At 40.3% G+C, this 144,179-nt stretch overlaps 1 protein-coding gene and 2 long non-coding RNA genes across 7 annotated transcripts; 1 reads left to right on the top strand and 2 right to left on the bottom strand.

Moving 5' to 3' along the window:
* Nucleotides 1–50,966: 50,966 nt before the first annotated feature.
* Nucleotides 50,967–111,668, bottom strand: LOC116062481 (complexin-1). 5 transcript variants are annotated; one of them, XM_031317163.2, is made up of 4 exons: nucleotides 111,361–111,668; nucleotides 110,225–110,343; nucleotides 63,225–63,400; nucleotides 50,967–54,687 (listed from the first exon to the last, which is right to left on the bottom strand). In XM_031317163.2, the coding sequence occupies exons 2-4, from the start codon at nucleotides 110,253–110,255 to the stop codon at nucleotides 54,493–54,495; spliced, it is 402 nt and encodes a 133-aa protein (XP_031173023.1). In that variant the 5' UTR covers nucleotides 110,256–110,343; nucleotides 111,361–111,668; the 3' UTR covers nucleotides 50,967–54,492. The 5 variants fall into 5 exon arrangements, with proteins under 5 accessions (XP_031173023.1, XP_031173024.1, XP_031173026.1 ...); XM_031317164.2 differs by lacking the exon at nucleotides 111,361–111,668 and adding an exon at nucleotides 110,756–110,987; XM_031317166.2 differs by lacking the exon at nucleotides 111,361–111,668 and adding an exon at nucleotides 110,845–110,951.
* Nucleotides 76,709–83,039, top strand: LOC116062484. The gene is made up of 3 exons (XR_004108011.1): nucleotides 76,709–76,719; nucleotides 77,926–77,927; nucleotides 82,923–83,039. It is a non-coding gene; the product is annotated as an uncharacterized LOC116062484 (long non-coding RNA).
* LOC116062483 lies at nucleotides 91,406–106,909 on the bottom strand. Its single transcript, XR_004108010.2, has 3 exons — nucleotides 106,731–106,909; nucleotides 99,743–99,746; nucleotides 91,406–91,417 (listed from the first exon to the last, which is right to left on the bottom strand). It is a non-coding gene; the product is annotated as an uncharacterized LOC116062483 (long non-coding RNA).
* Nucleotides 111,669–144,179: the final 32,511 nt, after the last annotated feature.

Genomic DNA, 144,179 nt, shown 5'->3' on the forward strand with positions numbered 1-144,179 from the left:
TTAAAGTCAGAATTCTGAGAAGAAAAAAAAAAATCAGAATTCTGAATTTATTCTCGGAATTCTGTCTTTTAAAGAAAAAGAAAAATTTGATTCAAGCCCGCCTCCCCACAGTATGCCAGCAAGTGTACTCACAAATATACACATATATGAACAAACGCTAAGATATCGTGAAGATAAGGTATTGAAGGCATGGCTCAGGAGGTGGAGCTGGTTTCTGGTTCCATTCCCGGCACTTCCAGACCTTGAGCAAGCCACTGAACCCCTAACCTACGTTGCATAAATGTTTTGTAAAGTGCTTTGTGTGGTCGGTAGACTAGAAAAGCGCTATATAATTCCATTTAACACATCACCGCTGTGCATGGGCTCCACCATAGAGCTTAAATAAATTGATGCCATTTATTAGCATTCCCATCACGTGAAGGAGCTGGATAATTAGCAGCTATAATTCAGAAACAACGATCTGGGCTCCAGCTGCCCTTGGCGGCCTCGAGGCACCGGGCAGGACGAGATGAATGTCCTGTTCACTGGCTCCACACCTTCAACGGCACCCATGGGTGAAGTCAGAAACCCCCTGGTGACAGATTCCGTTTGTTATGAAGTGGCAGTGAGTTCCAGGCTCTCAGTCCCCTTAAACAGATTCCTGGCACATCGTTACTCTTCAGGTAAGGGGTTGTAACTAATTAATATGCTTCAACATTAATCATTGTGTAATGAAGTGCAGTTTCTTTGTTAACTGAATGCAGCATCCATTGGACAACTCTGATATGTAACTGACCCTTATTCAGACGTGCTAAGTTCATGTGAAATCTGATTTACCTTACATTCAAAATAAAATAAGAAGGTAACTTTTTTGTCTACCAGTGTTGCCACACCATCCACAGATCTATATAGGAAAGATCTGGGAGGGGGGGGGGATCTGAAATTGGCAAATAAAATCTTTAATACATACAAAACATATAACTAAAAATACCTGAATAACAGTCTTCTACAAGGTCGTCGTGTCTGCTAGCAACAATAGCAGACACGACGGTGTCTGGCCTGCAGACTGATTGCTAATTGAAGATTTGTGTGAAGGAGTGTCAAACAGGTGCTTCAGTGATTTCATACTTATGTAGGTAGTTTCTAATAGTTAGGAACAGATGGTTTCGGTTTGGTTACCATAGCTAAAACAATGGCGTTTGGACTGCTTGAATGACATCCGTGTTAACTGTTCTGCAAAAGGGTGGGGAAAATGTGTCTTCTGCTCTGCTGAGACAGTGATGATGAAAACCGAGTGGATCCCAGTTTCTTTAAGCAGGTCAAAGCAATCAAGAAAAACTGTAATGTTAAAAAACCTCATAAAGTGAAAATGTCATGCCGTGGGACCTTTAAAAACTATACACTAATTTATAAAAGACATATTTTGTTACCACATGAAACACACGTTTCATATGACTTAACCTAAAACCATCCATCTTCTTCCGCTTATCCGGTAACGGGTCGCGGGGGTAGCAGCTCCAGCAGGGGACCCCAAACTTCCCTTTCCCGAGCCACATTAACCAGCTCCGACTGGGGGATCCCGAGGCGTTCCCAGGCCAGGTTGGAGATATAATCCCTCCACCTAGTCCTGGGTCTTCCCCGAGGCCTCCTCCCAGCTGGACGTGCCTGGAACACCTCCCTAGGGAGGCGCCCAGGGGGCATCCTTACCAGATGCCCGAACCACCTCAACTGGCTCCTTTCGACGCGAAGGAGCAGCGGCTCTACTCCGAGCTCCTCACGGATGACTGAGCTTCTCACCCTATCTCTAAGGGAGACGCCAGCCACCCTCCTGAGGAAACCCATTTCGGCCGCTTGTACCCTGGATCTCGTTCTTTCGGTCATGACCCAGCCTTCATGACCATAGGTGAGGGTAGGAATGAAAACTGACCGGTAGATTGAGAGCTTTGCCTTCTGGCTCAGCTCTCTTTTCGTCACAACGGTGCGATAAATTGAGTGTAATACCGCACCCGCTGCGCCGATTCTCCGACCAATCTCCCGCTCCATTGTCCCCTCACTCGCGAACAATACCCCAAGGTACTTGAACTCCTTCACTTGGGGTAAAGACTCATTCCCTACCTGGAGAAGGCACTCCATCGGTTTCCTGCTGAGAACCATGGCCTCAGATTTAGAGGTGCTGATCCTCATCCCAGCCGCTTCACACTCGGCTGCGAACCGATCCAGTGAGTGCTGAAGGTCACAGGCTGACGATGCCATCAGGACCACATCATCTGCAAAAAGCAGCGATGAGATCCCCAGCTCACCAAACTGCAACCCCTCTCCACCCCGACTACGCCTCGATATCCTGTCCATAAATACTACAAACAGGATTGGTGACAAAGCGCAGCCCTGGCGGAGGCCAACTCTCACCTGAAACGAGTCCGACTTACTGCCGAGAACCCGGACACAGCTCTCGCTTTGGTCGTACAGAGATTGGATGGCCCTGAGAAGGGACCCCCTCACCCCATACTCCCGCAGCACCTCCCACAGTATCTCCCGGGGGACCCGGTCATACGCCTTCTCCAGATCCACAAAGCACATGTAGACTGGTTGGGCATACTCCCAGGCTCCCTCCAGGATCCTTGGGAGAGTAAAGATCTGGTCCGTTGTTCCACGACCGGGACGGAATCCGCATTGTTCCTCTTCAACCTGAGGTTCGACTATCGACCGAACCCTCCTTTCCAGCACCTTGGAGTAGACTTTACCGGGGAGGCTGAGAAGTGTGATACCCCTGTAATTGGCACACACCCTCTGGTCCCCCTTTTTGAAAAGGGGAACCACCACCCCGGTCTGCCACTCCTTAGGCACCGTCCCCGACTTCCACGCAATGTTGAAGAGGCGTGTCAACCAAGACAACCCCTCCACACCCAGAGCTTTAAGCATTTCTGGACGGATCTCATCAATCCCTGGGGCTTTGCCACTGTGGAGTTGTTTAACTACCTCAGCAACTTCCACCAGGGAAATTGACGACAATCCCCCATCATTCTCCAGCTCTGCCTCTACCATAGAGGGCGTATTAGTCGGATTTAGGAGTTCCTCAAAGTGCTCCTTCCACCGCCCTATTACCTCCTCAGTTGAGGTCAACAGCATCCCATCCTTACTGTACACAGCTTGGATGGTTCCCCGCTTCCCCCTCCTGAGGTGGCGAACGGTTTTCCAGAAGCACCTTGGTGCCGACCGAAAGTCCTTCTCCATGTCTTCTCCGAACTTCTCCCACACCCGCTGCTTTGCCTCTTTCACGGCAGAGGCTGCAGCCCTTCGGGCCCTTCGGTACCTTGCAACTGCCTCCGGAGTCCTCTGGGATAACATATCCTGGAAAGACTCCTTCTTCAGTCGGATGGCTTCCCTGACCACCGGTGTCCACCACGGTGTTCGTGGGTTACCGCCCCTTGAGGCACCTAAGACCCTAAGACCACAGCTCCCCGCCGCAGCTTCAGCAATGGAAACTTTGAACATTGTCCACTCGGGTTCAATGCCCCCAGCCTCCACAGGGATGCACGAAAAGCTCCGCCGGAGGTGTGAGTTGAAAGTCTGTCGGACAGGGGCCTCCTCCAGACGTTCCCAATTTACCCGCACTACCCGTTTGGGCTTACCAGGTCTGTCCAGAGTCTTCCTACACCCTCTGACCCAACTCACCACCAGATGGTGATCAGTTGACAGCTCTGCCCCTCTCTTCACCCGAGTGTCCAAAACATACGGCCTCAGATCAGATGAAACAATTATAAAATCGATCATTGACCTTTGGCCTAGGGTGCTCTGGTACCAAGTACACTTATGAGCATCCCTATGTTCGAACATGGTGTTCGTTATAGACAATCCATGACTAGCACAGAAGTCCAACAACAAACAACCACTCTGGTTTAGATCAGGGAGGCCGTTCCTCCCAATCACGCCTCTCCATGTGTCTCCATCATTTCCCACGTGCGCGTTGAAGTCCCCCAGCAGAACTATGGAGTCCCCCACTGGAGCCCCATACAGGACTCCATTCAAGGTCTCCAAGAAGGCCGAATACTCCGAGCTCTTGTTTGGTGCATACGCACAAACAACAGTCAGAGTTTTCCCCCCCACAACCCGCAGGCGTAGGGAGGCGACCCTCTCGTCCACCGGGGTAAACTCCAACGTAGCGGCGCTCAGCCGGGGACTTGTGAGTATCCCCACACCCGCCCGGCGCCTCACACCCTGGGCAACTCCGGAGAAGAAAAGAGTCCAACCCCTATCCAGGAGTATGGTTCCAGAACCGAGACTGTGCGTAGAGGTAAGCCCCACCAGATCCAACTGGTAGCGCTCCACCTCCCGCACAAGTTCCGGCTCCTTCCCCCACAGAGAGGTGACGTTCCACGTCCCCAGAGCCAGCGTCTGCTGCCCGGGTCTGGTCCGTCGAGGCCCCTGACCTTCACTGCCACCCATGTGGCAGCGCACCCGACCCCAGCGGTTCCTCCCACAGGTGGTGGGCCCATGGGTTGGAGAGAGAGGTGCCACGTAGCTTTTTTGGGCTGTGCCCGGCCGGGCTCCGTGGCAAACCCGTCCACCAGGCGCTCGCTGACGGGCCCTCCATCTGGGCCCTCCATCTGGGCCTGGCTCCAGACGGGGGCCCCGGGCTTCCTCCGGGCAGGGTCACTCCATCTCTACCTCGTTTTTTCATAGGGTATTTGAACCATTCTTTGTCTGGCCCCTCCCCTGAGACCACTTTGCCTTGGGAGACCCTACCAGGAGCAAAGCTCCAGACATCACAGCCCTCAGGTTCATAGGGACACACAAACCTCTCCACCACGATAAGGTGATGGTTCCAGGAGAAGCCTAAACCTAAAACACTTTTAGCAATTCTACTTATAAGTGATTAGAGTACTGTAAATGAAGCACACAGAGAAAGTGCAAATATACAATAAGTTCACCAAACACTACACAAGACCAATGCTGCAGGCTGAGGAAAATATAATGTATTTCTCTCCATATACCCAAATCAATGAACATGGAGAATCCCAACAAAATGTCCCAGTTTTCATGCTGCTACAGTAGTGTGCATAACACTGTTAGCTCAGCAAACAACATAAAACACAACACAATACTGTATCCAGTACAGGTTACAATTACAGTAAAAAAAAAAAAAAAAAAGATCTGAAAAAAAATGAAAATACAGTAAAGAAAATACTAGACTTACCTGCTGCATTTTTAAAATGTCCTCGTTTCATTCCAGGGTGAAACTGCTAACTCGTCGATTCCAGGGGAATCGCAGCGAGTTAGCGAACTAGCTAGCTAGCTCGAACCGTTTTTCTGTTTTGTAGATGAGAAAGCTATGCTGGCAATAAGGTCACCAAATGTGTCAATGTGAATACACTTCTTGCACTTACAGGGGAAACAAAGCCTGCTCTGTTTACGCTTTATTGTAGATCTTCTTGTATGTACATTTTTGTTTTTATTTGACACTTGCTTTGGCAATGTATACATCTGCAAATAAAGCCCCACTGAATTGAACATTTACTGTCAATATCCAAATTAAAGACCTCTGCATATCAAGGAAAAACACGGCCTAGAATCATACTGACTATTTAACGTTACACTTATCCACAAACCAAACATCATTTACAATGATTAAGGACTGGTAGTCTTCCTCTAGCTGAGGTTGACAGATTCAAAATTATTCCAGATGAAAATCGATTGAGTGAGCTGTGTCAGTTGGAAAGTGGGTCACATTTTTTCAGTATGGTACATAGAGACTGTTGTGTGCATACTATGATTAGGAGTGTCAGTGTCGCATGAAATGTCAAATTAACCTGAAATATTTTGGGGTACAGGTGATTAAAGAATTTGTGTGATTTAAAGTTTTAATGCGATCTGTCTCGAATTTGTGGGGAAAAAACAAAAAGGGCCAAAGTATTTAATTTTAATTTCCAACATATGCTTCATGAGTAGGCTAATTTATGATTTTTTGAACTTCGTGATCATTTGAGCTGTTTAGTGGTACCTTTAGCTATTCATTTCTCCCATTTATTCATTACTTTTAGCTACCTGTTTAATCTCTTACTATGATTTTGCTATCCAAATAAAGAATACCCTAAATTACATTATCATGAATTACTATTAATTGGATTGAAGAGTATCACAGTCAATTATAGTATCAAAGTATCATAAACCCAACCTGATCTCACAGAATTCCATGAAATGAGCCCCTTAACTCAAAATCTGTGGCAGTTTCACGGAATCGCAAAATATTCCGTGATGGGCTCACGGAAGAATTCCATGAAATGAACACGGATCGCTAAGGTAAAGGATGTGGGTGGGCTTACGTTTCCATGACACGCAGGACAACAACGGGACAGTTGGGTTTAGGAAAAGAAGAACGGGATGGTTGGGTTTAGGAAAACAATAAACGGTTGGGTTTAGGAAAACAATAACGGGACGTGGGACAACAACGGGACGGTTGGGTTTAGGAAAAGAAGAACGGAACGGTTACGGTTGGGTTTAGGAAACGAGACATGAGGGACACGATCCCCGGTCTCCTGGATGAAAGTCCTGTGTTTGACCCATCCACCACCCCAACCAACCTCCCTATGCGGATTTTTGGGCTTTCATACTACTCGCTACTGTAGTCACTCCTAATGCTACGTCATCTTCTCATTGACTTTACATTGGCATTGTTTTTCGTGGTGGCCACATGGAATTTTCACACATTCTGTGCCACCACCACGTAATGCAGTGTTAATAGTTCGTGATCATTTCACGGAATTCTGAGAGACCAGGCTGCATAAATATAATAAACAAGTCATAAATGTTTATGACATAACGCTTCTTTTAGTAAGTGTCATTTGGTTTTTGTCATGACAAGTTAGGGTTAGGGTTAGAGTTAGGGTTAGGCTTCATGTGTCTGTGACTGTGTCATGACAGTGTCATGTGTTCATGACAGCGTCATGTCACTCTTATGTAGATACCTTCAAGTAAAGTGTTACCAGGCTTTCTTATCTGCAACGTCTTTGACAGTCTTGGCAATAAAACGCTATCTTTGCTGATCTTTTTCTTACTAGAGGTAAAAGAGGAAAGACATAGGCAAAGCAACTGTGGTTTGGTTCCATTTTTAAGACCTCCTGTCACACAGTTGCTCCTTGGTTCAGTTGCTACAAGTGATTCTCCCAAATATTTGCAGTTCATTTGCATTTGTCCAGAAGCTGCTCAGTATGGCAGGCGTTCCCAGTGCCAAAGGCTTAGACAGCACGACCCTGCTCTCTCCCAAGTTAACCACTTGACACTGAAAAATTGAGCATCACATTTCTTACATTTCTTACACACAGAAAAAGTTTGCATCAGATCAAGGTTGTGCACTGCGGAGCCGTGGAGTTATAAGTGCTTGGTTTTTAACATGGCTGTTTAAAATGGCACACTGCCTCGTGCAGAGTGAAAGAATAAACAGACCGACATTCATAGTAGAGGCTTCTCCTCACCTCGCAGAATGAGCTCATTGGCAGTCTACTTTATTTAGAAACAAACACAGATGTCTGCCCTCCTGGAGGCCTCAGTTTCCCACAGAAAGCCCAAATGTTATAAATGCTAATGTGATCGTGCACTTCTTCTGGCTCTCAAAAAGTAGCACTGCACCCTCAAGACTTTCTAGAACTATTTAAACTTCTCATTTGTATACATTCCCCCAAACCACTTTTATAACTACAAATGATACCCTGTAATTTCTGATTCTCTTTGAAAGCCATTATGAATGCACTGATTACATGCAGATTTGTCTGTTTTAACACTTAGCCAAATGTTACAAAGCTGTTTTGTCAGCAGCAGAGATTAGGAACATGGAGGCACCCACACCCACTGGCACCCACAACAGCTATGAATCATTAAAGGGAGGTTTTGCTTTGATGTTTATCTTTTAAAGTCTGATGACTCCCCTGCTCATCCCCCACAGGGACGGAGAACCTCTTCCCATCCAGATGTGGTTGTAACCCGGCACGACCTGCCGCTTTCATGTGCTTGCAGCCAACAGATCGGGACATCACCAGAGTTCAGTCTGGGCCACTAAAGCTCTGACAGGATGCAAATGAACAGATGAAGAATACAGTGCAATGTGCAAAAAGAGGTTCCTCTTTAAATTTTTTATTTTATTGTTACAGAGATGAATCCAAATTCATTAATAGTTTATGAAGATTTATGGCAACAGACCGGATTTTTGTAATGGAAGAATCCTTTATTAATGACGGAAGGTGTTTTTATATTAATTCATTTACCAAGAGAAAGTGATCAAACTAACTTTTCAGAGAAACTGAGTGAATAAACATCCGACATTCGAGACAGAAATATCCCTCAAACCACTGCACGATCAAGTTAGAGAAATTTGGCTTTAAGCAATCTGGCTTTATTCAAAATTAAAACAAAACTTAACATTGATGGACTTTATTTCTTCCCTGTTGGCTGACTTTTGTCAATAAGTGTTTCCCCCCCTGCAATTCCCTGTTCTGTCTCTTCCCACTGAAATTGACTGCCAAATAAAGACAGTTAAATGCCATTTTGGAGGACTATTCATTCATGCCACTTGGCAGAGTTAAGCATGCAGCAAAAGGCCACACACACACACACACACACACACACACACACACACACACGATGATGTTTGAAATGGAAATTATCTGCTGTTATCTACAATGCTAAAACTGAAGCATTGACCTTTTTTTCTGCCTGCATTACATTTTGCATATCTTCCCCTCAGTATCAATGCACAGAATAGCCCATCAGCCAGAGCTCAAATTCAGGAAACCACAGTGGTGGACTTGTGATTCAAATCAATGATATTGACCCAGAGAAGAGCCCCTAATAAAGTTATATAAAAAGCCTCCGAGCACAGCCAGTAGTTCCTGTTTACCTCCTACTCTCCAAATAAGCACACAGCTTCGCAGAGCCTCAGAAATCTAATGTTTATACATACCCTGGTGCTTGAATTGACCCAATTATTTGTATTTTTTTTAAGGATATCATGTTTTTACTGGGTTGTAAAAAGCAGGAGAGCAAACTGAAAAATAAACAAAAAACACTGACATTTTCTCTTTTAATCTCCCTGGTCCGCAACACAATAACTGCAGTAATTGAAATAGGTCAAAGATTACTTAATGCTCCTTCATAGCTTCAAAAATGTATGCAAATGTAATCATGGTGCATGCTGTGGTGCACAGAGCTTACTTGAAAGATTGAAATTTGGCTCTCCATCAGACCACACTGTGCTGCAGCAACCACAGTTGTTCTAATTGAGGATGAAAACATGATGGAAGATTTACACAATGGCTGCCAGGAGCATAACAAAGCGATTGTTCACACTGGTCTGAAGGCTGAAATACCCTTTGCGTTTTCATTAAAGCTATAATAAAAACTATTTGCTGCATAGCTACATATGTCTGCTGTGACAACTAGAGGCAATTAAGCCACAAACAATCTGCTGTATATAGTAAATGTGGCCTATGTAGAGAGGAAGTTGACGCACACTCGAGATGTTTGTTTCCAGAACACTAGATATGAGATTTGTCGCTTTCCTCTTGTTAATGTATCTTTTTTTTTGTCATAGCAAAATGTTTTAGATGTCAGAGTATATATTTATAGTTTTTTAATTTCATGCCAGCAGCCATTTTATAAAAATGTAATCTTTTTTTTTTTTCTCTCACCCACAATGAATGAATCACAGAAGCTGATGACACCTCTGGGTCTTCATCCTGAAATCCATCCAGTGTTGAGAGACAGGTGCATCATGGCTTCTGTGGTCCCCCCCACCCCTTACCTCCCTTCCTCATTCATTGGCTCTGCATCTCTCTGCCTGTCCATGAGCTGGCCGCCAGGAAACATGGCAGCAGAGCGAAACGGCAGAAATTAAACAGGAAAAATAAAATGGGGTTTAACGTGGCACCGTGCCCTGCCGTGACAGTTCAATCGGAAAGCGTTTTTGGAACGAGCCTCTGATGGGTTACACAGCCTCTGTGTTTATCGGTCTCTTTGTAAATGTCATAGACAAAGCAGAATGCCAGGCTTTTGTGTTTCTTTGGCTGTCTCATGTCCTGCAGCAGAACAAAAGGCGATATTTCCATAAACATGGTGCCGATTTTCGTCACGCATGTGGCAGCATTGAGCCTCGTGCAGGATGTGTCACATTATGGATTGGTTATGGTTGAAAAAGCAGATCTGTGCCACATAAACAGGGAAAATCTTTCTGTCAAATATGTATTACTCACTATTGTTGTCTAGGTGCCAATAATATACTGTTTTTTCACTTTATGGCACTGTCTATACTCAGAACTCATCATACAGCTTTGTGTGTTTTCTTTGGAAATATATTTAAATGGGTCTTAAAGGTTTGTTCACACTGATGCTGAAAGTAGCCCAGTTTCTGTTCAGATGTGAGGTTTATGTATAACAAAAAGGTTTGTGGAGTTGTTTTTAAATTAGGGCTGTCAAAATAATGCGTTAATTTCGATTAATTAATCTGAGAAAAAATAACGCGTTAAAAAAAATAACGGAGATTAATCCATTCCATATTGACGTTTGACCCTTAGCCGTTCTAGCCACCATTGGACTGTAAATGTGAGGGAGGGAGACGAGAATGTGCTGCCTGGATCATTAACTGGAACATTTATTTGTAAAAATCTTCTTCCTGCCAACTCTTGCTACCGAAATCTGGTGCCACTGATATGTCTGCGCTTCTCTCTGGTGCTCTGAAACAGACGATACAGGCAACACAAACACCGCTGCATGTGACTCTAGTTAACACTCTACTTGACAGCAGCTAACGTTAGCCTACCGCTAGCTAGTAGCTGGATTAAACACGGTTAAAATGCTGACAGCTAACGCTGAACGGTGTAAAGTTTGACTGTGTTTTACTGTAGAGGATTTAACACCGGGATGTAACAATCTGCTGCTGCCGTCGGAAAAACAACACAGACGGTGCGTTCAATGAAACTGGTAAACTACAGCTTCGTGGTGCATTTGAAGTTATTGTAAATGTCCTTTTCCCATCTGGTGGTTGTTTTTGTCGTTCAACAGCAATGTACTAGTGAAATAAGTTATTGTTATTGTTATACATTATTATTAAATCATTTAATTTTGACCATATGGCCTTAGCAATAAACAAGCCGTTCTTTAATGTCACCAACTGTTGTTTAGTACCCTTCTTTTTTCTTTTCTTTTTTACTTTCTTAAAAAGTATCGGTTCAGGCACCGTTAATTATGTATGCGATTAATTTCGATTAATTAATCACAGAGTATGTAATTAATTAGATTCATTTTTTAATCGATTGACAGCCCTATTTTAAATATAGCCTATATAATTTTGATCTTGCATGCTGCAAAATTGGATTCTTACTTTTGATCTACATGCTACTTGCTAGGTTTTTAATTAGTGCATTACCCTAAGGATAGGGTAACCCTAACCCTAATAGGGTTAGAGTAACCCTATTTTGGAGCCAGTGTACAGCATGGAGGACAAGAAGACAGAGCCAAGGAAACAATCTTTCATTCAAAGTTAAAGTAAACTTTCAGAAAGAATTGTAAAAATCAGAGACTTCAAACAAGTTGTGTATGCAAAGAGTATAGGCTACCCTATTACCTAGATCCTTAGGCCACGTTCATGTCATTTCAGAGTTACTTTATTTAGCTGTTTCTAACCTGTAAATACTGTTCACAAGTAGTAATTATGATAGGGAAAATGTATCTGGGTTTGTGATATTTTTTAACCAATCATACAACCATCTTGAGTTGTCTGATGACGTGAATGCTTATATCTCCAAACATAAGACATGAATGTGTTCCTCTGGATAAAAAATGCAGAACTACAGATTTCTATTATGGAGGCATTTTTTCCCAGACTGAACCACTATGTTTCAAACTTACCAACAAAAGGTTAAGGCCTGGAGCTCACAGCTGGAGAGAATCCACTCAAACAAAAGGAAAACAAATGCATAAAAAATACCAGTGCCCTTTGATCGACATGTACTGCAACATGATTCTGAAACAAAAGGAAAAGCAATGGAGGCAGCTAATTTATTGATTGTGTATGAGGTACTCCAGTGCTGATGAGGAGGTGGTAGGTGGATTGAGGTATTTAAGAGTTTGATTAAGAACTGGAAGCAGACTATGGTGGATAAATAAGTATAAAACATAAGATTCGCGCCGCTTTTAGTCTGAATTAAATCCCAAAGGCCTGTGGTGAAAGGCAGCCTGAGAGTTCCTTCATGAATTGTGTATCTAAGCTTTCTACTACTCCCTAAATTAATGAAACCATGAACAAGTTCATGTTCCAAGGAAGCCACTTGAAGAGCTTGGTATGCTTTGGATAACAGGAGATGATAGAGCCTTTTAAGGCGCTGAAATAATCAATTATCCACAGCTGATGTGGCCACCTTGGAGTAAACTGCACTTGAACTTGAACCACGCAAAGTTCTAACATTCCAGTTGAGTGAGGTCAAAAAAAAATCACTGAAATGTTGCATGGTTATCTCCTGTATTGAGCAGGTGCACTGGTTGATACGAAACAATTTATCCCAAAACTGCACTGATCTATTGAACTACAACACTGGACAGCATTTCTTGTTTGAAAACACTTTTTAATGACTACCAGTGAGAGAAAATGAATTTGAAAGATGGGGATTTAAATAAGGGTTAATCTCTTTTGGAGGGACATTCAGAGGAAGCTAAAGGCTAAATGCACAGCTGTGAAACCAATCTGTATTCACGTGTGAGTCAGTGTATTGGCTCTTAGAATAACAAAGGGACAGTCCACACTGGATGTTATTTTTCTTGCTGTTCCTATGCAATTGATGTGCACTCTTGTGCAAAGGCACACGTTAAACCTTATTGCCAATTTGACCTCATCGACCCACAGTGGGTAAACGTGGCAAATTATAGGTATTGGCTAGCACCCCATCAAGCTACTCACACACATGTAATTGTACTATAGTTGGGAGGACCCTCATTGATATAATTCATTCTCAAGCCCCTAAAGGCCTCAGTATGTTTCAACAAAGCGCTTGTTGGATTGTCTAACAGCATCTATAAGTGGGTTTATGCAGCGTTATCTCCATTTTTATGATCCATTGTCTTTCACCTCTCCTTATGATGACAGGCTTTCTGCTCGCCTATGAGTGTGGCTATTTGGAACAGGTATAAACACGATGTTGGCCGAGTTTGTTTCAAGCAAACTGAGACATAAACTAGAGGTGGGCGATATGGAGAAAATCAAATATCACAATATTTTTTACCAAATACCTCAATATTGATATTGCAGCGATATTGAAGGGTTGACTATTGGTGCTTTCACAAAATATTTACACAATGAGATTTTTGATGAATAATCATCAGTAATGTGGATATAATAATTAATTGGGTAAAGGCAAATATTTGAACAACTGGAACAGTCTGGTAAGTAAAATTACATCACTTTATTGTAATGTAGTCTTTAAAACTAGGAAAAGACACTTGTGCCATATTCCGATATCCAAAATCTAAGACAATATCTAGTCTCCTATCACGATAACAATATAATATTGATATATTGCTCAGCCCTATCCTAAACCCTGGCCTCAACCCTAAAACCAAATCTTAACCTGCAAACAAACCCTTTGAAGAAGTGAGGACCAGACTAAATATCCTAATCTTCTACAGATGCCCTCACTCTGTGTCTACAATGTTCTCAAATACATAGAAGCATGAGAACACACAAATACATAAAAAATGAGAGACAAATTACATTGAGATTGGATGATCTTCTGTATCCTAATTATTGTGCAAGACTGGAGCCAGTAAGTCTGTGAAAGTGTTGAGCCAAAATCCTCCAGTACTTTCCAAAATGTGTCAAATCAGAGAAAAGTGCAATAACAGGATATCAGATTGGAACACAACAGATGAAGAGGTTGAGGTGACCTGAACAGCTAAAAACGTATAACTTATTATTCCATGAGTTTCTGTCATTAGCATGCTGTCAGAGTCTCATAAAAATAACATATCTTTAATAATACAACAAAGTGTCCAGTAAAGTAGAAGATACGTGTGTCTACACTATATGGATAGAAGAAAAAAAACCCAGCAAAAGTTAAATATTTTCAGAAAGACTGATATAATAAAGACTGGCTAGCCAGGCTGCACACGTTTAACACATGTAACAAGGCAGGTTTAACTCAAACAAAATAAAGGGAACAAGCAGGCCTGAATTGCTGGAAGGCTTCAGCAACAAAGATAATAAAAGGGAAAGTGGAAGAGGGAAAGTGGATGGTATATATAGACTGGGGCTTAATGAGGGAAAGAGGAACAGTTGTGCTGGAAAGAGGAGGGTCAGCTGAAAGAGAAACTCTCTGGTGGACAGGTGAGAAATGACAGGGTCCAGCTCTACAAGGAATCCAGGGCCATTTCTTTTTAAAGTTTATTGAATAGGCTGAAAATTATAAAGAGTGATGATACAGACATGATCTGCCCTTTTTTCCCTCCTTAGTTAGTGTGAGTTGATGGAGGGCAGGGCGAGTAGAGGTTTTTCGATGGAAAATGTACCCAGACCTGATCTGCAAAAATTAACTTTCAAAAGTCAATCAAGTAAATAAAACAAGAACAGATTTGAAAGTTGTCAGAGGACTGTCAGATTATAATTAGACAAAGTCAGTGTCTAACTTTCAGTCTGCAGTGTATTTTACATCGTTAACAACAGTATACATTTGTGTGATTAAAGCTGCGCAAAGAAGTATTTGAGAAGTCATTGACAGAGATGTATCTACACAGGTACCACCCAACTACATGCTGCTCCAGTGAATATTGCATGCAGAGCCTGATGGTTCAACATGTAAGATGAGCACATGTGTGTTTGTGTTGAATACACAGAATGATTCATTTAATTTAGGCCTTAGGTTGTTGGACTGACAGCAGGAGTTGCAACAGAAACAACTGTGTAAGCACAGACTGACAAAGGGTTTTGCACACACACACACACACACACACACACACACACACACACACACACACACACACACACACACACACACACACACACACACATAGCAGATAACTTTCTCAGCGGGGCACTGCTTTGTTTAGACTCAATATACAATACTAACAACTTTTATTTGGTCAAAAGTAAGCTCCTTCAAGCAAATCGGTACTTTATACCACCGCTTCAGTAGATTTTGATGTTCTCCTGAGTGAATTTTATTGAGACATGCACTACATAAGAAAAGCGTAAGAGCGTAAGCATAAGAAAACAACAGCTGTGCTAGAGGTCATATCAAATAGTTCCTAAAAATATGAGAAGGAGGTGAGAAAGTCTTATTTGGGACAATCACGCTTCATCCTTCTGCTCAGTTTTATTACTTAAGGTTAGATTTGTCATTTGAGATATAACTAGATTAGGTTTGTAAAACCTTTTTCCCCATGTTCCTATCCTGTATTGTTCTTCAGGCACTGACGTAGTGAAATACAAAGTACGATGCTCCAAGTGAAAATGTGAGATCTGAAGCTGTTTGTTCAAATACATAAAAATGTTTACATTATCCTCTTGTGGCCATGGCTGGATGGTGTTTTAAGCCCCCTACGTCGACTGATCCAACCCGGCCACACATTGGTTCTTTTAACCATGACCACGATCTGTCCCTAACATTAATCTTCCTAAACTTACATGCTTATATGAATACTTTTTTAATGGTAATTTGGGTATGATTGGAAGGCACTAAGAAAAGTTTTGATATGATAACAAGTTGGATTATTCGAATAATCAGCTTTTATGGCACAGCTGAATAAACTATAACTAAAGTACTAATTAAAATATCTGTGAATATGTACTGTAATAATCATGGTCATTCTTCCTACCGCTAACTGCAATATTTCCTAATCAGCTTCTTTGTTTGCTGCTGATGATGATCATCACATTTCACACCAGTCTTGGTTTTTAATATTGACTCTCACTCTGTTCTCCAAAAATAAGCAGAGCAATTCCTCATTTTCTCATTCACACCTGATGATAGACTGCTTGACAGCTAATGCTACTTTATAAAGTTTAACCAAACTTCATGTTGTGTAGCAATGGGAATTATATCACTGTTTCTTATAGCTGAGCTTTGTGTTTAAACTGGTGAACAAACCTCTAGTCAGTGGGGTATCCTCTTTGGCGGTTATGTTGTTTTACCTGCACATATGTATGCTCTCACAGAGCATACATTAAACCAAAAATCTAAATGTGACAGCAGTTTCTCCCTTCAACAAATATGCCACATGGCTAGAAAGTCAAAAGTTCAAATGCTTCGGTAAAACCCAGCGTCCCTTTCATCTCTCTCCTCTTGCTCGGTCCTTGAAGTAGATATGGTGGGCTTTTTCTTTTGGAAAGCCCATAAGGCAGCCAGGCATTGTGTCTTTGATGTTATTCTCTCTGTCTCACACCTGAGAGACCTCCATCTCTGAGAAAAGGGCTTCAGGGTTGACATATAAGATACATGAAAAGACAAGTCAAGAGTACTGTTGATTAGATAATAAATAAGTATTAGGCAAGTAGATGCCTCGACTGAAAAATTAAGGATTCAAATTTTATCATATTACCAAATACAATCATAGCCTTGAAAAAGAGTCTTCCAAATGTGTTTTTTTTTTATATAATATAATTTTTTTCTCCTACTTCCACTTTTACTTGAGTACATATTTTCTATGAGTTTAATACTTTTACTCCAATTTTTTATGTGCTGCATCGTTACTCGTGACTGTTGTGAATTCCTCACGCTATGGAGACTGTGTAGGTTACAGTGTGTGTAGTTATGGCTACGTTAGTTACGGCTACGTTTCCGTACGCTAATTAATCCCCGAGATCGCTTCGTGTTTCTTTTCATTACGGTCGCCTGTTCAGAAGTCAGAGATGATGTAAGTTTGTACTCTTTCTATTTAGCTATTGTTAAGCTATTCCTGAGATGTTTCAGTCTGCAATGAGTACTGAATGTTAACTGTTTTACCCTGTGATGTGAAGCTGTTAGTTTATCTGTGTTTTGCTAGCTTGCTAACTTTCCACTGTTCATCACACTTACTAGCTAGTGTGTGATACGTTTTTGGGGGCTTTAATCGTTACTGTGCTGGAGAGGATGTTCATTTTACTTGCACAATGTGATAATTGTACATTTTATTTCAGTATTTGTTAATATTTGTTATTTTTAATATAATATAATATATTAAATATTTGTTAATTCCTTTGGCTACAGCCTTGGCTAAACATTTGACATAATATAAACAATATGATATTCAAACATTTGACTGCTTTCTTTAATAACTACATAACACAATTCTTGTACTTTTACTTTCAGTACTTGGGTAGTACGTTTTTAAAATAAACTACTTGCAATACTTAAGTACAAAAAATGTTAAATACTTTAGTACTTCTACTTAAGTGTGGTGCTTAAAGAGCACTTCAACTTCTACTCAAGTCACTTTGTTGATAGAGCACTTGTACTTTTACTTAAGTATGGGTTTGTAGTACTTTATACATGTCTGATTAGGTGACAGCATAACCTGAAACCTCCAGCCATCATCATCCAACTCACTAGTGTTCACCACCATTTTAATCCTCTATTGGATGTAAGTCCCCACAATGTGAGGGAACACATTTGGTCCCCTCAATGCAGTGAATAAATAGTACACATACACACACACACACACACACACACACACACACACACACACACACACACACACACACACTCATCCTATTCATTACCATTATTTGTTTTTGATTCCTCAGTGAATTCATGACTAACTATAGCTAATCCATCATGTCTTCCATTCAGCTGAAGTCTACTGCGAATCCTGCAGCCTTGCAGTTGATCCCTTATCATTATCTTAGAACTGACTTCTCCACTTCTTCTGTGTGTGTGTGTGTGTGTGTGTTACTGCATTGACTAATAGGTGCAGCAGCATGAGCAAAATGAATGTGTTCCAGTACGTAGTGAATATGTATTCATTTAAGCAGGGTGTTTGTGTGTAAAGTCTTATTGTCCGCAGTCTTTTGTCTGTGATAATGAGCCGTTTTGTTCTCTGTGTTTTTGTCATCACTCATCCATCAGCTGTGTCTCTGTTCATCTCCCAGCAATTCATCATTATGAAGAAATCCTACCTAATAATTCATATTTGGTGTCATTTCCATCAAAAACCAGATAGTGGTGTGCATTGATTTGCCAGCGTTTACACTTTCAACATCACACACTCTTTGAGGTAGTCAATCCCAAAGTCTGTGTTTATTAAATTATTAGAGTCTTGTTGTTTTTACTATATCAGTGACAGTGATTTATGTCTAACCTCATCCAGGTCTGTAATTAAGACAACCAATGACTTCTACTACAAGGGGTTCAGGATCAAGTAATAATATCAAACCTATTACAAAATTAATTCCCACACATGTTTCCCTGATCAATTGATTGATTGATGCTTGATGTGATTATTTTCATAAATTATACTATGGCAGAGATTTGAGAGTGAAATTGAACAGTTTCTAACTTTGTGTTTTTGTCCTGCTTCTAAATCACACCAGTGTTTCTAATAAAATTAAAAAGCACCACCCCGAAATCTCAGCAGTAGCTTCTCGGAGCCTGGTTATTCTGCAGCAAAATTCAGGAGTATTCACATGTTGTGGGCAGAAGCAGGCAGCTCTGTGGTGGAGAACACTCTCAGCACGGAGGTGGCAGAAAGGAAGGGCACTATTTGGCAAGAACATAACGTCTCTGGGAACGCTTGATGTTCCTCTACCAGATTTTGGTTGAGAAGGAGAGATGAGAAGATTTTTAGATCTGTTTTCCCCTGCAGCCATTAGCACATTAGATGAGGCAAGTTTATTTTTAAGGCAACTTTCAACAAGGCAATGAATGTGCTTTACATAAGAGATAAACATGTATTAAGATGAAATATAGAAGCAACACAAGGCAATATAAAACGACACATATACTGTATAAACACATAGCCTTGAAAGCTTCTCAATAAATCACAAAATTGCTTTTGTAAAAGATACAAATGATTGTCTAAATCTAAGTAGAATTACTGTAACTTATTATATCATTGCATTTATTGCAGCATGTCACAGCTTGTTTTGCGGCAGGGACCTCTATAAGTGATTGTTATTTGATGGCTGGGGTAGGAAATTATTAACTTTTTTTTTTTTAGTAGTAATAGTTTATTTTGAACATGTAAAAATATATACTGTATATATACATAAATACATATATATAATACAATTAAAATAACAGGTAAATAGGGACATGTACATTTTAGCACAATCTTCCAAAATTATTGTAATTGATTCAAATAAGAAGTTTCATAGAGAAAATTATGTTTTTCTTTTGGACTACTTTTTACTTGTGAAGATACCTCTTCAGACCACTAACATTATTTTAACAGAACTGTCTAAACAGGCTGTTCTCATGAACCATTTGTACCAAAAGCTACGTAAAGTTATGCACTGTAACTTGTAAGTATTCCACATATTTTTTGCTGTATGCACCACAGTGACTGCTGCTGTATAAGATCGCTAATGACCGCGTAGGGAGGAAGTCAGGGTGGATGGGTGGGTCATAAAAAAACAGCAACCTAACCCTAACCCCAAACCCTAACCTAACCCCTAACTTCCCGGGGAAAACAAAAGACTTTCACCCAGGAAATGCAGGTTCCTTGGGAGTGTTTTAATCCAAACTACGATCTTTTTCCTAAACTTTTTGTCGCCTAAACTTAACTGTAATGTTGGCCAAAACGACTGGCAGCCGCCCACCAGTAACTGGTTCTTGGCTAAACTCAACTACCAAGTGCTGCTGATTTGGCAACATTTCATGGAGCTCTGTAGCCGGCGTCACGTGACCATTTCACAAGATAATTGCCCTTTATAGTCTTTAAACAATCTAAAATGATTCTTAACATTCTACTATCTAATGCCAACTTAATAATCCATTGCACACTAGGCTACATACTGTTTGGTAGCTGTAAACTCTAAATTCAAAGAAGTGAAGGAAACCATAATGTCTTAAATGTATTGATCAATTTCAGGAAATTAGAATTTCCTATTTTAAATCACTGAGGATAAAGTAAAAGCTAAATGTCATACATGAAAATACAAATATTTATTATTCAGATGTTGCAACACAGAATAGACAGACCTTCATGTATGTTTTAAGTTAATTTCTAACATATTCGTCCTTGTGTGATGAAAGTGGTCTCCATGTGTAAATGCAAGGCACCACACTGCCTGCTCCTCTGAAGCCCCCTCTGTGCACTGTTATCTCTTCGTGGAGGTAGACTGTTTTTCATTCAGGGTTTCTTGAATGTATAATAAATGTATTTCCCCTGAACAATCACTTGTATCTGTGTACACACGATCAGTGCAGACAGCATACCCCACTCACTGTTCTTCTTCTGCTGCTTTTGTGTTGCTCCTACATTTACTCTCTCTCCTCCCACTCTGCCTCTTTTTTCTCTGCAGAGGGGAAACTGTAAAAGCAGCCACAGCTTCAAACACCACATTCAGTCTCGGGGACAAAGAGGAGGGTGGTTAAAGGGAAAAAAACAGAAAAAGAACAGTGATCTTTAGTCAGGGGAAAATAAATTGAGAATATACGTGACTAAGTATCAACATTCAACTGTGCTGTTCTAAACATGTTATCACAGTTAAATAGGTTTCAAACAGAGGGCCTTAAAAGTAAAACCTTGTTTTAAAAAACTGCTTCACACAATAAAAAAGAAAGGATCTTTGAAATAATGTTATTTTCATCAGTTGTGCGCTAATGATCTCTATGGAATGGATGAAACACTGTCAGCTCTTTGTGGCCCAAAAACCGCAACAAAGAGGTGAAATGCAAAAGAATAGAGATGAATAGCAACTCTGTCAGGGTTTGGCACGACATAACAAACAAAGACGCATGCACAAACACCAAACAGCACACGGCAAGTGGTGCTAAATGGTTAGAGCGTTGTGCAATAACAGCATTTGACATGCTGCAGGGTTCGGGTGCTCGACCGAGGGTAATGGCTTTGTACAGAATGTGAAGGTGCCGTCGCTGGTAATCCCATAAGGGAATTGGGGCCATTACGGAGATGTAGTCTGCAGCACCCTTGCCCAGCTCTGCAATGTGGCGAGTGACCTCTAAGCGCAGGCAAGGCAATTAAAAAGCAAATGAAATCCATGGAAGAGACCTGATTGAATTATTTTGGTCATATCTGCACTGAGAATTCTTTTTGGCAGGATAAAATGAGGAGGGAGCTGTAGCTATGGCACATAGTGGGAAACCCATTTTTTTTCCCCAATTACTGCCGCTTTCCCTGCCTGTGTCTTTTACTACACAGGCGGGAGGGAGTGCACCATAATATAGCACTCAGGGTAAGCACAGACTCGTTGTTGTCTTGGCTCAGTAAGCTTTGGACTACTGCAACATCAAACCATCAACAGACTTCAAAGCTCTGTCGTCATCAGAGAGAGTTTCTTATCAGGTGTAGTGCCCCTGAAAGGCCCAGACATAGTAAACAGTCTCTTTCTCATCTGTGTGCTCTCTTATGACCTTACCACAAATCTTTCCTCAGCTGTGGCAAAAAAAGAAGGCTAAAAACAAAACAAAAAGCAAAAGGCATCTCAGCATGCAAACACAACCCTATACTAGTAGCTCATGTGACATTGGCAGAACAATCGGGGTCAACACTTACAGCCTCCCTCCTGTTCTCCATCTGTAGCCTTTGGCACGTAAATTCACTTACTTAGTTTCCAGAGTTCATCTTTTGAATATGTATGGTCTCTTTAGTTAAAGTTACATCTTCAGGGCATTTATTCAAAGCCCCACTGTACTTCAAAGTCATGCATATATATAGTATGTTCTTAACAAACCTATTTGCATAGATTTAAATGTCTTTATAAAGCATTGGGCTCCTATATACCAGCATGTGTTGCATTTCATTGGATTGGTAGTAGTTTTCAATAAGCAGGATGGTTTAGTGTGCAGGCAGTGAATAATTTATCATTTGAATGTTGATTAAAGTGGGTGTTTTTCTTTTTTACTATCAAATTAAGCAGTGGTTCAGACCCACACACATCTGTTCAAATCTATTGAACCAGAATGCTGTGCATATCTAATACAGTGAATTCTGTGTACCTTGAATGTCACAAGAGATATATTCTACGTAAATGATGACCACCATATTTAACGTGGCATCTCTGTATTACTCTGTTATTTGCACAAATGCATGTTTAGAATCTCAATTATGCTGAGGGAGAATGAGAGCCTTATGAAGTGGTTAATGCATGATGCAACATTTGCAATCTAAAAGAAAGTAATACATTAGAAATTCTCTCAACCATCCAAATAGTTTTTAAACTAAAAAAGATTTAGTTGGTTGGTGCATCTCACCCTACCGGTCCAGAGATTTAATACTGGTGTTGTTCCAGTGACAACTCATTTTCGGTTACATTCAGGCTGCAGCTGACCTTTAAGTCAGTCAGGAGCAGAATGACTATTCCTGTAGAGATCCCAAAAGAGCTCTCCTCAGAGACAGTAGCCATCAAGACTGAAGAAAATAGAGTTAGAGAAGCATTTAGTTTAGTTAGGCATTTGCTATATGTTGACATACAGACAAAACACCCAAACAAAACCCCTTACTTTCCATAAAGAGTCCACCAATTACATGCCATTGAGTAGCCTAATTATCCTGAAAATAAAGCATCCCATTACCACATAAGCCTGTAAATAAAGGGAGAGAAAACTGAACAAAAACAGCCAAGGGTGCCTCAGGCTTTCCAATGAACACAAAACTGGGGATTTTTTTTGAGGTGTAGGTGTAAGCCAGGCAGGGATCATGTCTTGACACCTGCCCGGGGGGGTGGGGGGGTTGCCCTGAGGGTCGACAAAGAGTTAAAGAGTAATTATGTTTCTACAGTGCTCTGCATATTGCCCTGGGAAGTAGATATATGAAACTGATGGATGGTCCCTCACTAGTCACTTTTTTGGTGCATACATTTGAATTTAGAACCTCCCTTACTCACTGAGACACCCAAATATGAAACCTCAGAATATGTTTTCATTTTTGATATTCATTACAATAACTGCTGCCGAAAACCATGAGCCAATCTTCAGTCTAGAAATGATAAAAATGATAAAATAAGACAATATGGATCACCTCTGGATGGAATTTCAATGTAATAAAAGAAAAACACCAACAAGGAAGAAGGATTGGAGACACTGGAAAGAGGTCGTCTGATAAGAATAGCATCTCGGCTTTTTTTGATCTGAATTCATCAGTTTTTAGGAAGTGAGTTTGCTATGTTTCTCCTTAGACACTATAGCTTCTGTCTAAAGCTGAATAATTAATATCCTGAACAACTAGCTTTTCATGTTAGGCAGCAGTGCATGGAGGGACATCTTCTTCTATTTAAACATCACCTTCTGAATAAACACACACTGAGGCCAACCCCACTCTAGCTGCCACATTTTTCATTAGTGAATGCATTTGTGTTGGTTTTATGTATTTTAAAACTGGAAATACACATTTACAGTCACAGTTAAAGTGATTTCAGGCTGAGGCAGAAATCCAAAACTTGTTTTGACAATGTTGTTCTTTGTGATGAACTGGACAAATTCTCAGACATTTTAATTCTTGCCTTACATTCTTGTTGTAAAACATGAAAAAAAATCACATTTACAGAACCAAAGCCCATTCTTTTTCTTATCCTTTACCAGTTGGTCTCTGCCAAAACATGGACATTGTCTAATCCATTCACATTTTATACTTAAACTGAGAACATCAGAAGGTTCGGCTTAATTGTTTTTATTGAGTACAGAGTTAGATAAGTCCATACATACCCTTCTCATCTCCGTTCGTGTTGTAACTCTGTTTGACGCCCCCACCGCTAGCCTGGTTAGCACAGATCCTGGAGGTAACTGGTTCCAACTAGCCTACTGCTCGCAATAAGTGACAAAATAATGCCAACATTTTCCTATTTACATGTTGTGATTTGTATAGTCACAGCATGTACAAATAACAAGGTCACATGAGACACAGCCATCTTCTAACCGTATACAAACTGGGAACTATATTCTCAGAAAGGCGAAGCACTGCTACTTCTGCTACTTGGGCGGAGTGATTTGCTCGCAGCACCTGAAAGCCCTGTGGTGAGGAGCAGAGAGTTCGCCTGGAGTTCACTCAGAGTTGGAGTAATAGAGTCAACAATTACTAGATAGTAAAAGCATAGTGACCTTGTTATTTGTACACCCTGTGACTATACAAATCACAACATGTAAACAGGAACATGTTGGCATTATTTTGTCACTTATTGGGAGCAGTAGGCTAGTTGGAACTGATTACCTCCAGGATCTGTGCTAGGCTAAGCTAGCGCTGGGGGCGTCAGACAGAGTTACAACACGCACGGAGATGAGAAGGGTATGTATCGACTTATCTAACTCTGGGGGATACGGTGAATAAGCTAAAGTCCCAATAAGTCAGCGTGTTCCTTTAAGAAACCATTGGATTATTTGGAAAATGCATTGTCACAAAGCTTAAAACAAAACTTTGTTCATGTCTATTTTTGTGTCTGTAAATACATTTAAATGTTTAGTAGTATAGTACAGGATAATTAAATGTTATAAAATGTTTTCAAGTTTGACAGTCAGTCAGTTAGCTGCGTTAACTGGTCAAAAATATTTTGAAGGAGTCAGATGTAACAGAGGTTAGGTCTCAACCCATCAAAGTAAACAGATGCAAAACCTAAAATGTGGAAATATATCACAATACTGCCATATTCTATTGGGACTTAGCTTCTCCTAAGCGTGTAGTAATACTGTGTTATAGGCTGGGAATCTGTGGACAATAAACATTTGCATAAATATAATAACACACAAACACATAGCACATTGTCTTTTGGGCCTAATCAGGACGAGTCCTATTAAGACATGCTTGCAATATAGTATGCGGTCAAACATGAAATATGTGATTCACATGAAGCTATTACTGCAGTAAATTATAATTTTAATATCATAATTGAATGAATTGAATTTTGTTTGTGAACACAACATTGCAATACAAGCAACCTCTGATGTTGGGTAGAGAGAGAGAGGAAGAGAGATGGAAATAAAAACAGAAAAAGAAATTAAACAATTAATCACTTTCAATTCCAGTAATCCAGTTATCTTTATTGGTAAATATTTATGATGCAAAATTAAGCTCTCCATCAAAATAATTGATTGGTGTTTTACTTGCCAAGTGCTATGGTTTATTGATGACAGAAATTAAAATGATGTGATTAAATCACCATCTAACATACAAACAGGAAGTACGTTTCAAAGTGTAGTCCATTATGCTGTAACTGGTTTAACCTCTTTGGATTTCTATACAGTATACAGTTACTGTAAATTAATAATTGGCTCCAATTTATTTTATATTTTTTCTTACTGGAAAGTACATTTTGACATCCAGACATTTCAACACCTAATTCATTATTGAGTAATATCCTTATCAACCTCATCATTAAATTATATGATGGCCATTTTGTGCCATGAGATGGTAAAAATAGTACTTATGGCGGCTGGTCCTTCTTCCTAACTGCAACTTGTAAGATGTTTCCTGTCTGGTGTTATAAATTCACCCCATACAACCTGCATGGGCCCCTGCAAGGTGAAAAATAACTATTAGATACTGAGTGAGATAAAGAAAAGCTAATTTCCATCATTGACTGTGATTTCTGTTTCAGTCCTCTTGACAGCTGGATGAGAATTGAGAGGCAGAAGCCCATAAATCAATCCACCGGGGAGTGTGCCTCGAGACAATACTTTCATGGCACATTGCAAGCGCATTGCTAAATTGGTTGGATAAGGACCAAGGCACAACGAAGATTCAATACTCTTCGTGTAGCCACAAGCTTGTGCGAAGCAAAATCCTTCCGAGGAATGTACATAAGTCAACATTGAAGACTTTCACTTTCAAGTCACAGATAAGCGCTGACACAGTGTGCAAGATAACAGGGCTTCTCCTTCAGATGAAGCCTTTTAAGAACCACAACTCCAAGACAAGCGGCTGATATTGAAAAAAACAAAACATTTCCGTTATACTGGTCTAATGAATGAGTTTGGAAGTGCAATTAGTGAGGTTTTCTTGTGATCAGGAATCCAGTATCTGTCAAGGACCCCCTTGAAAATGAGATGGTACATCTCAAGGGGCTATCCAAAATAAAGAAAGAAAGATCTGTTGATTTTAAGAGTTTATATTTAAACTTTCAAATGCAAAGTAAAGATCTCATATATATGAGACTACTAACCCATAATTGCAATTACAAGATGCTAAGTCATAAATATGGGATATGGAAGTCGTAGTTACAATAAATAGTTCTTCCATTGCTGAATCAAACTTGCTCTGTTACGTGAGAGATGCTACCACAAGACCAAAACCAAAATATTTTCTTTAACGGACATTAAATTCTGGCTCCAAATGAATCTGATTGTACAAAGGCCAATGGGAAAAGTTTAAACTACAAGTATAACATTGCAATGTTTTTAGCACACCAAGTTAAGATGTCAAAAGCAAGCATTTTTCTCCTTAAGTGTAAAAAAACGCTAAATTCCAGTTTCCAGCTAAATTACAAGGAAAGCAAGGCTTTAAAAAGAGGTTTCAGGGTGTGTTTGCGTGGTTGACAAGTGCTATAGCTTATCACCCTCAGCTATGGTTGTTGTTGCTTATTCAGCAATATATAAATACATTCAGCTCCAACTGGGCTTCATTGTGTGTCCCAATTAGGATTTATTGGCTCCAGAAATGATCAGGGTGAGCCATAACCAAACCTAAATGCTCTAAACCTTCCTTTCAGAAACCTGTTGGTGATTGCAATGTCCACTGTGTCAATGTTTTCTTCCAGCTGTGATTATAATATTTAAGATATAAGTGTTGAAAGCATATCAAATGTAGGATACAAAAGTAGTAGACTAGTACAATATACATTGGACCAAAAATGTGATTCCAGGCATTTCCAAGTCAAGAAAAAGTAATATCTTTCTGTGTTCTTTGTATCTGAGCCCTTGGGCAAAAGACTGCAGTTCCCATTTGAGTCCGAAACTGGAAAGGTCAAAGAGCCTTTGCCTCAAGGGCCAAGCCATCATGGTGGCAGCCCGGAGGATAGAGTAGCTGCTGTTCTAAGGTGCTGGTTCAGCAAGTAAAAATGTAGCTGGTGGACTGTAAAGTCTCAGATGCTTCAGGGCAGCTTCTCAGTAGACTTATACACCAAACACTAATAAAAAAATTCAATAATTCAACTCTTGTGAAAATAATTTATTTATTTTCTTCTTGTGAGTATACACCATGTTTAGCACAGCAGTGATTGGGGAGTGATGATAATATATATATATATATATATATATATATATATATATATACTTTCTAATAAATTAGCAGCCAGAGAAAGACATCACCCACAAGCAGAACAACCACAGCCACAGATAGGACAGAAGCAGTGACTGAACAGAGGCAAGACATCAACTAACTATACAGTATGTCTGGCACAAGAGCACAAAAGCCAACTGACAGTCTTGATGTGAAAAGCATATTACTTCACAATCTGAACTGACATAATCAGAGTATTGGCAGCAGCAGCACAGTTGAACATGAGTGGCCTTAAACAGACGGCTTTTTTTAAATGTATGCGTTGGATACACCGTATGTTATGTCGTAGCAGTGCTTGATCTCGAATTTGAAAAAATTGGGGAAACAATAGCCCGTTGAACCTGTATTTTCCACTGACAATTCCATTGAGTTGCTTTAAAATCACTTTTCCACACTTTATGGCAATATCACATATATAAGATGGATCTGCTTGCTCAAGCAATATATTAAACTTTGCCTTGTCTGTGTTGTGTGAAGTATTAAAATCCATGATGCATTTGTTTATGGCGGCAGTGTTAAATCATATGGAAATATTCTAGCTCTCTTTCACATCCTTTCCCCACAAATTGACCCTGGTATATGTGGTATCTGTCAAAACGTTGGCATCGTGTGTAGAATTTAAAATAAAAGTCTGTGGGTTTTAACCAAGTCTTAGTTTCATATTATGAGTTTGCAAGTAAGACCTACAGACATCTCAGGCATGGCTTTTTAATGCAGGCAAGTGATTGAAGCTAATAGGCCTGCCAGTGTACTTTTACATAAAACTTGCGAGATGCATCTATAAATGAGGGTTATATAAGTCAAGACGCCTCTGGTTCCTTTCCCTCTCCCACCCCTCAGTTCTCTTTCCTGTTACTCCTCAGCTTTGCCGGTGTTTCTGCCTTGAGGCCTTGTGATGACAGTCGACAGGCACCATGGTGTAGCTGGCTGCCACTCGTTTTTATAAGTGTCATGTGGAGGACAGTGGGGACAGTGGGGTTTGACTAGCCATCTAGAACAATTTACATGTTATTGCTGCCTTCTGAAAGCCCACAAGTCCATGCAGTACTTGTGGCAGGCTGCTCGATCAGATCTCAGAATTCTTACCCATGAGAGCTAATTTTGATTTATCTCTTTTCACACCTCATTACTTTTTTAAACTACTATGCTCGAAGGGAGAAACTTATTTCTGCTTTCTTTTTTTTTTTGTATTTTGATGGAACGATACAGAAGAGGCCAAAAATAGTCCATCTTATCCTTGAGGCTATGCCAATTAGGAATTCAGGAAACTATGGAGGCAAACATAAACATTCTAAGACATCTACCTCAGCATGTTTCTAACCCAGATGTCTCCTGGAGGCATACGCTCATAATACCCATGAAGATTTGAGTTCAAGTTGACTGTAACATACAGTATATCTTGTCAGGCACAATTACACAGGTTGTGGTAAATTTAAGATGACACATAAAGGACCTATTTTAGAACTGTTATTTGAAGTTGTGACTGTCAAATGTGAACAGATTGTCTTGTAGCCTTTTATTAGAATTGTTATCCAATCTTTCTTCATAAAGATTCCTTGCAAATAAGATTAAAATAATATCATTATTCACTATTTTGCAAACAAAAATGAATAAAAACAAGATGAGATAATCATTTAAAATGTTTGCATACTATGTGTAATGTCTGTTGTAATAAAAATGAGACAATCTTTGCGATATAGCAAAGGATGCTGGCCTAGTTTGTTCCCCATGAAAGACCTTACAGAGAATCAGGATACTGATCTAAGCTCCTAATATCAGAAGGCAATCATTGCATCTTCGTATAATCTAGCATGCCATGAAAACTTCTGAAGCATTAAATTGAAACAGGGTCAAACCACATAATGGCCCAGATAAATCAATGGGTCCATTAAAACTGTGATGAATGATAAAGAGATAATGTTATCTATGTGGAGTAAGGGTTGTTACTGAATGAAAGCCTTTTTGCAGGTCACCCTTCTTTGAAATCATCGATTTGCACACTAAGCATTACCTGCACCAACACAGTTTTGTTCTGCCACTGAACAGCACCACAGCTACAACTGTTAGGAACTGGAGAAACCATGCTGTTATTTTTTATTGGAAGCCAGAGCATTTCTCATTTGGGTATTTCTTTTCTAAGTAGAAAATGAAAACCCTATTACAGAACTGAATCATAGTTTAGATTCAGTTTTTGAATGTTTAATACCATTTATTTAAAGTGCTAATATTATGCTCATTTTCAAGTTCATAATTGTATTTAGAGGTTGTATCAGAATAGGTTTACAAGGTTTAATTTTCAAAAAACACCATATTTTTGTTGTAATGCACATTGCTGCAGCTCCTCTTTTCACCCTGTGTGTTGAGCTATCTGGTTTAGCTACAGAGTGAGGCATCTCTCTTCTGTTTAATCTTTGTTGGGAGTCGCACATGCGCAGTAGCTAGGTAAGGACTACTAGCCAGTCAGAAGCAGAGTATGAGGGCGTGCCATGCTAGCAGCTAGGCGAGCATTATAACAGTGTGTTACAAAGTGACGCACGTTCGTCGCGGAAGTAAAGGCTGGACTACAATAGAGCTGTTTGGAGCAGTTTGTGAACAGTGTTTTCTGTTGGAGATGGTAAGTCCCTTTGGGGTGGACTTTGGGCTTTTTCACTTTGTAAACCTATTACATGCACAAAAAAGATATAGAACACAGTAAAGGAAAGGGAAAAAGCCAAAAAGCATAATATGAGCACTTTAATCAATATCTATGCATGGCAACACCAGTATAGCTAAGGCTTATAAATAAGGTTAGGGAACATCAACATTAAGGTTTTGGAAAGGTTGCAGTCATGGCCAAATGTAGTAATTGTATATTAGTGATCTTAGCCAGGATTCAAACTGACACTTGTACACATCCATCCACAACCTCAACACCTTTTATATTCCCTACATAAGGTGTACATACATTCTGCATCGGCTTCAAACGTTAGCATTGGATATAAATCACGTCCTGCAGAATCTGCACATTCAATAGGATTTCACTTACAAATTCAACGGAATAGATTCTCTGGTTCCATGGCTAATTTCAAAAGGGAGTTAACAATGGGTGGTGATGGTCTGGCAATGGTCTGGCAACGCAAAACCTATGAAGTTTCAAAGAATCATGTTATTTTACATTTTTGTTGAAGGAGATTACTTAGGCCTAATAATACATGTCTTTCAGCTCCAGAGCAACTCTATGATGTATTTCTTAAGAAGTCCATGTTCAAGCAGGGCCATGTAGCCAGGACTATACTGACCCAGGCCGGGCAGAGGTATTGGAGGTTGTTTGAATGGCTGACATTCCTCACTATTTTGCTGTTATTATTACCTTTATGCATCTCGCTGGAAAAATCTTAATAACACAAGTGCTTCAGTTGATTCTCCCATTGTCGTTGACTGCTCCGTTACAGCTGTCAAAGACACAAAATCCACTTGGGAAACAACACCAAAAAAAGTAGCCAAAAAGTTAACAATAGCCAACCAGGAAAAGTTGCCAAGGTCCAGACCTCAGGGACCTCACTGTGTCCCAGATCCTCCCCCCCCCCCGGAAATACAATGTCACCTCTTTCAGAGCACCCTCTTCTTCTCATCCAAATATGCAATTAACTGGGGTCGTCATCCATGGCCAGCAGTGTCAGTCAACAGTGCAGGTCTGCCACAAATAAATTAGTCCTCGTGGTACCTCCGCTCCCCACATCAAACATCACACAACTAATTGGGCACTTGAAAGGCAATGAAATGACAATGTAAGTTGAATGTTGTCTTTCGAACATAATTGGAATGCAAAAGAGAAGCCCCAGGAGAGCCATCTCCACCTAAGTGCCTTCCTGGTATATTTATTAACCTTTATCACTTCAACAGATGATAAACATGAACTTTTCAGGTGACCTTTCAACGTTTTCGGTTAACTATGCAGGAGGAAGTCGGGGGCAATCGAGTTCACCAGCAGCTTTGAGAACGGCAATGAGAAGGTCACGAGTTGACTGTCAAAATGTCTGGAAGTTTTCAGCCGCCTGAGTGTCAGGTGTGAATAATGGCCCGTCAGATATCCTTTCGCACATCGTTGCAGCTTTTTGGTTCCCAGCTTAAATTAATGAGCCTCGGCGCGAATAAAAGGCGGGAAAGATTGATGCACCGCTGTCCTTCATGTATCACTGCCTTCCATGCCTGAATGATAATCCTGCCCATCTAAACTGGACAACAGTGCAGCTGCACACAGTTTTGAAACGAGATCTCCTTCTCTCATGCCGAGTCTTTGATACCTGAACAACTTCCCGGTCCGTCTGTTGAAACAAGTCAGACAAACTTCAGTGAATTGAGGTTCTGCTGTTGTACTAATAACTGGGCATGACTGATTTTAGGGTAGACACATGCTATTTCAAATGGTATTGAGTTTGATGTGTTAAATGTTCAAAATACCTCTGCATTACTTTATTACAGACAGTGAAGCACCAGAGAGGCTGAGTGCAGCATTGATATTAGAGAAACATGCTTATGACTGAAACCTGACCACTGACTTTTTGGATAAAATCAAAGGAGATTGTCTGTACTGTCAGGGCAGGCTGTTAAAAGAGTATTTTTTATGTATCTAAGTGACATTGGACAAATCAGTACTTTATTGGACAATCAGGAAAAATGTACTGCTTCCAAATTCAATTTTGCATGCCTTATGCAATCTTGGCCTACGGTATTTTTACTTGAAATAGGTGTGATCACAGGAAAGCCCAGCTGACGGGTTTGTCAGGAAATCCTTTGTCCACCCTTACCTACTCTGATTAAATAAAAAATAAATAACAAGTCCCAATTTTTGCATTTAGGAGTTGCTACGACTTGATTTGGGACATCAGTTTTGAGACATAAAGCAATGACTTCATCCCATCTCTGCCATTAAGGGTCACTTTTCCGAAAAGAAGAGGAAGACATTTTATTATACCTGCGCCCCAGGAACCCTTCCACAATGAGACAACATATTTTAACAGCCTTGGCACATTCATTTCCAATTTTCCTCTCAATCATATCTCCCTGCTTGTGTTTGGAGTGAGCATGCTCCATAGGGAATCGATTAAATTATGCATGGGGACAAATTGATACTCTGAGCTAAAGGTGGTTCATTAATTTCTCTCCTCCATTTTCCTGTTATGATTCAGATGAATAATTGAAAATTCAATATCGTCACTGTCACCCAAAACGTCTCTGAGCGCAATGTCAGTCCCTCATTTTAAGGCATTATAAGAATGTCATGGGCGAAGCAGGCTGGAAAGAATGACGGTTTAGAGGATGGATCCACAGTTCTGCTTTTATCGCTCTCATTACTAATTCTTTCAAATCTTATATTTTAATTGCCACTGCCGTCGCCAGTGTAGTGGGGACGCTGATCATTTTAAAAAGATTTCCCACTGATGTTTTCAAGGCTTTTTCTTTGCATGTCTGCGTGTGAGGGCTTTTGCCAGCTTCATAAAAAATGTACATTCATTCTGTGCTGTTATTTCATGTCACTGTCTGTTCAGACACTGTGAAACTAAACAAACATAGGGAAATATATATCCAAAAACGGACTATTTTGCTTAAGAGCTTTGACCCTTACATCATTTAACTCCATAACTTGGGACACCAGCACACTCCTAACTATATATTATCCATGTATTTGTTTAATGTATGAATTTAATAATTTTGAATAATTTTAGGTGAGACACTATAGGTGAATAGGGAAAATATCTTTAATAGATAGTTTTCTGAAAATATGATGTTTAAATATGCAAATGAGGAAATATAATATTTTATAGAAGCAATATAGCCCAAAACCTCAAAATAAAAAATAAAAAAGTTATGTTTTTACCTGTAGTGCCTCCGTTAAACGCAGAAACCATCCCACAATTTTCGTCCCACTTTAACACAAAGATACTGTCCTCACATGTGAGGACAGTATTGTACAGCAGATCCTGTGATGGCACAACAAAGGCTGAATGGGACTCATGCCAGAGAGGAGCAGTGGGCATTGGTCAGCGAGGGAGTCATGAGCTGCACTGCAGCAATCCATCGTTTGGGGTTTCCAAATCTTTCCCACACCCACTGCATATTGACATATGGGTGATACATGGTCACAGGGTACTCGGGATGTTTGATTTCAGGGCAAAGCGTATGGATTTTCTCTTCAGAGACAGCAGCACACATGGCCTTTAAACCACTCCAGTGGTCTGGTAAATAATTTATTTACCATCCTTCCTGTGGGAGCTCAAGTATAAGTAGGCCAACATGACTGAAAGCGTGGTGAAAGATGTCCCTCTGCCTGCCGGTGATAATTCTCTGCATTAGGACTTCACAGCATTAGATATTAACTAGCTCTCGTTCGGCTCGATAGTCGTGGCTTTGATGCCAGGTCTGCTCAGCGTTTTGATCTCAGAACAGAGAAGCCTGCAAAAAAGCATGGTTTGGCAGTACTGTTTTGTTAAGATGGTGGATCAAGGGAAAAAATATACCCGATGTGAAGACCCAGAAAAAACAAACACTGATCACAAGCTGGAAGATAGTCTGATGCTCCCAGTCTAGGAAACTCCCTTCAGTCTGTCTGCTTGTTATTGTAAAGGAGATGGAATTTACTTTAACTTTACAGTTGTCATTAGTTATTATTTTTTTCATATTGTTGCTGATATCCCTCAGTCATGTTCTTGCTGTTGTCAAATAGAGTTGACATGACATGGTTGTTGCTTTTGCACTAATGTTAACATGTTTTATTGTTTACATCTTAAAAATTGTACTTTTCCTGATTGTACTATGTGCTTTGGCAATAATATGGCCATGCCAATAAAGCCTCTTTGAATTTGAATTGCTAGTGTTGTGTTATCGTTACAATCAACAAATCTCTATAGTTGAATACATGGTTCTCAGTAGTAGGATAAGTTCATTGTTAATTTTGTCTTTTCTAGGGATTTGTTAATATTGCTAAAAAGCAGAGATGTATAGTAACGAAGTAGAACTGCTTCACTACTGTACTTAAGTACTAAAGGCTGTATCTGTACTCTAGTACAGTTGTATTATTTTTTTCTCCTACTTCTACTTTTACTTCAGTACATATTTTCGATGAGTTTAATACTTTTACTCCGATACATTTTTTATGTGCTGCATCGTTACTCGTTACTGTTGTGAATTCCTCACGGAGACTGTGTAGGTTACAGTGTAGTTACGGCTACGTTAGTTACGTACGCGTCATGTTTCTTTTCATTACGGCGGTTGCCTGTTCAGAACGATGTAAGTACTCTTTTTATTTAGCTATTATTGAGGCAGATTAAGCTATTCCTGAGTTGTTTCAGTCTGCAATGAGTACTGAATGTTAACTGTTTTACCCTGTGATGTGAAGCTGTTAGTTTATCTCTATTTTGCTAGCTTGCTAACTTTCCACTGTTCATCACACATGTCACTAGCTAGTGTGTGATACGTTTTTGGGGCTTTAATCGTTACTGTGCTGGAGAGAATGTTCATTTTACTTGCACAGTGTGATAATTGTACATTTTATTTCAGTATTTGTTAATAAGTGATTAATAACCCACTGTTATATCAGATAATAGTAGTTATAACAGCTGTGACATTAATGTACCTTTTTTGGGTTTATTTCAGAAACTTCCTTCATATATCCAGCAATGTACAGCTTGTGACTGCCTGTAATGCACCATCTTACTACCAAGTAAAAAGTCACAGGGTTAAAATCCCAACAGTTACAATTATAAAAATGTTACGAATCATTCCTTGTACTGCTGCTACAGCCAAAGGAATTGTGAGTGTCCTTTAGGCTAAACATTTGAAATAATATAAACAATATGATATTCAAACTTTTGACTGCTTTCTACATAACACAATACTTGTACTTTTACTTTCAGTACTTGAGTTGTACATTTTAAAATAAACTACTTGCAATACTTAAGTACAAAAAAATGTTGAATACTTTAGTACTTCCACTTAAGTGTAGTGCTTAAAGAGCACTTCAACTTCTACTCAAGTCACTTTTTTGATAGAGCACTTGTACTTTTACTCAAGTATGGGTCTCTAGTATTTTATACATGTCTGCTAAAAAGACAGTATAGAGTAACTCCATCTTAATTTATTAAACCATCATTATGTGTCTAATTGTCTTTGACTCATGAAACCTCTTAAAACCGCCTTATTTAATTTCTAAACGTGCATGTCCACAAACACGAAAAAATAGCTTTCCCTTCAGTGCTGAAGTATAATGTATAGCCTACTTTTTCTTTTTTTTTATTACAATATGTGTTTTCACTCAATACGAGTAATGTGGAGATTATCCTAATGGTGTTAAAAGTGTTTAACACCCACTAATGCCATTATGAATGAAGAAGTATCCAGTATGGTATTTACTGTAGCACATTTCCGAAGCAACTAATGAACATAATGATCTTTCAAACATGGCTGTTACATTTTGTAGTTGGACTCAAAAGGCGGATACAAATCACAACAGACCGAGGATCAAAGGTAACTGTTTTATTTACAAAAGGGAAGTTGAATCCAGAACTGAAGAACAGGATGGAGTGAGGGGCAGGCAGCTGAGTTGGTGAGCTAGTAGGGAGATCCAGGCTACAGACAGTGAGGTTGGAGTTCTGTCACACAGGAGAGACAAACGGGCTATTACTTGAAATGAAGAACAAAAACTAGATACCTCAAGACAAACTTAGATTCTAAATTCAAAGTTGGCCAAAGTACTTTACCACTTGAGATAGGAATAATCTGGCGGCAAACCTCAGAAAGAGAAGAAAGAGTCTTCAAGCAGGATTGTTGATTGAAATGATCGTCAGGTGTGTAACTCTACCAGGAGCCAATAACTAAATGGCCGCCCACAAACAGACACAAACATGTAAAGACACAAACAGGCACATGCACACATAGACATCAAAGGGGCTTGAGCACCTGCCCTTTTTCCTCCTCGAGAGAAAGTGCCCTTTTTTCTGGATGCATGTTTTTTTTTAAATCATTAATGAATATAGCCTATATATATATATATTCCTGTTTACACACAGCTTCCTGTCAAACAAATGTATTTATTTAATTATTTAATTAAAAAAATCAAAATATCACATTCATCATATCATATTCTCGTCTAATAATAACAGATTTTTTTCTGTAAAATTAACAAAATTGCCTTTTTCAGTTTAGTGTGAAGATTTTTGTTGAGATTTTTTGTAAAAAAAGATTTTTTGAAGTGTTATTTATTCCAATAGCGCAAACATAATTAAAATTAAAGCTGAAAGCAGCGATGGACGGGCCCTCGCGCCTGTGCGTGTGTCTGGTTACTGGCGGACGCCGCTCCTTGCAACCATGCATTTACGTGGCACTCAGACACTGCAAATGAAATGAAAAAGGAACTATCTGCTGAGTTCAATGATACCTCACACAAGACTCTACCTTAAATGGTTCACCAGTTATGAAAGGGGGCGTGGCTTAAGCATAGGGGGCGGCCAAACCATAAGCAATAAAGAAGGAACTCTCTGCTGAGTTCAGTGACACCTCACATAAGACTTTAAATGGTTCAAATGTTATGAAAGGGGGCGTGGCCTGCATAAGTGGCCGTGGTTAAAGTATAGGGGGCAGCTCAGTATCACATGTAGACCACACATTATAAGTTTCATGTAATGTCATATAAGGCTTATTTCCTGTTGCCAGCAGGGGGCGCTATGACCAAAAGTCAATATTGGCCTGTATATGTCCTCAGGCCTGGACTCTTGTTGATTGTGGGAAATTTCAAGCAGATATGACAATGTACACTGTAGTTACAGCCACTTTCTTGTTCATTGCTAAACACTCAAAATGGCCGCCACGCCACGCCCACACCGTTTGACGAAAAGTTTTTTAATAACTTTTCATCTCTAAGGTGTTGAGATGGTACAGACCAAATTTGAAGTCCATCGGATGAAATCTCTAGGAGGAGTTCCTTAAAGTATAGCACCTTGACTTTTAGGCTTACTTCCTGTTGCCACTAGTGACTTTGAGTCAATTTTGTCGGGTAAATGTCTTATGAATCATGAAAACTTTCGAGCCAATTGGACAATGTACACTCAAGTTACACCCACTTCCTGTTTTGATGGTGAAACGCACAAAATGGCCGCCCCGCCACGGCCACGCCCTATGACGAATTTTTTTTCTTTTAACAACTTTTCATCTCTAAGGTCTTAAGATGGCACAGACCAAATTTGAAGTTGATCGGATGAAATCTCTAGGAGGAGTTCGTTAAAGTACAACATGTGGAAATGTCCACTAATTTCAAACTTTCAATTCAAAATGGTGGACTTCCTGTTGGGTTTAGGGTATGGCTCCAATGACGTTTTCTGTGCGTCTTGACATGATACATATGTGTACCAAGTTTCGTGAGTCTACGTTAAACGTACTGCAGGGGCTACATTTTTTTTTTATTTTGTAGGGGGCGCTAGCGAGCCATTTTTGCGCGCCTATTCCCGAAACCCTTAAACCCTTAACTTAAAATACGTAAATTGTCACCAGGCTTGATGTGATTGCCAATGTTGGTGAGTTTTTGAGTATGTTAAGCCCCTCAAAAAGGCGATTCATTTGCCGTAATAATAATACCTTCAGTTTTAATAGGGCCTTCGCCGCTGTCAGCGCTCGGGCCCTAGTGATTTATTGCCATTTGCAAAATAAAGAAATTCTTAGTGAAACTATGTCCCTCTCCTTGGTGCGGTCACTTATTCTGAATATATACTTGAAACTAGTAGCATAGAAAACATGCACACTGTGGCAGAGTTTCCTTTGCTGTTTGTGATTAACCTGGTGAATACTAAAGTCTCTGTGTCAACTGATTTTTTTTATATATAGTATTTATTAAAACTATTAAACATTGGCATAAGGGAAATAAGATAAATTGGTAAGCTAATCAGAGTTGTGTTAATACATTTAATGTTTTGTTTTGTATATTATGCTTTTTGGCTTTTTCCCTTTCCTTTATTGTGTTATTTATCTTTTTTGTGCACGTTACAAAGTGAAAAAGCCCAAAGTCCACCCCAAAGGGACTTACCATCTCCAACAGAAAACGCTGTTCACAAACTGCTCCAAACAGCTCTATTGTAGTCCAGCCTTTACTTCCGTGAGGAACGTGCGTCACTTTGTAACACACTGTTATAATGCTAGCCTAGCTGCTAGCATGGCACGCTCTCATACTCTGCTTCTGACTGGCTAGTAGTCCTTACCTAGTTACATGTGCGATTCCCAACAAAGATGGTACAGAAGTAAGATGTCTCACTCTGTAGCTAAAACAGAGAGCTCAAAACACAGGGTGAAAAGAGGAGCTGCAGCAATGTGTAGTATAACAAAAATATAGTGTTTTTTGAAAATTAAACCATGTAAACCTTTTCTGATATAACCTCTAAATACAACTATGTACCTGAAAATGAGCATAATACGAGCACTTTAAATTTCATATAAATAATTATTAACTATTAGGCCTTTTTTTTTCCTTGAGTCCCTGCCGCCCAAAATGTCTCTGCACGTCCCTGGACACAAAATAAGGAGGGGAAACATGAGAGAAAACAGAAAACTGCCCAGCGCAACAGCGCTGACTATGACAGTGGCATGCATACAACCTTTATCTGCTAGACTATAGATATCTACCAGGCTACGAAGATTATGTTGTATGGCTCCACAAAGATTTCACAACTAAACTTCAACCTAAAACTGTCAAGTGTGACCTTAGTAAATGTATCAATTTATATCTGTCTATAACCGAGTCCTATAATTGACACTTGATATAATTTGAAATAATTTGGATGGAATTCATTTGGATTGTTTGCTTCGGAAACAGGTTTAAATATTCTCACTGCACAGTTTTTCTTGGTTTTAATAAAAAGAAGGTTATAAGATCTCAGTTACAGACAAAATAAGATAAGATGAGATGTGTCGAGCAGGAATTTATATCAGCTAATAATAAAGGCTTTCCAGACTTTAAGTAGGATAATTAAAGGAGACATTTAATAAAAGACTGTCCTCAACAAACAAATATATATGTAATTATTTTGCATTTATGTTTGTAAAATATATCAGCCCTACGGCAGGTCAAGTCAAAATAATGCCTTTCCAAATCCCCCTATTTGGAACCAAACAGTACTGTACAGTCACGTTCCCACTTAAATAAATGTGTCAGCTTCCTCCTTCTCTTGCACAGTGATAATTCTTCAATCAGTATGTGACAAGATAAAAAAAAAGTACTTGGCAGCTGTCACACATCATCAGGGAGGGGGAACCAGACATGGTAGGAGCCCATGGTGGAAAATTAATGAGATCTTCCCTGAAGGCCGTCACAGTTTTGTGACAGCTGGACTCTGAGTGGTTCAGTGCCCTCATTGGGGAGATTTTTCACTATAAATCTTGTTATTGTGCATTCATGGCTAACTATGGCACACCACATTACTACAGTTAGCCATGCTTTGGTTAGCTGGAGATAATTTAAGCAAAATCACAGTGAAACAGTGTTCTGCTAGAGGAGCGGCTACTCTAATTTCATTCCAGAACATCCACCTACCCTTCTTACTTTAACAGGATGGACAGTTAATACAGGGCTATGGTTTATTCAGCATGACTGTGTCTCACTCTGGCAGATTTTACTATACTAGTAATTTACTGGATGTGACTGAGAAACAGTGCAGCACCAGGGGGAAAGTACATGTGTGCCTTCCATGTTTCAGAATCTGTTCACTCCGCTGGTTCCCACAGAGGCCAGGGCAATGCCTTCTAAAGCTGGTGTGAAGCAGAGAACACATTTCCTTCTGCACACAGAAACAAAATGCAAATAGTGACTTTGTCAATGATATCAAGAGGATTTTCTTTTACAAGATAATACAAACAATAATAAAGAAAATAATCCGAAATACAAACTGATTCAAATATGAACATTGATTTGATCCTCATCAGCTCTTTTCTGCCAGCTTTTGTTGAATATTTATTTCAGAATGCATGTCATATAGACAAATCTCCCCATTCATTTCAAACATAAACAGGTTAGATTGTTTGCTCAGTTTTCAGAAATCTACGTCTTAAGTGAATAAGTCAACATACATATTTCATGGTAACCATCTGAAATATTAGAAAATACAGCAGAGGAAAAATCTGTGATATGATCAGAAGGTACTAATTTGACCTCTCAAGTATGAACTTTCATTTCAATCTTTTAGACACTGTGGCCAAAGTCCTTAAATTGCTCATAAAAAAAGTAAATATGAACATCTACATGCGATTCAACTGAAAGATACTACAGTACATCTTGTGGTCGGATTGTTTTGTCAGCTATTCAAAATAAGTTTCACATTGACTCAGTTATTGAATTCATTGATTTATTCTTTCACTTTTGAGAAGTCTTTTAGGATACTGTGTTTCACGACCCTTCCAGCATTTAATTACACTTGATTGTTAAACACTTGATTATGATCAAGATAATTATGGATGAACTGAATATTTATAAGGCCTAAGAATAGCTCACCATGGAACGATACTGGTGTCAAGCAAGAACCAAATTACATTTAAACGAGCCGGCTAATTAAATATCTAAGAGGACTGTCTTCATGAGGGCGCAGGGTGCTTAAAAAACGCTACACTTCATTTTATTTTTAAATTAAAGTGTAGGCTATATGTATGTGCCTCACACTGTAAGGTATACTGCACTAATATTAAACATAACAAAACAAAACAAGTTAGGTTAATTCCTTAGAAAGTTCTCAGAAATAACATTTTGGAACTAGGTTAACCCAAATTTGAGTCCACAGGGTATAACAACATATTGTAAGTCTCTTCAGAAAACAACAGCAGCAGATGATGATATTTCTAGGGCATGTGGAAATGTGTATGTGTATGAAGATCCCAGGATGAATCACCTGTGACCATGCAACACTTCCTGTTTGCGAAACAAGAATCAATCAAAAGCAAGTCTAGACATGATAAATAGCAGCCCCAAGAAACACGTAGCGATTTAATCAGCCTCATGGAGAGGCCGGTTGAAACTGGGTGTCAGGCCACAACCAGAGACAGAGGCCCCCTCGAGGTTAATCTGAACTTTCAAAGAAATCCAATTAAATGGCAGCACTAAGGAGACAAACACTCGTGCGGCATCTTTTGTATAACACTGCTTCTGTACAAGAAAAAATAAGCTATTTTCTCACCATGACACCTAAACAAGGACATAGGGCCCAGTTGCTGCAGCTGATATAAAGTCAGCGTTTCCTTTTGTGCAGTAGAAATGTGGGGTCTGCACTGACACAAAGACTCTTTGTTTATCTGCTCCGTTTGTTTCGATGGGGTCCCATTGCCATCTTTCTCTCTGACAGAAAGGAAAAGATAAGACCACAGTAGGATCCACAATTGAATCGTAACACAATAGGAACTGGGTAGTACTATAATTATATCTCAGATACCAAACCTCTGGTTACTGCCTCCCATTGTGAAAAAAGAAATTGTAAACCTTCAAAATGTTTTTCTGTTATGACATCTTGTGCTTATTGAACAGTATGTGAGAAGAACCTAGTTCTAAAAGGATACAAAAATAGCACACTAGTTGTTAAAATGTGCTCCCAAGGTGTATGAATTTTTTGTCACCTGTTGTGTACTCCTCAGTACAATACAAATGTGTTGATGATTGTTCTGTTACTTTCTTTTGAAACTTTATGAAGGATAATAAAGAAGTCTACTACATGACAACATCCTTACATAAAGGGTACTATATATTAAATAGTCTATTTTGGGGAACATTTTGCTTTAGAAGTGCAACTTGCTAACTAGCAGACAAAATTAAGCAAATATGCACACACACACACACACACACACACACACACACACACACACACACACACACACACACACACACACACACACACACACACACACACACACACACACGGTTGGCTTACTGAAACTTCATGAACTAACTGGAATGATGAAGGTGTAATGGTGTGGTCACAGCATGTCAAAGATGACTGCAGGCAGGAGAGGAAATAATGTGGGCAGTTAGGCGGGGGTTTGCAGAGTTAAAATAAGTGACATCACCTGTGTGTGTGGACCATAGCTGTGTTGGGCCTTTAAATGATAAAGCAACAAGCTAGCCTCCAATAAGCTAATCTTTTCTACACACAATTCATTCAGTCAAACACATAATTAAATTTAATAAAAAATAAACTTAAGTCCTCCCACATCTGTTGTAAAGGACATTTTCTTGTTTTTAGCAGCAGACTATGGCACAGGCTGTTCTCATGAACCCAAAAGAAAGGGCTTTCAAGCGAGGGAGCGGAGTTTGCGTCCCGGGAGAATTAAGAGGAAAACCCAAGACTTTCACCCAGGAAACGAGTGTTTGTGTCTTGGGAGTACAACTTAAAGAGGACCAGTATTAACCCAAAACACAATCTTTTTTCTAATCTTAACAAGTCATTTTGGTGCCTAAACTTAACTGTACAGTCGCTTTTCTGTGGCTAAACTTGTCACAAAACTTGTCTCAAACTGTCATGGCGGCTGTCACCACGTCACCGTCACCGTCACCGTCTCTCTGCTTAAATGTCACGACCGCTAAACTTAACTGTCATGTGGCTGGTTACAGTCACATGTCCGGTCGGCAATCGCCGCAATTTCGAGATAAGATTAAATTGTTGTGCCTGAGTTTTCATACGATATCATACAAACCTGTCAATGAGAATGGGTTTAATGCCAATGCTGCTGGGTCTATTTTAGTAGGTTGGTCCATTGTTTCTGAATTGGAGTATTATTATTATTTTTAAATGGTATTGAAATGATTAGAAAACATTCTTCTAATTACATTTTTTTGTGGAAATATTGCAGGGATTTGGCAAACTTTAAGGGGATTAGTTGAATTTGTCTTATCTATTTTCTGGAATCTAGTGTGACACGAGTCACGACTTCTGTACGCTCTTAGATACTCCCTGTGGTTTTTATGGGGACTGTAAGTGTGAAAGTGCCATGTCATCCCCTTTCCCATATCCCAATTACAATCCCTCTCACCACTTTGTGGACAGTTGAGCAAATGGTCCATAGCTGTTCTTACCTCCACCTCCCCCATCCATGCTCAGCCCACATCAACAGCATGGCAGTTCACTGCTCACACAGTCTACCTCAACCTCTCTGTTTCTATTTTTAGGTCCAATTTGAACTGTGAGAATTCCCATTGTTGCCCTGCATCTGTTGAGAATATTGCATGTGTTTCAGGTACAGTAACCATCATTTAATGCATTCAAGCAATCTCATGCAGTTTCTGACTCACTGGCTTAATGAGCAGTCTTATCTGCACCTCATAATAATACTTGCATATTTGAATGTGTTTAATGAAAGGGCATGTCGCCATGATGCCACCGCTCTAAGTTTGTTTTTAATTAAAGAAAAGTCTTTATTGGGTCTTAATAAGGCACAAACCGAAGGAATGATGTAAGATTTACTGGTACTTCTTGCTACTACTAGCATGTCGTAGCTCTGTGTACAGTGACTGTTGAGACCAAACACTCATATTATCTCTATTCATCTGCTCTATCATTTATGGGTCAGGAAATCCACCCCAATCCCCAGAAAATCCTCCTGATCCTCTAGACTGACAAAGGTGGGGAAAATGGCTATGCTGTGTCAGCATAGCCATTAGCCATTTCCCCCACCTTTGTCAGTTGAGTCTTGCCAGAGCTAAACTTCCATTTGGTGTCACAGATATGGAATGTGCCAACAAATATATATAAATCCTGCTGTCCCATTTCAATCTCCAAATGAAGCGTTCGCTAATTGTAAGCGGACTGTACTAGTTTATAATGAGATCTCTGTCTTTTCAGACTTTAAAGATTAGTACATTACGAGTAAAATCTGATAACTTTAGATTTAGTTATGACAAAACTTCTGTGTTTTAACTTTTTTTTAATGATTCAGCTAATGTTTTTTTCAGTGGATGTACTGTAGAGCTTTCTGGAGATGTGCTTTGCATCGTAAACGAGACTGCAGACTTTGAAAATGTTCATTAATTCTGAGATGCCCCACAGCATACAAATGAAATACTATATCTGAATGTTGAAAATCAGTATTGTTAACCATTTAAGAGCAGAGCTATGGCACATTATGCTTAAAGTAATGGATAAACTGCATTTTAAGTACATATATCTCTTATAATACCATGCACTGATAAGGATCTCACATTAAATGACATCCTCTTTAAGCCACTAACTTCTGATTAAACATGAGTTGCCTGGTGCTTCTTACACAAAAGCCAGCATTTCAATTTCAAAGCTGCCCATTTGATTGAAGCAGCACAGGGTCCCTCTGCATAAATCTTGGCCCATCTCTTGGCGGTGAAACAAATGAGTGTCTTAAATTAAATTTAAGACAATTAGGCTGCCTGCTATATGTAATTGGTTTTCTGGATGGATCAAACGGTTATAACTCAGGCCTGCATTAGAGGAAATGTGGGCGGAATAAGAGATGCAACAAGGGAACTTGGGCAGAGGAGTCCCAGATGTTTCATCAAACAGTTTGGTAATAAGATATCACAGTGTTTCCAATGGCACCCAGTACCATCTGTATCTCTGACTTGCATTTCCTTCTTTTCTCTTTCACCCTGTTCACTACATGGACAAGGCCTTGATAGTCATAGAGAGCAGGATTTTACACAACTCTGTGCCACAGCTACTTCAGAGTCAAAATTCAGATGTCAGGCTCAGAGCATTACCCTCCGTTATCAAATTTCCATATACAACTGGCAGTTAAATTTTTCAGTTCAGCAGAGCTTAATCCAAAGGAGCACTTTCTGGGAAGTAAGGCTGCAGATTTAGCGCAGCAATATTTAGTGTGTTGTGTTGGAAAGTAATTACACCATGCTGAGAAAAAGACCCAAACTGTGCTATGCTACTATTAGGCCTGTTTATGAACATATCATGTAAACTACAGTTTTAGGAAGGGTAGCAACCAAGAGCTGAGAGATGGACAAGTAGCGAACACGCTAGTAAAATGTACGAGGGGAAGATTTTCTGTTCCCTGTGGGGGTTGGCAACTCAGCCCATTTTTGCTTACAAACTGCAGGGTTGGGTTAGGCCTCAAATATTTCTAATGAACATTAAGGGGACTGTGCATTTCTGACAGTGGAAGGCAGCTTAAGGATGCTTAAAAATATGAATGAATGACTATAATGTATACTGTTCAGAAGAAGAAAGTAGTTTTGACAAATTTTGATCTCTTCTTCACCAGTCAGTCAAGCTTCTGAAGTTCGTGGACAACGCCACCCTCATTGGGCTCATCTCTGGTGTGAGTCGGCCTACAGGTGGGAGATTGACCATCTTGTGACTTGGTGCAGTCAGAACAACTTGGAGCTGAACACTCTTAAGACAGTGGAGATGGTTGTGGATTTAAGGAAGAACACAGCCCCACCCGTCCCCCATCACCCTGTGTGGTCGACACTGTGGAGTCCTTCCACTTTTTGGGCTCCATCATCACCCAGGACGTGCTCCTGCGTTGGCTGTCATTTTAATGTCCAATAAATATCACCCACTACCACCAAAAGGAAAGAAATAACACTCAACAATCACGCCTGGATACATGAAGACAGAAACCACTAAAAAGGCAATGAAGTGAATACGATTTCAACAATATGGCATTTAACGGTTGGTGCTCTGAATTGGATCACCACAAACAAACTGATATTCTGAAGCACATGTGTTGAATGTGCACCACACCTGGTTTAATGAAATGTAAGAATATGTCTTTTTTTGCAGACAGGAGAAGCAGCAAAGCAGAACAGTATGGGAGTGACAGCTTCCCTGAAGGAAAAGTTATTGAAGCACAGCAGTATTTATAGACATGGCAAAACATTCTGTTTACTCCCTTCAAATCCTTAAGGAGGAACATGCAGTATTCATTCTCCAGGTCTACATCTTCTATTTGTGGAGGACATTTTATGTATAATGCAAGGCTCTACATGGGATTAGACGGTTTAGATGTTGTGTGGCAAAGACGTAACATCATCATATGCCAGCTAGCACTTAACACTCTAAGGAGAAATGCTCACTAATTGAGGTCAAGGGTGCTCTTTAACCATTTAAAGAAAAAATCCTTTTCAGCCCATTTGTCTGCTCCTTTTAACACAATGAAATGGAGAAGTGTCCCATCGGAGTCCTGTGCTGAAATTAAATGCCTTATAATACGTCGGACCTCTTGTCACTGAGCTGAATTGAAAAGCAGCTCCCTCGTCTGTTGCTGATACGGGAGGGGAAGGGCTACTTTATTCACTAAACGGACCTATTATAGCTTCATCAGAGCCGCTGCAGCTGCTGCGATCTCACGTCAATAGACTTGTCAATCAGAGTCTCCCCAGGATGCTGTGATAGGCTACTTATCAAGGTCCCCTGGACTTAGAGCTGAAAGGTGGAGGAAGAGACTCAAGCGTATATTTGCATATAGTCAAAATATGTAAAACAGAAGAGAATCTGTGTGCATATGGTGTGTCCATTGGATGTATGAGAAAATAAACAAAGCTCTTTCATGGTGGTTGCCTGTCTCTGAGTATTAGTCGGAATATGGAAATTCAGCACTGCTGGCCATGCACTGTTGGTCACACTGTACATTCCCATCTACATCTGAGACCCTATTGTTTTTCACACTGCTCTCACAAACAAAGCTATGTCATATAAAAACATACATGCTGACTTTGTTGTGTTTATGTGTGTTGTCCAGAGACTCAAGACTGAAGTTTAAGAACTGTTTACTTTTAGTTATACACGTTTCTGAGAGACAGAGCTTCCCTGAAAACACACATGATCGCATTGATGAAGGCAATGGGTGGAGCAGCTTTTCAGAGCATTAGTGAAATGATAATGAACTAAATAAAAACACAAATGTCAATCAATGCAAATGCAATTACACATAAAATTAGGAATCATTCATGTCAGTAATAACCTTAGAAGATCAACAAGCACATTTTGGACACTGTTTAGTGCCAACTGGGGAAGTAGTTGGGGGAGGTAGTTTGTCTTTTATGTGTGGCAACAATTGTGTACCACATTCGAAATGGACACCAGAGAGCGGGGTTCATGTCGTAAAGCACCCTAACCCTAAAGCATGACTACAGAAGAAGAAATAATACATTCGAGATCATAAGCAATAAAACAGACCTCAGCTATTTTGAAAATGTTCAGGAGTTTTGTCAGTAGCTTAGAGTGGCTAATTTTAGCTAATGTTGAGAAACTTTAGAGAGATATTGCGGCGTAACTGACATTATAGAATTGTGTTTGGCGAGTGGGTTGAGTAAATTGTATAAAAGAAGTGGACGTAGCCACCGTGACATCACCCATTGGTTTGTGGACTACCCTATGGAAGAGAGGGTGGAGCTATGCCCTAAAGCATACCCTGCTTTATCGTCTACTTGACTGTTAATGGGACCATCATTTACAAAATGACCACCATGCTGTATTGAAAACGACTTGAAATTAGCGATTGAGACCATAAACTCATTGTGAAAATGTTGGGTCATTTTTTCATAGACTTCTATACAACCATACTTTTTTTGGCAACCAGTGGAGTCGCCCCCTCCTGGCCATTAGAAACAATGCAGGTGTAAGGCAGTTCCGCATTGGCTAACCTCTTCAGGCTCGGAGGTTGTGGCTTGAAACCCACTCTCACTGTCTCTTAGTTCAGTTAAATTGGATTATTTCTGCTTCCACGGCAGTTCTGGAAAAATAGTTTAACCTGATGTCAGGTCAGCACTGCAGTCGATATGCCCTTAGTATTCTTTTCTGTGCCACTATTGTCTGAGGGTCTGACATAGTATGTCTTTAGCAAATTAACATATCGTATATCAGCAGTCAACACAGCAAGATAGTCACTGATCACAGTAATTCTGTCTATGTTTTCTCATGAAGGACATATCTCCATCCACCCACAGGAAGAAAAAAATCCTTTTCCAGATTTGAGTTCCAGTCTGTGCACACTGGCTGGTTTATGGGTCTGATGCCCAGTAGAGAGCAGTTAATTGACATTGACTGTTGCGTGTCTACCAATAAAGCCAAGCCCCCCCTGCAGCCTGAGTGCTGCTCAGAGAGCACAGAGGCAGCTCGGGCTGAAAAGGCTACCTCAGAGCATAAATACTAATGGAATTGATTTATACCTCAATTTCCTGTGGGGAGAATTCAGGAGCAGCCTGAAGTGGTGGAAACGCAGCTGCACTGTGCAACCCACAGAGGCTCTGCAGTTCTGTCACTGGATGACCAACTAGGTTTGGTGCCATTATAAAGCTGCACTGGAAAAATGGCTTTGTGAATATAATGGCACACAAGAGGACTGGAAGAAGAGAAACAAAAGGAAGATGTTGTTGGTGTGGATACATTTCAATCTCACCTCCAAAAAATGCTTGGTGAATGGGCTGGTAAGGTAGATTTGTATCCAAATTTAGTTTTGGATGGCAACTAAAACTGTCACCTCTGTAGATTTAGTCTCGTTCTATAGTGTTTTACTAAATGTAGCTTGAGGACGGTTAGTTATTTTGATTCAAGCTTAAAACAGCTCATAGCTGGCTGGCTAAGTAGTAGCCATTAAGCAGCCATTTACAAAAGCTTATGTGCAAACATTAACATAAGGAAAGAGAAGGTTAGCAAGGAAAGTTAAAAAGATGACATAACCTGAATCCATACTCTCATAGGATGGCACAATTCTGCAGGACAGAATTTATGTGCAATAGTGCAATTCAGTATTTTCAAAATATGCTATTGAGTTGCATTATGAGAAGTGTAGGATTACTTTTAGTAACTAGACATGAGAAATCAAGATACCCTTTGCTACCGACTTTTTTTCTTTTTCTTTTGTGTTTTGTTTGTTGAAGTACCCCTTAAAGCAACACTAAAGCACTTTTCCTCTTCGGTCCCCCTACAGGTTGGAAGCGGAATTGTCCATTACCACTGTCATTCGAACTACAGATCCGCTACCTGATCTGGCAAATTTGCATAGTGCGGTTATAGCCGATAGAGAGCCGCAAAGCGAATGCAGAAGTGCCGTTCACCCTGTTACGAGTTGATGAACCACTGAAACGATTTTGGAAACATTATTTTAACGTACAAAAGAATCTTTGGTGTTGCTTTAAAGCAGCATGGCAGAAAGATAAAGATATTTAACAATTATACTGAGGTCTTCCTACCTTAACCAAGTGTTTTAGTTTCCTACCATAACCATATCTTAGTTATACTGAAGCTGCACGTATATAGTCTTTTACTATACTTGTAAAAGTGGAACTATAAAATGCAAAAGACATGTTTCTTAGCAAGCCAAAATGACTGACTGTCAGTCTTGCTTCTTTGACTTGGATCTAAGGAAATTGTCTTGAAATCTGGTTTATAACTTAATTTGCTGTTGTGGACTACACCAGGTATGCTTTTCATTCATGGGAAGCGAAGAGATTGTAGTTAATAGTCAAACTTAATAGTACTGCCATTGCCTCTAGTACTGGTACCATGCTAATAATAACAACATCTCTGGGATCTCTGCTGAGGAACTGGCAGAGCATAAATGACTCAACATCTGTTGCAACAGACAGTGGAAATGATTTTGTTCCCCCCTGCTCTGCAAACCACATGTGCTTATTGAAGCACGGCAGCAAATCACCAAGTTGTCTGCTGTATCAAGGAAATTAAAGTACTTATTTATGTACAGGCTGAACCACAAAATAAATTAATGTGTTCAAATATTTGTTTCTTTTAAACAAGTTGTGCCTTTTTGTAAAGACACAGCCGGAAATGAGGTTAACATGGCAGCTAACCTTTAAAAGTGAAATTTACTGATGTATGAGTGGAAGGTATATAAATGACAAGCTTGGCACAGTACATGCTGAAAGGTGATGAAAACAACCTTTTCAAAAGAACCCTGATTTAAAATCCAAACCAAAACTCTGACAATTAATAAACCTGAAAATGTCAAAGCATCATAATCAAATTAATTTAGTTGTAATGCCGACATCCTTTTTGCGCTGTAATTAAACCCAACTCTGAAGTCAGTGCCGCCCCTAATTTTTCTTTTTCTTGGCATTCCTCCATTATCATTTGTTTGATTTAAAAGGTTTGCCGATCACAGGCCCACTTATGATGAACAAACTGCGATGACCGAGATGCTATTTGCATCGCTTTGACGTCCCTGTGGTGTGCTCACTGTGACACTTTCAAAAGTCTGTTTTTGAAAAACCCTCCAATCATGATTTGAACAACACAGTGCATTCTGTTTACAGCCCTTTTCGCTTTTATTGAATAGATGTTGAAATTCCTTCTGAGAGAAAATGCAACAGCCATGATGAGATGAAAAACAGGATTGACTAACAGAAAACAGCAACATGTGATATACATTGAAGGTCTTTGCACATATACTTCCTTAACCAATGCCATGCAATGGCATGTGATCCATGACTCACGTCACGTCAAGTCAGGGATGATTTTGCCTCCCCAACCAGAAATACACTGTACGTCACGACGACTGCTTCCATATATTATTCTTTTTTTTAATTTTACACAGAAGGAGCAGCAGCCAAAGGCCTGCTGCAGAACTATTTGAATGCAGAAACACAAGACGATGAAAAATTATATGAAATCACTTTATTCTCAGTGTGCGGTGATTCCATTTTTGCAGGAAAGTTACAGACTGAAATATCTGTCTAAAATGGCATGCAGTGAGGCTAACAGGTGGCGCTTTGAAACACATAGAAGACACAAAACGATTATCAACAACCTTGCCTACGTCGCACACCATAAGCATGCATACATTTTGTCAACAAATAGGGAGATAGAGAGAGGAGGGAGAAGGGTGAGAAGATTTCGCAGTACAAAAGAATGCAAATTTCAAAAATACCAACCACCAGAGGACAGAAACAGGACTGGCTACAGACGGGAAAGAAAAATACTGCACGACAGTAAGCATCTTCTCAACACGTACAGAACGGAGAAAGACAGATGCAAAGAGAGAGAAACATCAGACAGTTACATTCAAGTCACATCAAAGGAGTAATTTTTTTTTACGTGTCATATTTTTCAGGCAGTTTTTTAATCATATTAATGGCTGTTTGAGCGGCACAAATAAGTGACTTCAAACTGAAGTGGATTTCTGACAACTTGACAAATACATATTGATAACACATGACTTGGGCAGTAGTCTATAAGCCATTTAGAGCTCAACCAATTGACATTTACAAGATAATGATTAACGGGTGTTTGACCGTGTTGGTGGAAGATATGCAAAGGGTGAAAGGATTTCAGAGCACACCAGTTTGGAAAAGACTCACTGGTAGCTTGATGAACTGCACAAACTGATGATGATTGGTGATGAAGGTTTCATCGCTGGGAAAGTCCTCTACTTGGGTTGACTGGGCAGTAATCATAGCTTTCTGGAATATTCTTGGGCCAAAGAAGAGATATGTAATTTATGAATAAAAGTTGGTGTACAGTATGCTTGCTAGGCCACTGGCAATGCAATTGTTCAATTTAAGTCCAGGGCTAATAATGCTAAGAGAAGGCTATGGTTTAAACTTCTATTCAAACTTAAAGCTAAAATACCTGAGAATTTCAGAATAAATAAGATGCAGTAAATAAATACAATGAAACCTCTTGACTGAGCCTACAACTACCAGCACTATTCTTTGGTTTGATTGGATAACTACTCTGATTATGGATTCATGTGTTGTTGATGCTCGGTTCAATAAATGCAAACAACTATGGTTGCCAACTATATGCTAACACGCTGAACGGAGGCTGGCAAAGGCAGTTTACTAGAACAATAAAATCACAAGAAGTTCAATAAATGTGCTCTACAGGTGACCTCACTGTGCCCTAGGATGTTTTTTTTTAATATATATTTAACATGATTACAGAGCTCACAACGCGCAAGATTTCCCACGTCTATGCCACAGGAATGCACACGTTCAGAATGAATGGTATTTCATGTTAAGCTAGCTCAATAAAAACAGCGGCAATGTGGCAAAAAAGAAAACGTTGATATCACTTACAGCTACTGTGCTCATGTGAATCACAAAAACATTTTCTAACAAAATTGTATCACAAGTTTGAACTGATCTCTGCTAATAGCACATTTATGCTTTCCCTTAAACTTTGTGTGGGATTTTCTTTTCTGTACATGGCAGCTATAAATAACTCTGCATTTAGTTGGTCAAGTCATTATTCCTCACATGTATATTTGATTCTTTCTAGTAACTATTCAGGCTATAGCAACATCAAATTTAAGTTTCATCATGATACTTGTAGGATAACAAAGGCATCGACTGAGGCCGGCTGTAAATATCCACGTTTGTGTTTTACCAGCACAAGTCTGGTGGAATGTCTGAAATATCTGGAATGTTCTAACAAGACACTGTGGAATGAAGGACATAAAACAAGACATATGGAGAAACCTTAGATTTCATCCTAATATGAACCCCCTTTAAATTTGTCCCATTACATTTACAAGCAGGACAGATTGGACTCTACTGAGCAGGTAAACATTTTCTCTTGTACGGTCATGGAGCTTTCATGTTTTTCATCTAATTTGTCATTAGCATGTATTGTTAATGTATGCCTTTGAAAACAGTTTGATTTGCCGTTTGGCTTATGATTTCGAACACAAATCCTGATTGTGCTCAAATTCTGTAACACATGACTGAACATTTTTTACTACACGAAACAAATCCCCCCCCCATTCTCTTTTATAATCAAGTATGTCTGACCTATACAAAGGCTTTACTGTCACTATGCTGACACATCTGTGCCTTTAATGTCGACTAACACATTAAGGAGAACGTTTAAGCACACAACACTGAAGATTGTCTGTTATTGCTGATTTAGGTTTAACCAACGGACACAGGACAACTTCATCTTGAACAATATATTGCACTATTGTCACTGTCTGTTCACATATAGTGTGTTCACAACATGGTTGTGTTTGTGAAGTTTCTTTTTTTCTTACAAAAAAATTGATGGAAATGTCAACAAAAATCCAAATTAGCTGGCCTGGTCTAAGATTTACACATGCTACTGCAGAAGCAGAGCGAGCGACACCTGCCACAGGACATAAAAAAGTGAGTGTTCAAACACAAACATGTACAGCAAGTAAATGTATAGTAAGAATGTCACCTAACTGCTTTTGAGACGAACGTCATGTATGGAGAACATTCATAGTTTTCCCCATGGAAGAACATTTCAGACACAAAGTCAATGATCTCTTACTGGTGGACAAGATGTCAATTAGATAAAAATGGAAAACCAGTTATTGCCTCATATATTAATGTATTTCGCTTTATCATAACAAATGCAATGGTATCCAAATGTGTACTTCACTTCACAAAAGTTAACTGCATGCTTGAAAAAAAAAGTGAACAAAACAAAATTGTCTCATTTTAAATGAATTCCATCACTTTCTGGTTTTACAGGTGATGTTTTGACTCTACCAGTGCTCATATTACACGTTCACAATAAACCAAAGGGGACATAAAGGGGACAGTTTACAGGGTGAATCCTCACAACGGAAAACTAATAAAAATGGATTTATATACACTGTATGTATCAAATATTAGCAAGAACAGAACAGGAAAATTCAATCAAATTTTGATATGATTTGGATAATTTCCTAAAAGTTAAAAATATGGCTTATACTCTTAGTCATCTTGTTATATGTCATATTTCACTCATATATAATTCTCTCTTTTTTCATAACTAGAGGCTATTTACAAACAAAAAGGGTGAATGATGGGTGATATCTGATTTTATTCTAAGTGCCCGACATTTAAAAAAACGTGGCATAAGATTTGCCTTGAAGTAAAGACATTAGATCTGTGTCGGTGTTACATACTCTTAGAATAGGGTTATCAAGAAAGATGCTCTGTATGAGAGATTAAAAAGTATATATCACCATCAGAGATCAGCTATTTTAAATCAAGGACAAAGTCATGCCAAGTTCCCAGGAAAACTTAGAAGTTGGGTTAAAGGGGCTGGAGGGTGGAGAAAAGTGTGACTGCAGGTTTAGGCGGGGCAGGGTGGTATACGGCAGTAGTCTTGGTTCGATGAACGTTACGAACGTTATGAAAGTAGATTAACAAAGTTAACCACATTTCACCCAACACTGTTACTTTTTATTGAACATATCCATGAGCGGGGTTGGGATGAATTTCATGACCGTATCCACGATGCTCTCCTCTTCCTCCTCGTCGCCGCAGCCGGTGGGAACCGCCTTCTTGGGACGGGTGAGGCTGCCCTCGGAGGCCTGCTCCATAGCAGCCGCTGCCTCGGCTTCCTTCTCCTCCTTCTTCTTGATGCCATACTAAACAGGACAGACAAAAAGAATACATATTAAGCCCCGTTCAGATTTATTTCTCGAGGGGTCACTGGTTTGAAGTTAAACCTTTTTTTAAACAAATTTAGGAAAGACGCTCACGTCCTTTCTTGCAAAGATTTAGATTTTGATTGAGACCTCTTTCATTTCTGTCCGCTCCCTATGAAACTAGAACCGAGAGGTAATTAGTTTAGCTTAGCATATCGACTGAAAGCAGGGGGAAGCTCCAGGAAGTCCCATAACTTTCCATTAAACCACTGTCTTTTAGGGAAGGCTAACTGTTCCCCCTACTTTTTAGTCTGTAAGCTAAGCTAGGCTAATTGCCTCTTGGCTCCTGCTACATAATTAGCACACACACATGAGAGCTTTATCAAATGTATCGTTAAACTCTCAGCAAGAAAGCAAATAAGTTTAATTTCCAAAATGTTAAACTATTTCTTTCAGCACTTTTGCACCATCCCTACCTACAGTACATTGTGTCCAGTAATGGGCTCTGGTTTTGTTCCTACTGTGAAAGTGCAACTTTTATTTAGTTTTTTTTTACTCATATTTAACCAAACACGTTACAACATTATCAAGAGTGGAGCCATCAGCGCCAAGCATAACTGTATTTCCATTTGTTGCAATAAATGGTTAAATCGGTAACACTTTACTTGAAGGTATTGACATAATCATGACATGACAATGTCATAACAATGACATGACACTGTCATGAACGTGTCAAACATTATAAACAAGTCATAAACGTTTATGACTTCTGTCATTAAGTGTCATTCGGTTTTTGTCATGACAAGTTGACATTGTGTGAGTTGTCTTGATTATGACAACTTGACATTAATCAAAATGACATTACCAGAAGTTGTCTTGGTCATGACAAGTTGAGATTAAATTAGTTTGGGATGTCTTTGTAATGACAACTTGACATTAACCAGGATGACATTACCAGAAGATGTCTTTGTCATGACAACTTGACATAATGTCATCCTGTTTAATGTCAAGTTGTCTTAAAAAGGACACTCAAAAGAACTGTAATGTCAAGTTGTCATGACAAATACATCTTCTGGTAATGTCATCCTGGTTAATGTCAAGTTGTCATTACAAAGACACCCCAAACTAATTTAATGTCAACTTCTCATGACCAAGACAACTTCGGGTAATGTCACTTTGACTAATGTGAAATTGTCATAATCAAGACAACCCAAACAATGTCAACTTGTCATGACAAAAACAGAATGACACTTAATGACAGAAGCCATAAACGTTTATGACGTGTTTAAAACATTTATGACATGTTCATGACAGTGTAATGTCATTATGACAGTGTCATGTCCCAATTATGTTGATACCTTCAAGTAAAGTGTTACCGTTAAATCTATGACGAACGTGTTCCTGTCTGAAATGATTTCTATGTTTAGAATAAAGGTGGGAACAGCTTTTCCCCTCACTTCAAAAAGGAAGAAAGAAGCCTGGTGCTCACTCACTGCTGAGAATACTGTGACTGACTTCAAAATGTGGCAATTTTTACTTTACTTAAAAAGTAGAGATGCGTGAGGCGTGAAATGATCATTTTATGCAATTGAGGTAAATTGGTTGAAAATGATTGGTACTCTTGCAAAGTAATTCACATTTCTTCATTTGCATGAATTAGCTTCAGGCTGCTTCCTCATTAAGTTTAAGCACAATGTACTGCAGCTTTTTTGCATCCTGCATGAACAGCAGTTACTATCGATTTCTTGAATTAGATGCAGGCTTGGAGCTGAAGATAAATTTTGTTTTCGTGCTTGTGCTTCTGGGTTTGGGAGTGCACATGGGAGTTTTAACTGCTGCTTGGTCTAATTTGACCTTTTTGGATATTTTATGTACCAATTACAGGCAGAGGCACATAAGCGGAGTAATGTACAATGCTAACGATTCGCGTACAAAGCCCTGAGCCACAACAAACTTCAATTAAATCAAGACTGTGTTTAGAGGAGAAAGAGCACAAAATTGCAATTTAAACATAGAAAGAATAACAACAGCTGGGAAATATGTTCACCAGCGCCTTGCTTATAGCTGTCTTGTGCAATTTTAGTCATCTCTCCGTAATACTCATCAAATGTAAAAACACAATACGAAAAAACACAATAACAACTGGACAAATTACATCTGCTGAGGAAGCCCATGTGAAATGATCCAAAGGTCTGGAAAAGCTACTAAATGGAACTTGTGGTTGAGATTGTTTTGTCAACTGCTACTTTCAAGTGTTGGGGCGAGAGGGTTCCAGGTTCAAACCTGCTGGCCAGCTTGGGCCCTTCTTCTGTGTGGAATTTGCATTTCTCCCCGTGTTTGCGTGGGTTATTCCCCGGGTTCTAACATTTCCTTTAGGTTAATTATTGACTCTAAATTGCCGTAGTAATTGAGCATGAATAGTAGTCTGTTTCTATGTGTCAGCCCTGTGATGAACTGGCAATCTGTCCAGGGTGTACCCCACCTCTCGCCCAGTGTCAGCTACAATATGCTCCTCTTCCACCATCCCCACCCTGAATAGGATAATTGGTTACTGATAATGGATGGACGGATGCTTCCAAGTTCAAGAATAAACTTTCAATTTCAACTACATCATGTAATGCCATTTAGACACCAAAGAATCCCTCGCCTGCTGATATTTTGGAGAAGGTTGTTGCACAATGACAACATGAAACAAACAAGTCTGGACAGGCTAAGACAAAGTACCACTAATGATCCACGTCAGCTTAAACACTGCTTCCTTAATTGAACTTGAATCTTTTATTAATTTGAACAGATGGGGAGTAGATGATATTAGTTCTAACTTCAAGATCATTTCAGTATCATTATCTTGTTTGCATTTGTTTTGATGAAAATGTTCTGGATCTGGATTCACTGTTACCTAAAGTATAGTTTGAGTAAAATGACTACAGGTGGACTGCAGAGCACAGGAAGGTCAACAGGATGGTTGATCTTGAGGCAGAGATGTGGAAAATGAGCTGGACTCCTCCATGACCTCTCTGCTGCACTCCCAGGGGGCCGTGAATGTGATTCTGCAGCAATAAATATTTTAAAGGAAGACTACTAGTGTCCATTTCCGCTGTGCAGATGTTTTCGAGGCGGGGGCAGTGTAAGCATCTGTGTGTGTCTTTTTAGAGTAAAGTGAAGCAATGGGGTTGTTGAGGAAAAAGTAGTCAGGTTTTTAAATATTTTGTTTGCCATTATTCAAATTAGTTTGCCATTGTTTTTAAAGTTTGCATCCAGCTCAATAATATCTGCTTTTAAAACAAAAGCTTTCAAGGAAAATAGGAGACATTATTTAATGTGTAAGTGATGGGCTAGAGTCTGGAAAATCATTTGTAAAAGAATAACAACTAAATAGAAGAATGTTTGTAATGGACTTTCAAGGCTAAAACACACTGATAAATAATAGCATCTGGCTGGTTGTTTGACAGCTGCTTCACTTCTCCATCCATCCATCTTCTTCCGCTTATCCGGTAACGGGTCGCGGGGGTAGCAGCTCCAGCAGGGGACCCCAAACTTCCCTTTCCCGAGCCACATTAACCAGCTCCGACTGGGGGATCCCGAGGCGTTCCCAGGCCAGGTTGGAGATATAATCCCTCCACCTAGTCCTGGGTCTTCCCCGAGGCCTCCTCCCAGCTGGATGTGCCTGGAAAACCTCCCTAGGGAGGCGCCCAGGGGGCATCCTTACCAGATGCCCGAACCACCTCAACTGGCTCCTTTCGACGCGAAGGAGCAGCGGCTCTACTCCGAGCTCCTCACGGATGACTGAGCTTCTCACCCTATCTCTAAGGGAGACGCCAGCCACCCTCCTGAGGAAACCCATTTCGGCCGCTTGTACCCTGGATCTCGTTCTTTCGGTCATGACCCAGCCTTCATGACCATAGGTGAGGGTAGGAACGAAAACTGACCGGTAGATTGAGAGCTTTGCCTTCTGGCTCAGCTCTCTTTTCGTCACAACGGTGCGATAAATTGAGTGTAATACCGCACCCGCTGCGCCGATTCTCCGACCAATCTCCCGCTCCATTGTTCCCTCACTCGCGAACAAGACTCCAAGGTACTTGAACTCCTTCACTTGGGGTAAAGACTCATTCCCTACCTGGAGAAGGCACTCCATCGGTTTCCTGCTGAGAACCATGGCCTCAGATTTAGAGGTGCTGATCCTCATCCCAGCCGCTTCACACTCGGCTGCGAACCGATCCAGTGAGTGCTGAAGGTCACAGGCCGACGATGCCATCAGGACCACATCATCTGCAAAAAGCAGCGATGAGATCCCCAGCTCACCAAACTGCAACCCCTCTCCACCCCGACTACGTCTCGATATCCTGCCATAAATACTACAAACAGGATTGGTGACAAAGCGCAGCCCTGGCGGAGGCCAACTCTCACCTGAAACGAGTCCGACTTACTGCCGAGAACCCGGACACAGCTCTCGCTTTGGTCGTACAGAGATTGGATGGCCCTGAGAAGGGACCCCCTCACCCCATACTCCCGCAGCACCTCCCACAGTGTCTCCCGGGGGACCCGGTCATACGCCTTCTCCAGATCTACAAAGCACATGTAGACCGGTTGGGCATACTCCCAGGCTCCCTCCAGGATCCTTGCGAGAGTAAAGATCTGGTCCGTTGTTCCACGACCAGGACGGAATCCGAATTGTTCCTCTTCAACCTGAGGTTCGACTATCGACCGAACCCTCCTTTCCAGCACCTTGGAGTAGACTTTACCGGGGAGGCTGAGAAGTGTGATACCCCTGTAATTGGCACACACCCTCTGGTCCCCCTTTTTGAAAAGGGGAACCACCACCCCGGTCTGCCACTCCTTAGGCACCGTCCCTGACTTCCACGCAATGTTGAAGAGGCGTGTCAACCAAGACAACCCCTCCACACCCAGAGCTTTAAGCATTTCTGGACGGATCTCATCAATCCCTGGGGCTTTGCCACTGTGGAGTTGTTTAACTACCTCAGCAACTTCCACCAGGGAAATTGACGACAATCCCCCATCATCCTCCAGCTCTGCCTCTACCATAGAGGGCGTATTAGTCGGATTTAGGAGTTCCTCAAAGTGCTCCTTCCACCGCCCTATTACCTCCTCAGTTGAGGTCAGCAGCGTCCCATCCTTACTGTACACAGCTTGGATGGTTCCCCGCTTCCCCCTCCTGAGGTGGCGAACGGTTTTCCAGAAGCACCTTGGTGCCGACCGAAAGTCCTTCTCCATGTCTTCTCCGAACTTCTCCCACACCCACTGCTTTGCCTCTTTCACGGCAGAGGCTGCAGCCCTTCGGGCCCTTCGGTACCTTGCAACTGCCTCCGGAGTCCCCTGGGATAACATATCCCAGAAAGACTCCTTCTTCAGTCGGACGGCTTCCCTGACCACCGGTGTCCACCACGGTGTTCGTGGGTTGCCGCCCCTTGAGGCACCTAAGACCCTAAGACCACAGCTCCCCGCCGCAGCTTCAGCAATGGAAACTTTGAACATTGTCCACTCGGGTTCAATGCCCCCAGCCTCCACAGGGATGCACGAAAAGCTCCGCCGGAGGTGTGAGTTGAAAGTCTGTCGGACAGGGGCCTCCTCCAGACGTTCCCAGTTCACCCGCACTACCCGTTTGGGTTTACCAGGTCTGTCCAGAGTCTTCCCCCACCCTCTGACCCAACTCACCACCAGATGGTGATCAGTTGACAGCTCTGCCCCTCTCTTCACCCGAGTGTCCAAAACATACGGCCTCAGATCAGATGAAACGATTATAAAATCGATCATTGACCTTTGGCCTAGGGTGCTCTGGTACCAAGGACACTTATGAGCATCCCTATGTTCGAACATGGTGTTCGTTATAGACAATCCATGACTAGCACAGAAGTCCAACAACAAACAACCACTCTGGTTTAGATCAGGGAGGCCGTTCCTCCCAATCACGCCTCTCCATGTGTCTCCATCTTTGCCCACGTGCGCGTTGAAGTCCCCCAGCAGAACTATGGAGTCCCCTACTGGAGCCCCATACAGGACTCCATTCAAGGTCTCCAAGAAGGCCGAATACTCCGAGCTCTTGTTTGGTGCATACGCACAAACAACAGTCAGAGTTTTCCCCCCCACAACCCGCAGGCGTAGGGAGGCGACCCTCTCGTCCACCGGGGTAAACTCCAACGTAGCGGCGCTCAGCCGGGGGCTTGTGAGTATCCCCACACCCGCCCGGCGCCTCACACCCTGGGCAACTCCGGAGAAGAAAAGAGTCCAACCCCTATCCAGGAGTATGGTTCCAGAACCGAGACTGTGCGTAGAGGTAAGCCCCACCAGATCCAACTGGTAGCGCTCCACCTCCCGCACAAGTTCCGGTTCCTTCCCCCACAGAGAGGTGACGTTCCACGTCCCCAGAGCCAGCGTCTGCTGCCCGGGTCTGGTCCGTCGAGGCCCCTGACCTTCACTGCCACCCATGTGGCAGCGCACCCGACCCCAGCGGTTCCTCCCACAGGTGGTGGGCCCATGGGTTGTGCTTCACTTCTGGTCTTATATATATATATATATATATATATATATATATATATATATAAATAAAACACTGAATTTGAAGGATTCCTTCTGCAGCCAGTGAGACCATTTGGGCTCCATCTCCTTTAAGTTCTTCATCCCCTGTCAGCTAATAAGACGCAGCTTTGTGATCCCCGGTCTTAAAGCGCAAATGTTTTTTCTCAACAATAATGGCAGCAATAAATGCCAAACCAGTTCCTGCTATAAAACTAAAGGGTCAATCAGCAGGAAGCTGCAGCAAATAAAACTATCAGTGAAAGACAGTAGAGTTTATATCTAATACTTGGACTCTTCATCTTTATCTCTTCACTCTTGGCATGCTTATGGCTACAATAACAGCAGACCATTAAACTAATTCACATGACATGAATGCTTTTATCTTTTTTGTAGGAATAATTTATACATTTATAATATGTATGTAAATGATTGGCTTCATTATTTGACAGTGAAGATGGGGAGGTATTCCAACATGGATAGAGACGAGTATCATTTATCCATCTTTAGAATAACTTGTGAAAACAACATGTTCATTCAAAATTGGGTACCTTTGCACTAGATTTGAAGAGTGGAATCATGCGTGTTAGTTCAATATCTAAGAAATGTCTCTTCCAGACTTTATGACAGTAAAACATGGGTGTGATTGGTTGCTGGATATCTCCTCTGTATCTCCCTCTGCTCCCTTGTTTGTTCTCTACTTTCCCTCTATGGCGCTCTGTTTTGTTCTCTCGCAATCTGTCTTAGTCGGTCTCTCTCTCACCCTCAGACTTGTTACAAAATTACAAAAGCCTGCATCAGTTGAAAGAGAAGACAGTCATGCTTAGTCAGCCCCTCACCACTCACGATAATCAAACACTTTCCAAAGATATGCTGTCATATCGCTCCGTCTCCCTCGTCTCTATTCTTTCCAAAACTAAACTAAAGGTCCACTGGGCATCAGTTTGAGGATCAGTTCTGCATTCCAAAGATAGCGTCACAAGGGCTACACATGGAACAGTTTTAAACCCAACTTGAAAGCTCTCAAAGAGTGTTCTAGTCAAATATTCAATGAAATATTAGCAATGTCAAGAAGAACATTTGACTGCAAGCTGCAGACACTTTGATGATGATGCCATTAATTAACATTTTACAACAGATGAATTAAATAGTAAGCATGAATTTATCAAAGACAAGATAATCTTGCAGAGACAAAAAAGGGATCAGTAAGATAAAAAAAGTCACTTTGAAGCTTTTAAAACTGATTTTCATCACCAAGGAACCCTGTTCGTGTTAACGGAACCACATACAGCACACTTGTGTTCACGAACCTGACCAGTCTGCAACATATGCGATGCACCTCACAGTACAGACAACTGCTTTAGATTATCCAGGTTAACTGCGAAAATTGTCTCTGCAAAGACATGCTGCTGTTGGGTCTTTAAAATAAAAGTGGAATTTAATTAATCGCCATTGTATTATGGGGCTGGCAGAAATCTTAGGGGTAAAAACTCAACATATCTGCAAACAACATGTCTGCAAAACATGTCTTCCTGTAATGTAGATGAACTCATCCTTCAATCATGCTTTAGTCGGATATTTTAGGGACATTTTTAAATAAAATGAATGTTTTGCAGAAAGTTAATATACACATATTAATCCAGGCAACATTAAGGGTTCAGTATGCATCACACTAAAAAAGTAGCGCGATCAATCATACAAATGGAGATAACGGTGCACACTTTCAGAAAGTCTCTCCACAAATGCATTCATGGTGTCATAATTGTGTGTTATAATTGTGTTATAATCGTTTTTTTCACACGAAAAGTGACAAACATAGTTGTGCAAAGAATTAAAGAGGGCTTGAAAGAGACGTTCAAATCCTATTACTTTCACAGCTGGCCAATCGGTACTTAAAGTGGGCATGTTTGTCTGTTTGTCAGTTTCGGAAAGCGGGATTCAGATGCTGTCCAATGATTCCACAAGCAAACAAGAACCTTTATTATCTGTATTGGAATATTTTTTACCTTATCTCTAATGCCCTGTCGAAGGTTTTCTCTCTCTGCCTCCATTTTTGCATATTTGGCCTTCCTCTCCTCCTCCTGTTGTCTCAGTGCCTCTTGCCTTTCTTCCTCTTTTTTTGCAGCATCGGGATCCTTCTCCTCCTCCCCACCAAGCATCTTGCCCATGTCTTTGGTGGCCCCTGTTGTTGGTGGAGAGAGAGAGAGAGAGAGAGAGAGAGAGAGAGAGAGAGAGTAAAGTGAGAAATAATACAAATTGTCAGGAAAAAATCTTTATTATTATTATTCACAGTAATTGCACATAATAGATTTCAGTTATCCGCTGTTGCTAACCATTTTGTGTGCACAGTGATACATCTAGCATTTGGATAATTCAATAGACATTGCTTTGTATTTCAATCCATTTCAGGCCAGTGAAAGAGCACCACAATCTTCCCTTGAGTGAAGCAAAGACAAAAGTGTCTTTGTGTCAAGTGTGATCAGATGGAACAAGAGGTGAGCGCCACAAACAAGAGTCTGAGATAAAAGACACTGCAATAAATTATTAGCAATTCTCTTGATTGCCTTTGTGCTGCTCACTTTGTCCTTTGCTATCTCCAACAGGAATTTCAGCCTCATGCAACGCGTCCACTTGTACTAAGGGTCAAGCCCTGAGAACAAAAGGCTTTGAGTGCTGTTGAAAGAACCATAATAAACCAACACTGGAGGTCACTCTGCTACTAATCCCATCATACGTGTTAGATAGGCTAAACAAGAGACCAAGCAAATATACATTTATAATTATTTTCTGTTTATTACAATTTGGACTTGTATTGTAGCTTTGACTTTTGTTTGTTTCCTTATTTCATCACTTCTAACTGCTAATTATTTTTGGAAATTAGGCATTTCCTACCATACCATTACCATTACTGTTAACTTGCTCTGGATCGGAGCATCAGTTCATATTTTAAGTGTAAATGTAATGGTTCTTTTTCTGATGATGGCAAAAGACAGTCTAGAAAGACGCAAAAAAGAAAATGTGTGGAGCATCTGGTGTGTGCTGCGGGCATCAAATGACATGCTTCACATGTCATCACACAGCCGGTGTGTTTTGTCCTACTACCCCAGTATCCCTAGGACCTGTAATGTCCAATGCCAATCCGGAAACAAGTACCCTATGTCCTTTTATGTAGGGATGTAGAGAGTAAGGGTGAGAAGGTTGTGGTGAAGACCAGAGTTCTCGATCTGTTTTATAATTGCCTAACCTTAACCTTACACAATGTGCCACAACCACAACCACTCCCTAATGTTAACCATACTGTATCAACCATGCGCAGATATTGCAGAAAAAAAAGATTTATTTATAGTTGGCAGTGAACATTAAAAACTTCTGCTGGTGTGTGCACACGGTCAACACTGTTCGAGCTGTCAGGTAGCAAGCCATAACAAAGCATATAAAGCCATTTGCTGCCATTCACTCCTGTGCAACACGAAAACAACATCCACACAGAGAGACAGAGGGAGATGGTCCTTCACCTGAAAACATGTTGTTTTGTCAGTTCATACAGCAGAACCTTGTAGAGTTATTTTCTTGCAGTAACACTCATAAGAACTAGTCTTAGAGAATATTTCCGTCTGCTTTGCCCCACAGGCCAAACCAAACTGCTATATGGGCCTGCAAACTTTCCGCCTGATTTGTTGCTGGTAGCTTGAGGAGATTTCCCAAATCTTGTATGCATAGCAAGCTGACTCTGTTGCAGAAAATCCCTTCTCACTTCAGGGATATTAGATTCTTCTATGGTCATGCTGAACAGAGACATTTTTGAAAATTAAACTTGTTAAACTTTAGCGTCTGAAGATTCAAATTAAAATCACATGACATGATGACAAGAAAGTACCAAGATATATCTCATAAAGTCCAAGCTCAAACAAGACATAAGACATGATCTATTTTCCCATTCTCATTAGAAGTGATCACTACTAAAATGTAAATTATTGCTAGTAAAGTGTATAAAATTAGGTTACAATATGGATATACAGTAATGTAGCATTTTTAACACATGATTAACTCAATCTGTTTAATCTTGTTTAGTTACAATTATTCTCTCATTAAAAGAAGTATTTTGCAGTATACATTAGCTGTCATATCAGACTGATGAACCTCTTTTTTGGGGCCTACTGCTGATGTTTTTGACTTCTTTGCAACTGATGCCATTTTATCTCTTGTATTTCACATGTTGAAGTGCCTCTGCCAAGCTTCCACATGACTAATCTCGATGCTCAGGGCTAATTAACTTGTCTGATTGTGACAAAGTTGCTGTGTAGAAGCGTGAGACAGTTGTCGTTCCCAAAAGCCTTGGTGTCATCAAACGCTGCCAGCTGTGGAGTCTGGGAACGGTAAGCAAAACGACAAAGCTCCAGAGGAAGAGCAGAGAGCCTTAACTGCAGTTAGAAAAACATGGAAACATGGTCTAAAGTACTTAATTAGAAAGCACAATGAATAACTCATCCCTCATCACGATCAGAGCGATTCAAGGCAACTTGTTGATTACTTAATATGGTAGAAAAAGGCAACTGCAAATAAAGGTTTTAACTGGAGTTCTAAAATCTCTTCTATGACAAATAAAATCTAATCTAAATCTAAACCCATCAACCAGAACCATTCAACACTTTAAGTTACAGTATGTGCTGGTACATCCAAAAAATAGGACCCGATAGGAAGATAGCTGTGCTGAATGACATGCAATGGCTTAATGGAACAATAAATGGCAAGGACACTAAAGAAGAGACCGATTGCACATCAGATGTCTGTGAACACCAGATCAAAACTAGTCAGGACATCAACTGGAAAGGGATCAATATTACTTTTGTACTTGCTTGTCTTTCACATGACTCAAGAAAAAGAGTCTACAGTCATGCTAGCAGCTCTGTGATGCCGTAATGCTCATTGTAAAGAAAACCTAACTTTTAAATAGATACTGAAGCCAAAGTATAGGTTGATGGGGATACAAGTTGAGAATATCACAAAAACTCACAAAGACAATATCTGCATTAAATCGCATGGTAATCCATCTATCAGATGTCGAGACATTTCACTCTGAACTGTATATGTCAACCTGCTGGTGCTAGAGAAAAAAGTCAGAGAGTCACCAAAGATTCATCCTCTGGGCACCATAAATATCTGCACCAAAGTTCATGGCAATCCATTTAATAGTTGCCGAGGCATCTCACTAGTAAAAAAAATTCCAACCTCACATGAAATGAAAAGTGAAAAGTCAGGCTCAGCAGGCTTCATCCTCTGTGGATCATGAATGTCTGTAGAAAATGTCACGCCAATCTATCCATTGCCATCCTCAGAAGCACATCGCCAGGATGGCTAAAACTAGTTTTAAGTCATTCTATTACCACACAGTGCAAACCTAACATGTTTAGTGCACTGCCCCAAGCAGGGAGAGCTAGAAAAAGTAGTAGAATGCTTTCTCTGCTTAGTTAGAATAAGAGTAGAAACTGAAAAGGGATCAGGGGGCACTCTGGAAGTTATGGATGGTCGGGTCATGCGGTGGATTAGACTGGGCAGAGTTACATAAAATGCTGGCTTTAGATTTTGAGAGCGTGTGAAAACACAAGGGGTGAGTGTCTGGAAGTATCTGTGGTGCTCTGTGTGTGTGGATGAGGCTCTGCTGGGTGTTAAAGAATTGGAACAAAATGTACAGCTCTTAACTCTGTGCAAGTGTGTCACTGTAAGTGTGCACAGCCACTGTGGGCTGTCAGAGCAGAGAGTATAATCGAGTGCGTGTCCTCCAGGTGTTTTCAAGTGTTTCCACTTGTGTGTGTGTGTGTGTGTGTGTGTGTGTGTGTGTGTGTGTGTGTGTGTGTGTGTGTGTGTGTGCATGAGTTGCGTGTTTCATGCTGACGGACGGGTGAGACCACATGAGAAGAGTCCCCTGTGGAGCCCAAAGACAGAAAAAGAGATAGAGAGCTGAAAGTGAAGACGGAGAAAAACAAGGACAGAGGAATAAGGTTAACTACTGTAGAATGAGAGTGAAAAAATGGCCGTGCATAAATTACAAATAAGACATTTACTAACATTTACAATTATGGAAAAGAGCACTGAGGAAAAAAGAGAACAGGTGGTATTCAGGAAAGAGAAAAGAGAAATAATGCCATAGGGCATTGAAGGGGAATGGTGATCGAAAGATAATCAAGAAATCCATATCAGGGAAAAGTCATGAGGAAGAGAGAGAAGATACAAGGAAATTGGCAGATAAAGAAAGATGAGACTGGAGAGCTAGAAAAAGAGAGACCGATTGAGAGAAATAAAGAGAAAGAAAAAGGGAAAGGGTGTTGTGAGGACCAGAGGGAAAACAGAAAAAAGTGATAAAGAAAGAGAGAGGAAACAGCGGGATCAGCTCAAGGACTCTGTGTCCCTGCCCTGCCATCTGTCATCGGTCCTCAGCATTCCTGCGGCTGCCGACCAGCGGGTCCCCACGGACCACGCCAACCATCCAGACCATCGCCATCAGTCTCCTGCCCAGGGCTGGGAGGAAGGTGGTCCCAAAACCTAGTGGATGACCACCAAGGGAGCCTTACCATAAAGCAAAAAACATTGTGACTGGGTACAGTGAGAGAGCATGCTGAAAATGTTAGCTGTGTTCTTCTGTCTCTCAGTGTCCTCCATGAGTTGTATCCCAAATATTTTAGTCATGTTACAAGACCACAGTTAAGTCAAAAAAGCTCTAAAGAGCTTCTTAACCCCTTTTAGCAAATTGTTTAAGTTTTACAGCCGTGCCATCCCCCTTGTTGGAAAAATGACAACAATGCATGTCCCTTGTTTACCTGCCACCCCCTCCCCCCCCTCTCTCTCCATCTCCTAGTAGCAGAGAGAGTGCAGGGGCAGAGGGGTAGTTGAATATGTTAGGCCTGAGTCATTGATCCTTTATCTGACTGAGGTTTTCAAGTTTGAATCTATGGCCCCGACCATGGCTCTGAAATATCAGTATCCTAACTGTGCTGTGTATTTATAAATCCATGGCACTGTTTTAGGTGCTGAAGTAGCAGATGGATTTGTAATTGCAACTTTTTCTCTAAATTCCGCCCTTCAGTATTGGCTTAGATCTGGGATGGGCTGGGGGGTATTACAAAGAGTCGTTCACGGGGCGGATTGCTTGTCACTGGTGAATGAAACGAACCGGGTCCGCCCCCCATGTTAAAATTGTACAAATCACCTACTGAGTATACTGCAGTATTTAACAGTCTGCTGGTAATGGCATAACTAATTGTTAATTTAGTATGCAGTATGCAATACATTATTGAGTATATAGTATGCAGTATGTAGTACGCAGTATGTTACTTGACCACAATCAAATGGCAGACAGACAAAGTTAGCAATGAGCTGGTAAAGAAAATGGAACAACTACAGAACCAGATATTTTCCCAGCATTTGGTGGAGACCAAACAGAGCTAAAAGCAGAGTGAATACAGAATATTGATGTTTAGGCTAACAGGCGGATAGAAACACAACTCTGATGGATGCTAATTTTGGTCTGTGTCTGCTGGATGTGTAAATAGATAATTGCTGAAATGTCGGCCATAACAACTTGCATCATTTTGGGGTCTTATTTTTTACGTTTATCTTTAACAGGGATATTACAGATTTTACAGCGTAATCTGATAAATCTCACACAATCAATTTTGATAATCACCTCGTGTGCAGTTTATGTTTTTTTTTAAATTTGCCTTGACTGGATGAAAAAAAGGTGTTGCTGAGGTAGAAGGAACCAATCTGGTATCAGTGTGATGTTTATAAAGTCACAAAAACATGTTCACATTCACATCTCGCCTACTTTTTAAAGGTCACGTAAATGTCATAGTTGCATTGTGATGCTTTTAAAGATCCGTGGCTGAGCTTCAACTCCTACACAAAGTTTTATTTATGTCAGACCTTGAAAAGATGAGAAAAAAAAAACTTTTGTTAAAGCAGCACTGAGTCACTTTTCACTCTGAGTTGTCTGTGCCGGTCCTTGACAACTATTGACTCAGTCAAGGAGAATCATTTGGTTTTTGGAACACAATTGTCCTTTGGGTAAAAGGAGAGGAGAAAGCCCCGCTCGGTACAGAAAATTGCTTCTCCATTGGGATGATCAAGGGAAGATTATTTTATAGCTGAATGCTGGCAAGTCCAATCTCCTCTAAAGTGTCTATTAAAAAGACACAAAGCTTCCTTGCTGTGAAAGGTGTAGCTTGTACTGACAAAAATCACCAAACATTGTTCATTTTATTATTGGACTTTTCTTTAAATTTTGTCTAAAGTCTAATAAGGATTGATGGATAAATAAACCAAAGTTTACTAAAAAAAACTACAGTGAATTAAAGGCACCAAAAGTCCAGTGGATGTGTAGGTGCCAAACAGAGTGAGGACCTCAGCAGCAGAGCAAGTGGAAATACAAGAAGCATGTCAGCAATTGAAGTATTTGGCAAAGCGGACAGAAACAGGGAATGATTTTTCATGTGTTGGAAGAGAAATGAAAATAGGACACTAAGGAAGCCCCCCCTCCACCACTCCTCCACATCATACCTCAGGAAATCTCTGGGGTACATGGGAAATGGAGGCTTGAGGTACATCATTCTTGTGCTTTATCACCTGTTCGCAACCATTATCAGTGGAAGACAGCCTCGCAAAGTCTGGCCTTGGCGATGAGCGAGCAGGGACAGGAGATATTTATCACCTCTGAGGTTGGCACCAAGGACAAGGCAGACCACACACAGACGCACACACACACACGCACGCACGCACGCACGCACGCACGCACACACACACACACACACACACACACACACACACACACACGCACACACAGAGTGCAGGTCACTACAACACCCAATTACTTGTGGATATATTTCTTTATCGTAGTAATATGTGTGGACAAAGCACATTCAACTAGATTAATGACACTATCAATCATGAACATAAGCAAGTAAATGAAATGTACATTTGATTGAAAAAAGTCTAAAACAAGTTTATGATCAGAGCACTCAACATAAGACAACCAATGTAACCAAGAACTATGTCTGATTAAGAAAGAATCCCAGTAATCTTTGTAAAAATTATCCTTAGTTATAAATCAAACCCATGAAAGATTTCATCAAAGAACTACAATTCATCAAGTCAAAAATACACCAAAATGCAATATTTTCCTGCCTGAAGATTTCCAGGATGATATCACTTTAGCAGCCACTTTAATCACCATGATCATTGGCCCATTATATGATAACTGGCTTTGTAGGTCTGATAGCTTCGTCTGGCTCTCCAGATAAGCACTACTGTATTTGTGTTGGAGCATGCTCTAACAACCCGTGACAGCTCGGGGTGGCACGTTTGGTCGCGTGCCAGAGATCATGGAGAGCAATCGCAGAACTTCATAAGCAATTACTCCAGCGTCACTGCAATAATGAGTCATGGAGGTGACGCTGCGGCAGGCTAAACTCTCCACAGGCGACACCGAGGACTCTCCCAACCACAGAGTCATGGGGGAGGTAAAACACAGACAACAGAGAGGAAAATTTACTGTGTACAATATGCCATTTACGGTACACTTTTTCAGGAAAAGTGCCCACCTGGAATTGAAATATTTTTTAATATTACTAAGCGATATTATATATTATATTATTATATTATATATTCAGTGTGAGGGAAAGAGACAACATGTTAATCGCATATTAGTTTCGGCATTAGACATCGATGTTTCATTTCCATTATTCAGTCACTGATCTAACATAATGGTTGCTATGCTTTTAAGCTCTTTAACCTAATATTTGCTCTAATAAGCAAGTTTGGATGACAGGAAAGACATTTAAAGTTTACACTGTCACATTCATGAATTGACTACAAATATTTTTTTGATGCTGTCAGGGGTCTCCTACACTCAGGAAACAATGAAACAACAAAAATAGGGTATTTATTGTGTTCATCTGGGCAAACTGCTGTTTAAACTTTGTAATTTTTTGAAAATACACAATGTATTGTCATACATTTCAGCTACACGTGCTACATGCAGAAACTACAACAAGAAAAACTACAAATAACTAATTATTTGAGAGGTAAAATTGTTAAGACAATCAATAAAACATTACAATAGAGATTGTATTCGCTGGGCAACAGCACATGACTTGTGTTGGTATATGCATATGCATTAAGCTCCTACAACACATGAAGTGGCTTTGCTCTATGGTAACATTATCGATTCAAGGTCTCAGCTTCGGTCATTGCCCTGCTGAAGTGTCCTTAAGCAGGTTACTGAACATCTGAATGCTTCAAGGGCTCAGCCCTATAAAACACAGACCTGTTATGGCTGACCCTGACCAACATGAAGACAGTCAGGGATAGGAGATTGTTTGAAAATTCCCGACCCTACAGGGATCAATAAAGTATCAGTTGGTACTTTGAAGGCATAATCTTACACCAGTGTTTTTTTTGTACAGCTATGTCTGGTTTTCTGATCCCTGTGCTTACACTAAAGGACATACCTAAGAATGGCTCATTAAATGCATCTGAGAGACAAAGGTATTGATGCAGACTTGAACATAATGAGTTGTGCAAAGACTTTGTAAATTCATGGACAAACATTTTACAAATGAATGAGATTTTGTTGTTTTATTGGTTATTATTAAAATAGAAAACCTGAATCATCCCCATTCTGATGAAAACAGTTGTTTTCCTGATCAGGATTTGAATATTACGTTTGTAAACGTGGATACAAGTCTTCCAAGATGATGGGAACTACTTCCTATCAGCTGTCACACCCCCTCAGAGTTTAAATCATGTGCATCTGTCTTGACAGTTCACTGAACTGCATCAGGCTAGAGGGCTAGAGATCTTTGATGGTGTATAACCTTGGAAGTAATTCACGTGACATCAGTCGAAAAAAACGCACGAGAAAACTGAACATAAATGGTGTCTTTCAGGTGCTCATTCTTGGTCTATTACAACCTTTTTAGCTTGTGTTTAATTCATTTTATTTTAGATATCTTCATATTTTGATGTTCATTGCCCATTTTATAATAACAGTAGCTGTTGGCAACCACCAGACAAACCCCTGAAATATCTAATATCAACTTCCTGTGGTTTATTGTCCATATTTTAACATAAATTATATCTATTACAACATTTGCTATTAGAATTCAAATCCTTCGCAATTTTAAAAATAATTGGTTAGCATGCAAAACGTTACAGTTCCTTGCAACTTTTAGCTGTAGTCTTTCAGTGCCACCTGGAAGTTATAGTTTCCTTTCAGCTCTCTATTATAAATAAGATGCTAAAGCTAACTAGCAAGCCAATTAGCTTTGTGGAGATGCGTTTATGTAACTGAGTAAAATAAAGCAGGTAATCCAGAGCCAAAGAGGTAGAATCACATTTAACCCTCTGCGGACAAAAGACGCAAGTCCAAGCCATGTTTGACAACAGTCCTACTCTAAAAGGGATATTATAACATTTCATTTTAGACATTTATTTACTATTATAGTCATATGTTAAGCTACTTTAGTGAACCCGAGACTTTTGTAAACTTATTTCAATCACCAAAACCATTGATTTTAGGTTTGTTTTCACAAGAGATTTGAGAAATTTCAAAAAAGCAAACATCAACTTTTCAGCTTTATGGGCCAAATTATCTCTATTCATTGCTCTGGAACAAATTTGGGCCTCACTGTCCAGAAAGCTGAGTTTGTTGTGAACATTTTGATATGAAACACACATTTATATGCATATACCCTTAAAAAGATATATGAAAATGCCCTTAGACCTCAGAGGGTTAAGTACACTGTTCATTGATTAAATCTAATATTATATCTGTCAATGTTTTGCTGTGAATGAACGATGGACCTGTATAAAATCTAAATTAACTATCAGACAAAGTAGTTTTTATACTTGTAGAAAAATAAAGTTTTTTCTTTTAAGCTTTTTTTATAACCACTTGTGAATCAATCTAATGAGATAACTGAGATCATGTTAGTTCATTCACACACAAATTAATTAATGCCTAATTATAACTGGCTTGTTGTGTGTTCTGCCAGATAGAAGACCTGAAAGCAATTATGTCCGAGTCAGATGTGACAAAGATTTGTTAAACTCTTTGTGGAACGAAATAATTGCTTCTGATAATTGCCTTTGAGAGGATCACACACAAATGACAAGTTAAATAAATGAACAATTAGATCTGTCAACTAATTAACAATTAACAACAATTATATAGAAAGCTATTTACTGATTTTATATGTATGTTTTTGTGCCTTAAAAATAGAGGAAGTGGGGCGGCCTCTAGCTCACCCAGTAAGAGTGTTCGCCCCATGTTGGCTGAGTCCTGCAGCGGCGCATAAAGGGAAAAGCCCCAAAAAAATAATCTTAAAAAAAAAAAATACAGTAAGTTAAGACAAATCAAAAAGTTCAGCTACACTTTACTTAAAGGTATCTACATAAGAGCGACATAACACTGTCATGAACGTGTCATAAACATTATAAACAAGTCATAAATGTTTATGACATAACGCTTCTTTTAGTAAGTGTCATTTGTTTTTTGTCATGACAAGTTATAGTTAGGGTTAGGGTTCATGTGTCATGACAGTGTCATGTGTTCATGACAGTGTCATGTCACTCTTATGTAGATACCTTCATGTAAAGTGTTAACAAAAGTTCTTTATTGTGTCTCTACAATGAGATAATGAGTGTGAACGACCACCGAGTGAGTCTGTTTTAGTGCAGAGCTATTCAAAAGATCTGTTTTGCTAAAACTTGGTTATCCATCAGTTTCTTTTGCAGGGTGATTTACCTTATCACACCTTTACCTAGTAATCTTCACACCCATTTTCATTTGTCCTATTTATACACTTCGTACATACCTGAGATGTGACTTCTAACACCTTTGAATCCTAACATACCAGAGCCAATTAACAGGTTAACTAATTAACAGGTTCATGTATCTCCCCCTGTAGTTCTGTATGCAAATGAACATGAAAATAAGCATCAATTGTGTCTGAAGCTGAACTTTTCTAAAAGAAAATCTACAGTACGTCTCAGCTCTTGTGAATAACTGAGCAAAGGCATCATGGAATATTGATACTTGACACTGTGTGTTCCCTTTTTTTGTATTTATGGTAATCAAGCAAAAGTAAGGTAAGCAAAAGTGATATTATATTTTACATAGAACTGGTAGTTAAAATTTCTTAGACAAGAGGCCGTAAGTTTAAAACTGAACTCTTCTAAATGCATGACTTGGAAAGGGGATTTGCTTTCACTGTCAAACAAGATCTATGTTTAGGAGAATCCATCAATACTAGATTTGCATTTTCAGTAGTAGTATTTCCCACATGACTGCAGATGCTAATGCGGCTCTCTCTTCAGCTCCGCAATAAAATTCTCCCATCATCCATGCAGCTAAAAGACTCTTTCACATTAATACAATAGTAGCTTCTGACATGGTTCTCATTTTACACAATTTGCCGTTCTATCTAAAAAACAATGATACGATCATTGCCATGATGACATCTGTTTGATAGGCATGTCATCTAAAGGATAAAAGAGAGACAAAAGATGTCTTGATGTTCATTTAAAAAATGTAGAAAACACCACTGGAAGTCATAAACCAAGCAGTGAGAGGTTCGGAATTTAAGCCTCCTGCATTTCCGACTCGCCGAGCTGTTGATAATCATAAGCTACAGAGCTTTACAAGCTAAAGTATTTCTCTAAGCGGGTCAACTACTTCTTTTTTTAGTAGCCGAGTTGTTTTTGAAACGTATTAGCCAAGGTAAACAGGGAGTCTACATTGTATCGCAAATTGCAGTACGGACTTGCAGAAAGTCATCTTTTCAAAGCTTGGAGCATCTTTGAGAGCACTGTGATGCTGCTGTCACCTGAACTAGGCATTACCATGAAAATCCCCATGGAGCTAAGCTGGCCGAGATCCTCCTCGGGTAAGTATTCTCAGCATTATGCATGGCCATATCCATAACACCCAAGACTCTGCTTCCCTCTCAACCCCCAGTTGTGCTTTTAGCTCCAATTTCGCCTCCTGCCTCTACGTTAATATCAATAACTATGATTCAATCCTCTGTGCCTCCTGATGGCTTTGAAAAGCCTCAGTGTATGAATTAGCTCGACGGATCTATGGCTTCCCGCTATGCGCCTCATCCATCCCTGCCACTCTCTGTGTATACTCATCGATCACATGGGGGAAATCTGATTTCAATGATAACTAACACTATAACTCAAACATGAGATCGCGGCAACCTCCGCGCCGTCACCCGTGGCTCGGATTTGTGGGCTTTGGAGTGTGTGAAATATGAAAATGCAATTCATGCCAATCCCTTTCTCAGCATGAGCGGTCACGCAGGAGCAAAGACAGTGCGTACATACAGAGTAGGACAGTGGAGCTCTGCATGGCTCAGATTAGGTTGCAATTTCTAAATGTGCATGCACAAGTGTGAAAAAGGCCTGCCATTCACATAAATTGTGTTCATCTGCAGTTAGATAGTCAAATGGCTTTACACACTTGCATTTTAACACGTTATATGACAAGTGATGCCACCAACGCATGGGCCATCAATGAAGACAAATACAGCTGTCAGATACAATTAATGCAGGGAAGTAAAAAGTACAGCATTTTCTTTGAAATTTTGTTGCGTGAGGTAGTTGAGTATTTGTAATATATATTACTCCACTACATTTCAGTAGGAACATTTCTAAACTTTACTCCACCTATGTATATTTGACATTAACAGTTAATGTGTGTAAGATAAAGAAGATAGAAGATTCAACACACAAACACATGGTGTTCTCATAACCAGATAAACAGCTGGGCAGTATATAATACTGGTTTAATTAGCTCTACAGGGGCCATTATCCCGCCTAATGAGTACTTGACTTACGTACTTTTGATACTTAAAATCCTTAACAAGCACCCATGTTTTGTTCTGCACAAGCTTGAAAATGACAAACCCAAAATAAAAATGCTATTGCTCTTAAACATTTTTAATTACAGCATGATTGTAGTCTTTTTTGAGAGCATTTCTCTTTAGAGTTTACTAATAAAAAGTCAAGAAGTTCAAGTGATGCTTGACTAAAATTTGCAGAGGCACAAACATTGTAAAAAAAAACCACCTTTTTTTATTTAATTTTTTTACTTTTCTATTTTATATGCACTTCAGTAAGAAAGAATCTTCATGTAGACACTAGTGTCAACATCCTGAGTCATCTTGTTACCACCTTCTGTTTCAAGGCCTAAAAGTCCTTCTGTCTAGAAGTAGAGGGAAGAGGGAACTTTAAATTTGCAAATCGAAATAGGATCTTATCCTTTCTTTGAATTCACTTGCTATATCTGTTGTATTTTATGAAGAGACACCAGGTGTTCCTCATATTTTATACATTCAACGAGACTTGGTGAACTCAAAAGAAAGTGTTCCACTTGAAAGCCAAACCGTCCATAATCCACAACTCTGACTGGCAGAGGAGATGAATAAAGATGCACTGCAGTGTGTGATCATCAACATATTTTTTATGCCTTGTCACGGAGCCAGCTGCAAACTCTGATGTCAAGTTTCACTTCTGACTTATTATAGCACAATGACAGTTGTACATCTGAATTTTCTCTCTCTCTCTCTCTCTCTCTCTCTCTCTCTCTTTCTCTCTCTCTTGCTCTCTCTCTCTCCTAAATTAAAGCCTGAATGGCCAAATATAATCAGATTATTTCATATAGTGATATTTTATCCTTCATCCCCAGTAACAGCTATATATTCCACCAACTCCAACTCTGTGTCCCAGTTCCTTACATACAACATTTTAGGTTTTAAGCCTGTAGTGTGTTCACATTGGAAAAGTGACAAGCTTAAGTGTATCAAAAGTTGTCAGTATGCAGATTCACTGGGCATTTAGACCAAAAATAGCACTAATACATACAATCACTAAACGGTTTAGGGCCAAAATACATTTCGGATCTGCTACTGCACTACGAACCACCCAGACCTCTCAGGTCGTCTGGGACAGGTCTGCTCTCTGTCCCCAGAGTCAGAACTAAACAGGGGGAAGCAGCGTTCAGTTTCTATGCTCCACATATCTGGAACAAACTCCCAGAAAACTGCAGGTCCGCCAAAAACTCAGTTCTTTTAAATCAAGGCTGAAAACCTTTCTTTTTGATGTTGCCTTTCTTTAATTTCTTATACTGCACTATACATTTTATTCTCGTATTTTATCTTATTTTAAAAAAAAACAGTAATGATATGTATTGTATCATTTCTGGTTAACATTGTGTGCTAATTTCTTATTTGCTAAATATAATATTTACATTTTGTGAACTATATATGGAAGGACAGTGTTACAAACTGAAGTTTAAAAAGGAGACTGTAACCATGCAATAAACAAAAAAATAGTCATACAATTGTTTTTTCAGTTCATCCATCAACGACAGTTATATTATGTGTCTATTTCTGGAGGGAATATAGCATTTTGAATTTCACACCAAAACAAATGATACACCCTTTTTGGCTCACACTTTTCTCCAAAAACTCCTACTTGTCACCCTCTATGAGTGGAAAGTAGGCGTAGTTGAGAGGAATTCAACTGTAAACAAGCAGAAAGGTGAGCAGTTTTTTGGTTATATTTTGGTGTTTATATTTTTTTCAGGCTGTGCTGCATGACTAACCCGTGGAGGAAGGCTAAAAGCTGCAATTATTATCTCAGAAATAGAAGTTAAAGCAGATACATTTAATATCTTGTTTACAAAATGTCCGGTTTTGCCCTAAAACATGTGACCTCCAATTTGAGAACCATAACTACGGCACATCCAACCAGTTAGGTCTGAAAAGTGTGACTGACTGCAGCAGAAATATCCCATCATGCCTTCCTCTTGACTGATTTTCAGTCATACCACACGCTCTGGCACACTTTCATGCTGAGGAAATGTTGGAGTATTTCGAGATGTCCTCTGATGTTCGCCAGGCGACCAGAGCCCTGCCTCTCCCACGGCTCTTTGAAGTTTTTTCCCGGGCGAAAACAGTGAAAGAAAGTGTAAGAAGTGAGCTGAGAATCGAGGTCAGCGCTGGATTCTCTGCGAGTTTTCTGTGGCAGCGAGGCACTCTGAACTCACCCCTTTTTCTCCCTGAATTTCAAGAAATGTAATCCCCATGTGATGGAAAAGAGAAAGAAACAAGAGGGAGAATGAAGGAAGGAAGGAAGGTGAGAATCAGAAAGACACCGGGAGAGACGGAAGGGGAGGATGAAAGAAAGAAAGGGGGAAAAGAAATTGGAAAATAGAGAGAGAAGAGTTGATTGTCCTTGAGGAAAAAAAAGGAAGTAGAGTGTGACGGCGGGGTTTCTGATGCTGACTCATCCATGTCAGTGACCTTGGCTAGCAGAGGAAGGGGACCCGCACAGAATATCAATGTTATCTCCTCTACAGTGGAGATGGGCCACACTTTACATGTTCTTAACCATGTTTGACAAAATCTGACAAATCATGGTTACAATAGGCTTCATAAAGAATATGCTGGTTACACTACACTTTGCATTAAAGGTGCTGTAGGTATGATTGTGAAGATCCAGGTCTTAGCCAAAGAATTTGAACATCAACAACTTCTCAGTCCCTCCCCCCTTTCTGCTAGAGGCCAAACGGTCTCCTAAGCCCCTCCCCCCACAAGGTAAAATGAATGTGTGTGCATGAGCAGTGATTGACACGCAGTTAGACACCCTCCCCTGGCCCTGATTGGTGTAAATTAACAGGGAGCAGTGGATTTTTGCAAATCACACTACAGGCTGTAGGTGGTGCCAGAGGAGATGGATTTTTCAGTCCCTCCAGGATTTTGCGATGTCGCAATCGCGCCAATTCATGCGAATTCAACCAATCACCGTGACTTTGGTGCGACTCGCAATTTTGACCAATCACCGCAACTTTTCCGCAAATTTGACCAATAACTGGAGTTTCAGTCCCACGTGCCAGACTTTACGTCACTATAATGTGACTCTAGGTGCCAATGACCAAGCGGGAGTGAGAGAGCGCTTGTTTCCGATATGAAGACGAGACTCGAACATCTCACATTTACCAACAAAACGTACAGCGAAAGACCGTGCAAAACATTTCAGACCGTCCTGCCAACCTGTATACATTTTAACATCAATGTACGCTCTAACGTTTTTTCACTCTAAAGTCAGCGGCTGCTGTTTCAATCCTGTCGGCTGTCTGCAGCGGGCGGGGGCGGGGCTGCTGCTCATACAGTTGCCCCCGCTACTGACGCGCACACACACAATCACACACGGTGGATGCAGGAAAAACCAGAGATGAGATGTACAGGATGACCTAAATTGAGGACGGCTATGCTCGTTATTGTAAGTGCAATGATAAGTTAAAGTCCAATAAGTACTTTATCAAACGGTATGAAAACCGTCATTCAATAAATTATTATTTTTTGTCTTAAATCCACCAGCCATTTTCATATTATACCAACATTTGGAGCATCCTGAGCCTTTTTGGTAAGGTTACTAGGAAATCTCAGCCCAGAGTAATTTTATTCTCTCCGAAACAAGTTTCCTTTTTATTTTTTAAAGAACTATACAAAAAAGAAAAAATCACAACTTTTTTTGCAACTTTCACTGTCTCCCGCAACTTCATTGCAATAAACATACAAAAGACATTGCAACTTTAATCGCAATTTTTTACAAAAGCTCCCGCAAAAGTAGGCATTTTGGGCCGCAACAATCTAAAAAAAAAAAAAAATCCTGGAGGGACAGATTTTTTTTTTAAATTAACTGCTTTATGTAGTTCTACTGGAACATAGAGTCAGTTTCAGCAAATATGACAGAAAGTTAGTTTTATAAGTCTTACCTACTGCATCTTTAACCTTCATCCTGGACTATACACCTGCTCATTGCACATGCTATATTTGTTTTGCACATTCTGCACTCAACCTATTCAGCCTCCTTTTACTTATGCTTAACAGCTATTTTGTATACATTTGTTTGTGTATTTATTGTTTATTTTATATAAATGTTTAATGTTTTTTTTTTTTTTAAATGTATGCACCAATCACCAAGGCAAATTCCTCTTAAGTGTACTGTGGCAATAAACCTTTTCTGATTCTGATATGGTAAATGTCTAATTTGGGAGATTTCCTGTTTCACAGTAAAAGTTGGTGTTTCTCGTCGCCTTTCTACTCCTGTCAGTAATGTTCATTTCTCCGCAGTTTGAATTTGGCCTGACATATATATTTGGTTCAGCTATTTAGACTCTGGATGGATGTAGCTTTTAAAGAGACTACACTTCAGGTACATTATTTGTGTAAAAGCAGTTGTTTTGGTGCACTTCCGTCCTGCTAAAAGCGTCCTTCAGCGAGACACTGGATCACCTCCACTACAGGCCTGCTGCTCTTTTTCTGATGTCTGACCTCAGAACAAAGGAAGGGCAGAAAAACGAACATTAACCTTGAACGGTATTTTTTTTTTTTTTCACTTTCATTGTCTTGGCTTTATGACGGCAAACAAATTCAGTCAAATCTGATGATTTTAGTGAGTCTATTTCCCTGAACCCTGAAAAAAATCAGCTGTAGCAAAACCCATTTCAATGCGCTCCTCGACTATAAGTGGATTGCTGATGTATCACGGGAGGCTGTCAAGGTAAGGTCAGTGAGGACGCTCTGATGTATTATTAGACAGAGAAGATGGATGTTGAAATTCTACTCCTGAGAGGGAGAATCATTAATGCAGTTTATTATGTCTTCGTAATGAACCTTGATGAAATTAGCATGTAAAAAAGGGAGATTTTCTATATAAAGCGGCGGATTATATGTTGGTGTATTTTAGTAAACCTGCATCAGAGTTCATATAAAGGTTTTCTCGGCCAATGTACAACTTTCCACATATTAACTGCATTAACTGTATTTTTCTTTTCTTTTAAGTAATCAGGGGCAAAAAAGTGGCTACAGTAAAACAAGTTACAAACCAAGAGGGCTTTTGGGCTTTATTTTGAAATAAAGACTGAGGAGAAAATTTGTGGAAGTACAAAGAACAAGAGTCATAGAAAGAGCAATACAGAACATCACTATTATACAGTAATGGTGTGCTGTCATTTGTTCTGACAGTTGATCTTTTAACTGGTACAGAGGATTATTACGGCGAGCAGAATGATGCTTAAGGACAAAGAAACAACGGATATGGCCCGTTTTGAGACAGTAACTTTTAAATCCCTTTATCCAAACATCCTTGTCTTGCTAAGTGCTCAGGATAAAAAAGACTGAGAGTGTCACTAAATTCTTCATGCAAGAAAAAAATATTTGTATAAAGCAAGCAGGGAGACAAAAGAATCACTCCAAATTCTCTTCAAACGCTTCCCATGCAGTCTGTCTGATAGGCCTCATTAACATCGGTTGTCCATGATTCACTTACTGAATGCATTCTGTCCCTAACCATGATCTTCAACTATGCCTCAAATACATCTCACAAAAAAAAATTAACTTTAACTTCCAGTAACCTTAAGAAATGGAAACAGTTTCTATTCAGTGCTATCTGAGCTTCAGAGTGTGCAGTGTACCCGGGCTTGATGACCACAAACATGTTTCCCAGCAGCCTCGTGTGTGAGCGCGGTTCTGTTTAAAATTGGATGTTTCACTTTGCAGAGAACTTTTCTTTATCTCGTCTGGTTTACTCCCTCTATTTGCTTTGGAGCAGTTAGATGGCCAACTGTTGCGGTCTTTAAAGCGTGTTAAAGTGCAACTTTCCATATAAGATGTGAGGTATAGAGACATAAAACGTTTGACTAGTTGCAGTTTGCCTTTGTCAGTGCTAGCTCTCTTAGGTTGGCTCAGAGTTTCAGAAACCTAAGTTCAAATTGCCCTACAGTAAGGGAACCTCTCCTTGATTTCAACTCCTTAACGCTGCACTTATCAATACTTTTTATAACCAGACAACTGCAGTTTCCTTCAGCACTGAAGGGCTTTTTTTAGCCTCTTTCAGCTCAATTGTCAAAATTTTATGAAAATGTAAAACTAAACAAAACTTGTAATATCTCTTTAGACCTGTTCACGTTAGAGATATGATAACACACACCCACGTACATGTAAAACGTAAACGTAAAACATACTGTATACACACATGCTGTCACATACAAACACTGCCTTGTTAGCGGCGGTCGGCCTCTCTTTCCTCCCTTGGTCCGAGTCGGTCAGCAGCACCAGTGAAGCCAGCCCTCGCTCTGACTTTCTGTCGGACTCGATGTCTGAGAGCCAGCGGCTGTGTATGACTCACAGTCAGCAAGATGCATTCACCGGCCGGTGCTGCGCACACACTGTACCAACACACAGCCAAATACACTGTGCATGAATCAGTATGCTGATGCATGTGACAGGAGCAGCTCACTCGGAAAATTAACCTTTATTCCTCGAGGCTGAACGGGGAATGCTGGTCGGTGGCTGACTATGTTAGCGCTGGGAAGAGAAACTTGTGTGTGCCAGGTTTTAGGAGGCTAACTGGACCTGGAGGGTGTCAGATGGGGAGTAAACTGATGTCAGAGCAGCTTAGATCGCTCAGCTGGCTGATGATAAAAATCTGGCGAGGAACTCCAGCTTGGCCACCAGACTGTAAAAATTAGACTGTTTATAGCATACAGTCAGGAGTCTGGAACGTTACTTTCTATATCCAGCATTGTTTCTGTAGAAGTCTAGTGACTGCTAGATCTTTATAGCAGCACTTTTTAATAGGGATAGACTGATTATCGGCCCTGGCTGATTATCGGTTTGTTTTTTGGCAGTTTGCAGATTATCTGTATCAACGTTTTATTTGCCTGATAACCGATAAAGTTAATTACATAAAAAGTGTGGCTCCGCTTCAGCTCTGTGTCTGTCCCTCTGCTTTAGTTTCACTCACCACGGAGTCTGACTTAATGTCCCACCCACAACACTATCTGACTATCTGTTACTGGGTATTATGTTGAAAGTTTATAATTTATTAAATAATTGCTTAAAGCATTTAAACAAAGTTTTGTGTTGCAGTTTGTTACATTCTAAAATCTTAATTTTGACTTGATACTTCATTTTCACTGTAAATGCATATTGGGTCTAAATATCGGTTTATTCGTTTCATTAACTACTAAGAATCTGTATCGGCATTGAAAAACCAGTATCGTTCGATAGCTACTTTTTATACACGGTTTTTTAGTATTCATAGAGCCCCTATTTTACTCCTTTTCAGCATCATATTTGTACTCTTGGGGTCTATTAGAATAGGTTTACATGCTTTGATGTTAAAAAAAACAGAGTAAGTTTCTCAAACTGCCTATTGTTGCAGCTCCTCCACCTGAAACAGTCTGTCTGAGCTTTTGGCCTTCCTGAAAAGCCCAGTCTGCTCTGATTGGTCAGCTGGCCCACTCAGTTGTGATTGGTCAACCAAATTCAAACAAGCCACTGCAGCGGGCTTTGCTTGCTCAGGCAGCACCAATGGGCAGCACATATGAAAAACTGGGCTGGCATTCTCCATTTGGAGAGAATTTTTTTTTATTTTTCTTTGGTACTTTATACATCTATTACATACACAAACAACTATATGACACACTAAAACATGGGGAAATCCCAAAAAGCATAATAGGGGCTCTTTAATGCCTTTTAAATAACATTTTGGTGATCTCAAGATATTTAATACTTTGTATTGTAATACTTAATAGCAGAGAAAATGTGGCTTTCTACTCCAGCACAATGGATCTTAAATACAACAAAAACAATGACTTTCAGCTTTTGTTTGAAGATGTTTACATCCACATCAGATGAACAGTCAAGAAATGTTAGTCCTGTTTTTTGTTACATTGTTCACAAAATGGAACAGCCTGGACAAAAAGTGCTTTGAGTCCTAATTGTTCACTTAATACGGTCATTGTTTCATTTTTAGTACTCATTGCCTTCGTTGGTTGGGGTTGGTTAGTTTTAGGCATGAGGACTGGGATTCATTATAGGGTTAACGTAAAAAATATCAGGGTTAGCCAATCAGAGGCAGAGTAGGGCGGGTAATGAAACATTTTTTGCTTCCTACCGGTTTATTGTTTGCAAGTGTAACAGCAACTATAAGTGATTTAAAATAAATACCATTACCTAGAAAACCTCAGGAATCATCCGGAGAAAATCTAAGGAAATAGTCCCACACATACAAATGATCTCTTGAAAGATAAGTTAAGAAAAACCTCAGCTTTGAGAGCTTAAGTTATATTTTCTTTAAAGTGAATAAAATCTGCCAGTTCAGTGAGAATATTCTATTCTAATATTCTATTCTCTTTCCGAATCAGATGATCTTCTTTCAAGTATTTTCTAAATTCAAGATTGAGTTGACTCATTGAGTTATTCTTTCATACTTCAAGATACTGAGAAAATGCTTGGAAAAAGGTTTGCATTGGGAACAGTTAGAGAGATATTCTTGCTGCACTGACAGGTATAAAGTTGCACGCATTTTTTACATTTACCGAAACTGAAAGCCAAATGTTAAGCAGACACTCCTTGAAATAACAGCATGCATAAGCGCCATGCAGCTATGAGTGTTTGCCCCTTTGCTTGAAAGGTAACAGTGCAACAGCAGTTTTACATTAACCCTCGGGGTGACTCGAGTTGTTCTGAACAAATCAGAGATGCTCTGAACCTGTTGACTCCAAAGTTAAGTCTCTTTGATGTGATGCCACACCGCAGCTGCTGCTGCTCAAGTGTCTCCCCTCGAGGGTGGAAAAAAAAGGAGAAACTAATTAATCAACACTTCTCATGGCACATGATTTGATATCATCTCTTTTATCACCCCAGCTGGAATCATCGGTAATTAGCAGCTTTATCATTAGCATACCATCACCGCTGCATTGGAAATTAGCCTCTTTCTCATTTGCAATCACCTCATCCAGCTTCTTACTCTCGTTAAGTTTATTCAGCTAACCAACAGCTCATTGACAGGCACAGAACACCAAGGAAACACACGACAGCCTTCAACTGCAAACTTCCGGAAATATCTTTTGAAAAATGCAACTGTTTTGCAACAGTTAACACTGTTTTTAATCCTGAATGTTGCACAGCAGCATAGTCTTTCCTTTTTTGTAAAATTGAATTTTTTTATGGACCTTATCTAAATGTCTCTGAACAGACTGCTGTTCAAAATCAAACTTACTGTCTAGGCAGTAATATTTAAATAAGGTAAAATGCTGACAAGGAAAAAGAAGTATTAGATTTCCTCAGACATTTAGCAGATGGCTCTCATGAAACCCTGCCGGTGCTGTGTGTTCAGTCAGACAACCATCCCTAAGCAGCAATTACTCTTATTAAATATCAAATATAATAATTACTCATGGTTATGGTGTATGTCAGAGTGTACACAATCAATATTTCATGTGTTTTCATCTGTAACTTTTGTGCACTGAAGGGTAGGTTGAACACCGGCTGTTGAGGTCAGCAGTCAAATATAGAAAAAGACTGATAATAAAAAAAGGGATTTTCATTATGCACTGTTCACAGTGTGGACACAGCTTTTGACTTACTGATATATTGGAACACAGCGTCATACTAAATATAAAACCTGGAGGTTTAAATGGTGTATTGTTACTGAAACAAAATATTCTAAGCTGTGAAAATACTATGAAATGCTTTCAAAAAAAAAAAAATATTGCAAAGTTAGTGCTCATTAAAAAAAAAGAATAGAAATCACTTTTAGAAAACATTAATTGAGTCCAAATAAAGTTTTGAAAATACAAATAGCAACACAAACAATTTGTAGATAAACTAAGCCGTCATTTCTCAATAAGACCTCATTAAATATAAACTGTAATGATCCCTAACCCTAATCCTACTTCTTGCAAGAGGACAAACAACATATTTCAGGGGCATGGAGACATCTGACTGAAAATTGGTTTAGACCAATCTGTTCTTTGGGTGATTTTGAGTAAAATTCGGTTAGAACATTGTATATGACAATTTCCATTGGCAATGGTTTTACAAATGGTTGTTAGCTTGCACTCTCTGTGATGTGCTACAGCTACTGTATGACCCTTTGCAAACACGTCACACGACCACGTGATGGCGCCATGACGGACGGCGGAAGCACAGGCTAAACAGTAGTGGACGAGCGGAAAGTTTCATAGTTTCAATCAGTTTGAAATACATAACACTAAATAAACTGTATTTATGGCTTTATATGGCTTGTTATACGGCACAACAAGTTGTCGTGCCGTTATTGGTCGAGGTAGGGCATCTGGTAGGTGCTCACAAAGAGTAGTATTTTGAGAAGTTGGAGATAGCAGGATTGGATACCGACCCTTAATTCGTTCTCCCTCCGTTTTCACGGACCTCATTAAATCACCGAGTCTGCCCGACTTCAGTCCACACGATCTGTACCACTATGTGGTAAACAGGGTACCCCCATATACTGGTGCTGATCTCAAAGCTTTTAAAAGTCTGGATGCTTACCAGTTCTTTGTAGCTGGCTGGGTTACAGGTACGCGATGCTACGCTAACGGCGGGGGGAGGTACCTCATAATGGCAAAGATAAGACATCAATCTAGGGTTTATTTTGTATTAACATCTATTCTTTACTTAAGTAAAGATTTATATAACACGTAGCCCATGTTTTTAGAGGACATGGTCGGTCGTGGCTACCCACATACCGTTGTTCACTGGGTGTACCAGTGCAACTTCCTAATGGATGCCTGAACGCATCCCAACTCTGGGAAGTGCAGTCATTAATTATCTATCACACGTTAATCCATGCAGTAAATCACAGAGTGTCTATGATCAGTAGTAACCACACATAATTGTAACATCTAGCCATCTTCTTATCTGTGATTTTATTCGCATGATGATGTTTTCAGATTTGAGCGGTGGATATTACGACGCGATGGGCAGCAGCTAGCGAGCAGTCCAAAGCTAGCTGGTAGGAGCTCCGCAGACTCGCATTTTACTTGTTTTTGAAGCTAGTTTCCGTGCCATGTCATCTTTAATTTAACCAATATTTTTTGTATGTGTGTTAAGTTAAATGATCAAGGGAACGGCTTTCTTTTTTGGATATGTAGCTAGGTCAGTGAATAACCGATGTTAGCTAGCTAGTTATGTGGGTCATCATCGGGTTGGACCTGTTAGCAGGACAGCTGGTTAGCACGGCAGCTAGCTGGTTGAGGATAATTTTATTTATCACTCATTTAAAACAGAAAGGCAATACATACACATGCTTGTGTTGGTGAGGATTACTCTGCATGCTTGTGTTGGTGAGGATTACTCTGCATATTGTGAATGTGAGAACACAAACACGAACAAAAATGTACGAGTTTAGCTTGCCGTCCATCTACAGCATAGCTCTTCCGCCGTCCGTCATGGCGTTCATAATTTGCGCGAGTGGAGCGTGACGTCACGTGCAAAGGATGAATATATGTGTTCATACACTAAGAAGAAAAGAGTTGTTGTAATGTTCATTTTGTCCTTAATTTGTTGGAGCATACAAACATGCACATTCTCTAGTGTGAGGCTGCAGCTTTGTCTGAACACTGCTGATGTCGTCTCCATCAATAGTTTACGCTCTGCTCAGGCAGCTGTGGGCTTTTGTCTGCTCGTTTGGCCTGTGGGACATGTTTCTTTGCAGCACTGTAGATATGGATTGAGAAGATATCTCCTCTCCATTGTCTTGGAGGACAAAAACTGCCACATATATCTGAACTGTGCACCACCCTGATAACAAAGCTGCCAATTCAGTCTCATAATCATTCTAGCAATAAAAAGAGCAATTCTCTTTTTCAGCACGACCCTCAGGCTGCTATTGATTCTATCATTTCAACCTCCAGGGAGTCAGCGGAGTAACACAACTTCAGCAATGTCACACTAACTGTACGTGTGATTGTATGTGAAGTGTTAGCACTGAGTCAGCGATAGTCTGAGCGCCTATGGAGGGACTGACCTTCCAGCAAAGGGTTGTCTCCACTTCTCTTTTTTAATCATATGAAATCTATTCCTATCTGTGTGTTCTCTAGCAGCCTGGACAACGGCAGGGCAGTAAGATTGTATTAAATGTCTGACAGGAGGTCAACTTCCCCTGCCCTCGATTCTGAACCTGTCACCACAAGAGAATACATTGCCAAACTGCTCCATTGAACCGATGAAAGGCAGCTCCACCCTACACCATCTGCATTAGGATACGTCCTACTGTTCAGCATGACAAACCAAGGACTGATATGTTCCACAAATAACATCCACACCTACAATTTATACTGATTTAATAATTTAATGTGCTAATTAGTGAGCTTTAGAGGTGCCGCTAGGCAGATACTGTAAACTTTGGCCAGAGCTCAGGCTAGTTGCTTTCCTGTGTTTCTAGTCTTTATGCTAAGCTAAGCTAACTGGCTGCTGGGGGTACCTTCATATTTACCCGTCAGTCGAGAGACAGTCTTCTCATCTAACTCTCAGCAGAAAGCAAGTACTGTACATGTTTTCCCAAAATGTTAAGCTTTGGAAGAATAGTGCACATCAACATCAAATGTAAATCAAGTGTGTCAGGTATGCATACTGACTTATTTGTAGCCTAACAGGTAACTTCAGATTTTGTTGTGAAAACTGTTAACTTAACAGCAGTTACTTTTTCCTTGGTAAGGATATATGGCTCGAATAAAAAAGCCTTACACGCATTACTTTTAAGGTTGGTGTCATGATTATTTATTCTGCATGAATCGCTAGTTTCATGTTTTGCTGTAACTAAGAGAAGAACAAGTGGGCACCAGGGCTGGGAATGGACCATTTTACGAACGCCCCCCTCTTGAGTAGCCTACTAGGCATGCCCAGAAGTACTTTGAATTTCAAAGTCCAAGTAAGTAGTATATCATTTGGAAATGCTTAACACTAACTAAACCTGAGATTTTCAACCTACTTCCCTTTCACCTCTTATGTTCCTCATTTCAAGTTATCACAATTTATTTGTATTCCAACCTTGCATCTCAGAAACAGGACATTCTACACACGTCATCACGATTCCTAATTCCCAAGTATGTTTTACATAGTGGTTGGATTTTGTATTCACACCTTAATGTTGCTTAATGTTATTTGGGATGGTCGTCAGTGATTCATTAAACCAGCTATGTCAGCAGACTAATTTCATGCCTCTCTCCCTCGCTGCCAGTGACACGTTTAACCGTCCCCAAAATCGAGGCACTTGCCATCCAACTCACATCTGCAAACTAATTAGAGCTCTATTGTGTCAGCTGGCTTCTTTTTTTCTCTTTTTTTCAGTGGCTTGATGTCTTACAGAGGATATATTTGCTTAGTTCTATAAACTGGCCTTCAGTGATTGAGCTTCCCCTTTTGTTTAATAGCTGTTCACACAGCAGGCGCATACTGTTTAACTGAGAAAATGCTATTAGCAAAGACACAATCCCTACACTGTGGAAGCAGGCAAGGTAGCTCACTTACCAAAAAAATAGAAGTAGCATCCCTTTCCTTTGCAATGAATTATTGAATTATTCTCATATGGATAAGAATAGCACAGGAGAATGCCCCTGTGAAGCACTGGGAAGAGATATGGAGTCAGAGTTAGTTAACGGGAGTATCTAACCTGTGACCTCCCATGCCAGTATTAATGGTTCGACCTGTTTTTTTTCGGATGCCTGCTGCAGCTCTTTAGGTGAAACGCTCCAGGAAGCTTCATAAAGCTTTTTAGCAGTCAGCAAAAGTTCACAGTCCCACCCACGCCAGCCTTTCTTAACACCCACATCTCCCGAGCCTGCGTACCTTCACAAAGGTTCACAGTGAGCACAGCTCTCAAAGACCTGCAGCTGTAGCACAGAGTTCCGCTATTCATGTTTGGAAAGAAAAGAAGTCTGTATTTCAAGACCTATAGAAAAAGGGCAGATAGCTATGATCTATTACAAAGTTCCTTTCTAAATTGCTTGTTGTGAAGAAAAAAAACTTTCTGCTGTCACACAATTCGGCCTTAAAGTATTGATCTACTGCACCTCAGCGATAAATTGGAATGTTTCACAGTGCACGGTGTCAGCCACTTTCCCTGTCCAATATACTTGTTTCTTTTTTCTGTTTTTATGGCCACCTAAAATAATCTGAATGATCTTCACTGTCCTTTCATTCAAGAGGACTCAGATGGATGTTGTTTTTGTTGTTAAGAGGGTTTTGTTTTAACATCTGATATTACTTGGGTTTTAATAATGTTCCATAAATACATCGCAGGACTTCAGTATAATACTGTATAGATCCAGCACAAGTAAAGGGTTCTGCTATAATAAGACTGAAATAACATACATGTAATTTCAATTTAAAGTAATTTCGATTTCTGGTTGCAAATCCCACTTACCCACCACAATCCCACACACATCACACAACAAATAGCTTTACAAAAGGTAAACGCTGCAGGCAAACTTTGTTTGTGTGTACGTTTCAAAAGTGCATGTGGGCTTCACCACACACCAGGGATATATAAAAGCCCAGACTGGAGCCCGCTGTGCACAGCCTTTGAAATCTTAGAATCAGGATTTGTGAGTTGCCAGGGTCATCACCTGAGCTAGGGAGTTAGCTGGGAGACATATAAATCGTGCCATGACTCAGCGCTGAAGGGATCTACCCAAAAGGCTCCAGCTACAGTAATCTCAAAACGACAAAAAAAGTGGCCAACTCCACACTGAACTGCACTTAAACTCCCACTGAAAGCATTAAAATCTGCAAAAACGTCAACAGTTCAGAGAACAGCAGCCTGGACTGATGTCAGGATGAAGTTAAGAAAAGTACACATGCACAAGGACCATCTCAACACATTCACATGAACGGGTCCTTATGATATCGTACAATAATGTATACACACCAAAACGTATGATATCCTACGAAAGTTAGGAGACCGCCGGCTGGTCACGTGACGCTGGGTGGCTACAAGCTCCAGGACACCGAGCGGCAGTTGCTAGTTGTTAAAGCCCCTACAGAGCTTTGTGATGCTGGCTACAGACCTCCGTTGTATCAGCGATAGTTGGTGGTTGAGTTACCCGAAAATAGGTGATTTTGAGCCGGGTACAAAGCACAGTGAGCTGCCAGTCATTTCAGTGAAATTACTCCACAAAATATGAGCGCTTTGCCGTGACGAAAGTTACGATTAGGGATCAAAACGACCAGTTAAGATTAGGAAAAAGATTGTTGTTTAGATTAAAACACTCTTAAGAAACACGCATTTCCTGGGTGAAAGACTTTAGTTTTTCCCGGGAAGCAAACTCCGCTCTCTGGCTTGAAAGTCCCCTTTATACAGCAGCCGTCAATGTAGTGACTACAGCAAAAAAAAAAACGTGGAATAAATACGAATTACAGTGCTTAACTTTCCGTAGCTTTTTGAACGAATGGTTCATGAGAACAGGCTGACCATCTGCATGATTTAGCAGCACAGTAGTTTACGGGATATACTTAAACTACACAGGTATAAAGCCTGCCACCTGGTGTCTCTCATTCTCCTCCCTTTCTGCTATCTCCGCTATTTATTTTGCAAGGGCAATGCTAGACTATCAGCACAGTGACCTCACTTAACCACAACTAGGAAAAAGGGCCAGATTTCAAAGATCAGGTGAACAGCTTAACCAATGTGATAAATAAATGCACAATGTATTTAACTGTACGGTAGGTAGCCATAGCAACTGTAATTCTTAATCATGCTACATTTCCAGTTAACTCTCACTGGTGGAGACATGGACCTAAACATGGATTAAATGTGCAACAAACATCTGAAAATATCCCTCTATTTCTTCCATTTCCTTGACTGTTAAAAGTTTTTTGGGAGAGTTTTTCTGTATCTGAACAATCGTCTAAAGATAGGGGCAACATTGTGATTTGTGAAATCGGGGCTATATAAATAGAATGGACTTGACTTGCAGTTATGTAACACCAGCATGAACTGACAGCACATTTTGTGGTCAACGTTCGCTAACTTTGGCTTTACATTTTGGCATTAACAGTGTATGGTAGTGTTCTACCTTGTTTGGCATTACTTTCATTCTCCTATGCCTGTGTCCACCAGGTATGCATTAGAAAGTGTTCGATTTGGTATTTTAGTTGGTAAATCCAGCTTTTTGAGTTTGGTTTTATTGACAAATCAAACTTCCATGCCAGCCAGATCAAACACTGCAAATACCTTCACTACTTTGCTCTTTACTTTGAATACAAAACACATCAGGAATGTACCACAGGAAATTGGACACTTTAGCTACAGTTTAAATGTGGCCTCCTCTAAGACTACGTTTACACGTGGCCAGCTATTTTCATAAACGGACATTTAGAACCTCTATGTTTTCAGAAAAGTGCTCGTTTACATGTACCCGTGTATATATGCTGTCAATGCTGTCAAGAGCATGCCACACCTGTAGGTGGCAGTGTAACAAGAAGCTCAAGCCCACGTTAGCCAATCAGAATCCCGAAAATAGCAACAACAGCAACGACTCACTTCCTCTTTCTCTCTCTCGGCTGCCTAAACCTGTCTCAGTTTACATGCAAACGTGCAAACGAAGTTTTCCAAAATCTCCACTTTGGCCGGAGTTTTTAGAAATAATCGTTTTCTGTGATAAAAACGGGGTTTTCGTGTAAATGAGAGGCCAAACCGCAGGAAAATATCTGCGTCTTCCCTTCGTGTAAACGGGGCTTAAATGTGTTTACGTTGCTCGCACATCTCAAACCATCATTTCCTTATCCTCTGTGGTCATTTTCTCCTTTTATTCATCTGCTTGTGTTGCTCTGTCCAGAGCAGTGAAGGAGGAATTTCCCTGCCACAGATGGTGGATGACGTAGCCCTGATCTTATCAGCAGAGTCAGGGCAGTTTTGTGTACTCTTTACCCCCAACCTTAACCACCCTCCCTTCGCCACACGTCCCTCTCTCTTGGCAGTGCACCGCTATCAGTCCACAAACTATAAATCCACAAAACCATACGATAAAGTGAGTGCAAACATTTTCCGCTTGGCTTGGCCCAGTTTGAATCAAACCACAGAAACCTTGGCAGCGTTTGGGACTAAGGACTGTTCAGAACACTCGGCATATGACAGCCAGCAGGACATGGAGCTTGGCCTGTACAGACTGCAAACAGGGAAAGCTGATAGCGAAGCATGTGGAGGAACATATAGAAACTAACTATCTGCAACAAAGGAAGATCAACAAAGGCATGAATACAGCAGTGATTCAATATGTTAACGAATGTACTGATTGATTTGTGATTTTTGTGCAAAATATCATTGATTTCAATGTATATATTGCAAATATTGCTGAAGTCATCAGCTCAGTCTTTAGGATCCAGAGTCCCGCTGGCTTCTGTTCCTTCCAACTAATCAGGCAGTGATTTACACATGGGAGGCCAGGTGACTGCTGTTGACACTAATTAACTGGTAAGATGGAAAGTCAGTTGTAGTCCTATCTGTAGAATGTAGAGGGGGAGATTCATCATTAAAGCCAGAGGTAAATGTTATGTGTTTTGTCTCAATTCAGTGAAAACCAATTTTTTAAATGGGATGATTTTCAGAGATGTTGAAAGATTTTGTGTTTCGTCCTGTTTGAGTAAAGCCTTTGAACTATAAAGGTGCGGTCATATGAGCAGCGGTCTCTGCAAATATTCACTTAGTTGCTTTTTCTCTTCAAGTGATGGTCGTATAACTGACTATTATTATTATTATTATTATTATTATTATTACCACCATTAAAGGATACATTATCTGTTTCGGTGGCCATTTCTTTAATACAGTTAATATTTAAGCAATTTAACACAAGAGGGTGTGATTTAACGTAATTATTGGTATGACAGTGATGTGGCTAGGAGGTTCGTAAACATAGTGTAATATTGTGATTATACATACAAAGGTTATTAACAAAATAAAAGATATAATCAAACTATATTCATATTGTGGGGCAATTCGCTATCAAAATTTAAAAAACAAAAACAACAGAGACATTGTCTGGTCCCTCCCTGTTTAGTCAGGGAGGGACCATTAACTTAAGCTAATGTTAGCTTTGTAGAGATCGTGGGATTTACAAACTGAAATCTTGTTGTAACTAAGATATCTGCTGACATTTTTTTTCCCATCGACAGATTTAGCTACTATCCGTCCACTTCAACTTCACATGTAGCAGGCTATTTTTCATTGTATATTGTTGGAGTAATCAACACCGTAACAGCTCTGGTTTCAGATTTTGATTCCTCCAGAGTTTTCAGTAACAGTGAGGATAGAAGCACCAGCCTTGGTGTGACTGCATGTGCTGCATGTCTTTGATCCACAAGGCTATTAGCTCAACCTTGTGCCATATGTCATACACTGCTCTGATGCCTCCATACCCTCCCCATCCTTTCAACCCACAGCAGCACCATAAACACTTCTGGATAAAAACAAGTGTGCAGGATGAAGATATACACACACCTGCAGAGTCAGTTTGCAGCAGACGGTAGAAGTGTTCAGATTAATGATCCAGCAGGCCAAATGGAGCCACACAGTTTAATGGACCTGCAGCAGCTCAGCAGTAGACATAATTGATGAGAATTTCTGTTTGTTTTTCATGGAGAGGGTGTGACCGTGTTTGAGTCTATGTCTGCATATGTTAAATGTGTGTGGGTGCACCAGTGCAACTTAAAGGGAATCACTCCTTATCCTATAGCATTTGCTGATGACGCCGTGATTTAAGCCGAGGAGCGGACGGCCTTTTTTTTGCCAAGGTGACATATTGAAGAGGGTGGCCATTTTGGATGCCGGTCAAGAAGATGCAGTGAAGGTCAGCTGTTACTTTTTACCCTCGCCAGATAATTACACATTGTTCTCACAGGGCAGAGCAGCACAGCGTGTTGCACCAGTGAGCCAAGTGGAAAATGAATGGTTATCTAAGAAAGACGTCACAAGGGTTATTTTAGGCAACAGTGCTTCCTTTAAATAATCAGCTCAAACTACAACTTTTGCATTAAGTGGGCTTGAAGAAAGACTTTCAATTCTCCACGGCACTAAATTCATTTTAAATTTAAACATTGAGGGTTGAATAAAAGTGTGTAATGCAATATGCACAAAACAATGTAGTTAAATTAACATTATTGCAGCAGGAAATTATTTTTATATTTCATTATTCTTTACTTGGCTTGCCATTTAACCAGGCTGATGTTTTAAGTTCAAGCTAGCCAAACTAGCCTGTCGCTATTCAGGTAAGCTAGTGCTTTGAAGATCATGAATGAAAACATGTACTTCAGAAATACATTTTCCGGTTATTTTGACTTGAGTTCTGTATTATTCTGTATTTATGGTGTCAGCCCAGTTTCTTTTCTTCATAGATAATGTTAAATGACTGCAGTTGGAGCACTTCCAAGCCTTGATGGGCACAACTCTCCTGGTTAAAACAACAATACAAAAGATGAACAACTCTGAAAATGTGGTTCTTAAAAGGTTAACGTTTAAGTTTGCATATATAGAAACTTAAAGAGAGAAGTCAAATATGACTCTCAAGGAGCACAACATCCAATCACACAGGTTTAAGTTATGTTGTTTGTACTGCTAACAACAAGCTAAAGCTAATCATTAGATCTTGAAGAAACCTGCTAAATATTTTAATCAGTTTACTTTCAGATTCTGGTTCAGTTTTAGAGGAATCTTACAGTTTTGGTGCTGAACTATGTTCCAAATTGCAAAAACAAAGCTTTCTGAATTTACTGCAACTCTTTTCCATATATCAATAGCTGCTAAAGTTAATGAGTATTGTATTATTTAAAGCCGTTTTCCATACACCAGATAGCAAACATTGAATCATAAGAGGCTTAGGTGTTTCTTTGTCAAGAAATATTGAGGAGATTTTCTAATTCCCTGTGAGAATACAGTATGGCCTTTTTAGTGACTTTCACAGTGGCTGAGCTGATTAACTACTGTATGTTGTGTATATATTTCTATTTTCATTTGACCCAGAAGTTATATTAAACTACTTCTGTATTTTTTCTGTTTGACTCTCCTGACCCAAACTAAACATTTGTTAAAGGATGTTAAATCGTCAAAAACGGACAGTGGAGGTCGATACAGCGATTTTGCATAATGAAGGTGCAAACATTTGGGCCAAACAGATGACTCATTTTCTCACAGCACAGTCACTGCAGAGGTAGAGAGAGAGAGAGCCCATCTGTGGTGTGCATGTGTGCAACTAATGTGCTGCTCTGTGTCTCTAACCACAGTTGTGTTTTTGAATAAATGAGTGTGTTCATGTATGTTAAAGTGTACATTTGTTCTTTTTATTGCATTTGTCAACATGTTTTTGTTTATGTGTTGTCATATTTGCCTGTGGTATACATGTGTATGTTTGCATGTGCATGTGTTTGGATTATGTCTATAGTATTCTCTTGAGTCTTGTTTATGATTGTGCCTGCACATTCACATCTGGAAAGGCATATGTTATGTATATAGGTTTCATCATCAGTAACAGAGCAATACGTTGATTTATGAAACCTGATTTCACAATCTGTCCCCAGCTCATCTGCAGGGGTTAAGGTAGTTAAGCAACAACAGTGACTTAGTGATTTCTTGGCAATGTGCATAAAAACTTCACAACCCAACTTGTGTAGGAAAAAACTGCAGTTTATTCTACTCCTGCAGCGGCCATTGATAACTTCATGCCCCTTTGTGTGTGTGTCACGGCAGCAGGCGGCGTCTCTTTGCATCAGGATCCTCCGGGTGGCTCAGCAGGCCACGACACATCACTGATTCCTTCTGCCTTTAGCTCAGACAGCCCTGCCACTGCCAACATGTGTGCGTATGCACGTCAAGCGTAGTGTAACTCCTGCAGAAAGTCTTGGATTGCTGCTGGCTTAACTGACCTGCTGTCCTGGCCAATTCTTTTTTGGTTTGTCCTCCATCTGTGTACTTGTGCAAAGTAGAAAGTAAACCCTTTGTCTACAGTGCAAACTACATACTAATTCAAACTATCACAGTGGAAAAACATCCTGAAACTGAATACACTGAATACATTTGAGGATTCATTGTGGCTCAACATCGGCGCATAAGATCAAAAAAAAAAAAATGCTTCATCAATGCTTATCAGTTTGTCTTAGTAAAGAACAATTAAGTACATTACATACGTGTATTGTACACTAACTGCCACAGTAATGGTCTGCCATCATTAGATTAGATTATACATTGTGACTATGACTTGAATAAACAGAAATATACAAGACATACACACTGAAGCCAGCAATCGACTTTTGGTAACAGAAAACAAATGAACTTGCACAGATCTATTCTACAGTAGCAGGAACCGATGTTGGTCTGCTAAATGCCAGTGATCTACAGCAGCAGCATCATTCATTATTTGTCTGAGACAGTGACTCATATCAAACCTGCATGAAACCTTGGCTTCTCCAGTCCATTAACTGCTGTGCTCTGAAAGTCACACTACAATGGTAGACCATTTGTGCTGGGCTTTTCCTCTCATTTATTATCAAAAATGAAACTTTCAGTGGTTTGTGCAGATTGTGCAGACATATACTGAGAGGTTTATGCCTCGACGCAGAGGTCCAGGGCTCGAATCCGACATTGTGACAATTTCCTGCACGTCTTCCCCCTCTCTCTCCCCTTTCTCATCTAGCTGTCCTATCAATAAAGGCAGAAAAGCCCCCCCAAAAAACTAATGATATTCTAACTGACATTTCAGGTACACTCACTTGTGTTCCTTGTCCTGTTATGGCATTTTTCCATTACATGGTACCTGCTCGACTCTACTCTACTCGGCTCGACTCAACTCGGCCGCGGTGCCCCGTCCTCCATTTTCCATTGCAGATTTAGTACCGCCTCATACCTGAGGCGAGCGTGGCTGGTCTTCATAGCGACGCCGCAGGAAACTGCCGTGACCTAACGCAACACACGCACAGAACGTCGAAGGCGTGTTGTTTTTGACTCTCGGCATGTGGCTGTTGCCAGAAGACAAATTTTGTTTCAAAAGAAGCTGGAGGCAGAAAAAAAAAAAAACACCGCTGGCTAAACTATTTAAATGGTGGGTTTGCTCAGGACCCCCCGTCTGTCGCAGGCAATGATGACGCAGTGATTAGTGACGATTTTCTCCGACCAATCAGTAGTCTGCAGGTTTTCACGTCACCTTTTGGTATCGCCTCAGCTCACTTGGAACCTGGACGGAGGTGGTACTAAAAAAAGTACCTGTTAGCAGGTACCAGGGACTTTTTTTCGTAATGGAAAACCAAAAAAAGGCGAGTAGAGGCGAGGCGAGTCGAGCAGGTACCATGTAATGGAAAAACACCATTAGACTCTGCTGTAGATCTCAGCAATTCAATTGGTGAATGATACTGTTCATAGCTGATAAGAATGTTTTTTAACTATGAAACTTAGACCAAAGTTGTAAAAGAAAAAAAAACAAAAACATTTCTAGCCTTATAACCCTTTCCTTTTCAGGTGCATTGCTACTTCCCACTTAATCCCACCCACCCAGCTGGCTGGATGTGGCTGGAAGGAGGCCAGCTGGTGTTGTTATAGATTCTTGACATTGATCTCACAAATGTATGTGCTGTTAATGTTCTGCCAACAAACCTGTAAGATACGACACTAACTTAAATCATTATAAACACACGACTGAGGACAAATCAACTACTTACAGATGTATGTACGGATTGTGTCAAAATACAACTCTTAATATTTATAGCTGCAATATTGTATATTATATTTGAAAATGGTCAGGTGAGATCCATTAAAACTTGGATCATAAAATAATAAGACTGGGGAGAATCAACTGCACATTTCAGTAAAAAAGACCAAATGAGAAAAGAAACATTCCTACAGAATAATGATCTGATCACTGTATGCATGTACTGTTCAGCGACACACACACACACACACACACACACACACACACAGTCCCGAGGCTGCTCCACAATACTAATGTGTGCTATCCAGTCATCCCTCTCACCACAGTGTATAGTTAAGTGTCATGCAGCCTGAGCGTACGCTATTAACTGCAGTCTAGGTCAATACGTGACTCAGACCTAAACATCAGCTCTCGCGCAGAACAGTGTCTCTCAGCTCCACAGCTATGCAGGTAAAGTGTTTTGATTTCCTGAACTCCCCACCAAGATCAGGAAGATTCTACATGGAGACGTTATTAGCACTGACATGCAAAAGAATTGATTTGTTGTGTTTAGGTTCAGAGAGGATTTGTCTGCACAAATTGACTGAGAGGGATTGCATCTGGTTAGTGTGTGTTCACATGGTGAAGGTATAAACAAGGTATCAGGAAAAAACTTAAAAATATATAGTTTTATACATCTTTTTTTTTTTAGAATGAATGGCTATTTAGAATTATTATTATATGACTATATGGCATCAGTATAGCTAGCTACAAAAAGTAAAGGCATTGTATTTAGTGATGAACTCACACAGTACAGCCACACAATATTATCACTATTATTATATATATTAGTGATTTAACTATTTGATACCTGCCAAGCATCGAATGACAAACAGACAGAGTTAGCAACTAGCTCTAGTCTGATCCCACCATTCCTTCACAATAAGGAATAATAGTCATGACTGTGTGGGTTGGAGAAAATACCACCCTTGGACAGTGTGAAACCATACTGTAACCTGAAATGTCATTTATTCTTTGCAAAGATTTGGTATTTTCACTTTCCATGTGCCAAATACAGATGTACATTTAGCTATTTAAGGTAGCTATTCTTCTCATTCCTCTCCTATTCTTGCAACTGTTTCCATATGGAGAAATCTTCAGGGACTTTTCATGTGGGAACGAAAAGCTTTGAGTGACAGCTGCGTCAGCCACATGGGGATTCCCTCTGGAGTTGATGGACTGCCCGCCCCCCGGCAGGCTGTTGCAGGGCAGAAAACACCCACAGGTTGGAGAATGTCAATCAACTGGAATTTTTATATAAGAAAGAAATATAGTTCAGCTGATAATTTGAATGACATAACCCTTATGTTGTCTTCCTTTCGACCATGAAAAAAAACTCTTTTGTTGTCCCTTCTCAACGTTTTTGTTGCTTTTTTCACAGTTCTTTTTTTTTTTTAAGTTTTGGTCTCTTTTTACATTTTTATAGCTTTTGTCAAGTTTTCCTTCCGTATTTATTCTTTTTGTCAATTTTTGACGTTTTCTTCCAGTGTTTTTGATGTTTTTATCATTGTTTTTGTTGCTTTTTCCACACAAAAACGCTTTTGGGTCACACAGTCATTTTACGCTTTTCCCAACGTTTTGTCACTTTTTTAGACATTTTCGGCATCCCATATTTCTGATATTAATTTGTTTTGTTTTTTAACGGGTCAAATTTGACCCGAGGACAACATGAGGGTTAACTTTGGCTTTTCTATTTTAACATTTTTCAAGATAAATTTTTATCAAACTTGTTTACTTTTTTCAAGCTATTTTCAAGCTTGAAGTGTATAGGTACAGTACAGAAGAACCTTTAGCTGTTTTAGCATTATTTTTTACATTTGGACAAAAATTAGACTTTTTAAATCCTATTATTGAAAAGGACTAGATTAGGACAGGCTTTAGTCTTGACCTGGTTTATACTCTGTTGGCAGTTTCATCTTGTTTCCCAATAGAGGACTTTGATTTACTGTTTAGATGGTATTGATTGTTTGCAACTGTGAGCATGAATCACATGGCTGCTGCAAATAGGACATGTTTGCTCCAAACAGTCCCAGAACCAACCCGAGTTAACAGAAAACCCTTTCCTTTCCCTTTTTAATTCATGACAATAGTCCTGACTGTCCAAGCCTCAGGCCTTCAAAGTCAAACTCAAGCCTTCAAACTAGATCTCTTGGACACGGCTGCTTCTGAAGACAATGGTCTGTAACTTCAGTTTCAGAACATCCCTGAAGTTCAGTCGCCGTCACTTCACCGTGATTATAACACAAACAACACACACAGCGTGACACGAAGACCTTCAGGGTGAGTTGCTGGACAATGATGACAAATGAGATATCAATACATCAATCATCTTCAGGCTGACACGTTGGAGGCCATGTGTTTGTGAAGAAAAGGTATCTGGAGTACGGGTTCTTTTTCCTTTTTAATGGTGTTTTTGACAGCTCAGAGGTGTAATCTCTTTCCTTGTTAGATGACAATGAGCCTTGTCTCCTGCCAGTAGATTTCCACCTAACCATATTACCATATTGGGAACTTTATATCCACATTTCCATTGACTGACCTATTTTAAAATGAGATATGTGAAATGTTACATATTTGGCTGACTCTGCTGTTGGCTGATTAAAAACTTGCCAGGCATAGTGAGCATAAAGAGACTGCAAATGCATTTTGTTGCGCAACCCTATGTTGTGCAATGACAATAAATAAACCTTAAGAGTCGGAAGCTGTCTCACTAAAAAATCTCAAGATTTTTTCTTTTACATATTAATAATATAAAAATCAGACACAAATGGGCGCATGGGTAGCTCAGTAGGTAGAGCGTGTGCCAATATGAAGAGTTGTATTCCTCAACGGAAAGGCCCAGGGTTTGAGTCCGACCTGCAGCAGTTTCCTGCATGCCTTCCCCCTCTCTCTTCCCTTTCATGTCTGTCCTGGTGATTAAAGGCGAAAATGCCCAAAAAATAATCTTAAAAAAAATTATATTCAGACACAATTAAACATTTCAATCATGAAAATGGAAAGTCTTCAACTCACAGTCAAATATGTTAATGCAGCTCGAGCCAAGTTTTGGTTCACAAATTTTTTCCAAAGGAAGGCTCTACACCATACATGATGAAAAAAGAAAACCATGTGCTGTACAGCGTAGGTATCTAAAGAGGGCAGACATCATTACTGCACATCAATTTATCAGGATTACATTGCCTCTCTTCTTGTCTCATTTCTCTGAAATTGGGTTCAAATAGGCTGATGTCTGCCATAAAACAATATTCTTTTATGCCAAGTGAACTGAAAGCAAGTTAAGTGTTAAGAAACTCATTTGAATTGCTCACAGAGACTGCCCAGCCATGCGCAAAGCTTGTATATGAAATCCAGCAGGAAGCGTGTGTCATATATAAATTACACATCATGTTATCGAAGCTTGTGGTTAAACTCTTGTAAGGTGTGATACGTATGTTGGTGGCCTGAAATGAATAGGGCACACAAACAGCATTTTGAAAGAATTGTGGGGGGAAAAAAGCAAATTTTAAACACAAAAGGACTCTGTTTCCTAAGTACAGGGCTAAAGGGCATTAATAACATGTTGTAATATCACAGTCCCGCTGATGGGAGTCTGCTGCTGCATAAAAATCCCATTTCAGCTTCACATGGCCATGCTTCCATTGTTTTAATCAAAGCTTAACATACAAAGAAAAAAGATGACGTTTTCACAATCAACTCTAGTAGCGGTACAAAGGCTGTGTGTGTGTGTGTGTGTGTGTGTGTGTGTGTGTGTGTGTAAATCTGTTCCACAGCTCTTTTTAAAAGACAGTCCACATCAGCCTCAATAGCAGAGAGGAGGAGAGAAAAAGAAAATGACAAAGAGAGGGAGAGGATGAGCAAAGAGGTAGGACATGCAGAAGAGGGCATGTAAAAGCCACTGATTTAAAAATGTGGGTTTTTGAGGGAGGGGATGTACATTATGTGGAAAATATTCAAAATCAGTGTTAAGAAGAATCAGATTTGAAAACACAAAAGAAATCCAGACAGTAGACAAAAAATTACAAATGGCTCTGCATTTCTCTTTTTAAACAGGTAAACAAATAACAGCCCATATACCCAGCGGGGATGTAAGGTCACACGGGAGTAAAAAATCTCCATATAGCCTCCAGGATTCTTCAGGTAATCCTAATTAATCCTTTAGGATAATTACGTTTCATCTCCTATGTGACCACACAACCACAGCACAGGGAATTGCCTCATACAGTATACTGCGTATTACATTTTCACAGTTACACTATCAATATAAAGCACGAGATCCACATTAGTTTACCATATGCACTGTATGTGTGTAAATGTACTACGCTGTAGGCACTTGGAGAGGTTTTACAACTGTTTATGCCTTTACTAGAATTTCTAGGTCTAAAATTCAAGATCTGTCTCTGTTTATTCTGTGGGTAATATTATCCCACATCCAGATCAATTCCATGAATCAATTTGGTCTGTTCTCAAAATATTATAGCAATCTATTCAAAGGGCAGCTGTGGCCTCAAAGTTAGAAACATGGCTTGTAACTGATGGGTTCTCGGTTCAGCACATTTGAGGGACCCTTGAGCAAAACACTCAACCTCCATCCAGTGAAGCTGTTCAGTGCCAACAGATCATTGAGAGAAGCATCTGTGCTAAATAAACCTGTTGTTTGTTTATCTGTGCAGCAATTTTGTTCAAAATATGCAGCAATACCTGACATGGATCAAAATAATGTCAACTAATTATTTCATTTTTCAAAGGATTCTTGAATGCATATACTTTTTCCTACCGAAATAAAACAGCTTTAACACTGCTTGTTTGCACAGCAATTGGAGCTCTAAAAGCAAGTCATGAAGAGGAATTCAAATCTGAAAACTGACTTTTCTTTTCGTTTTAGTCCCTCAACTTCCTGACTCAGTGTGTATGTGTATGCATCCTGCCCAAATGCTCTGCAGTGCATCCACTGTTATTATCCAGTGTTATTTTCTGTTGACTCACAGAAGTTTGTCTTCTTAGAGAATGTTTACATGTGTCCAGTAGATGTGTGTCAAAGGCTCAACTGCAGGCTGCACTGTCTGTATTGCTGTGGTTCTCCCAACATTCCCTTAGCGTTCCCCTGCTGTGGGTTTCAACCGAGCGGGAGGTCTGTCGCATCCCACTGATTACGACTGTGTGTGTGTGTGTGTGTGTGTGTGTGTGTGTGTGTGTGTGTGTGCATGCATGTGCTTGGGTTTGTTTAAGTTTACATCAGTGGGTTTGAATTACATGTGTTTGCCCCGGTGGTGTGTGTCAGTGTTCACGTATTTGTGTGTTGCTCTCCAATTTTCTGTTTTTCTATGTGGTTGTGTCAGCATCATCTCCGTCTTACTTGGGCACACACACAGATACACACGCACGCACGCATACATACACACACACACACACACACACACACACACACACACACACACACACACACACACACACTTTATCATCTATAGTGCCAGATAAAGCCGACTACTAAGGCCCGCCCTAGTCCCTGTCTGTTTGTCACACACTTTACCACTCTCGCTCTCTCTCTCGTCACACACAAGCAAATATTGAATCACACACACACACAAACACACACACATACACAAACAAACACACACACACACACACACACACACACACACACACACACACAGTCCCTGTGAGGTTTCCTTGCCTCTGCCTTTAGATTTACTGTAATCATTGAAGGAGTGAGGGAGGAAAGAAAGGAAAGGAAAATTGAAGGATGGGAGAGCAAAGGCGGGATAGAGAGAGTGATGGAGTAAAGGTAGAGAGGGTGGACAGCTGTGTTGGTAAGGAGGGGAGTGATGAACAGACAGCAAAAGATGGTGGAATAAAGGTAGTACAAAACATGACTAAAGATATGGAAGGTTAGACGGAGGAGTTGAGAATATAAGGATGAATGAAGGGATGATAGAAGTAGGGGAGGAAAAAGGAGAAACTGAGGCTGCAGAGGGCAGAAAACATCTCCCATTAAACAGAGATTACAGCTTCTGCCAGTCCAGAGTGCAGCTCGACTTTACAACCTCTGCCATCAGCCGCTGATGATATAACATCCCGTTTAAAAGATCAATTTGTCACTTTTCATCTCCTCCTACACCTCATTCTCCTCCTCCTCCTCCTCCTCCTCCTCCTCCTCTTCCGCGAAGACTGAGGGCAGAGATGTCAGAGGAGGAGGAAGAAGGAGGAGGAGGAGTTGGAGTTGCAGCTTCATCGAGAGAAAGAGGTGAGTCTTCTATTTACGAGATTTTTTAGATGATGTCATCCCCTCCCCTCTCTTCCTGCATGGTTTCCCTTTCGTGCAATAAAAGACCTACACACACTGACAAACAAAAAGAAATTGCTCTAACTGCCCGGCAGACTCAATCAACTCCTCATTTGTCCTTGCTTTTCACCCTACATGTCACTGATAAGCTATGGCCATTGGTTCTAAATCTCTGGTTTAGGGACTCCAACAGTCTTTGAACTGGTTCTATGGGGTTTGATTTTATTCACTACAGATTAAAGGATCAGACAGGTGTTTATATATGCTTAAAACTTGTATCTGCAAACCATATATTGAGGGGTCCAAGCCCGAGGGGGCTGGGAACCGGGTTTGTAATGCAACACGGTTCACAGATCCAGCGGAGCTGTGGAACCCTATTGCTTTCCTAAGGTTTATTATTTTTCTCCCCCTAAAACTGATACTAGAGCCTAAACCGTACATGGTGGGGGGGGGTGCCATTTTGAGGAGTCGTCCAGATCCCTGCAGCCACTTCCACCACTAGGTGGCGCTACAGCAGAAAAAACACGTTTGGCCTCCCAAACCGTACATCACACATTAAAAATACACATAACCACGCGTTCCCTGAATTCAGCTGAAACTCCTGATATAGGCCACGGCCATTTCCGCCTATACTTTTATGCACGAAATATCGCGATTTATCGTAAACCTACTTTTTCTAACTCCTCCTAGACCGTGCAACTGATCTGCACAAAACTTGGTACATAGCATCTCCAGACCGACCTGACAAAAAGAAATCAAAAGAATTTTTATTGGATGAAAATTGCTCAAATTACGCACAAACTCAAATTTGTGTAGCTAGCTATGAAATAAATGCTATCAAAGCCAAACTTTAGATTATTGTTTGGCATGACCCTCTGGACCTCAAAATTAAAAAGATTTACGGAAATTAGCCACTTAGAGGGCGCTACAAGTACAAAAAGTATATATATAGCTCATGAACGCAATATCGCGCAATGCGCAAAACCAACTTTTTCGAACTCCTCCTAGGCCGTGCGACCGATCTGCACGAAACCTGGTACGTAGCATCTCCAGACGGACCTGACAAAAAGTTATCAAAAGAAATTTGTTATATTAAACTATGCACAATTTACAACCAAACAAATTTTCGTAGCTAGCCACAAGCTGCATGAAGGGTATGCTTGATTGGTATAATGTCCTGGTCACATGAAAAAGAGGCACATAAAGTTTATCTCCAAATAGGTGTTGCAAGAAGCTTGGTGACGGAGGGACAGCTCGCGGTGCTAGTTGGTGAACTAACAACAACAAGATTACAGCTAACACGCCAGCCAGCCCGGTGTATGTTAGTGCTAGTCAGTCAAAATCCTCCAAGGTAGTTGGCCGGCCAAATTTCAACCGAAGTTGAATTCAACGTCTAAGGCTAGCATGGACATACAGTATATAAACCATGCTAGCAAACTGTTAACATGGTGATTCCATTGAAATACATAGATTTTGCTAAATTTGTGTTTTTTAAATGCTTGTTTAACCACACCCATGATCACAGGTATCCATAGTAACATGTATTTGTATTTGTTGTTATTTGTTGTTACAAACAGCACAAGAAATAGTATTTGCCTGGGTGCAGTTAAAGCCATATGATTAGTGGTGAACTAGTCTATATCCACAACGTTCCACTTTCGGGATTGCTCCGGTGCTGCCGGAAATTCCCCTGGATCACGCTCTTTTCGCCCGGATGTCCGCTAACTTCCGCTTTCTTTGTGTTGAATTTTAAACTGCGGTGGATTTATGAGGACTATGGTTAACTGCTCCTCAGATCTCTGCAGGGTAAACCCAGACAGCTAGCTAGACTATCTGTCCAAACTGAGTTTTCTGTCGCACGACTAAAACAACCTTTGAACGTACACGTTCCACCCAAACAAGTTCCTTCCAGAGGCTATTTTGCAGAGACACCGTGGCTCTAGTGCCGCCCATGACGATTGTGATTGGCTTAAAGAAATGGCAATAAACCAGAGCACGTTTTTCTCCCATCCCAGAATGCTGTGTGGACAAGCCAGACCCTCCTCCGCAGGGCTGTGGAGGAAGGTCTGGCAATGTAAAACTAGTGGTGAACCAGCTAAAACAACCAGCATGGTCTTTTCTTTTATCGCGGACTGTTAACAGACTCTTAACCCTCTCCTCAGATGAGCCATTCATCTCCTGAGAGGGTTCCTTGACATGAAAAACTTTGGGAACTTCTGATCTATGACTTGCATTTCAAAGGCTGAAAGGGCATGGATGACAGAGGAGCCCTTTCTTGGTGCCATGCGAGACAACCTTGCCCTTAACTGCACAAAACAGACAGAATACAAATCACAGCCTAGATGGGAGCAGATGGAGTGTGAGTTTCTCCTCTGAGCGCACAGAGAGAAAGAGAAGTGAGATAATAGCCCACAGCTAATCCACTGAACTCCGAAACTCATTACTCCTTAAGAAGAAAACAAAAAAAACCTTACTCCCTAAGACGGAAAGAAATACTCTGCTTAAGGTCTTGGCACAAACTGCCTGGTTTTCCTCATGTGTAAAATTTCTTTTATGCACAGTTGAGCGGATTTGACTCGTCTTTATTCACGAGCTTTGTGTGAGCCTAGTGATGGGCACCTGCGCTAACACACCCACCAGCAGTGAACCACACACACGCACGTCTAAATACATAATGAACACACAGCTACTGTACCTGACACAAACAAACCAAACACAGCCACAGAGACCAGCAGCCTTAAAGCAACATGCCAGAGTGTTGTTAAGTTTAAGCTCCTTAACTACAGAACATGTAGACAGTTTTGCTGACCATTTTTTTTTTTAATTCAGGCTGTACAATTTGATATCGTTGGATGTATTCTTCCCACCATTTCTGGTTACTATTGGTTTCCATTAATTTTTACATGATACAAAAATGTATTAGCAGACTTCTGACACTTGCTTTTGTTGTGTGCTCCATCACAATGAATATCAAGTGACTGCCTGGAACCATAAATCATTTTGTGTATTTTGTGAATTCAAATCCCAATTTGCAGCATACTCGACTGTATATACAAGAGAAGGCCTGCAATCAGGCCTATCTTGTCCTGTGAAAATGTAAACATTGGGAAAAGGGAGTAGGCGGTATAATGCAGCAGCGTTGTGTATCACTAAAATAATGACAAACGCCTGCCCAACCGACAACATGACAGCTTCATCCAAAAATCTTTAAGAGTAAGTTTACAGCAGGAGTCCCAAAGTAGACAGCACTTATTATGAAATAACATAAGTGTAACACCAATCACAGACACAGGTTTCTGTGTTCAGACGAAGATGGAGCTACACATTCAGCAGCTGTTTAATGAAGTGGATAATATGCTAGGGTTTGTGCAATTAATCAAATTTTTATCGTGATTTCGAATTTGGCTCCTAACGATCAGAAAAACAATGTAATGCACATTACGTTTTGCAAGTAAACTCTTATTTTGTCTTGTATTGTATATGAATGACACGCACACTTCCGCCCCTCCCGAAGGCTAAATTCACTCAGCCTATGCTCTGCAAGCTCCTGTTTGTGGTATCTGGTGGCATTTATAAAGCAGGGCGAGTGAAGATGGCAGTGAGAGTGAAGAAGCGTTTGGTGAACATGAAGGGGAGAGCAAATTCCGTTGTCACTGTTTTTTAAGTGTAATAAATGCAACATCTTTCCAAAAGTCAATGAGTAATCGTGGTAAATAATCATGATTTCAATATTGACCAAATAATTGCGATTATGATTTTTCCATAATTGAGCAGCCCAATCATGTTCGCCCCATGCTTTAACATCTGTACCTGCAGCACTGTGCAGATTTGCTGCGTCATGACCTCAGATCCTACATCCCCTCCAGAGAAACAGTGACGACTGCATGTAAATGCCACAATACGTCATGTAATAAACAACAGGCGGTCAAGCAGGGTGTGTGAGTGTGTATGTGTAGCAATTTGTTGAGTTAGTGCACCTGCTGCAGTGCAATGTCAATAAACTGAATGTGAAAGTTATTCATGAACCAATTAGGATTTACTTGAATCAAAGTGTTTATGTCACCAGGTCACTGTCAATAAAATCTGATCAAACCACACAGTTTAGGACTGTTAAACTCTTAATAAATAATACCCAAAGATGTTTTTTTTTTTATCTTTTAACTTGTTTATTTAGTCATGAATATGTATTGCTATGGTGAATTAGTTAAGATTTGAAAACAAGTTTTCAGGGGCTTTAATCCTTTATTATAAATTATAAATTATTTTCAGTACAGATACATCACAGTCTGATCCTCTCCTGACGGCACCAACAACAGCAGACCAGGGTTGGATTTTCATCTGCTCTGAGGGCTCGCTACGGACAAATCACAAAGCAGCGTCACCACTGAGGTCCTTTCACCTTCCACTGCGCCATCTGCATATTCATACATAATAACGAGTTCATATTCCTTAAAAATGCATTACTCTGTTATGATAATCTCATGTCCGAGGAGTTGTTGCAGCAACAGCAATTAGAAAATCATTCGCATGCTTGCATGCTGGAATGACATTTTTGCAGATTAGATTCGGACTTAATTATCTTTTTCCCCATTCAGGTGGAAAATGTGTACTCAGCATGTCGAGATAAGACGCGCTGCAGCGTCCAGTCAAGAGGCGCCACTTAGAGTCTGGTTAATGGTAAGACTGAGCCAGAGCTAAGACCTGTTTAAACACCTCTTGGTAAACAGGTTGCGCTCACTGGTAAATTAATTGTCCTTTGGCCACAGCGGTTTAGTCTACGTTACAAATCACCAGCCTGTTACAGTAAGCTGTACTCAGTGTGCCTCAGGGGTCAACTACGCCATGTGTGCAGCAAGCCAGCAGCAAATGTGAAAAAAGAAAGCATTCAGGGAAAGGAAGACAAAAAAAGAAATGAAACATCAACTGACTTCCTCCACTGCAGATGACTGAAGGGAATAACGACGTGTTAATGTGTGCACCAAGACGTGAAATTGGGAAGGCACTGGATATCATAAAGTCTGACAGAAGTTTGCAGGAAAATAAAACCTCCAGGAAAAGCACAAACACCATCGCACTCACACACGTATACGCATTCACACTCTGGGGTGCAACGGGGTCGGTCTTACCTCCCAACGCTTGTTTCATAACGAAATTCATGATGATGGCTTTTAATTCCCTGCCTTCCTTGTCCGAGCGATGTTACATTCAATTGTGACGGAAAAGTAGAAGTCCTTTGTAGCCAGATCTGGAAAAATAAAATTAAAAAAAATCATTAATCCTAATCTTCATAATCCACGTATAAACAAGACAGCAAAAGCAATGAGCAATGAAACATAGTATACAGGAAGATTGGTCATGACTTGAAATGTGATGAGATAAGGAGGTCACTATAAACTCACTTTACACGACTACAGACACACTCCCCATTAAATATGTAAGGAAGGTTGTGGAAATATTAAACATTCATTTCTCTACATTTAGCTCCAATTACAGCTTGCACGAAGTCAAACAGCCACATGTAGGCTTACAGAATCTGTATGTGTGTGTGTTAGGCACGTTTCTACAATGCGCCAATTGAAGGACACCAAGGTCAATGGTTCAAACACAACCTGAAAAAAACGGGGGGTTAAATCACCAAATACCTCGAATCTACAGACCAAATCAGCAGCTATGGCTTAGCGTTTCCTCGCAAAATGTGACGCCTTTTTAAGCACCCCGGACAGAGTGTTTAGTGTCAGGCACTGACGGGAGTACGTGTCGGTGATAACCTCTATGTGGCCGAGCTCTGCCCGCAGCCAAGCGAGTTTGGAGAAAGTGCACGGTGCAAGTCCTCAGCTTGGCAGGACAGTCTGTTGTCACGCATGTGGACGCCGGACTAAACCACCGCTGTGTATTTTTCCTGATCATGTGGTAAAACTTTCCATCCTCCATTGGAGGAACATTGGACACAGCCATCCCACTCCGGCATAAAAAAAAAAAAAAAAAGCCGCTCAACTGTATAGTGCGTTAATTACACAGCAATGCACACGGATGCGTTCATGTTTACAGCTAACATAAGCAGTGGACGTGCAGTAAATGTGTTCAAAATCGACCTGATTGTGCATTCGCGTGCAAAGACACAGAGATTGTGTAAAAAAAAAAAGCGGGAATATACACATGCACTTCCTTGTTTGAGCAGAGCCTGGTTTCAGCACCACCGCGAGTGGATAGCTCCCCTCAAACCGTTGAATTGCATTGAAGCAACAGCAGCATCAAGATTTACCTCGGTCCGGCGACTGGCTGAAATCCTTCTCACACACTCACACACACACACACACACACCAAACAAGGGATCAGAGAGCAGACAGAGCTTCAGCTTCAGCACTCTCCGGAACCAAGTTATCCTGCACCAGCACAAGCTAATCTAACTGCTCGTCCCTGGCATCTCCGGCTCTCGGGGGTGGAAAAAAAAGGACGTCCTTGGTGTCTCCTCCTGCTTGCTGCTTCGTCTTCCTGCTCACTCACTCACTTACACAAACACACACACACACACACACACGCGCGTAGAGAGAAAGAGGAGGAGTAAAAGAGGGTGGTGGTGGTGGTTTTTGGAGGGTGGGGGGGAGCAGCTGCCGTTCACACCGTTATGGGAAAGAGCGACTGAATCACATAGAGGGATGGAGAGAGAAACGTCCCACTAACATCCTCCTGACCGACAGAGAGATCAATTATTCAGCCCTCACGCTGGCTGGCTGCTCCGTCCTACAGCCCGCCCCCCCCGCTTCTCTGCAACGGGGAGAGGGACTCGTTTTGCACTTAAAACGGTACTGCCGAATATAACAGAAATATGATGTGTATGGGGTGAATGTGTTATAGCTGGATGTGTTTTTGCACCGTCTCCTGTAATGTCTTGTGGTTTGCATTGGATGATATGGGGTTCCTTCCATGTTACCATGGCTGTGCTATTTCCTACACCATATTGTTATTTATTATATTTGACTTGTTACATTATGATATTCTTCTAGACATCAGGACATGTCAGTGGTGTGCACACACTGTGTAAGAGCAGGGGTAAACTGAAAAAGAGGCACCTTCTCCTGATACCTGGGATGCTTCCCCTCTGACGCAACCTGTGGGGCAAAAATAAAGCATAGAAGTATCCTGTTATGGTCAAGCACCAAGACCGCCCCTGTGGATGCCACTGAGGCTAATGCTACATGCAGACATTTCCAGCAGAGCAAAGCTGTTAACCCTTTCACTTGGATTTCACAGCTATGTTTCAGGGTGGGCTGTAGTCAGCTAGCTGCATCACTGCAGCACAGAAGAAAAATAAAAAGGATACAGTATACACCAATGACAGTATTTTTCAGCCGTACCAAATTACAATCTTTTAGTTGGCTACTTTATTGTATAGCTGTTACTGGATTGCTTGAACATTCCTTCAATGTAAATGTAAATGGACTGTATTTATATAGCGCTTTTCTAATGACTCAAAGCACTTTTACATAGCACAGGAACCATTCACCATTCACACACATTCATGCACTGTGGCCGAGGCTGCCGTACAAGGTGCCACCTGCTCATCAGATGAACATTTACAAACATTCACACACCGATGGCGCAGCATCGGGGGAGCAATTCGTGGTTCAGTGTCTTGCCCAAGGACACTTTGACATGGGACTTCAGGGCCAGGGATCAAACCACCGACCTTCCGTTTGGTAGACGACCACTCTACCACCTGAGTCACAGTCACCGATGTGTCCTAGTGCTCTTACACTGATCAACAGTGAGTCTTGTGTCCCTGGTTATATTTCAATCAGAAGAGATTTACCAAATGAGCCTACTTTCATGGGAAAGTTGTACATATAATAATAGTATTTATTTGTATTAATCTTTATCTATTTCTTTGTCTAGGCCTACATGTGAAAAACATGAATGTAGACAAACAGGGATGTTTAACCATTATATGAAGTCCAACTCTGATTGAATAATAATGCCGAAATCTATAAGCATGAGCTTTACGGAAATCTCATTTTGCCATAAGTAGTACTACACAGTCTGTGAAACAGTTGTATAATAGCTCCAGTGGGTCTTTAGAGTGTCTGAGATACTCAGACTCATGTTGGAGACCACAAGTTTTTAGGAGAAAACCTGCCATGCAAACTGCAGCAAGGAGTTTAAAATATGTGTGCATTTACCAGACAGGGGAAGTCTAACATAACATGCTATTGAGTTGCATTATAGGAAATATAGGATGTAGCATTGTTTGACCCATAATAGTGTCTGAAAGTCAGGATAGCTCGTCCTCAGTTGCATCAATTTTGATCTGTCTCTCTTCCAACATTGCAATACTAAATAAATATGGGTACCCCTTTAACACCCTAAAAGTGAGCACAAAGTAATAGCTATGGTGGTGATTTTATTGTTTGTTAAAAAACATAAAGTGAAAGTATTGTCACAATACAGAGCCATCACATTTTACAAGATGTTACAAAAACCTGCACTTTTCACTGGATGCAGTACAAATGAACCAGAGTTAAAGCTATAGTGTGTAGTTTATGTCTCCCCCATGAGGAATTCTGAGTAATGACAACAAAACTGTCGGCACGTCCACATGATACAAGCCTTTCGTGACCACGCACCACCCCCCTCCTCCACGCATATGCTACTTAGCCAAGGAGGATACGGAGGATTAAAAAAACATGATGGACTCTTCAGAAGAGCTCTGCAATATAGTCATACTGAGAAATACAGAGAGAGTTGTGTGGAGCTGATAGTCTTAATTAGCTTTGTAGCAACTCATTTGACGATGGCTTGAATTTAACGGACGTTCATTAATATCAAAAAGTTACGCACTTAAGCTTTAATAGATGAGAGATACTGTATGTTGACCCATGATACAAAGGTTTCTCTTATGCTAACATCCCAGGCCACACTTTCCCGTCCAGGAAATGAAACCAGTAACCTCAAAGTCAATACGATTGTTCGAAGTGGGTGTCTGTATTCTTAGCAAAAGTGAGAAGATTGTTTTCTTCACTCTCAACACATTTAAGGAGGTTGGCCATTAGAGTCACAACTGTGACCATACCTTACCACACAAGGTCTAATGAAGGTGCTGCCAGGTCTTCACAGGTTTATGATGACTACTGTGACAATGTGAGGAAGTGTGAGGCGGGATGGATCGGAATAAAGTGAAAGAAGGAAACAACTTCTGAAACGTTTTGTATTTTCGTATACAAACTTTGACAACAATGGAAAAAAAACCTGATCATAGTTAACACTCTCAGGAGAATCTCAAGGAGAACACAGCAGTGGACCGTTATGTGTAACCTTCATCACAACATGACTGATACTGTATGTCACTTCTTCTCTGGCCAATTAGGTGGTAAGTAGGTTTTATTTTCTTTGTGTATATTTGAGAAGTATTCAGTTTTTCTAGTCAAAATAATGAGCCTCCCCTGACTTTTGTTCAAAATCTGAATGCCTGAATCTGACTGAGAGCATGTGCATATTTAATTATTTTCTTTGCTGATTCCATTTAAAATGCTATTTTTTTGGTCTGTGCAGTTTTTATGGAACCTAGCCTGGCTTAGCTCAAATACTGGATGTGTTCAATGAGATCGGTGCAAGCTCTACTCAAAGGGAGAGACATTTCTTTGACCTCTGTCGGCTCTATATTGAAATGGGTCCCAGCACCCTCAAATCTGTCTGCACTCTTAATCCAGCTCCAGATCTGAGAGCTTGCGGAGATAGATTCATCCATACTTTAAGACACTGTCACCCATTCTACATATTCTGGATCGACCAGTTACAGTTAAGAGTTATATCACAACTCAAACACAGCACACCATTGTTATGGCTGCTGCATTACAACAAATGGAAAAGAAAGGGGGACATGCCATAAGGGATACTGTAAGCTTGAACCTAGTATATATAATATAACTTTGAGCTGGTTTGCAGGGAGGATTTAACATGTTAGGCTGATCATTTCAGTGATACCAAACATAAAACAGTACCAAACTTTTTCCTGATAGATGTGCTTTGCAAATGTATGCAAAGCTGTGACACTGAAATTTCACATCCTACACTCTTTGAGCTGTAACTCATTTAGCATCCGATTCACCATTCACTGATGTTCTTTGGTTGCATGATTTATATGTAAAATCGTGCCAATTTGAGGTCCTTCACTATTCAGCTGTGTAACAGGGACTTGACATGTTTCCTGGAATTAGGCTGCATGTAGAGAATTTTAATCCCCTCATTTCATTTTACCCATTCATTTGAGGAATATTGGTGTTGAACATCGTGCCAAACTCACGTAATTAGGCTTCCTCAATTTCCCCACCAATGTATTTTCCCCAAATACTGTGGCTCAGGCAAGATAAAGTTAAGTCAATTCAAACATTTATTTGCTCGTTTTTATGTGTGCAACTGCACATACATGAAGCTTGAGTGTAGCTGCTAAGCTTCTGAGTTCACTTATCCCTGTCAGTATAAAATGATGTAAGAAAAACAAAGGGCATTACCTGCATTGAGCTATTGCTTTTAAGTTTTAAGCAGCACAGGGCAATTAACTTTTACTAAATACACCCGTCTTATTCTTTAAAAAAAAAAAAAAAGCAGGACTGCAGCAAAGACGGGATGCAGTAGGTTAACACTCGTGTGTGGTTTGAATATGAGTGCACATTCTTGCACATGCAGTCATAAATGTATTTATTTCTTCACTTCAATTGTAAGGACGTGAAGTGAAACCTAAGAACAAACTATATTGTAAAATGTCTAAATATTGCCGGTCCAGAGAAGAGCTGGATTCACCAATCCTAAATCTTTCCCTTCCTTCTTCACGTCCCTTTGGTTTCTTTTCACATGAAGCATCAAAGACCAGCTGGGCAGATTAACACGAGCACATTGTGCATGACTTGCTGATGTCACCTTACAGGATTTCTGGAAGTCCTTGAACTTTTCATTTTTGCACAGACTTGCTGAGTGCAGCTTTCATACACGTTGTCTGTTTTTGTCAATTGATATTTATTTATTCTTTCTTTGTCTTGAAATTTTATATAATTTTTTAGAGAATGCAAACAGTTGCATAATTATTACCGTTGATGTATTGCACTCCTTTTTCTGGTCATTCAAACTCCAGTTCAGATTGCAGTTTATTTTATATGCAGTAAGTAAGAATATGCTAAATGAGGCTTGAAAGACATGAAATGTGGCTGAAAGCCTCAGAAAAAACAGGTATAGTACATAGATCTTGTGATAAGGTATGTTTTTCAAAACAATCTTTAAAATGCTCCTATTATAGCTGATACAGATGTTTTATTTGAATGTGCTCTCCATTCAGCTCTAAGCATCAGCTGTCAAACTACAGTATTGCTGTTGCTACAGGGTCCGCCCAGGGTGGCTATGGCCAAAGCAGAGGTCATTTGCGTCCACCCACAAGCCTCCATCAGCCCCTGAGATGACTATTGATCAGAAACTGAGATCAATTGTAACTCACATTTAGTGATTTTTTTTAAAAGCCATTTCTGTCGTTGCTTGTTTTGCATTGCCAATGGGCAAAAACTTTTGTCTGGTTCGGTGAAGCAGGTTTTCTGACAAAGAGGTAATTCTTTCAAATAATTTTGAAAGAGCAACAAAATCAAAACCTCACTTCCTCCTGGGCACACTTTTGTTGAAAGGATCGAGCACAAGAGCACATGCCATCATCCCCTCTCTCACACACACATACTCCCCTGACGTCTTGTTAATTCAAATCAGGCCCACTCTAATGTACTATATTCTCATGTTTTCTCGCTGTGTCTTGTCTCCCCCCCCCACACACACACACACACACACACACACGACTGACCTGCACAAGCTGAGGTGTGCGTTTAAGTGGCAAGGTGACCTGTAAACCAACTTGGGAAGCCTGCAGGAAGCCATTGACGTATTGCATTTATTCCCCTGTGCGTTTGCTGATCTGTGCTCAGCACAAAGATTTCCCCAGAGAATATAGATGGATAACCTTGTGGGGACCTAATGTTAATCCCCAGATAGGTGCTGATAATGATGTGACTGTGGGGACAGGTTTTGTCCTTATAATATTGTTACTTTTTTTTTTTTTTTTTTTTTTTTTTTAGATTATGTTTTTGGGCATTTTTAGGCCTTTAATGACAGGACTGCTGAAGAAATGAAAGGGGAGAGAGAGAGGGGGAATGACATGCAGCAAAGGGCCACAGGTCGGAGTCGAACCCGGGCCCGCTGCGTCGAGGAGCAAACCTCCATACATGGGCGCCCACTCCATCAACCGAGCTATCCGGGCGCCCATAATATTGTTACTTAAACTACACACACATAAACAATGCTCAGCAGATAAAAAAAAATCAATAGAAAATCAAACAATCACATGGAGCTGCAAGTTACAGAATCCCCCACTAAAGTCAAGAAAACTTCCAACTTCCTGAAACACCAAAGATAATAATTACCATAACCATTGCTATGTTGGTCCCTTTGGTGTTGTTGCTTTTTATTATGTGGAAACCTTGAGTAATTGAAGCTTTATTAGTATGCATTCACATTGACTGAGCTTGCATTATTAAATTGCTCACCATTAAGTGCTGCCTTGAAGTTTTGGATGTTTTTTTTCTTCCATAATAAAACCAAATTGTTCACCTGGGCAATCATATGCCACCCAAAGGCCTCGTTGCAATACAGACATCCCAGTTTTCAGAAAACAATCTAATCCATGGTTAGGTGCTATATCCTCCAGCTCAGCAGAATCAAATGTCTCTCTGACCTTTCATATTTATAGTGGAGGATGAAGTACGAAGCCAGGAAGATCAGAATAGAAATAGTAGTCCCAAATTCTTGTGGCTGGTGGCTTAACAGTTGAGTCCCAGATGCCGAGGTGGCCATGTGGGTATACAGCCTGCAGAGAGAGGATGGATTAACGATATGGAGAAGAAGCCTGCAAACATCAAATGTATTACTATTTCCTGCAGTATTATCAGGTTTCTTGAATTTACACAAGCTAGTTTTAGGTTACCCTTACTAGAGAGCTACAGCAGCTTAACCTTTTGGTGGCAGAAGTCAATAAGTTAACCTCAGCAACTCAAGCAATTGGAATCAGAGTTGGAATCGACTCTAAAAATGTCTCCATCACATCTAAAGTCTGACAGCTCACTATAGCCAAAAGGAAAGCTACAGAAAGAGAGACAAATGTGCTCACAGTTCCTTTGCAATGAATCGGTACATGCCCCTTCATTTCAATGGGATCGGATGATTTGTCCACAGCAGGGTCATTTTCAGCTTGATTACGGCAGTGGGACTGAAACTACATCCTGAGGTCTCTCACCTTATTTAATACCGGATCTTAAGGTGTGACTTTTAGTCATTCCAACATTCTGCAAAAAATATATTACCATTGGAGGCAGCAATACTGAGGTATTTGCCAATGCTTCATAGCAATGTGTTGTAGGCCCCAAAACAGCCGTCTAATGTTGCCATACAACATAAGCATATCAGGTGGTATTTTCTTTCTGATTGTAGCAGCTGCAATCTAAACTCTGAGCATTTGTCACAGACCATTACATTACCCCCGTTTGGTGTCTGATATATTTATACCTACTGCATGATGATAAAAGCTCTCATAAGACAGAACTACTCAACAACCTATAATACGTTTGTACTGGCAGGGAGGACTTTTACATTTTCACAGTTTCATTTAATCGGTTTCTGCTTTTTTTCTATGCAACTCGAGTACTGATCCATGTAAAAGAGTTTAACACCAGAAAAAAAACAACAACAAGATAATCCACTGGACTTGTTTTAGTGAAGTTAAAGATATTGTTGCCACTCATCATTTTCAAGGCCCTGCACACCCACACAGGTGTTTTCAGTTGTTTTGGCTGATTAGACCTTGTTAGATGAATCTATGTTTAGAATCATGTGACATACCAAAGTCCATGCACCAAAACGGGGAGAAAATGTCTTTTGATTTGATGCTGGGAGCTGAAAAACATTTCTTGAAAAGCTGTGTGACGGAGAAGCTCAAACTGTAAGAAAGGCTGAAGATTTTGACACATCAACAACCAAAAAAGAGGAACTGCCAGAGAATAGTGATGTCCAATCAGCCAATCACAGTCAGCTGTTTTTCACAAAGTGTCCAGTGACTGACCGCTCGCACTCAACTCCTGTATTGCTGAGATTTGTGCAGAAAGCTTTGCTGTATCAAAAATCAATGTTTTTGTTTGAATTCACAACCTTAACCACATGTTTTAAAACTGCAACCATTGTAAAATGTCCGCCTGTCGCTGGTACAACGACATATTGAAACAAACGTCTGGGAGAAATTAATTAACTTAACTTAACTTAACTTAATTTAGATTGCAGTTCAATTGTAAGAATGTCATTTTTAGGAGCCAGGGTTGGTGTGAGAGGGGCAACGATTGTGAACCTGTTGATGTAAACTGTGTTGAAAAGTGAGAACTGTGGGAATAACAGGAGCTGCACCACTATAACTTTTGAACTATCAGTGCTATGCAATAAAGCACATCATCTGCATAGGTGTAACATTGGTGTGTAGGCCTTTCAGTTTTGATATCTGGCAGGAAATACTCATTTATCCCTATAAAGATGCCTCACATCATGGTAGATTGGGACACACTTGAGGACACAGCCCCCTCAGACTGGTCTCCACTGGTTTTGTGGGCAGAGCATCTTCCGTTTTTCTCTATAGGTTTTTCAGAACTGTTCTGTGGCTTCCTGCTATGTATACTTCTCACTCTGTTTTATTCTAAACGCCTCCTTCATGTTATACTTGCTAAACAAATGTATCCTGATCTGAACCTCTTCTGAGGTCAGCTTGAGCAAAGAAGCTCAGTGACACAGAAAGCACCTTTTTCTGTTACCTGCACTTCATCTATCATGTTCAATGTTCACAAATTTCCCCCCCTCATATGCCATTATTATTCCAGGGTCAGACAAGGGAGCACAGTGTTGCACATTGGCGAAATTACCATTGATTCCGCTATGAAATCACAATAGATATGTATAGGATGATCTCAGTAATACGTATTGTTAATTTTTTTTTGCATTATCAATCTTTTTTTTTTCTCAGCGACACAGCCAAAGCTCCTAATGATGAGGAAATGAATCATGTGTAATAATGTCCTATGCAAGGAAATGGGCTGCTGAAATGAATCGTGGTTATGATGTTGAATGGGTTCAGTGTTGAACTGACAGACACATGTGGTGATGCATCATGACAGGGAGGGAAAGTGTCAGCTGAAGTCAGAGGATACAACATCACAGTGATCAAAGTGTATTTATATATTATGTATAATGCTGACAGGCAACCTTCTTTGAAAATTACCAGTATTTAAAAATTATATGCAAAATGATTTGACTAAAGAAGGCATAAATTAAATATCCCTACCTTACTCTTGTTAGCCTGCTGTGTTTTGAGTAGTGACCATGGAAGATAAATTATTATTTTTGCTATATTTGATAATTTAATTTACAAATGATTTATCATATTTCTTCAAACTTCCGTTTAATTCATTTTGTTTTGAGGGATGGAGAGCAGAAGTTAATTAAGGGCTTAAAAATATCTTCAATTCAAAAATAGGTAATGTAATGGTCCATGAAGGTGAAAAAAACAAGCTAACAAGACATGCAAAACATGCATGTTATTTATGGCTTCGCTTATATGGCTTGTTACAAATGAAAATCTCTTGTGGACCATTTTAAACACAGTTCCCCAACTTTCAGCCTGACATATTTGAAACTTTGGGTTCTCTCTAGACTTTGAACAATCTTGGCTGCACAGTATGAGTTTGTAATGAGTGAACCCCACTGGCATGTCCTTGGGGTTTAGGAGGTTAAATAATGGCACTTGGACACACAGAGTAAAAATGTAACAGTAGTCCATTCCCATCCTGTGATCACATCTCTCCACCATTAAAGAGAAATGTGCTTTCCTCTGTGCTGTTAAGATTTATTTTTAAACTACTTTCTAGTTCTCCCTCTCCGCCTTCTTTATTAGTGGTAAAGTATTTCTCTCACTTACAAAGTGTGTTATCTTAAGCCATTTTCACAAACTTTATTGAGACCAGCTCTGAAACAAGAGAACAAGTACACAATTATATTGATATCTCTATGGCCACTAGGAGAATCCCCCTCACTCCGTTCCTCTCCTCTACCTGGTAACAGCCACAGACTTGAGAGGCATTTGATAATAAAAAAAAATAGTTTTGCCCTTCAGTGTTGAGCGTGGTGTGTGGCACGAGGTTTATTAGAAGTGTATGAGGGGTGTGTAATTGGCTCCTGAAGTGAAAGAGAGAGTTAGGTAAAAATCCAATGCTCTTGTGGGAGTCTCTGAATGGGTCCTTTTGTTGGAGCTTTTGTTGGAGCGAGTCTTCAGTTATTGTGGGCTGCATCAGAATAGTTTCTGCAGGGAGCTTCCACAGAATTGGGCTGGTGATATGGGAGGAATTGTTGTCAGTCGTTGATATCAGTTCTTAGTGCAGTAAATTATCAATTCGTCCATTCATGTAGTAATTATCGTGAGAGGAAAGGAGGAAGTGAGGTGGCAAAGTATAGGAGCACCAAGGAGGCAAGTTGGGGTGATGGATGGGTCAAACAAACACACAACAAACCAGGGTTTAGGTCAACTGCCATTTTCAAATAACCCATGTTTCTCTGATGGTATACTTACCCTAAGTATTTTTGTTGCCTAAACTTAACTAGTTCCGTTTCACGTTTACTACCTCTCTAGTCTATATCCACGACATTCCACTTCCAGATGTCCATTACCTTCCACTTTCATTGTGTTGTAATTTTAAACTCCGGTGGATTTCTGAGGACTATGGTTAACTGCTCCTCAGATCTCTGCAGGGTAAATCCAGACAGCTACCTAGACTATCTGTCCAATCTGAGTTTTCTGTTGCACGACTAAAACAACTTTTGAACGTATCTTTTGTTCCACCAAAACAAGTTCCTTCCAGAGTCTATTTTGCAGAGGCACTGTGGCTCCGCTAGGAGCTTAGCACTGGCCAAGACGATTGTGATTGGTTTGAAGAAATGCCAATAAACGAGAGTATGTTTTTCTCCCATCCCGGAATGCTGTGTGGACTAGCCAGACCTTCCTCCGCAGCGCAGTGGAGGAAGGTCTGGCAATGCGAGACTACTACCTGTTAAAACTGCGCCCATTACCTTAAATAGAACCATCACATGATTACAGTCACACGATTAAACCGCCACCATGCGGCAGTAAATAGAACAATAATATGTGTCTATTTAGGAGTCTATGGAAATCAACCTATAAAATTGTTAAGGTATCAGGATGTGTTGGTGTCAAGGTGACAGAAGGCTAAAAACGATAGTGCAGGATGCTCCGGAGATAGAGCAGGTCGTCCACTGACTCCATGACAGGGTTGGCTGTTCAGTTCCTAGCTCCTCCTGTTGTTGAGGGCGTGACAGGAAGTAATGAAGAAAAATGCTGCAGAGACAGATTGCAGCAAGTTAATTACAGTAAAAATATAGCCTACTGAGTTTTCTTCGCAGAATCACATTGTTTCCTCCTGGCCCGGTATGTATCTGGAATGGTATGCTATAATGGTAATTTCCAAGCATATTTTCATTAGATGCCGTGGCTTAATTTTCTGAGGAAGTTCACTAAAACAGGAAGATAAAAAGAACAAATAGGAAGCAAAGAAAAAGCATAATAGTACATGATGATGAACCAAAACAATGACAATGACAAAAAAAAAAACTGTAGAGTTAAAACTAGCCACAATATAAATAAATAATATAAATAAATTCATATTAGTATGTATCCTGCAAAATCCTTTGGACTGCAACTTCTATTTTCAATTCATTATAAAATGGTTCACTAAAGGTTCCATAGCATTAGAAATAAGAGGCTGCTGCGCGTGGGATTGTATGTGATAAACTTTAAACTGTGCCATTTATTCGGTCTCTTCAGCTTTTACAAGTCTGAGAATCTCATGGAAATAATTTCTCACCTGGTGGCTCTCCCAAAAGTAGGCTGCAGATGATAAAAGGCAATCAGACCTGGGATCAGTGCTCTGAGGAGGTTTTTAACCTTGTTGATTGCAGGAAAAAAATCCTCCACTCCTCATGCATGCCAGTGGGAAGCCAAAGAGGCTGTCGCTGCACTGCAGTCAATCTCAGCAGGATATGGAGCCACTGCTGGTAAAAGTAAAATGTTTGATCGGGGTTGAAGAGGACAGAAATAGTCCTGGCGTACATGAAAAAGGCCAAACTAGCAAACATTATATAAACTTTTTATATAAACTTTTTAAATGTGCTTTTAGAGGATTAGTAGCCACGGTAAATTGAACTGAAATTAAACACAAACCAAACACGTAAAATCTTCCAGACTTCCAGACTCTCAACTTCAGGTGGTAAAAAAATATAACAGGACAGCTTGTAAAAAATCTTGGTATCAGTTTCAGAACCTTAAAAGAGATCTCCTTTCACAATGCAGCCCCTGAAAAAGCTTTCACCTCGGATGACAAATAACCAGTTACCCCATGATGCATGGAGGTGCCTTTGTCCCCAAGCCAGTTTAATTAAAATAATCAATCTGGAACACAGCGGAGGTTTGCCTTTGTTTGCACGCTATGCCCTCATATTGCATTAATAGAAATGATTAATATTTAACGGCAGCTTGGGCGGCCTTTCGAGGAACTTGTGTGGGCCACACGTGTGCCAGGGAAAGTCACAGGTGTTGAATAGCTTATCTCTATTATAAAGTTTGAGGGAAATGTCTAAACTTAGTTAATAAAAGTAAAGTTCTTAAAGTCATCACCGACTTTCTAAAATGTTGAGTTGTTAAAAGTTTCTAAACCATGGACTTCAGTTGCTGGTTTGTGGACATGAATGCAGCCTAATGCAACATTTAATAGACAAACATGTCAACACCATCATTTGCAACCCTTAAATAGAGCGGTAAAATACACATCTTTGTCCTTGGTCAGAATCCAAAGTATGAAGAACATAATAGAATTGGACAGTGCATTATGTTCTAAAGGTGTGTGAATACATTTACACCTGCGAGCTTGACATTTGGAGTGCAGACATCTGATGAAGAGTGCAGCACTTACAGCATCACCTCGCAGATGCTGATAATTCCGTACACTCTGGCTCTGCTTTCTTCCTCCTTGCATTTGTTAGACCCATCTCATGATGCAAAACATCCAGGCAGGAACATCTGCTCGACAAAATGGAAGACTGTGCCAGAAACACAATGTGCAGACAGTAAATGGGCACATCATTTTAACCAAATGATGTCAAGCCTGAATAATAAGCAAGGGTCTGATCAAAAACACTGAACAAGGATGAAAAACAGTAGTTTTCTATTAACACGTTTTCAATTTACAAGAAAAATTCAAAGCTGGAAATGAACAACTTCATCTTGACATTTAGGTAGACAAGATGAAGCCACAGAATATCAAAATCACAGATACGCATGGGTTTTGGACTACTTTTCTGTACGTTTGCTTGCTTTTCTACTTGCTATTAGAGGGGAATCAGTGAACAAGACAATTGTCATTGGAAAATGAGATATGTAAAAACTACAGAAAATTATTTATTGGCGCAAAAATAATTTAAAGTTAATGAACCTTCCGTATTCTTCAGTTTTTTACACCTCTCTTTGTTTTTGACAAAGCAGCTTATCCCTGTGATTCTAATGTAATCCCTGCCAATGTGATAAATGTCATTTTCAATAATCAATTTCTATTGAAATATGTACATTGTAACATTTTTAAAACAAAAAATGATGGTGGCCAGGCAGCTATAAACGCGCCAGCAGATTAGCTTGTTAGCGATAGTAATCTCACATTGCCAGACCTATGTCCACAGCTCTGCGGAGGAAGGTGTGGCCCTTCCACACAACATTCCTGGATATGAGAAAAACGTTCTCTGGTTTATTGTGATTTCTTTATACCAATCACAATCGTCCTCGGCGGCACTAAGCTCCAGACACAGCGAGCGTGGATCTTCAAAATGGTCTTGGGAAGGAACTTGTTTTTTATTGAAGGAAGTTAACTGTTTACACAATACAGTAACGTGAGCTATATACATTAGCTGGATACATGGTTAAACCTCATTTGCACACTTACCAGTGTATCGCCATGTCTATTTTGTCCATAGCAAATCCCAGCCAATCGCTCCCAAAACGTCCCAGTTAGAGAGTAAATGCCGAAAATATATTCTTTGTAAATCTTTACAATCATTCCCCGAACAAACCAAGCAGGCCTGCCTTGTTGCACAACCCACATTTTCCTTAAAACTTGACATTTTCAGCCTGTAACGTCACTCAGAGGTCCCGGTTATTGTTGCTCAATCCGAGTTTAAAGTTAACTCAAAGAAAGCAGAAAATTAGGCAAGGCAAGGCAAGGCAGCTTTATTTGTTTAGCACATTTCAGCAACAGGGCAATTCAAAGTGCTTTACATGAAAACAGATTAAAAAATTTAAAACAGATAAAATACGAGAATAAAAGTTACAGTGCAGTATAAGAAATGAAACATTAGGGAAATTTAGGGAAATCTGGCGGAATTTCCAGCGGCACCGGAACTATTCCGTAAATTAACCATCATCTGTATAGACTAGCGATAATGCCACCACAGTCAGCCACGTAGCAGTCCTTCGAGAGTCAAGAGAAATTTGGCTGGCAGTTGGTTTAATGAAAACCTGTATAGGTTATCGATAATGTTTTATTCAGCTCTAACTCACCTTATTCACATCAGCAGATCACTCCGATATATTGCAGGAAGCTATAGCAGGATGTACAACAACATCGACAAATACTGTCGGACACACACAGAGAGAGGGGAGGCAGGAATGCTGTCTTGTCAGATTCATTAGGAGCCTTAAGGTCACTGAGGCTATCATCACAGCCTTTATTGGATTTGGGTAGAAGGGGCAAATCTTGTTATACCTCCTAATGAGCAGAAAATAGGACCCAGAACCCATAGAGATGGTGAAGGCCTGTCTAGCATCTTGTGTTGCTGACATTTTTGTCCCTGCTCAGGCTTCAGAGGAAGGGACAAGGGCGAGGTTGGGGACAGAGGAAGCATGCAGGGACACTCTCACCCGAGCCGCCTCGGAGGTTGCGTCTTCCTCGTCGTGAGACGACCAGCAGACAGCGAGTGCAAGCTGCTAATGAGGGCAAAGCTCGCTCAACGTGACTCTCAGCTCATTGCGAAGGTTGCTGTCGTTACCAGAGCATACACTAAAAATAAGTGAGAGGAATGTGGTGTCAAGGCAAATAAAAATGATTTGTCTTCACACTGGAAAAGATGCCATCCATTTTCAAGAGACTGAAGCAAGAATTTAGTTAGCTAACCTAGTTACCGTTTCCTAGTTACCGTTATTTCTTAATAAATGATACAGGAATATCATTTATTAAGAAATAACCTATTCTCAACTTTTACTCAATATTACACCACTAATGCAGTATATCTGTAGAATAGTAGAACACACTGTATCACACCAGCTTTGGGAGCTCACCCACTCCACGTTTTTAATATTTAAACTGTATGTTACAAGTTTGCTTGCAACCTTGGAGTGTTTTTTGTTTTTTGTTTTTTTTTTTACAGATAAAAGGTACAACTACAGTGCTCTGAGTGGTGAATAGGCATTCTGATTAGCATTTTAATGTTCTTTACAATATGAAAGAACTGAATATCTTGCTTTGTCAGGGTAGCTAATGTATGCCATTAGTGCTGAAACAAAGAGAGCGAGGCCAGATGAGATGAAACACATAAAACTGAAAACAGATGCACTGAAAAAGAGAAAATACTGCAGCTTGTATGACTGAATGTGCAGTGAATCGGTTATTAAATACAAGTAAATTAAATAGCCTTTTTGAAAATGAAATTAAAAAATTCAAAGTAAATTGAAGAAGTAAAGTGACATATCAGCCAACGCCAGTCTTATCTTTGAATAGAAGCCAACAAGAGCATTTCATAAATTAGCGCCCCTAGCAGTGGCAGGAAATGCGTCCTGTGTGAAAGTCCTGTGTTTGTTTGACCCATACACCACCACAACCTGCCTCGTTTTATGGAGATTTGGCGCTTATACTCCGTCACCTTACTTCCTGTCTTGCTCCGGGCATAACTACGGCCACTAGAGGGCGCCGTCACTTTAAATGTAAAGATAACTCGTAATTGATGCTTGAACAAACAACTTATGTGGGCGTTTTTCAGGGGGAGGACAGTAGCAGCAGGAGACAACCAGTCCAACCGCAGTAAACGTGCCAGTTTTTTACAAGTGGAGTAACATCTAGCATCTTGACTCTATCTACAAAGGCTGTTGGAGCTGCATCGCCGAATGATTGTGAGACTCTTGTACCATGTTGGCTTGTATGTTACCTTCTGTCAGCAATACCCAAACATCTGGAAACAGCAGTCTCAATTTGTAAACTTCTGACCCAAACATGGTTTCTGTATAATATACTGTAGGTATAGATACAATAATGAGCTGCATCAATCTGTTGTTCCTGTCAGATGTAGCCTGTTTGACCTTCGAGACTCTAATGTGAGCTTGTTCTTCAAAGTCATCTACTGTATGAGGTCTTTGGGTGTCATCCTGTAAATGTGTGACTTACAGATTGGATATTTTAAAAATATATATGTACTAATACTTTTTACAGTGTGAAAATTTAAAATCATGGTCCTGCAGACACTATCTGTGTAATTAAGTTATCTGTGTTAGAATGTCAGTGATAAATGGGTATAAATTGAGCTGTTACCAATAATTATTTCACCAATTCCCACATAAATGGCAGATCTTTCTTTATCTAAAACAATAATCAAAAATTTAAACAGTGGGATTTTGTGCACACATATTCAATCGCAACCGTGCAAAATCGTCTGTGCTGATACAGATGCCATCTTTCATTAAGGTCTGTGCATGTATTGAAAAGCTTTTTCATGCACTCATAGAGAGATTCAGAAGAGAGTCCCTTTTAGCAAGCCGAGGCAAACATCCAGTTTCATCACAAGGGGAGTGACACATATTTGTAAAGAAGGATGTTTAGTATTTTCCCCATTGCCTCTACTAGAAAGTTGTACTATATAGGGATTTTCCCATGGTGATGCATACCATTACATCTTCTAAATATGATGAGATATTTATAGCCTGTTACTTCCTTAAGAGGCAATGAAGTCTCTTTGCTACTAGCAGCAAAAGTTAGAGGTTGATTTTAAAATTGCTTGTGTGCAAATGATGTATAAGCAACATAGAAAGTAATATACTGTAAATATATAACGAAGGATGAAGATACCTAAAGAGGATATTGGATGTTGGTCAATTCAGTAACATTTCCAACAAATGTTAACAGCTCGTCAAGATCTTTTTTTGAAGTCCCCTCTTGGAACTTGATTTTTTTTGTATTATTATTACATATTGAAATCATATATTAATTGAATATGTGATTGTAACATGTGATCGACAGATGAGTTCATCGATGTCTACAAAAATGATAAAAATCTTAATAAAGATAAATTACCCTTTCTGAACAAATTTAAGGTTGTTTAAACAAAACACAATGTGATCATCTCTTACCACTGACAGATGGACATGACTGGCTTTACATATATGGATTGCATTTGACCTAATTTGAACACATCCCCTGTTAGTTCGAATTTGTTCCTGCTTGACTTTTTGACAGCCCAGGTGTACACACCTCTTATTAGAGCTGAAGATCTTTGCCCGAACCCGATGGGTTCGGTCGGGTTCGGTCGTGTTTTGGCCGGGTTCATTTCTATCATTGTACACGGGCTCAGGCCAGCTCGGGCTTGCGCTCCGGGTTGCGCGGTAAATGAGCAGTCAGGTGATTAATTTCAATTGTCGCGAAAATGGATGCTGAGGAGGTGAAACGGAGGCTGGCCTCTGGAGGACTTATTTTATTTCTTTGTTGCAACTTCCGGCTCCATGGTCCTACGGTAGTCATGAATAAATGATGTTACATTTTTTATAAATGACTCATTCTTGACAAAAGGCAAAAGAGCTGTGTGCGTGCGCACATTTGAATAATGTTGGGCTGTAAACGGGTTCAGGCTTTTAAAAAGCTGTCAATCAAAATGTACTTGTCGGGCTCGGGCCGAATTCTGTCTCTACCTCTTATTACCTATAAGCCTCATAGTATATATATATTTACCTGCCCTTTTTCCCTGCATGTATTTTCTTTGTAATACCTTGGTTTGCTCTTAGACCTTTGCCTCTGCCTAGCTCTCTTTGAATTGTTTGCATGTTTTGAACTGACCTCATGCTGCCAACTGTAAATCTGCTTGATGGCCTTTTTTTCTGCTTTTGAGTTGGCCTTCTCAGTGTGTGACAGCTTGATCCTCTTTTCCCCTTTTTAAACTGTAGGTTACTGTAAAGTTATTTACTAAAAATGTAGGTTTATACCATAAGTAAATGATAGTTCAACCTATAGTGTTTAAAGGGGTGATAGAATGATTATATAGGGTATTTCACACTGTTCCTTAAGGTCTCCGAATAGGGTATGTAACATCGGTTGGGCTGAAAATGGCCCGGGTGCTGATCATTGCGCCCTAATGCAACCCAAACAAAACACACACAGCACAGCAACAGAGTCGGGTATGGCTGCAGCCTGGAGCCCAGGCATGAGACGGGAGGCATGAGACGGGAGGCATGAGACGGGAGGCATGAGACGGGAGTGCATGAGACGGGAGGCATGAGACGGGAGTGCATGAGCACCACCTTTTCCTTTTCTTTTTTGGCATTTCCATCATTAGACTCACACACTGTCTGTTAACGTTACCGATAGACTTCCAAATGTGCAGCCGGGCGCAGCAGCGGCGGGCAGCGGCGGGCAGCGGCGGCGGGCAGCGGCGGCGGGCAGCGGCGGCGGGCAGCGGCGCCACCAGAGCAGGAATGGCTGGAGCAGCCAAGGCCCGAGAAAATCTCCCTGGCTGGCTTCAAACTTCATTTCTGCTCCGACACATAAACTCATCAACTAATGTTACTGTACAAAGCACCAGAGACAGTTTAGTTACAGTTTAGTCATCCTCCAGTGTGTCGCGCGTGCACACACACACCAATGCAAAGTTTCGACATTTTCATTACAACCACTAGTGTTGTTGTAACATTACCCTTGGGACATAAAAAACCTCCACTTCCAGCTAGTTCAGTGTCTCAGCGCGGGGACATTTAGCGGAGAGTGAAGCCCACAGGCACACAGACAGAGTTGTAACCACTACGTTCTTATCATGTCTTGTCCTGGTGGTTCCACAGCCCCTTGTTCCCCGAGGATCTATGTAGGGAACAAAAAAAAAGTCAACGTATTGTGAACCGCCGCCGGCAGGCAGCTCCACAACAGCAGCAGCAGCAGCAGCAGCAGCAGCAGCAGCAAAAGCTCCAGCAGCACACCGCCCATTGCAAGTCCTCTGCGCCGCCGCATTAGATCCACAAGTCCCGCTCCATTGTCCGATATGTACTCGTTCTAAACACTTTTCTCTGTGTGTACATGTACACACATGGGCCAGTATTCCGTTGTACAGCCTGGAACACTGCATTTACGACTGTGGTTAATTTTCAATATCCTTGAAAAACTTCCAAACTTTCTTCTTTCCAATTCCTGTGAAAGTACGCAGCTAAACTAGTGTGTGAGATCTATGCGACCTACATTCAGAACACCAGCTGGTCTCAGACCACTGGTCTGTATGTACATTTTGGGGTGTGACAAAGGTACAGACCAGAGCCAATTAAGGTACAGCCACCGAGTTGACGTCAACTATTAGCTTCGTTGGGATTCGCCCGTTTTCAGTGACAGTTTCAAATTGTGAGATTTGCATAGGAAAGAGGTGTCAATGGGACTTTGAGGTATAGAACCGGTATGCCTATTTTACCCAACGAAGTGTCGTTATTCAGCTATGACAAGGTAAACTCAGTTTTGCATTCTATCACCCCTTTAAGTCAACCAATTAAGTTAGTGCAATTATTTCTGTATGCAGTATCTATAAGTGATCATTTGCATAATTACAAGAAGAATAGGAATATTTGAACTATGCTTTTGTTATGTTATTGCTTGCTTGCTTTTATCTTGATGATTTTCTTGATGGTGGTTCTTGTGGGATGATACCAAGGAAACATATCCAGCTCTGGTGGGGTAAAATGTTCTCTATTCTTCTAAAAAAAAACACAGAAAAGACTTGCAAATATGCACAACACTGAGTTGTGCTGATGTGCTAAACCCCACACATTTAGTCTTCAGTGCAGGTCAACAAAAGCTAAGCATTATTATTATGCAAATGCTAATTCACCCTGCCTGTCTGAGGCACGAGCAGCAGTGGCTGCTCTCCCAGCTCTCTCAGGCTAATGTGATATTACACAGGCGTGCGCAAGCATCGCGGTCATATCTGAGCCACCTAAAACCCTTGAATGGACTCAATTATGCCTTCATCAAATTGAGTGAATCAGAATGTATTTCTCTTATCCTCCTTTGCCCCAAGCCTCTTTCACCCCCCAAGAAACAGACATTAAAGTCTCCATACAGTAACATGGTCAGAGATGAGCTAATTAAAATCAGCCAGCAGCCAAAAGATGGAAGAAGAAAAGTTAATATTGGTTGGCTCTTGGTTCATACAAATGTAATGATTTGATGATATGTTTAGCTTCATTAAATGTTGTCTCAGCCAGCCAATGTCAGCAACTGCTCATTTGATTAGGCTTTTCTTTTAAATATATAAATATATAAAATATAAATAAGTGTGTTGTGAGCATACCGAGTCTACAATAGACAGCAGATAACACATTTTCTCCACGTAAATACTTCTGTCATTCCTCTAAATCAGTTATTTCAGCAAAGATAAAAACCATGAGACCAGATAATGAAGAAGAATATATTCATTCTCTCTGGCTGGTCTCTGACATTAGAACTGGTACTCTCATCAGCCTTGTCACATTCCCTCCAAGAGAAGAACTTGACTTTAATATGAACAGTTTACTTTGAAGTTGTATGAGCTTTCATTTTCAACTTTCATGAGTTCTTTTGAACTTGAATTTCAAGATCTGTTTTGTACCGTAGGTTCGCACAAACCCCCCATTGAAGTCACCGAGATCCAGACCTCTGTATTTTTTCAAGGTTTAGCCTATATAATAAAAGTACGACAACGTATTAGGGCCATTGTAGGTAATTGAAAAAAAATTACAGAGCCGGTGGTGGGCGGTAATAATCTTAATAAAAACTCAACTTCAAATTTTCCTAAATTATTATCCTCAGTTGTACAAATGACCTCATCAAAAGAACAAAGTCACATAAAAGAAAAAGTTCTTTGAGGGGGATCACGGATCCAGTGGGAGACTATGGCTACATTTACATTGCTACGTTTTGGTTTAAAAACGAATATCTTTTTCTACGTTTACACCTCGCATTCACACAGCTCTGGCGTTTCAGAACCCCTAAACTGAAGATTTGAAGACACTTCCCATTTTGGTTTGGAATCTCCGGTGTTGTGTTGCAGTCTAAAAACTCTGCTTAAAAACCAAAACGTAAATGTAGCCTATGATGTCAGGGTTTTTTCCCTGCCTTTAAGTAGAGCCATTGGGAATAGGTAAACCGTTTTGTATAATTCAATTTATATGTTAACCATTTACCTCACACGTTGTTTCCAGTTATCTGTCATGTGTTGCTGGAAAGTCAACTATTTACCATTTTTCAGCCAGTTGGGGGCATTAATGGATTTATAAGGTTGCTTTCACAGCTTGGTCTCGTTACGCTTCCAAGTGAACTAGAGTTCGGTTCACTTCAGGTGAGAACGCGATCCGACCCAAATACAGGAATTGAACCAAAAACAAAGCATTTACTACCCTGCAATTTCAACCTTGCACACAATTTACGGACTACTATATGATTTAAGGCAGAGATCTTCAACAGGGGGTCCGGGATCCCTAGGGTTGCTGCAGGAGGGGCCACCAAATTACTGATCAATTGTTTAAAAAAGAATATATGTCTGAAAATATGCATTACATGAATCCAACACATTATTAGCAAAGATAAAAAAAAATATATTGTACACAACATTGATGATAGGCTTACTTGCCTATAGGTAAGGTAGTAAACCACAGATACAGTTAATCTTAAGTATTCACTGTGCCACATTTCATCATTAAAACGTGATGTATAAATACATGAACGTGCCAACAATTTTTATTTTTAAAAGCTTGGTATTGTATGCACTATAAAAGGTATGTGTAAAGGCTTTAAGCCGCCCTACACGTTATTGTTATTGTTTAATATGCAACTAAATGTTATACAATATCTGTAGTATGGGGACCCTGCTCCCTCTCTTTTTCAGCTAGGGGTCCTTGGCCTAAAAAACGCTGAAGACCCCTGATTTAAGGGATGATAACATTCAGATCCATATTGTGAGCACACATCAGTTGTCTGTGACAACACATCATCTCTCTCTCCTTCACTTGCTGTCTGTCAGCTGCTCATTGTTCGCCTTCTTCTAAATATTACAAACACTAAAGCAGAACCAGAAAACCCAAGACGTTATAAATTTCATGTTGCTCTTATTTCTGGGACCAGAAGTATAGGCGATTTTCGGATATTCTGTCCAATAAACAAGCGACCGTTTCGATCGCATGATATTTGTTTACAGTGTTTGGTGTGTTTGACAAAGTGCAGTGTGAAAGCAAACCCAACCAAATGAAAAATGCAACAATGTTGCAACTTCACCCCCGAATCGCACTGAGCCCACCAAACTATAGGTGTGAAAGCGCCCTAAGTTTTCTGATCATGTGCACATCTGACTTCACAATTCATTTTTTCTTATAATTTACTCCTATTTTTTTTAAGGTGGCAACAAGCCATTCCATTCTGGAATAGAATATTTGTATTCAAAATTCTAGAGCAAAACATACAATAATACATAGAAACTTATTGGGCCAAAGACAACCCATAGCAGCAGGATATACAATACTGCAGCTGCACTGGAGATGATACCTGAGGTCTGACACCGAGCCATGAATGAAACAAGGAACAGGAAGGATTGGAGTATTGTGATTGTTGCAGGTAAAACTATGTTATGTTTGCACATGAGCAACCTCTCCATCAGTCCTCTGCCCCATGTGGTGCCAGTCACAGTGAATACATATCATATTACCTCACATACAAAGATGAGAAAACCCATTAAAACAGCTCATGTCATGGGAAATGACAGAGGCTGGGAAGAGAGAGAAAACCAGTAATCTCTCTCTTTCCATTTTTCTCTCTAAAGCAGTTATTTTCCTTGAAGGCTGTGTGGTTTGCTTGCGTATGAGATGAAAAGCCCATAGCTATGTGTATATTGATGGACATTTCTTTGTCCGGTACCCCCTCATTTTGTACTGAACAGAGCTAGGTCATTTCAGAATAAATTGTTTTGAGAAATATTACCCCAGTACAATAAATCTCAACAATAAAAAGTGTCATTACCCTGCTATCTTGCAGCAGTTTGGTAGTCGTGCCATGGCTGTGCTGCAATTGGTTATACATTTCTGAGATGGTTCTATTTGGTGTAATATATGTGGTATAATATATATAACACGATTCCCTCCAAAATGTTAAAATAATCATCTTGATTTAGCTAAGTTGCTTCGGGCATGTAGAAAACTGATTATTCCAAATGGCAACGAGAATCTTTAAATGGTTTTTACTTCAATGCCCATTCATTCTGTCAGGTCAATCTGGGCATTCTGTGATGCTTTGAAGGAAAACAGAATGAAAAGAGCTTTCACTTTTTCTTCTTTTGCTGTGGTGTGCGCTAAAAAGAACGACATGGACTGAATCCTGGTGGCCAGTCACCTGTCTGGGACAAATGCCATGCAGCTGTGCAAACCTATTGCCAGACAAGAGCATTGATATTGGACAATTCTGCAAAACCCCTGATTGAGTGGCATTCACATCCAATGCAAACATTGGGCATGGCAACAGTATGTTCACAAGCCATTCCATTCTGGAATAAAATATTTGTATTCAAAATTCTAGAGCAAAACATATAACAATACATAAAAACTTATTGGGGCAAAGAAAACCCATAGCAGCAGTATATACGGTACTGCAGCTGCACTGGAGATGATACCAGAGGTCTGACACCGTGCCAACAATGAAACCATTTATTTATTTATTTATTTAACCTTTATTTAACCAGGTAGGCAGATTAAGTAGGCATTACAAAGCCGGCACAAAGTGAGGTGTAAGTAAGTCGATGGATATGCGAAAGTGATATGGTAATAACACAATATACATGAATAGACAGTCTATATCACTGTTGAGATGTAGTAAAGAGTCAAAAAACAGTTAGTGCAGATTGTGGTCTAGATAGTGATATAGATCAGTAGATGCACAAAAATTCTGTGTCAACAAAGGTGGGAAGAAGAGTTGAGCATACCAGGGCAGATGAATAGTGCAAAAGAGCGTAAACAGATATGATAGCAATGCAGGTAAAAATGTCCATCTGTGCAACTATGCAATGGGGCATGACAGAGATAATGGAATAAGGGTGTGCAAAACGAAAGATGGGAAACAGTTAGCACGTACAGTGATCGGACAGGAGCTCAGACAGACATACTTTGAAGGCGGTTAGTGGGATAAGGGTTGTGAGTTTCAGGGTTTTTTTGTAGTTCATTCAAGTCATTTGCAGCTGAGAACTGGAAGGAGTGACGGCCAAAGGAGGTGTGGGCTTTTGGGGTGACCAAGGAGATGTAACTGCTTGAGCGAAGGCTGCGGGTGGGTAAAGCTATTGTGACCAGTGAGCTTAGGTACAGCGGGGCTTTACCTAGCAAGGACTTGGTACCAGTGAGTTAAGCGGTACCAGGGGGCTCTGGTCACAAAACGTATGGCACTATGGTAGACAACATCCAGTTTTTTCAGGAGAGAGTTTGAGGCAGTTCTGTAAATGACATCAATGAAATCGAGAATTGGTAAAATTGTCATTTTCACCAAAGCGTGTTTGACAGCATTAGTGAAGGAAGCCCTGTTGCGGAATAGGAAACCAATCCTAGACTTAACTTTAGATTGAAACATGGCTACAGTTAGTAAAAATACAAATGTCACTTCCAGTTCTCCTAAAGGTCTCCTGTGTAAAAGTCAGACTCACTACACTCACATTTACCACCTAGACACCTCTTATTTCCACTTCATATATATTTTTCCTGTACTTGCACTAAATATTGGCATTTAATATAAATTGTGAAATGTAAATTGTCCATGATCAACCCAATTCCTAGCATACTAGGCTGAGTTACTAAATTCGTAGGATAGGCTGAGCTACTATGACATGCACCGGGCATGTCAGGTATAGCCGGGGATCTTTGTCACATTCACATTTATCAAGTAAGGTCTTCAAGTATTTAAGAAAAACTCTTACAGCACAAGTACAAGTAGAAAGACACTCTCTCACCCTCTGAATTCAACCAAAGAAAATCTTGGTCCTGGGGGTGTATCTTCAGAACCCTTCTGCTTTCTTGGCATCACCCCCCTTGCTAGCAAAGGTCTCAAGTGTGCTTTCTGATCAAATAATTTTTTAGCAACCCTGGATTGCATGCATATGCAGCTATTTCAAGCAGTAATCTAATCTAAATGCCAATTTTCATGCAGGAGGCAGTGATGCAGAGTAAAGTAAAGGTGAGGAGATGGGCCTGTAAAGCGTTTACCTTCAAAACTGCCATCCAGGGGTGCAATAGTCTCATTACGGAATCATCATGGGATGGGAGGTGGTTTAAGACACGTTCTAAACAGATATAATAAGGGTGTACTCTGAATGCATCTGATCCAAAAGCCCAAACGTGCAGCTACTTGCAACACGCCAGTCTGCAATGCCCCAAAACCTGACAGTTCACACTAGGGATGTCCCGATCAGGTTTTTTTGCCCTTGAGTCCGAGTCCGAGTCATTTGATTTTGAGTATCTACCGATACCGAGTCCCGGTCCGATACTTCTATAATAATTCAACTTTATAATACCTCCAGACCGCAGACATACTCGCGCTTTCCGCTTCAAGCTGCTTCCGTGTTCTACTTTGCCGGCATTTAACCAATAGCGTCTCTGCAACAAAGTGATGTCATGCCGCACGCGTTGCTGTTTCTGTGTGGAGTCAAAAGGGTCTAACTCTGTGCCACCGCATAACTATAGATGTGTTAAAAAATAATGAGAATATATATACATATATATCCGAGTCCTGATCGGGAGGTAACGTCCAATTCCGATCGAGTCTGAAACCACGTGATCGGGCCCGATTTCATCCCTAGTTCACACCAATGCAACGAGACGGTGAATTATCTCCATAGCAACAACTCTTTGTACTTCCATCCTAATTTTCGACTTTCAGGCTTTTTTGTAGCTGGATATATCATTTGCTGCATCTAAATATGAATGTAAATAACGTCAGTGATAGTAAGATACTTGGTACAGTTGCACTTCTAGTGATGAATCGGTGAAAACGTTTGATTTTTGTGATTCACCACTTTGTTCTAGGCACTCCCTCTCTCCAGTCACTCTCTAGCTCGCTCGACCAAATACTGTGCTCGCGGGTGGTCATTTTAAACACTTTTTAAAACTCATGAAATGGATTATGGATCATATTATTTCTATAGTTTGTAGCTGACTTTACAAGCTGACTTTGCTATTGACTGTTTAAACAGGTGACGTCCGTGACACTCTAAAATTAGCCTCTGCGACTTGACCAGCTGAGTCACAGGTGACACCATCAGCCAGCTTGGGTTGAGCTGAGACAGACTGCTTCAACTTTTCTCTGCAACATTCTAAAACGGTTTCGTCTCGTTGCGAATCTTTGGTCTGAACTGGACTTAAGACTCATTCATAAGCTTTTGTTTGTAGTCCATTTGTAGTTTGAGTAGCACTGACCAATCACGTTTGAGATGGCTTTGGTTGCATGCAGGTAAAAAGTCTGTGTGAATAGCAAAAGAGGTGATGTTTTGCTTTTTTTTTTGCTTTTTATTAATGTATTTATCTGCATTCATATGCAGATATCTGTTATAGAGGACATTGTCTCTTAACTCCAACTCCATTCTCGCATCTCAAGTTGCTTATGGGACTGAAAACAATGACCGGCGCACAGAAGAGGAAGTCTTGGCCTAAATATCCAATGGCAATGCCGAAAACCCCCTAAATATTGTCTGTTGTCCCCAGAGGCTAAATCTTCATCAGACCGAGAGCCAATGGGTTCCGAGATTGGTCCCTTTTAGTTCGTTAATGCAATTGATCCATGTGTTTGTGTTCTTTTGTGGAAGCTAGCTATAAAAAGTGTTATTGTTGTAACTAACCTGCCAAAGTGCACAATATTCATCTTCTAGTGTGTTTGGCAGTTACCAAATATCCTCAGGTGCCATGCGTGGGACAGATTTGCATGTAGACTGGGAAAACCAAGATTGACAATCAGATTTCTGACCTGGCTAATGGAGACGCATATGTGCAAGTGTAAACGGAAGCATGTGAACATGTAAACAGGGCCACATTTTCCTTTAAAATGGATGTTGCTAATCTAATATAGTTATTAAATGTAATATATGTCAGATCAGATCAGTTGAATACATCTTTGTGGTCTTTTTTATAAGCTGCTTTTTTCTAACATCCAGTCTGTTGCATGTAGAAAACTGGCATTCCTGTAATATCAGCAGGCAGCAAACTAAAGTCACTTGCTGTGTGCTGTCAGTTTGAGTATTCAGAGCATCTTGAGTCGAGTGTCGGAGGCACCCTGAACTCTCAGTGCCACGGGCAAGTCCAACACTCCTCAAACACAATGATCTCTCGCTCGGCTTTGAGAGATGACATTCCATCGCTGAAGTGAAATCATTGTCAAAAAGAAGTATGTTAAGACATGTAGGCTTGTTTCTTTAAATTCACTGCACTAAATTTCACTATAATCTGTTGATTTATAATTCAAGCCATGTTGCCTCATCACTTCGTTTTGCTATTCAAACCATCCTGAATTTCATCGGCTGAGATTGCACAAAAAGTCTCGTTGCATTTAGTTATCCATCCATCCATCTTCGTCCGCTTATCCGGTCTCGGGTCGCGGGGGTAGCAGCTCCAGCAGGGGACCCCAAACTTCCCTTTCCCGAGCCACATTAACCAGCTCCGACTGGGGGATCCCAAGGCGTTCCCAGGCCAGGTTAGAGATATAATCCCTCCACCTAGTCCTGGGTCTTCCCCGAGGCCTCCTCCCAGCTGGACGTGCCTGGAACACCTCCCTAGGGAGGCGCCCAGGGGGCATCCTTACCAGATGCCCGAACCACCTCAACTGGCTCCTTTTGACGCGAAGGAGCAGCGGCTCTACTCCGAGCTCCTCACGGATGACTGAGCTTCTCACCCTATCTCTAAGGGAGACACCAGCCACCCTCCTGAGGAAACCCATTTCGGCCGCTTGTACCCTGGATCTCGTTCTTTCGGTCATGACCCAACCTTCATGACCATAGGTGAGGGTAGGAACGAAAACTGACCGGTAGATCGAGAGCTTTGCCTTCTGGCTCAGCTCTCTTTTCGTCACAACGGTGCGATAAATTGAATGTAATACCGCACCCGCTGCGCCGATTCTCCGACCAATCTCCCGCTCCATTGTTCCCTCACTCGCGAACAAGACTCCAAGGTACTTGAACTCCTTCACTTGGGGTAAGGACTCATTCCCTACCTGGAGAAGGCACTCCATCGGTTTCCTGCTGAGAACCATGGCCTCCGATTTAGAGGTGCTGATCCTCATCCCAGCCGCTTCACACTCGGCTGCGAACCGATCCAGTGAGTGCTGAAGGTCACAGGCCGATGATGCCATCAGGACCACATCATCTGCAAAAAGCAGCGATGAGATCCCCAGCCCACCAAACTGCAACCCCTCTCCACCCCGACTACGCCTCGATATCCTGTCCATAAATACTACAAACAGGATTGGTGACAAAGCGCAGCCCTGGCGGAGGCCAACTCTCACCTGAAACGAGTCCGACTTACTGCCGAGAACCCGGACACAGCTCTCGCTTTGATTGTACAGAGATTGGATGGCCCTGAGAAGGGACCCCCTCACCCCATACTCCCGCAGCACCTCCCACAGTATCTCCCGGGGGACCCGGTCATAGACCTTCTCCAGATCCACAAAGCACATGTAGACCGGTTGGGCATACTCCCAGGCTCCCTCCAGGATCCTTGCGAGAGTAAAGATCTGGTCCGTTGTTCCACGACCAGGACGGAATCCGAATTGTTCCTCTTCAACCTGAGGTTCGACTATCGACCGAACCCTCCTATCCAGCACCTTGGAGAAGACTTTACCAGGGAGGCTGAGAAGTGTGATACCCCTATAATTGGCACACACCCTCTGGTCCCCCTTTTTGAAAAGGGGAACCACCACCCCGGTCTGCCACTCCTTAGGCACCGTCCCAGACTTCCACGCAATGTTGAAGAGGCGTGTCAACCAAGACAACCCCTCCACACCCAGAGCTTTAAGCATTTCTGGACGGATCTCATCAATCCCTGGGGCATTTAGTTAAACAAACTTAAAACATTGTGTACCTCTTGTAAAAACAAATGCAGAATTATTGACTGCACTTATCAACAGCTTATTTTAATGTCATGTACATTAGGTCTTCCAGGGGCACAGTTAAAAGCAGTCACCGAGTGATTTATCATCAATTACACTAATTTCTTTACTATGAAAACTAGGTAGTAAATAACCAACATGACACTGGACTCTGTGGGAGCTAAAGCATAGATACGATATTAAAATCACCTGCCGTGCTCTGTGAGCCCTGCGAGCATGTAATGAGGAAGGAAGTTATTATGTGCTTTGCTAATGGGCAATTTTTGTTTACTGATAACTGACACATTAGCAGTGTTTCCACACACACACACACACACACACATACACACACACACACACACACACACACACACACACACACACACACACACACGCACAAGCATGTCATGCTTTGGAACATGTCAACAATAAAACAGCTGAAGCAGCTGGTTATTTTATGTAATATGATCAAATGTGGGGATATTATAATATGTTTTCATTACATTTTCAATATATTAATAGTATTGTATATTACCTATATATTGCAGGATATACAGCGGCAATTACGTAGCTTTACCTAACATATTGACTATACAAGTTATTATATATATTTACCACATTGTAATTTGGCTATGAAAATATTTTTTGTCATATACAACAAAATATTTTTGCTACTTTGTGAAGCTTTTATTGTGTCACTTTTTTGATACTATGTAATAGAGGCATTCATTCTACTCTATTTATTTTTAGGCCACATGTGTTATTGAATTGCATCTTATACACACTGTTGAAACAAACTGAACATGGTAAGATAGGATTTACTGTGAAAGTGTTGTATTGGATTGAACAAGTGTACCAAATATACTGCTTTGGTTACATGGAAACATCTTTCACTTTAGTTTTTATTCACCATCTGTGCAACCTCTGACTCGCACAAGATTATTTTGAAGTCAACAAACTCCCAGCCAATGAAAAGTCACTGCTGTTACGTTTGGGATCATCATTTCTTCCCCCTGTATTGTAATCTCAGTCAAAGGATGGGTGACTGGAATCTTAACCTGAGATATTTTTGCCGTGAACAGGAACATTGTGTTTAAAAGTTTATTCTGGGCAACAAGAAGAGTAAACTGCAAGATATCAAAGGTTCAACTGTGACCAGAGCTCAGCCACTATCCATGCATTTAAACACAAACGTTGGCTGTTGTGGGGGAGTAAATCTGGGACCTTGGAGCTGAAGGACAAACTGTTCAAAGGAAAACTTTGTGGGAAATCATAGCAAATACATTTTTCTGAAGTCAGATGACAAGTTATTGCAAAGGCTCATCGATCACTGGAGTTTTTGATGTCTAGACTGATAAGACGGAATGAATAAGAAAACTGCTTTGTTCCACTTCAGTTAGGGAGATCATGGGTGGGTAACTTGTCTATTTTCTCTCTTTGCCCTGCGGAGCTGGAACCACATCCCACTACAAATTACAGTATACAGGCAGTGGAATGTCTGTTCAAATGATTCTAACAGATTGTGAAAAGGAGTTTATTCTTACCAAGTTGTGTTAACAACACCGTATAAAATCAACAATGAAATCAATATTATTAGAGATGGAAAAACACTGTCTTTATGAATGTATTCACATATTATTTATGGTGTTGAACAATAAACCCACCATCAAATGGAGACAGTTATTGCCTATGAGAAATGTAATCTTATACTCAGAACAACAGAGTTGGCCACTTAAAGATGTAGTAGGTAAGACTTGTAAAACTAACTTTCTGTCAGATTTCCTGAAACTGACCCTATGTTCCAGTAGAACTACATGAAGCAGGTAATTAAAAAAAATAAATCCAGCTCCTCTGGCACCACCTACAGCCTGTAGTGTGATTTGCAAAAATCCACAGCTCCCTGTTCAGATGCACCAATCAGGGCCAGGGGGGGTGTCTAACTGCATGTCAATCACTGCTCATGCACACGCATTCATTCTCCCTCGTGGGGGGAGGGGCTTAGGAGACCATTTGGGCTTTAGCAGAAAGGGGGGGAGGACTGAGAAGTTGTCGATGTTCAAATTATTTGGCTAAATCCTTCACAATCTTCACAGTCCTACCTACAGCACCTTTAACTATTCAACAGCATATTGGTGGTAAATGTGACTTTCATTTTGAAATGAATCTCTTCAAAACCATCTGAATATATGTTGTGGTTGTGTTTGTTGTTGACAATAATTTCAACTCTCACATTCAAGTAACAGTGTCCAGCTCGAGAACAGCTCTGTCATCATGATAATGGCACAAAGTTTGACATCATGTCATCCTATAATAGGACAACATGAGATGAGATTGAATGCATCACAGTGATTACAGCCTTGTTGTTATGGCAATAACAGGGAGACTCATGTAATCAAAATGAACAATTGGATTACATTACATGAGAGCAGATGTATTTTTGTTTCAATTAGTTCAAGTTATATGTGATTAATGCAAATGCATACAATAATGCAGCACAGGAGCATGAACATTATTTTGAAAAGAGTGCAGCTAAAATTGTGTAATGTCATATACCCTACTGGTTAATCAGTAATTAGCATTAACATTAACATGATCCTCATCTTGCGATTCCTCTTTAGTCCTGATTGCAAGTTCACTCCCAAAACTCCTTTACTTGCTACCTTAACCTTTTTTTCCAAATCTTTCCAAGTCCGGATTATCCAACATCAATATCCGTTTTGCCTTCAGTAAACAGCACAGATACTCATATTTAGATTTTAAACATTAAACGCAACAAAAGTAAAGCACATTTGTGCACACTCATACCTTGGAGCAGGAGTCCAACTCTTTCCGTCAGACTCCATTACATCATTTAGCCCACATGATCAAGAAACACTTACTCCCATTTGCATTCTAATCATGTTTTATTCCTCGGCAGCATTACGGCTTGTAATGACTGAAAAAGTGTATTTTTTGTCTGCATGATGTGGTGACAGGACATTTTGTTGGCAGAACACCCTCTGATTTGCATTCTAATTAGTACTTTAACAAAACGGCAATAGTCTCAAAACTGCTGTTGCCAGTTCCGCCTGCACACTTAGTTTGTGCTTAATGGCAAAACACATTTTGGACAAAATCTTGAGATTCTGGCATTCATGATAGCTTCCAGTTAAGTGCAAAAATAAAATATTGGATTTTCTTTTTAATGAATACAGCTCACATTTAACATGCATTTAAGATAGTAAATAACTAGACATTTGAAATTATTGCAATACCCAGGAAGAAAGTTACGTGATCCCAGAAAACAGCATTTTTATCTATTTTTTTGTCAGGTGTAGTGTATGCATCTCCTCAGGCAGACATAAAATCAAGCAAAGCAGAGAACAAATTCTCGCTCATTGCAACATGTTTGGAAAAGTTTTTAATTTTGGGTCTGTACTGGTCGTCATATTACATCTTTCCTGGCCACGGAAAATACTAGTTTCTGATTGGCTGGCAGGTGGTGGTTAAACTCTCATAACAGCAAATCAAAACAGACATCTGATTAACAGTTCCAACACTATTCTAAATCTGTGTG

The sequence above is a fragment of the Sander lucioperca genome, chromosome 1 (assembly GCF_008315115.2).
Source record: "Sander lucioperca isolate FBNREF2018 chromosome 1, SLUC_FBN_1.2, whole genome shotgun sequence".
Classification (NCBI taxonomy): domain Eukaryota; kingdom Metazoa; phylum Chordata; class Actinopteri; order Perciformes; family Percidae; genus Sander; species Sander lucioperca.

Excerpts from the sequence above, each read along its gene's own strand:
- LOC116062481 (XM_031317163.2), bottom strand. The coding sequence starts at position 110,255 with ATGAATTTCGTTATGAAACAAGCGTTGGGAG. Across the intron at positions 63,401-110,224 it reads TATGAAACAAGCGTTGGGAG|GGGCCACCAAAGACATGGGC; the intron begins GTAAGACCGACC and ends CACCAACAACAG. Across the intron at positions 54,688-63,224 it reads GACAGGGCATTAGAGATAAG|TATGGCATCAAGAAGAAGGA; the intron begins GTAAAAAATATT and ends TGTCCTGTTTAG.